At 36.9% G+C, this 144179-nt stretch overlaps 5 protein-coding genes across 20 annotated transcripts in view; 2 read left to right on the forward strand and 3 right to left on the reverse strand.

Moving 5' to 3' along the window:
• Positions 1–9344: 9344 nt before the first annotated feature.
• Positions 9345–49598, reverse strand: CLHC1 (clathrin heavy chain linker domain containing 1). 8 transcript variants are annotated; one of them, XM_042981406.1, is made up of 13 exons: positions 49463–49598; positions 47139–47205; positions 44749–45007; positions 40433–40620; positions 36708–36841; positions 35078–35279; positions 34855–34967; positions 33671–33755; positions 32054–32160; positions 24981–25155; positions 18001–18203; positions 11652–11831; positions 9345–9657 (listed from the first exon to the last, which is right to left on the reverse strand). In XM_042981406.1, the coding sequence occupies exons 3-13, from the start codon at positions 44923–44925 to the stop codon at positions 9461–9463; spliced, it is 1761 nt and encodes a 586-aa protein (XP_042837340.1). In that variant the 5' UTR covers positions 44926–45007; positions 47139–47205; positions 49463–49598; the 3' UTR covers positions 9345–9460. The 8 variants fall into 8 exon arrangements, with proteins under 8 accessions (XP_042837340.1, XP_007075461.1, XP_042837342.1 ...); XM_007075399.3 differs by lacking the exon at positions 47139–47205; XM_042981408.1 differs by lacking the exons at positions 47139–47205; positions 49463–49598 and adding an exon at positions 49352–49456.
• A 296-nt stretch (positions 49599–49894) lies between these two features.
• Positions 49895–52560, forward strand: RPS27A (ribosomal protein S27a). Its single transcript, XM_007075398.3, has 6 exons — positions 49895–49935; positions 50054–50118; positions 50774–50828; positions 51214–51299; positions 51667–51798; positions 52377–52560. The coding sequence occupies exons 2-6, from the start codon at positions 50071–50073 to the stop codon at positions 52524–52526; spliced, it is 471 nt and encodes a 156-aa protein (XP_007075460.1). The 5' UTR covers positions 49895–49935; positions 50054–50070; the 3' UTR covers positions 52527–52560.
• Positions 52561–53559: 999 nt separating this feature from the next.
• Positions 53560–81432, reverse strand: MTIF2 (mitochondrial translational initiation factor 2). 3 transcript variants are annotated; one of them, XM_042981414.1, is made up of 15 exons: positions 81315–81432; positions 80867–81020; positions 79306–79531; positions 78833–78944; positions 73026–73197; positions 72405–72565; positions 71326–71502; positions 69123–69262; positions 66211–66335; positions 64278–64482; positions 58932–59184; positions 57992–58132; positions 55666–55830; positions 54401–54541; positions 53560–53759 (listed from the first exon to the last, which is right to left on the reverse strand). In XM_042981414.1, the coding sequence occupies exons 3-15, from the start codon at positions 79522–79524 to the stop codon at positions 53587–53589; spliced, it is 2184 nt and encodes a 727-aa protein (XP_042837348.1). In that variant the 5' UTR covers positions 79525–79531; positions 80867–81020; positions 81315–81432; the 3' UTR covers positions 53560–53586. The 3 variants fall into 3 exon arrangements, with proteins under 3 accessions (XP_042837348.1, XP_042837347.1, XP_042837346.1); XM_042981413.1 differs by having other exon boundaries at positions 80786–81020; XM_042981412.1 differs by having other exon boundaries at positions 80777–81020; positions 81315–81431.
• Positions 81433–95253: 13821 nt separating this feature from the next.
• On the forward strand, positions 95254–97014 carry LOC102964389 (prolyl-tRNA synthetase associated domain-containing protein 1). Its single transcript, XM_007075397.2, has 2 exons — positions 95254–95395; positions 96460–97014. The coding sequence occupies exons 1-2, from the start codon at positions 95312–95314 to the stop codon at positions 96889–96891; spliced, it is 516 nt and encodes a 171-aa protein (XP_007075459.2). The 5' UTR covers positions 95254–95311; the 3' UTR covers positions 96892–97014.
• Positions 97015–99124: 2110 nt separating this feature from the next.
• CCDC88A (coiled-coil domain containing 88A) overlaps positions 99125–144179 on the reverse strand; it is a 140125-nt gene continuing 95070 nt past the window's right edge. The window contains exons 16-34 of one of the 7 annotated variants that reach the window (XM_042981418.1): positions 143934–144061; positions 138776–138917; positions 134945–135109; positions 129951–130031; positions 129593–129754; positions 128024–128301; positions 127696–127839; positions 124061–124247; positions 119863–120008; positions 116638–116730; positions 116301–116515; positions 112739–112822; positions 111546–111749; positions 110853–110924; positions 109578–109658; positions 106911–107176; positions 106261–106723; positions 102679–102778; positions 99125–102126 (exon numbers count right to left, since the gene is read on the reverse strand). In XM_042981418.1, coding sequence (XP_042837352.1) covers positions 102714–102778; positions 106261–106723; positions 106911–107176; positions 109578–109658; positions 110853–110924; positions 111546–111749; positions 112739–112822; positions 116301–116515; positions 116638–116730; positions 119863–120008; positions 124061–124247; positions 127696–127839; positions 128024–128301; positions 129593–129754; positions 129951–130031; positions 134945–135109; positions 138776–138917; positions 143934–144061 — 2976 coding nt within the window. In that variant the 3' untranslated portion in view covers positions 99125–102126; positions 102679–102713. The other 6 variants (XM_042981415.1, XM_042981417.1, XM_042981420.1 and 3 more) reach the window with 6 other exon arrangements.

Here is a 144179-nt window from a genome sequence, read left to right on the forward strand (position 1 = left end):
CTGGCTCGTTGCACCCTGCCTTTCCTCTGCTGTCCTGCCTGCTGCTCCCTTGCAGTGTATTAAATAAACTTCTATCTCCTTTGTTCTGCCTCGAATGAATCCTTTCACCTCCCCCACCAACGGCTTCCACCCGATGGTCACCCCCCCATCTGGGAGCCCCCATTCGATCAGGAGAGACACGTTTTTGTCTTTTAACTTTTTTAATGCTTTATTTTATTTTTGAGAGAGAGAGAGCAGCGGAGGGGCAGACAGAATCCGAAGCAGGCTCCAGGCTCTGACTTGTGAGTACAGAGACCGATGCGGGGCCTGAACCCATGAACCGCGAGATCATGACCTGAGCCAAAGTTGGACACTTAACCAGGCACCCTAGAAGAGACACACATTTAATCACCGCACATTACAGGAGGAACAAAAAGAAAGCACACATCTGGGTGAAGAAAGTGAGGAGTACAGTAGGAAAGAGGCTAGAGAGGCAGCTGGAATCCTGATCATGCAGGCCACGTTAAGGATTTTGGACTTTATCTCAGGAGGCACTGAGACGACCAAACACTTAGTGCATCATAATATGATAGGATGTGAAGTACTCAACATACTTGTAAGTATTCTTGTCAAAAATAGCTGAACCTAAATCTAGTCAAGTCTTTATTTTTATTTATTTTATTTTATTTTTAACGTTTATTTATTTTTGAGACAGAGCATGAACAGGGGAGGGTCAGAGAGAGGGAGACACAGAATCTGAAACAGGCTCCAGGCTCTGAGTTGTCAGCACAGAGCCCGACGTGGGGCTCAAACTCACAGACCGCAAGATCATGACCTGAGCCAAAGTCGGCTGCTTAACTGACTGAGCCACCCAGGTGCCCCTATTATTTTTTTTAATATATGAAATTTATTGTCAAATTGGTTTCCATCAACACCCAGTGCTCATCCCAAAAGATGCCCTCTTCAATACCCATCACCCACCCTATCCTCCCTCCCACCTCCCCCAAAAGAGTTTGTTCTCAGTTTTTAAGAGTCTCTTATGCTTTGGCTCTCTCCCACTCTAACCTCTTTTTTTTTTTCCTTCCCTCCCCCATGGGTTTCTGTTAAGTTTCTCAGGATCCACATAAGAGTGAAACCATATGGTATCTGTCTTTCTCTGTATGGCTTATTTCACTTAGCATCACATTCTCCAGTTCCATCCACGTTGCTACAAAAGGCCATATTTCATTCTTTCTCATCGCCACGTAGTACTCCATTGTGTATATAAACCACAGTTTCTTTATCCATTCATCAGTTGATGGACATTTAGGCTCTTTCCATAATTTGGCTACTATTGAGAGTGTTGCTATAAACATTGGGGTACAAGTGCCCCTGTGCATCAGTACTCCTGTATCCCTTGGGTAAATTCCTAGCAGTGCTACTGCTGGGTCACGGGGTAGGTCTATTTTTAATTTTCTGAGGAACCTCCACACTGTTTTCCGGAGCAGCTGCACCAGTTTGCATTCCCACCAACAGTGCAAGAGGGTTCCCATTTCTCCACATCCTCTCCAGCATCTATAGTCTCCTGATTTGTTCATTTTGGCCACTCTGACTGGCGTGAGGTGATATCTGAGTGTGGTTTTGATTTGTATTTCCCTGATGAGGAGCGACATTGAGCATCTTTTCATGTTCCTGTTGGCCATCCGGATGTCTTCTTTAGAGAAGTGTCTATTCATGTTTTCTGCCCATTTCTTCGCTGGATTATTTGTGGAGTTTGGTGAGCTCTTTATAGATTTTGGATACTAGCCCTTTGTCCGATATGTCATTGGCAAATATCTTTTCCCATTCCGTTGGTTGCCTTTTAGTTTTGTTGATTGTTTCCTTTGCTGGGCAGAAGCTTTTTATCTTCATGAGGTCCCAATAGTTCATTTTTGCTTTTAATTCCCTTGCCTTTGGGGATGTGTCAAGTAAGAAATTGCTACGACTGAGGTCAGAGAGGTCTTTTCCTGCTTTCTCCTCTAGGGTTTTGATGGTTTCCTGTCTCACATTCAGGTCCTTTATCCATTTTCAGTTTATTTTTGTGAATGGTATGAGAAAGTGGTCTAGTTTCAACCTTCTGCATGTTGCTGTCCAGTTCTCCCAGCACCATTTGTTAAAGAGACTGTCTTTTTTCCATTGGATATTCTTTCCTGCTTTGTCAAAGATTAGTTGGCCATACTTTTGTGGGTCTAGTTCTGGGGTTTCTATTGTATTCCATTGGTCTATGTGTCTGTTTTTGTGCCAATACCATGCTGTCTTGATGATTACAGCTTTGTAGAGGCTCAAGTCTGAGATTGTGATGCCTCCCTCTTTGGTCTTCTTCTTCAAAATTACTTTGGCTATTCGGGGACTTTTGTGGTTCCATATGAATTTTAGGATTGTTTGTTCTAGCTTCTAGAAGAATGCTGGTGCAATTTTGATTGGGATTGCACTGAATGTGTAGATAGCTTTGGGTAGTATTGACATTTTGACAATATTTATTCTTCCAACCCATGAGCACGGAATGTTTTTCCATTTCTTTATATCTTCTTCAATTTCCTTCATAAGCTTCCTATAGTTTTAAGCATACAGATCTTTTACATCTTTGGTTAGGTTTATTCCTAGGTATTTTATGCTTCTGGGTGCAATTGTGAATGGGATCAGTTTCTTTATTTGTCTTTCTGTTGCTTCATTATTAGTGTATAAGAATGCAAGTGATTTCTGTACATTGATTTTGTATCCTGCAACTTTGCTGAATTCATGTATCAGTTCTAGCAGACTTTTGGTGGAGTCTATCGGATTTTCCATGTATAATATCATGTCATCTGCAAGAAGTGAAAGCTTAACTTCATCTTTGCCAATTTTGATGCCTTTGATTTCCTTTTGTTGTTTTGATTGCTGATGCTAGAACTTCCAACACTATGTTAAACAACAGTGGTGAGAGTGGACATCCCTGTCGTGTTCCTGATCTCAGGGGGAAAGCTCTGTTTTTCCCCATTGAGGATGATGTTAGCTGTGGGCTTTTCATAAGTGGCTTTTATGATGTTTAAGCATGCTCCTTCTATCCCAACTTTCTCGAGGGCTTTTATTAAGAAAGGTTGCTGAATTTTGTCAAATGCTTTTTCTGCATCGATTGACAGGATCATATGGTTATCTCCTTTTATTAATGTAATGTATCATGTTGATTGATTTGGGAATGTTGAACCAGCCCTGCATCCCAGGAATGAATCCCACTTGATCATGGTGAATAATTCTTTTTATATGCTGTTGAATTCGATTTGCTAGTATCTTATTGAGAATTTTTGCATCCATATTCATCAGGGGTATTGGCCTGTAGTTCTCTTTTTTTTTACTGGGTCTCTGTCTGGTTTAGGAAACAAAGTAATACTGGCTTCATAGAATGAGTCTGGAAGTTTTCCTTCCCTTTCTATTTTTTGGAATAGCTTGAGAAGGATAGGTATTATCTCTGCTTTAAACGTCTGGTAGAACTCCCCTGGGAAGCCATCTGGTCCTGGACTCTTAATTGTTGAGAGATTTTTGATAACCGATTCAATTTCTTCGCTGGTTATGGGTCTGTTCAAGCTTTCTATTTCCTCCTGATTGAGTTTTGGAAGTGTGTGGGTGTTTAGGAATTTGTCCATTTCTTCCAGGTTGTCCAGTTTGTTGGCATATAATTTTTCATAGTATTCCCTGATAATTGCTTGTATTTCTGAGGGATTGGTTGTAATAATTCCATTTTCATTCATGATTTTATCTATTTGGGTCATCTCCCTTTTCTTTTTGAGAAGCCTGGCTAGAGGTTTATCAATTTTATTTTTTCAAAAAACCAACTCTTGGTTTCATTGATCTGCTCTACAGTTTTTTTAGATTCTATATTGTTTATTTCTGCTCTGATCTTTATTATTTCTCTTCTTCTGCTGGGTTTAGGGTGTCTTTGCTCTTCTGCTTCTATTTCCTTTAGGTGTGCTGTTAGATTTTGTATTTGGGATTTTTCTTGTTTCTGGAGATAGGCCTGGATTGCAATGTATTTTCCTCTCAGGACTGCCTTCGCTGCATCCCAAAGCGTTTGGATTGTTGTATTTTCATTTTCATTTGTTTCCATATATTTTTAAATTTCTTTTCTAATTGCCTGGTTGACCCACTCATTCTTTAGTAGGGTGTTCTTTAACCTCCATGCTTTTGGAGGTTTTGCAGACTTTTTCCTGTGGTTGATTTCAAGCTTCATAGCATTGTGGTCTGAAATTATGCATGGTATGATCTCAATTCTTGTATACTTATGAAGGGCTGTTTTGTGACCCAGTATGTGATCTATCTTGGAGAATGTTTCATGTGCACTTCAGAAGAAAGTATATTCTGTTGCTTTGGGATGCAGAGTTCTAAATATATCTGTCAAGTCCATCTGATCCAATGTATCATTCAGGGCCCTTGTTTTTTTATTGACCATGCGTCTAGATGATCTATCCATTGTTGTAAGTGAAGTATTAAAGTCCCCTGCAATTACTTCTTATCAGTAAGAAGTAATCTTATCAGTAAGGTTGCTTATGTTTGTGAGAAATTGTTTTATATATCTGGGGGCTCCCGTATTCGGCGCATATACATTTATAATTGTTAGCTCTTCCTGATGGATACACCCTGTAATTATTACATAATGCCCTTCTTCATCTCTTGTTACAGCCTTTAATTTAAAGTCTAGTTTGTCTGATATAAGTATGGCTACTCCAGCTTTCTTTTGACTCCCAGTAGCATGATAAATAGTTCTCTGTCCCCTCACTTTCAATCTGAAGGCGTCCGCAGGTCTAAAATGAGTCTCTTGTAGACAGCAAATAGATGGGTCTTGGGGTTTTTTTGTCCATTCTGATACCCTATGTCTTTTGGATGGCTCATTTAGTCCATTTACATTCAGTGTTATTATAGAAAAATATGGGTTTAGAGTCATTGTGATGTCTGTAGGTTCCATGCTTGTAGCGATGTCTCTGGTAGTTTGTCTCACAGGATCCCCCTTAGGATCTCTTGTAGGGCTGCTTTAGTGGTGATGAATTCCTTCAGTTTTTGTTTGTTTGGGAAGACCTTTATCTCTCCTTTATATCCTTTATCTCTCTAAATGACAGATTTGCTGGATAAAGGATTCTTGGCTGCATATTTTTTCTGTTCATCACATCGAAGATTTCCTGCCATTCCTTTCTGGCCTGCCAAGTTTCAGTAGAGAGATCAGTCACGAGTCTCATCAGTCTCCCTTTATACGTTAGAGCATGTTTATCCCTAGCTGCTTTCAGAATTTTCTCTTTATCCTTGCATTTTGCCAGTTTCACTATGATATGTCGTGCAGAAGATCGATTCAAGTTACGTCTTAAGGGAGTTATCTGTGCCTCTTGGATTTCAATGCCTTTTTCCTTCCCCAGATCAGGGAAGTTCTCAGCTATTATTTCTTCAAGTACACCTTCAGCACCTTTCCCTCTCTCTTCCTCCTCTGGAATACCAATTATGCGTAGATTATTTCTCTTTAGTGCATCACTTAGCTCTCTAATTTTCCCCTCATACTCCTGGATTTTTTAATCTTTTTCTCAGCTTCTTCTTTTTCCATAATTTTATCTTCTAGTTCACCTATTCCCTCCTCTTCCTCTTCAATCCGAGCTGTAGTCGCCTCCATTTTATTTTGTAGCTCATTAATAGCATTTTTTAGCTCCTCCTGGCTGTACCTTAGTACTTGATCTCTGTAGCAATAGATTCTCTGCTGTCCTCTATACTGTTTTCAAGCCCAGCGATTAATTTTATGACTATTATTCTAAATTCACTTTCTGTTATATTGTTTAAATCCTTTTTGATCAGTTTGTTAGCTGTTGTTATTTCCTGGAGTTTCTTTTGAGGGAAATTCTTCCGTTTCGTCATTTTGGACAGTCCCTGGAGTGGTGTGGAACTGCAGGGCACTTCCCCTGTGCTGTCTTGAATAACTTGCGTTGGTGGGTGGGGCCACAGTCAGACCTGATGTCTGCCCCCAGCCCACCGCTGGGGCCACGGACTGGTGTGTACCTTCTCTTCCCCTCTCCTAGGGGCGGGATTCACTGTGGGGTGGGGTGGGGTGGCCCGTGTGGCTACTTGTACACTGCCAGGCTTGTGGTGCTGGGGATCTGGCATATTAGCTGGGGTGGATCGGCAAGGTGTACAGGGGCGGGAGGGGCAGGCTCACCTCGTTTTTCCTTCGGTGATCTGCTTTGGGAGGGGCCCTGTGGCACCAGGAGGGAGTCAGACCTGCCGCCGGAGGGATGGATCTGCAGAAGCACACCACTGCATGGTGCAAGCAAGTTCCCTGACAGGAACTGGTTCCCTTTGGAATTTTGGCTGGGGGATGGGCGAGGGAGATGGCCCTGGCGAGCGCCTTTGTTCCCTGCCAAGCTGAGCTCTGTCCTCTGGGGCTCAACAACTCTCCCTCCCGTTGTCCTCCAGCCCTCCCGCTCTCTGAGCAGAGCTGTTAACACATAACCTTCCAGATGTTAAGTCCCGCTTGCTGTCCGAACACACTCCGTCCGGCCCCTCCACTTTTGCAAGCCAGACTCGGGGGCTCTGCTTGGCCAAGGGGCTGCCCCTCCGCCCTGGCTCCCTCCCGCCAGTCCATGTAGCGCGCACTGCCTCTCCACCCTTCCTACCCTCTTCCGTGGGCCTCTCGTCTGCGCTTGGCTCCGGAGAATCCGTTCTGCTAGTCTTCTGGCGGTTTTCTGGGTTAGTTAGGCAGGTGTGGGTGGAATCTAAGTGATCAGCAGGACGCAGTGAGCCAGCATCCTCCTATGCCACCATCTTCCTCAAGTCTTTAGAACTAACTTCCATTTATAGGAAATATGGGAAATAGAATAACAAATAAAGGAATACCTTAAGGTCAAATACCAGTCAGACAAATCTAGCAGGTGGAACATTTTTGGTAACAACCACCCAGTCCAACCAGTCAATAGAGAGAGAAAAAAAGGTGAGGGTGAGGCATACTCTAGATGCGGAGATACAATAACCAAACAGAACACACAAACCTTGTTTAGATCCTAATTAGAGCAAATCAACTATAAAAAGGTATTTTTAAGCAATTGGTGAAATTTGAATATGGAGTGTATATTAGATGATACTAAGGAATTATTATTTTTAAAAGTAAAATAAAGTAAAAGACACAGCTGTGTCTCCACTGAAGCTGTAATTTTGATAGCAGAGACCATACACAAAGTAGGTATTCAGTATATGTTATTGATTCTGATGTTGAATCTATCTTGCTTGGTATTTCAAATTTACGCAAAAGGTCAAAAAATACTAGGGAATCATTTGTACCTTTGCAGAATTACAGAATTTTTGAGTTATAAATGATAAGAGGAATTATCTAGTCAAAATAAACTTATGAAGAAAAGGACACAAAGCCAGGTTGTGGTAGAGCTGGTCTCGCATGCAGGGTCCTATGCCAAGAGGCTCATGTTATGCATCTCTTCAGTGCAGCCTACAGGAGGCTCCGACTGCTTCCAAACCTTTTGTAGCTCACAGCTCCACTCCTCCTCCTCCCCCCACTTGACTTCATATTCTTTCTTGCTCTTCCTCCCAACTCCATCTCTAGACATTTTGATTTATATTCACTTGACAAGTTTCACATTCCTTGGGAAAACTGCCGCAGATAATGCTAAACAGAGGAGGAACAATAATGAGTGGAGGAAAAACATTTTAAAATAAAAGCAAAATTAACAGTAACAACAACAGCTGCTGTTCCAAGCTTTTTCCACATTTAAGTTCCTACTTCATCCTCCTGGCTTTCAGGGATAATTTTTCCCCTAAGTTCTGTCAATGGACACATAATAGCTTTCTATCAATTATACAAGTCTCAAAGAAAAAAGGTTTCATTGGTATATTAAAAATCAATGCTGCTAAAAATAAACAAAAATTCAAAATTTTTTAAAAAATAAAAAATCAATGCTGCTGAAATGCCTTTTCTCTTTCCCTTTCTTTTTTCCATCCTTCATCTTTTCTTTTCAAAAAAATCACAGCTAATGTGATGGCCAGAAATCAAAATATTATTAGTTACTATAAGCCTTTTAGTAATACGTTGCTTTTTAAATTATGTACATATATTACTTTAAAAAATATTGTTTTAGAAAACTCAATTATAATTATGCATTACTGTGTTTAGCAATATATGGAAAAACTGAGAATGCAGCCAGTACCCTCTGGATTTATAAGATAAGCCAAGAAACCCTAGCATAGACAGATCACTTACTTTAGGAATAAGGTATGTCAGTATTATCAAATACACCAAAGAAGGATAATTATACAAATAAAGACAGATAGATATGTGGGATTTAGTAAGTTTAAGCCAAGCAGAGGAACATATATTTCTGGGACCTATTACATAGAAATAACAGTTACCTTCTGCAAAATTCCTCTATTATGTTATATACTTCTATTATACACACATATCACTAACCTTCATAACAAACCTTTGGAGGAGTATTACTGCCTGTATTTTACAAAGAGGAAGAGGTAAGACCAGAATTTAAATACGAGGCTACCTGATTCCAAGTTCATATTCTTTCAACTATAGAGTAAAAAAAACAGACATTCAATTTAAATTTAGGAGGGGAAAGAAGCTTGACTTTTTACTCCTACTCCATCTCATAGCAGCTCACTGTTACCAAGTTCCATGATCAAGGCTGATATTTAGCTGGTATGCTCTGCCATGGCATAAGGCTGAAAGCTGTTAAGATTAGCTGGGGATCTGTTCTGTTTGACTCATGGTGCCCGTGCCATGTGGATCACTAAATATGTTGAATATCCTACCCGTCCGTGACACAACCTGAGTATTCCAACAAATACTTACTCAGACATTTGAAATCATCCCAAACCACCTACGACATATGTTCCATACCTACAGGTATCTCAGGTCTACATCCATGCAAAATTTGGCTGGTCTTCTCTCTAGGTAAGAACATGCTAGGATTCCCAATTTTTGGAGTAGAAGCCTAACATTTGCCATTTACATTGACCAAAGCATGGGGCACATCTTTAAGTCAGTAGTACAAAATTACTATACTTAGGATTTCACCAGTGAGTCCAACCTCAAAATGACATCCTGTCTTTCTTGTTAAAAATCAGGCTCATAGGATTCAATATTTGGGAAATTAGTCTGACAGGATACTACCCACACCTTCCCCAGTTCTTACTATGAAATTTGATCACCAGAAAAGAATAGATGTTAGCTTATGCCCTTAGATAGAAGTACATACCTAAACTGAGTTATATTCTTGGATTTTATCAAGATTCAATATAAGAAATGACCATATGGAGAAAAAGAAAGCAACAGTCTAAATGTTTCAAGGACAAATCTAAATGTCAACATAATAAGAGCAACATGATTTCTGAGAGCTTCACACTTTGGATTTATTTATAAGTTAGTTATGCCAAAATCAGTTTGTCCAACCAACACACATAAAATGTTATACAGGCTCCCTCAACTGGTTAAGATGTAGCACTACCAAAAAACATGTTCCATTAAGTTGACTGTATCATCTTCTTGAGAAATTTCTGTAACTCCAGCCTGAGATCGAAGAATGGACATGATGTCACGAGATAATTTGTCAAAGCCATTCTGTAAACATATATTTGCTACTTCTTGCCAGTTTTCTAATGAGCAAAATGGATCATTTATCATAAGATGTTCCACTATACCTAAGGAAAAAAATTATAATATTATAGTATGTCACCTATTCTTATTTGAAAATCCATATTTAGCAATTCTTCAAAAATAGAAAGGGTTATCATTTCAACTCACTATTAAACCTGATTCCTATAAGTTTAATGTGGAGCGCTTCATCCAACTCATGGTAAGTAATCAAGTGTTAGTTTCTTCTGCTTTTTCATGAACCTTTTCATGCCTCGCTGCAACCCTCTACCATGTCTCACATTCCCACACCTTTACTCATCTCCTTCTTGGTAAGGCTAGCAGATATTGAAAGTTACAAGGAAGGGAGCTTAGAAAATGAAGAATGAGGGCTCAGCCTTATTCAGAGTCTACAAGGTACCATTAGACACTATCATGTAACTGAGGGCTTACAGGTCTAGTTTTCATGATCCTTCAAATTCTTTTATAAATTCCCTAGTAGTGCTGACCCAAGTGCTTAAAAACCTCTTCGGCAAACCCTCCATCTTATCTCTGATAGAGAGAGACCTCTTAATGATGGGGCTTCTGTAACAAATATTTTTTCTAAGGATATAAAAGAATGAGTTTATTAAATAAAACTAAGGAGATTATTTGCTTTTGAAAATCAATTACAGTGACCCCCTTGGAATATATTTATTTAGGGAACTCATTTCTTATCTATTACCTGCATTACTTATGATACTTAATGAAAGATCTTTTTAAAACATTGTCATCACTATTATTTTATTTCTACCATAACTCTGTCAAATAAAATAATTTAGTTGATATCTATAATTTCAAAATTATCTTCCCAAATATGTTTTAATGTAATCTGCTATTCATTCTTAAACCCCATGTAGTAATTTAAAATCAAATTGTCTGCTCAAGTTCCTATATTAGAGAAAGGAAAGAAAAAATGAGATTTCATTAGTAATTCTTGACCCTACTACAGAGTTATGTTCAGAGTAAATATCATATGTAACTGATACGTACATATATATTTAGTTTAAGATTAAAATATAGAAAGATTATTTCCAAGGGCACCTGGGTGGCTCAGTAGGTTAAGTGTCTAGTGCTTAATTTTAGCTTAGGTCATGATCTCATGGTTTTTGAGTTCAAGCCCCATGTTGGGCTCTGCACTAAGAGCACAGAGCCTGCTTGGGATTCTCTTTCTCCTCCCCTGCTTATAGTCTCTCTCAAAATGAATATTTTTTAAAAAAAGATTATGTCTAAATAACACTTAAAATATATAAAAAGTTATTAAATATAAATATTTATTAATATATGTAAAGTTTTTAGAGTAGTGTTAGCTAATATAATTATTAAAATGTTCCCCTAAATCTTCACAAAGATTCTCTCTTCTTTGTAATTCCCTCAAGAAATAAATACTATTGGGGCGCCTGGGTGGCTCAGTTGGTTGGGCGTCCTACTTTGGCTCAGGTCATGATCTTGCAGTTCATGAGTTCCAGCCCCACATCGGGCTCTATGCTGACAGCACAGAGCCTGGAGCCTGTTTCAGATTCTGTGTCTCCCTCTCTCTCTACCCCTTCCCCACTCACACTCTGTCTCTCTCTCTCAAAAATAAATAAACATTGGGGCGCCTGGGTGGCTCAGTTGGTTAAGCGTCCGACTTCGGCTCAGGTCATGATCTCACGATCTGTGAGTTCGAGCCCCGCGTTGGGCTCTGTGCTGACAGCTCAGAGCCTGGAGCCTGCTTCACATTCTGTGTCTCCCTCTCTCTCTGCCCCTCCTCTGTTCATACTCTGTCTCTCTCTGTCTCAAAAATAAATAAGCGTTAAAAAAAATTTTTAAAAATAAATAAACATTAAAAAATTAAAAAAAAATACTATTGTTAACAGACTATTATTGACATGGTAGTCTTTACATTTATAAACTCTTAAAGTCAATTCCTGCCAAGAAGGAATTCTTAGGAAGAATGAGTTAACTCAAACATAATAATCTTGAACCTTTCCCTAAATAACCCAATACTTTTTCTTCTACAACAACATTTTACTATACTCACCTTTCCCACCTTTACTTATCTCTTGAAGTAGCTTAATGCCAACTTTTTTCATATCTACAGAGAACAGATGAAGTATAGCAAGACCAAAAGATAAAGATGGTGGTTTCCCGTTCCATTCTCCAGTGAGACACTGAATTAATTCAGTGTGAGGACATAACTTGATTAGGTCCATCAGGTCATCTGAAAGCAAAATTCAAAAACTATGTCTCAACATCCTAATATGATACATCAACTACAAACTGGGACCAGCTAATATCTATACCTGCCAATCAACATTTCTTTTTCCAATCCTTCCAAAGCCCTCAGTGAACTCAACACTACTATCTCCAATCAAGAAGAAAAAAAATCATGCTCAGCATAGCAAAAAACGAAAGAAAACTACTAGTAGCAAGGACTACCAGGAAAACAAATTATCAAAGAACTGTGGTAGAATAGAAATAATTAGATTGGCAATCAGGAAACCTGATCTAACCACAATTCCATCAGTCCCTTATTCTTTTGGATCCCAGTTTATGCATCTTAAAAGTGCTAGCATTAGGGCTCCTGGGTGGCTCAGTTGGTTAAGTATCGGACTTTAGCTCAGGTCATGATCTCACGGTTTTTGAGCTCGAGTCCCACATCGGGCTCTCTGCTGTTAGCTCAGAACCCACTTCAGATCCTGTCCCCCTCTTTCTCTGCCCCTTCCCTGCTCTCTCTCTCTCAAAAATAAATGAACATTAAAAAAATAAAGTTTTAGCATATCCAATTTCTAAGGTTCCATCTAACAATATTATGTTTGTCTATATCTTGCTGTTCATATTTGGGCCAACTTCTAGTGAGTATAATTTCTTTCTTCCTGTGTCTTGCACAGAAAAAGGGGCTCAGTAATTTTTTTCCTAAAAATATTATTTTAGAAACTCAAAAATGAAGACTTTAAGAAGCCATTAGCCCGTTCAAGTAGCTAGTAGCTGAGCCATATGAAGTTGCCTACATTTGACCATGCTTTACTACAAAAAAGGATATTTCATATGGTTTAATATACTAGATAACTACTGAGTTGATACTACAATTATGATTTACATTAAAAAATTTTTTTTTAATGTTTATTTATTCTTGAGGGAGAGATAAGAGTGTGAGTGGGGGAGGAGCAGACAGCGAGGGGGAGACACAGAATCTGAAGCAGGCTCCAGGCTCCGAGGTGTCAGCACAGAGACCCATGTGGGTCTCGAACTCACAAACCATGAGATCATGACCTGAGGTGAAGTCGGACGCTTAACCGACTGAGCCACTCAGGCACCCCCATGATTTACATTCTTAAATTTATAAACTTTGTGTTAACTAAAGTTTTTCAAGTAAAAAATTTACTTTCTCAGGGTGCCTGGATGACTCAGTGGGTTAAGCATCTGACTTTGTCTGAGGTCATGATCTCATGGCTCATGGGTGCAAGCCCCGCATGGGGCTCTGTGCTGACAGCTCAGAGCCTGGAGCTTGCTTTGGATTCTGTGTCTCCTTCTCACTCTGCCCCTCCTCCCCAGCCCACACTCTGTCTGTCCCTCTCTCTCTCAAAAATTAACATTAAGCATTAAAAAAAAAATTTGTTTTTAATATTATTCTTTGGTCACAACAGAGGTAGTATTCAGAATAATTCCTGAAAGCCTTTTAAGAACTACCATAAACATAATTTGCAATTTTTTGACTGATAATATAAGATAATCTAGTGTTTATTAAACACATATTTACTGTACTAGGGACTTACATATATCAAATCACTGCATTTAATATTCAGTATAAGTGAGATATTATTATTCTCACATTAAAAGTGAGGAAACAGGCTTAGAGAAGTTAATTTTCCCAGAATTATACACATGATATAAAGGAGAACGAAGTTCATCTAATCCACCCAAGTCCATGACCTTCCAATCTTTAGCGATGCTCCTCCAAAACAATAAGTATATGTGTGATGCACTGTATGTATGTACATATACATGCACATACACACATAAATAAAAGAGAGATAAATGATAAAAGAATAAGCAAGGAATAGCAGAATATAATTCTGTATCAATAAAGTCAAACAATTTTTCTTTAATTTCCCTAGAGAAGAGGTAGAAGAAGTTTATGATTTGGGCCACTCAAACTGGCCTTCACTAAGGTGAAGCTATTTATATAGCATCCCCCAGCCACCAGCATTTCGTAACTCACACATTTTGCTGTTTCATTCAATCAGGCATTCAAATTCCCCTCTCCTTGAATTGATTAATTAACCACTATTTACTTAAGTATGTACAAGATATGGCCTCTGACTAGTTCAAAGGAACAAATTCAAATCCTATGACCTTTCTCCTCTGCTTACCATGGTTTGTAATCCATTTCGTCATTTCTTAGTTTGACAGGTTATTAATCAATTTTTATCTCATGGATGTTCTTGGGGTTTTTCTCCAAATTTTTATTTACATTTTACTTAGATAACATACAGTGAAATATTGGTTTCAGGAATAGAATTCAGTGATTCATCATTTGCATACAACACCCAGTGCTCATTCTAACAAGTGCTCTCCCTAGTACCCATCACCCATCTAGCTCATTCCCCCCCCCATCACCCTTCAGTTTGTTCTCTATCATTAAGTCTCTCATGGTTTCTCTCCCTCCCATATGTTCATCTGTTTTGTTTCTTAAATTCCACATATGAGTGAAATCATATGGTATTTGTCTTTCTCTGACTGACTTACTTCTTTAGCATAATACATTTTAGCTCTATCCATGTCATTGCAAATGACAAGATTTCATTCTTTTGGATGACTAATATTCCATTGTGTATATATATCACATCTTTATCCATTCATCATCAGTCTGGACATTTGGGCTCTCTCCATAGCTTGGCTATTGTTGACAATGCTACAATAAACACTAGGGTGCATATATCCCTTCAAATTTGTATTTTTTTTTTTTATCCTTTGGGTAAATACCTAGCAGTGCAATCGCTAGATCATAGGGTAGTTCTATTTTTAACTTTTTTTTTAAGTTTATTAATTTATTTTGAGAGAGAGAGAGAGTATGTGTGTGTGAGCAGGGGATGGGCAGGGAGAGAGGGAAAGAGAGAATACCATGCAGGTTTTGTGCTGTCAATGCAGAGCCCAATGTAGGGCTTGAACTCACGAACTGTGAGATCATGACCTGAGCTGAAACCAAGAGTTGATGCTTAACCGACTGAGCCAGACGTCCCTATTTTTAACTTTTTGAGAAATCTCCATACTGTTCTCCAAAGTGGCTGCAGCCATTTGCATTCCCACCAACATTGCAAGAGGGTTCCCCTTTCATGGATATTCTGTTTTAATATGATTATAAAGGCCGATATGCCAAGTGTGATAGATGTTTAACTCATGAACATCTAGAGCAATGGTTCTCAAAATATGGTCTAGGGTTTATAAAGTCAAAACTATGTTCATAAAAATACTAAGCTGTTATTTGCCTTTTTCATTCCCATTCTCTCACAAATATACAGTGGTGTTTTCCAAAGACTATATGACATGTAGTCTTACAACAGACTGAATATAGGAGGAGATATAGGAAGCCAGCTATCTTATAGTAATCCAGATATTGTAGAGATTTGCAAAAATGTAGAAAATGCAACTCTTTTCATGAAATTCCTTGGTTTTGGAAAGTTTTTTTGTTTTTTAAAGTATATTTATTTATTTTGGAGAGACAGCACGTGCATGTGTGGGAGGGACAGAGAGGGGGAGAGAGAGAGGATCCCAAGCAGGCTCCCCACTGTCAGCACAGAGCTGGATGCAGGGCTCAAGCTCATGAAACCTTGATGTGGTGACTTGAACTGCAATCAAGAGTCAGACGCTTAACCGACTGCACCACCCAGGCGCCCCAAGGAAAAGTTATGTCTTATAAAAAATATTTTATTATGATAACATGTGATGGGTTTATTGTTGTTTTCTTTAAATGAATAAATATTTTAAAATTTTCTGTTTTAATTTCTAATAGGATAAATATCAACAGATATAACCCATATAAATATAAACTCTTTGGGATGTTCAGTGCTTTTTTAAAAGTGTAAAAGAGGGGTGCATGGGTGGCTCCGTTGCTTAAACATCCAACTTCAGTTCAGGTCATGATCTCACAGTTCGTGAGTTCAAACCCCTCACCAGGCTCTCTGCTCTCAGTGCCAGAGCCCACTTCGAATCCTCTTGTCTCCCTTTTGCTGTCCTTCCCCCGCTCACTCACTCACTCTCTCTCTCTTTCAAAAATAAATAAACATAATAAATAAGTAAGTAAATAAAAGAAACCTGAGACCAAAAAGTTTGAGAGCTTCACATCTAGAATAACCCAATTTCCACTTAAGTATATTCACTTGTGTAATGATAATGGGGAAGGTGAACAAACAAATCATTTCAGGTTTTATTCTAAATATTATTGGGGGGTGGAATAATTTTTATTTCTAAAACAGATGCTCCTTTAGTCAGATTTATGCTTTTGGAACAAAACTTTCTTATAATTTTTGTTTTTGTTTTGTTGTGGTTTTGGTTTTTGTTTTTTAATTTGTAAATGTATAACTGATAGTCTAAATCTGAGAACATTCTTTTCTGAAAGTATAAAATTAAGTCTTTCCCTCAAGGCCCCATGATACCATGGGTTTTTCAGGGTTTCTACTTTTTCTCAAGTTATTATTTTCATCTTATGATGTGCTAAATAAATTCTGAGGATAAATATCAAGGTTCTAATTATACAGAGTGTCATTACTTCTTAAACTATTATAATAACATATAATTATTTTAGATTATAATGCAGGAGCAGAACAATACAATAATGAGTCAATCACATTTCTATGCATTTATGCAAGGCAAATTTTGCAAGCAAAACAGAAACTTCATTCACATTTCAGTCAATATAAATTCTAGAGTAATCATTTCTTACCTGTGGAAAAATAATACTTAAAACAGAAACTGAACCTGTATACTTAGATAATAAAAATAAAATATCTAATTCATTCAATAAATATTGAGTAGTACCTACTATGCCAGATTCTATCCTGTTGCTGTGTGTACGTAGGCAATTACTTACCTCTTTGAGCCTTAGTTAGCCTCTCTGTGGAAAGTTTTTTTTTTAATCTATAAAATAGGGATAATAACAAAACCTACTTTATAGTTAATGTAATATTAAGTAAGATAATGCAAGTAAAAAGCCAAACTATAGTATCAAGTGTGCTGTTAATATAACAAATGAAGAAATTCATAACTTTAAAAAATAGATGCTAAGTAAAATTAAATTTATTGTTTGAAAATAATCAGATTCAACTGCCATAAATGATCCTCTTTCCCGTAAAAATATGACCTAGAAGTGCTGTAGTTTGTCTTATTTGCAACTTCTTAGAATTGGGGTACAGAGCCTGCAAATAAGAATTCAGACATAGACCTGGGATATGGGAGAGGTCAGGCTGCCTGTACACGTAGGTTAGTGCTGAACTAGATTCATAAGAGATCAGCTCATTCAACTAGAGTTACCCTAAGGTTGACAATGCTCTCAGATCACTGCCTACTTGTAACCTAAGTGTTTCAAAATTTTGAAATGAACATTATTTTACTAGTTCTTCATTTTTAATGCTCTTATCATAGTTTACATACACTCATATGTAACAAATAAGTGCAGCTATTTAAAAAAAATTCTCTAAGTAGCATGGTCTGAAGTATCTGCAAAATAAACTGTGTACTTCAGAGGGAGAGAAGCAGAGACACCCAGACATCTACCTTCTTGAAGGCTGCCAGGTCGTCCCCTCAGGACAGCCTGAGGCTCAGTCCCTCATGCCTCTGCCAGACATGGGAGAAAAACAAGATCTCAGCAACAACTGACCTTAAGGCAAAGACCACTCTGACTGGGCTGGCCACAGCTACCCAGGACCCTCCGTTAGCACCAAGGACTTGGTGAACTTCACTCCCTCAGCTCAGTGTTCCCTCTGTGGATCTCAGCATCTCCACTTGTATGACAGGCCTAGCAATGACTACCTGATGGGACTACTGTGAGGACTGGCTAGAAGGGTGTGAGAACACATCTAGACTCTGGCACATAGTAGGTTCTCAATAAAAGCTAGGTTTTTGTTAAAAACAGACAAAAATTGTATGTTTCAGGATTCCAGTTTACTAAACGTTTATGTAGTGAAGAAATACTAATGTATTTGAATGTCTAGCATGAAAGTCAATCAGTTCTAGCTTAACTGTTTTCACCAAAAATTATAAGACTCTACTTATTAGTATATGTAAAATAGACGTTAAAATTTAAATCCAAAATATTGCCTACTATCATGTGTGATCTTACCACTAAAGTCTAGAATTCGAATACATACCAATAAGTAGGCTTTTTCACTTACCGGAAGTAAAGTCCTTGAACTGCTGTATGTATTCCATGGCCCCATGAATCTGACCCTGTTTACATAGGCAAAGAAGAGCTTTCTTGTGCAGGCCACATTCAGTGTAGATAATCTGAGCTAAAGCCAGGCACTTGGCCTTGTTATAAGTATCCTGCTCCCCATAATCATAAATGACATCCCCAGCCTCCTCAGAAAATGTGAGCCTAGAGCAAGCAGATCAATAGGTATACTTTAGAGAGCTCATGGTGAGTGGATGAGAATAAAATATTTTAAAATTCAGCACAGTAGAATTGGATTTTCCATGGTCTGTAAGAATTACAAGTTAATAGACAATTGATGTAGGAGAAATTAAACATATCCAAGATTTAACAAAAACAAAAATAATCACATACTCTTTTGTGGTGGGGGAGGGGGAGGAGACATTTTGGTGCAACTGACCTCAAGTTTTTTCAAAAATCTACAAACATGGTTAAAACTCTCCTAAAAAAGACTGGTGGAATTTAAAGTAACAAGGTAAATAAAAATTATTTTATAATTGAGGATCTCAATGTTCTCAGCAGTTATACAGATTTTAAACCCTGCAGAATGTAAGAATTCATTAAATGTTGGTTAAAGATAGTGACAACAAATTTTAGCTCAAAATTAGTGACAGATCTTGCAAGTGTTTGCAAGAAACGTGTGACATCAGTGTTATTTTCTAAACTGTTATAGAATTATAAAAAACAACAGGGGTAAAAAAGGGTTTAAGATGTCCCAATTTCCCTTGTCATCACATTTTAATGCACATCTTCAAACACAATTGGAGTGAACCATCTGCACATTAACTCCACCTAGAAACGATCAGCATAGGCCAAAACACATTTGGGTATAATTTAAGATATCACTTCCAATCACTGGTTGTACGGACATTGTGCTTTAGTTTTATTTTAAATTAATAGCTACAGAGTAACAGTAATCACATAATATTGATATCTGTACACATGTAACAAAATACCAGTAACATTCAAATAAAATCCTGAAATCCCTATAAAATGTGTTTACTGAAAATTCAGTAAATAAAGCCTGCCATGTTTATTGGGGTGGCCAAAGAGAAGTGTGTCTGAAATCAAAAGGCAGCTTCTGAGTATAAATCAATTATTTAATAAGCAATTTACCTAACTTTTACATTTTAGTACCAAAACATAGGTTTTGGTAGCTATAGCCACGATGTTTCTGAAGGCTGAACAAGGAATTATTTCAGTCATTTTAGTGACTGTATAACCAGAGCAAGATGATAATACCAGTATTATAGTATTTCTTTCTCTTATTAATACCATTATTTTATTTTTGTAAGAGGTCATCACTAACATGATGTGGTTCCACCTGAGAAAAAGGCAGAGCTGAGGACTAAGGTTGCTTTGTCCTGGTTTGTCATTTTCCAAAAGGATGATGTATGATTTAAAAAAATATATATTGAAAGGGAGGAAGAGGGGGCGCTTGGGTGGCTCAGTCGGTTGGGTGTCAGACTTCAGCTCAGGTCGTGATCTCGCAGTCCGTGAGTTCGAGCCCCGCGTTGGGCTCTGTGCTGACAGCTCGGAGCCTGGAGCCTGTTTCGGATTTTGTGTCTCCCTCTCTCTGACCCTCCCCCGTTCATGCTCTGTCTCTCTCTGTCTCAAAAATAAATAAAAGTTAAAAAAAAAATTTTTTTTTAAATTAAAAAAAATTAAAAAAAAAAGAAAGGGAGGAAGAGGGTCAAGCCCCAAAAGAATGGAACTGGCCCTGAAGGAAAAAGGGGGAAAAAAAAAACAGGGATTCTAGCCCTGGGGAAAGGGAGGTAGTCAAGCACCCTGTACCCAACTGGAAAATGAGCCTGGGAACCTCTGTCCCTGTTTTGCCCCTAATCACCTCATTACATCCCTCTTTCTGTTTTCTCAAAGTCTCCTTCTTGGCTCTCCCATCCCTACTTCCAATTCTAAGAAGACTTCTGAAAGTGGATCTCTAGACTGGCTCTGGAGAATATATATGACTAATAAATAACTAAAAAAAAATGTGCTTAACTCCATTAGTAAACTAAGGTATATTTGATTATAAACCAGATTATAGATTTTTTTTTAATGTTTATTTATTTTAAAGAGAGAGAGAGAGAGAGAGAGAGAAGACACAAGTCGGGGAAGGGCAGAGAGAGAGTGGGAGACACAAAATCCAAAGCAGACTCCAGGCTCTGAGCTGTCAGCACAGAGCCCAAAGTGGGGCTTGAACCCACAAACCTTGAGATCATGACCTGAGCCAAAGTCAGACATTCAACTGACTGAGCCACCCAGGCACCCCAGATTGTAGATTTTTTTAAGCCAAAATAAAGGTAATATACAATCACTAAATCTATGCATCATATTTATTTACTGTTATTTTGTAGGATTTGGGTTTGTCAAGTTAATATTTCAGAGGATATTTTCCTCTTCCGGGAGCAATATCTGCAATTTAGAGAGCCAATGCCAACAAAACATTTCTTAAGTTTAGGCTTTCTGAGTCAAGTGATTAGACTTTCCCCAGGTAAGAATGACTAAGAGAGCCAAGATTAGTCTATAATCCAGGCTGTTTTATGGCTGGCTCTGTGCAGGGCTTCAAGGAAAGAACTGTAGAACTTTTTAAGGTAGCCATATGGTAGAGGCCAGGTCACTGGAGTCAGAGACCAGAGGAAAGAGGCTAAGAATAAAGAATGTGAATTACCTTCAGTATTCTGTTATATCATCTCAGGATCCTTAAGAGTGGTGGTATTTTCCAAATTTATGCAGTCAAGGAATTGCAGAAGAATTTAAATTCTTATAATTAAGAGGTAGAATTGGCCAAGAACAATCAGTATATGTGGGGAAATTAATCTTGTCTTATGTGTCTCTGCATCAGACAACAGGTGTTAATGAACATGCACTTTCTAATGGTGTTCTCATGTCTGAACCATTTCCAGTGCTCCCTGACAAGTACTTTCTGTAGAGAGCGTAGAAGGTGGGACCAGGTAGAAAAAGAAAGAGGCAAAGGGTAAAAAGAGGGGTATATGTACGAAGAAGTTTCCTAAAACAGAATTAACTATTACGTGAACAGTAAGTGAAGGCCATAACAAGAGGGGGTGGGAAAAAGATACTTTACACTGGTAAACAATAGTGCCATCAATCTAGGACAGTTTCGGACTCCCCAGTGTCATGCAGGGGAAATGGTGAATTTGGAATGGGTGGCAGTAGGCACTAGTATGCAAACTTGCCATTTTTAAGTCTGGGACATTTAGAAGTCATGAATTTGTTATTTAGGGAGTGCTTACATTAGTCCTTCCATCTCCCTTATGATATACTTCTTAAATATGAGAACTGTAACTACTCTCTAATATGTAGCCTACATCTGTATGTATCCAGAACCAAGCAAGCATAGTCCTTAGACTGAAAAATAAGCAGGCTGTGGTTACCAGACAGATGACAGGACTTTCCTCACTCTGCCTTCCAATACTCACAGCCCAACCCATGTCCACCAGACCCAGCAAAAGTAGCTTGATCTTCATAAATAGGCAGACACTGTTTTAGTCCCCTTTACTGGACCAGTGACTCTTCCCCAGCTGACTACTAACAGCTCACAGCTGTTGCCTTCCCCAGAGAACAGCCTTCCCCAGCTGTTGCCCTAAGCTGACTAGCTACCTTGCCCAGAAAATTATGCTTATCTTTCAACCCCCCAGTAGTGTAGAGCTGACAACTGATTAGTAAGGAATAAAAAGGTCAGTACCATAATTCAAAAAGAAGCAAGTCTGGCAGGATTTATGTTCCATAGTCCTCCCCCTGTAATACTAGCTAATACTAGATTTTAACCTGAGTTCACATCGTAGCTTGGTTCTTTCCGCTTCCCTATCCCATCTCACTCCTTCACTTATAATATTTCTCGAGGAGTAGTCTATCAGTAAATGATATGCACTCAAATCCAATTATCACGCTCTCTTTAAGGGAATAGGGAACCTGAGGGCCAAACATATTCCTCTCTGCCTTGTTGTGTAACAACAATCTTACCTTTTCATGATAACCAAAGTTGACTATGACTCACAGAACCTAAATTTGCAGGCATGAGAATTTTATGTGTCATCCTGACTGGCTCATAGAGTGCCCAGATATTTAGTCATATATTATTCTGTGTGAGTCCGTGAGGATGTATTTGAAAGAGAGTAACATTTGAATCACTAGACTGAATAAAGCAGATTGCTGTGAATGTGGATAGCTCTCATCCCATCAGTTGATGGCCTGGAGGGTACAAAAAAGGCTGACCCTCTTTCATATAAAGCGGAACTCCTCCTGCCTGACCGCTTAGCTGGGACAGTCTTTTCCTACCTTTGGACTCAAAAAGAAACATTGGCTCTTCTTGGGTCTTGAGCAGCCTGAAACTTACACCATTGGCAGCTTTCTTGGGTCTCTAGCTTGCTGACTGTGGATCTTAAGACTTATCAGCCTCCATATTCACAGGAGCCAATTTCTTCATGGGTGTGTGTATGTATATATATCCTATTGATTCTGTTTCTCTAGAGAACCTTGATTCCACCAAGTGGGTTACTGGGGAATCAGCTGAGCAGAGCCACTCTTTTATCTCCCAGACCCAAGTATTCTACGTACTGGAGATATACTATACAATCATCACTAGTTTAAAGTGTACATTCCATCCTGAAGGATGTTACTATGTCTTCAAAAGATGGAGCGACAAGCTGGCATCACCTGGACACAACCTGAACCATTCATGAACCAAGTTTGGGTTTTTTTCTTCCTTGCCTGCTAGTCTTAGGTCACCCCCACCCTTGCATGAGGCTTTAGGTGTGAGCTGTGGAAGTTGTGTTGGTCAGTTGGTGGTAGTTGACATGAGTTCTGGGCCACCTATTCCTGAAGCTAACTTGTGTACTCTGGATCTGCTTGAGCACTATCTTCACTGTACCTGATTTTAGATGGACTCTCTGAGCCCACCTGACCTCATGACTTGGTGTTTCTGTCAGAATCCAGTTCATGATAAGCTGTTCTAATTCTAAAGTCATTGGTGTTCCCTGGATAAACACTCCAACTTTAGGGGGGACTCAGTAGGCACTTTTGGAATCTTAAGTGCCTACTTTGGAATCTTAAGTATATGGTTACTTGTTACAGGTGGTAGATGATCTACTGGGATATTGCTGGGTAGTCCCGGGCCAGTTAAAAACTATTAGTGGGTAAATCAATAATCATGGTTTGATAAAGGCATGGAAACGACAGTCATCCTACCAGACAAGCCATTAAGACCAATAGAGTGCGAAGAATATAAAATGGATGATAGAGAAAGATGAGTAATAATTAATGTGGATGAATCTCAAAATAATTAGAGCAAAAGAGGCAGAGCAAGAAAAAAAAGAATACATAATGTATAATTCCATTTATATAAAATTCTAGAAAATGAAACCTCATCTAAGGTGACAGAAAGCAGATCAGTGGTTACCTGGAAATGGTGGTGGGGGTTGGAATGAGGTTGATTATCTTGACTGTGGTGATGATTTCATGGATGTATACATATGTCAAAACTTGTCAAACTGTACACTATAAATATGTGCAATTTATAATGTCAGTTATATCCCCATAATGCTTTCTAAAAACTCATCATATTGTACACTTTAAATATGTAGAGATTATTGTACATAAATTCTATCTCCATAAAGGTGTAAAAACCAAATTATAGCCCTATGATCAATTGTCATGACAAGGGCTATATATAGTTCATTCTACTAACCCTTCTAAGTTTCCCCCAGAATTTTAACCACAGAATCCTAGAGAAGTTGTGCCTAGATGGAATGAAATTAAAGTGAGAAGAAAATACATTTGTGTTGTGCAAATGGTTGACTACAGTAGATGCTGATTTAATGTTCTGCCCGGATCCTCATTACTGAGACAGCATACCCTTCCCCTCTGGGTGCTGGCTGTTAGTGGCTCACATGTCCCTCCCTTCTGTAGCAAATTGCCCTTTGCTGATGGGAGCCACCAGGCCTAGGAAGTTATGCCCCATCCAGGCAGCCTATAGCCCTAATAGAGACTAACAGAGAGGTACAAAAGACTGATCCCTTGCCTCAAAGGGGGCAGCTCTTTGGTGTGGTTTATGCTCCAGAGCCATCCCTCTACAAATAAGACCAAGATTAGAACTTGCCTAAGATCACAACCTTTCTTGGCTTCCCGAACATACACACACTCTTTCCTATTTTGCTTCACTCACTCCCTTATAAGGTTTTCTTGAGAAGCCCACCTTCTATCAATCATGTCTGAGGCTTTGGTTATAGGAATCCAAACTAAGGGAGCTCTAGTACAAATCTGCCTACCTATACTGAAATCCAACTCCAAGAAGCATTTCCTGCCTGTCCTTGCTGGTGTATATGTTCTTTTTTATTTTTTTTTAATGTTTATTTATTTATTTTGAAAGAGAGAGAGACAAAGAGAGGGATGGGGAGGGGCAGAGAGAAAGGGAGAGAGAATCTCAAGTAGGCTCCACACTCACCATGGAGCCCAACACCAGGATCAGTCCCATGAACCAGGATGTCATGACCTGAGCCAAGATCAAAAGAGTTGGATGCTTAATGGACTGAGCCACCCAGGCGCCCCTGGTTTATATATTCTAAATGCATCATGGGTCCACATCCATCCTGCTTATAAGTTTTCTCCTAGGTATATCCTTCACATGTAACCATAACCTCTCTGGATCCAAGTTCCTGCCTATCCCTCTCAGTAGCATGATACTGATAAATCCTTTTCTGTCCTGACTGATGAATTCATGGGTCATGAATCATCCCATGAACCACTATTACTCAACTCCTAATCTGGGTTTATGTGACTAGGCCCCGTTACTCCATGAATGCTTAGTAAATCGTCTCTGAAGGATTAATTGTTCAGGATAATGTGCTGATAAAAAACTACTGAAATCTTGAGAACAACCTCATTAACCATATATCAAAATTAAGTCAAAAGCTTAATTTTGCTTACCTTTCCTGAGTGACCCAATTGATAACTAAATCTAAACGTTTTTCAGATAATCCACATTGGATTCCTTCCAGGGTCAGTTCTGCATCAATAGGTCGTCTGCATGCATGACTTGTGCTAAAGATGGCTTCAAAAAATAAGAGTAATGGAAAAGGCTTTCCTCTAATTTTTCCAACAGCTACAGAGAGAAGAAAAGTTTTGAGTTGAATACTTTAAGTAACAGTTTGCTTTTTCTTACTTCATATTATTACTTTCATCTCTTTGCATTTTCAAAAAATTTCAGTCTACAATTATGTACTGATAATGTTTAACTAATGCTTATGGATTAAACTTTCATTGTGGGTAATAACTAAATATTATATGCTATATGAAAACAGAGGCAGAGATTAGAATGATGTGTCTCCAACCAAGGAATGCCAAAAGTTGCCAATAGCCACCTAGAAGGTAGGAGAGAAATATGCAATGTAATCTCCCTAAGAGCCTCCACATGGAACTTTTAAAAGTTCAAAGAATATACCACCAGCAGACCACTGTAAGAGATGTTAAAAGTAGTCTTTCAAGCAGAAGGAAAATAATACCAGATAGAAATATGAATCTACACGAAGGAATAAAGACCAGAAATGGTATATCCTATGAATATAAGTATTTAGAAGCATACTGTTTTATATAATACATAAAGTGGTATAACATCACATAAGGGTAGAGTATGAGAAGTAAAAGTTATGATCTATAAACCTTAAAGCAACAACCAAAATAAAACAACAAGGAGTTACAGCTTATAATGAGCAAAGGATAAAAATGGAATCATGAAAAAATTCAACTAATCCAAAAGAAGGCAGAAAAAGAGGGAAAAACAGTAACAAAGAAGAGATAAGAAAAATAGAAAACAAATAAAACTCAACCATGTCAACAATCACATTAAATATAAGTGATCTAAACACTCCAATTGAAAGGCAAAGATTGTCACAGTGTATAAAAAAAGTAGAATCCAAGTATATGTTGCCTAGAAGACACTGACTTTATTTATCGGTCTGTTTATTTTTATTTCAAGTTATTATTTTAAATTCTAGTTAGTTAACACATATGGTAAAAATGGTTTCAGGTGTAGAATTTAGTGATTCATCACTTACAAATAACACCCAGTGCTTATCACAAGAAGTGCCCTCCTTAATACCCATCACCCATTTAGCCCATCCCCTGCCCACCTCCCTCCAACAACCCTCAGTTTGTGCTCTATAGTAAAGAGTCTCATGGTTTGCTTCCCTCTCTTTTTTATCCCTTCCCCCATGTTCATCTGTTTTATTTCTTAAATTCCACATGAGTGAAATCATATGGTATTTTTCTTATTTCACTTAGCATGATACACTTTAGCTCCATCCACATCACTGCAAATGGCAAGATTCCATTCTTTTTGATAGCTGAGTAATATTCAACTGTGTATGTATATACCACATCAGTTGATGGACATTGGGCTCTTTCCATAGTTTGGCTATTGTTGATAATGCGGTTATAAACATTGGGGTGCATGTAGAAGACAATGACTTTAAATACAAAGATACAAATAGATCAAAAGTAAGAATATGGGAAAAAATATACCATGCTAATACTAATCAAAAGAAACATGGAGTCACATTTCTATTTTCAAAACCTACTACAAAGCTACAGTAATCAAAATAGTATGATACTGACATAGGATGGATATCTAGAGAAATATAACAGAATTAAGAGTCCAGAAATAAACTCTAAACATTTATGGTCAATTGATTTTTGACAAAGGGGCCAAACAATTCAGTGGATACAGAACAGTCTTTTCAACAAATGGTGCTGGGATAACTAGATATCTATACGCAAAAGGATGAATCCGGACCATTATCTCACACCATACACAAAAATTAACTCAAAGTAGATCACAGACCTAAATGCATAAAACTCTTAGAAGAAAACACATGATCTTAAGCTAGGCAAAGATTTCTTAGATACAACAACAAAAGCACAGCCACAGAAGAGAAGAGGGTAAATTAGTCCCCATCAAAATTAAAAACTTTTGTGCTTCAAAAGCCACCATTAAGAAAGTGAAAAGAAAATCCACAGATTGGAAGAACATATTTGCACATCATCTGTCTGATATGAGATTTTTATCCAGAATATAAAAAGAACTCTCACAACTCAATAATAAAAACACAAATAACATAATTTTAAAATGGGCAAACAGTAGACATTTCTCCAAAGATAAATAAATGGCCAATAGGCACATGAAAAGATGCCAACACTGTTAGTCATTACAGATATGCAAATCAAAACCACAATCAGAGGGGCGCCTGCCTGGCTCAGTCAGTTTAGCGTCTGACTTCAGCTCAGGTCATGGTCTCACACCCCATGAGTTCAAGCCCCGCGTCGGGCTCTGTGCTGACAGCTCAGAGCCTGGAGCCCGCTTCAGATTCTGTGTCTCCCCCTCTCTCTGCCCCTCCCCTGCTCATGCTCTGTCTCAAAAATAAATTAAAAAAAAAAACATTAAAAAAAATTAAAAAAAAAACACAATGAGAACACTTATCTTGATGAGCATTGAGTAATACACAGAATTGTTGAATCATTATATTGTACACTCAAAATTAATATATAACAATTTTGTTAACTATCTGGAATTAATTTTTTTTAATTAAACAAATAAATCCACAATAAGATACTTCACATGGTTTAGCAAGGCTATAATCAAAAAGACAGACATTAATAAGTGCTGGTAAGGATGTGAAGAAATTGAAATCCTCATATATTGTTGATAGGAATGAAAAATAGTGCAAATACTTTAGCAGTTCCTAAAAGCATTAACACAAAGTTACCATAGAGCCATCCATTCCCCTCCTAGGAATTTACCCAAGAGAAATAAAAACAAATGTCTACATAAAAATTTGTACACAAATATTCATAGCTGCATTATTCATAATAGCCAAAAAGTAAAAACAACCCAAATTACTATCAACTGCCAAATGGATGAACAAAATGCAGTATATAACCTGCAAATGGAATATTCATGTTCAGCAAGAACGAACCTCAAAAACATTATGCTAAGGGAAAGAAGTCAATCACAAAAAAACATGTTTTGCAAGATCCTATTAATATGAAAGGTCCAGAATAAGGAAATCCATACAGACAGCAAGTGGATTAGTGGTTACCTAGGGTTTGGAGAGGGAGCAGGAGGTAGAAAATGAGGAGTTAACGGTTCAAAATTTATTTTTGGAAGGATGAAAATGTTCTCAAATTAAGTTATGGCAATGTTACACAACTCTGTAGTTATAGTAAAATTATCCAAAAACATGGGAGTTTTCTCCAGGAACACAGTAAGTTATATTAATAGGCTAAAGGACAAAAACCACACAATCATTTCAATAAATGTAAAAAAAGTATTTAGCAAATCTAACATTCATCCCTGATAAAATTCTCACCAACCATAGAGAGGAATTTCATCAACCTTGAAAAATCTACAGCTAATATGATGAAAAGCTAAATACTTTATCTCTAAGATCAAAAACAAGGCAATAATATCTGCTCTCACCACTTCTATTCAACACTAATGGAAGAGCCAGTGCAATAAGGCAAGTAAAAGAAACAATAGGCATCCATACTGGAAAGGAAGAAGTAGAACTCTTTCTTAACTGATGACATGATTATCTATGTAGAAATTCTAGGAATATACGATAAAAGTATTAGAACTAATAAATAAGTTTAAAGATGTCACAGAATACATGATCAATACACAAAAGTCAATTGTATTTCTATATACTAGCAACAAACAACTTTGGAATGTGAAATAAAAATTATAATAATATAAAAAATATAAAATATTTAAAAATAAATCTGACAAAAGATGTACAAGACCTAAACACAGATTAAAAAATCACGTAATTCTTTTTGTTCCTGTGTCCCTTACAAAACTACAAAGGCTCTATGGTAGAAACCTCTTCTGTCATTACATTTAGGCTTTGGCTACTTTTATAAACACCAATTTAAACCTCAGACTTATAAAATTAAGTTTAATACCCAAAATGCAGAATGTCATCATTCACTTCTGCATGGTAACATGACCTCATAATCAGTTATCATATTGTAAATAATTGTTGGAATGGTTTCTTGACTTTGAGTTCACTGAATAAAAACTATAAAATTACACTGTTACATCTACTAGGATAAAATATTGAAAACTGTGCATGCAAAAATATAAGATGGGCCATTTACACACAATTCACAATCAAGCAATCTCTGTAAATAGATATGATCATATGCATTATGTATATGGCAACAAATTTTTTGTGTTCTGATAAACATAAAAGTACATTTTTTTCAAACTGTTGAATTTAAAGGGTTTTTTGGGAAATTTTTATGAAAAACAATCTGTATATATTTGACATCAAAAATTTCCATTTAAAATGAAAATAATTAGAAAAATTATCTGCATCTATAAGCTCCATTGAGTATATCTCTCCTGTATTTATACCTCCGTATTTCCTTCTGAGCGTCTCATCTTTTAAAAACACAGTTTAGTTTTAAAATAAAAGGATTTAAAAAAAAATTTTTTTTAAACATTTATTCATTTTTAAGACAGAGTGTGAGCAGGGGAGGGGCAGAGAGAGAGGGAGACACCGAATCTGAAGCAGGCTCCAGGCTCTGAGCTGTCAGCACAGAGCCTGACACAGGGCTCAAACTCAAGAACCGTGAGATCATGATCTGAGCCGAAGTCAGAAGCTTAACCAACTGAGCCACCAAGGCACCCCTAAAAGGACTTTTTTAATTCTGAGCAATACTCAGTTAAGTGCCACCTAATATTGGTGAATTTCTCTTTTTTTTCTTAATATTGGTGAATTTCTCAGCATAAGATCCACATGCCTAGAAAAGTAATAAAAGTTGGCTGTTTTCCAATTTTGCTGGTAATTACACCTATTTTGGGTATTAATTGCAAGCTTTGATTTCTACTAAAACTTATAACCCATACTTTGAACAGATCCAGTCAAGGGGAGAAGAGAAAAAAACCTTAGGAATGTACTAATATCACTTTTGACTTCACCAATTTCAGAACACATCCGAAGAAAGAGTACCTGGGTATTTGTAAGACGCCTGACTTTTTTTTTTTTTTTTTTTTTTTTTTTTTAATTTTAGAGAGAGAAAGTGCAAGTGGGGGAGAGGGGCAGAGAGAGAAAGAGAGAGAGAGAAAGAATCTCAAACAGCCTCCATATTCAACACAGAGCCTGATGCAGGGTCATCCCATGACCCTGGGATCAAGACCCGAACTGAAATCAAGAGTCGGACACTCAACCGATTGAGCCACCCAGGCGCCCCATGGATATCTGAAAATTTTTAAGTAAAATACTAAAATTTTCAATGTTAAAAAAAGACCTGAAAACTGAAAATTACAAAATACTGATGAAAGAAAGTTTTGAAGACTAAATAAACGGAGACATATACCAAGTTTATGGGTTCATTGAACCAAATAACCAATATTGTTCAGTGTCTATTCTCCTGAAATTGATCTATAGATTAAATGCAATCCCCAGCAAATTTTTTGTGAAGTTTACAATCTGATTCTAAATATTTAAATAGAAATATGAAAGAACCAGAATAGCCAAATTAAATTTGATAAAGAAAAACAGAAGTTAAAGTCTAACACTCTCTGTGACTTCAACACTTACTATAAAGCAATAGTAATCAAGACAGTGTAGTATTAGCATCAAGATAAACAAATAGATCAACAAAACAGATTAGACCTAAAAGTATACAGACAATTGATTTTCAACAAAGGTATGAAAGCAATTACATGGAAAAAGTCAACTATCCGGGAACAACTGGATAGTTATAGGCCAAAAAAATACTTTGACCCATATGTTACATCACATATTAAAATTAACTCAAACTTAATCATAATGTAAACCTAAAACCATAAAATCCTTACCAAAAAAAATAATAATAGGAGTTAAAAGCTGAAGATTAGACACAGATTTCTTATGTATACCACTAAAGGCATGATCCATAAAAGAAAAAAAATTCACAAATTGGATTTCAACAAAATGTAATACTTCTCTTAGGAGGCACCTGGATGGCTCACTCAGTTAAGCATACATACAACTCTTGATTTCTGCTCAGGTCATGATCTCACTATTCGTATGATTGAGCCCCATGTCCAGCTCTGCACTGACAGTGTAGAGCCTGCTTGGGATTTTCTCTCTCCCTCTCTCTGCCCCTCCCCTACTCCTGTTCTCTCCCTCTCTCTCTCTTTCATGTGTGCACGTGTGCTCTCTCTCAAAAATAAATAAATCAACTTAAAAAAACAACTTGTCTTAAAAAGATACTTCCAAGAGACTGAACAAACCACAGACTGGGAGAAAATATTTTTAAATCATATATCTGATAAAGGATTTGTATTCACCCAATGGAATACTACTCAACAATAAAAAGGAATGAACTATTGATAGACACAACACATGGATGAATTTCAAAATAATAATGCTGAATGTAAGAAGTCAGTCAAAAAGATCACATACTATTGTAATTCCATTTATATAAAATTCTAGGAAATGCAAATTAATCTACAGTGACTGAAAGCAGACTAACAGCTGCCACTAAGAGGAAGTGGACAGATAGAAGGAGATGGGAGGGGTGAGGATGAATCAGAGAGAGGGATAGCTGAGGGCAATGAGGGAACTTTTGGGTGATACAAATGTCAAAACTTATCAAATTGTGTACTATAAATATGTACAATGTGTTGTGTATATGTCAATTTATAACAACAAAGCTGTCTTAAAAGGAATTAGAGCAAATATGACAAAATATTAACATTTACTAAATCTTGATAGTGAGTACATGGCTGTTGTATATTTCTTCATACTATTCTGTATACTTGAAATATTTCCTCATTTAATGTAGAAAAACTAATCATATTCTTCAATGTGACAGCTAAAAAAACTGAGTAAATGGAAGAGATAGGGCTGGAAGCCTAGCTTTTTAGTCCCCACTTCAATACTCTTTCCATTCTATCAGGGTAAAAAAGTACAATTTGCAAACATACATAAGGTTCAAAGAAAAGTGCTTACCCTTAAATTTATTCACTGTCCCAATGTTTTGAAGAATTCTTCTAGGACTGTGTGCTGCAAAACAAGCTGCCTTTTCATATTCACCAAGCAACATTAATTCATTGAACCTACAATCATTGAATTTTGTTATATATTATAATAAATAGTACACACAAAAAAGAAATGATTAGAAATATCTATAACAGACTAAACACAGTAATATAGAAAAACTATAACTACGTTCATTCATTCTGAAAGATGCCCTTTCACTTCTTTCTGTAATATTCTGTCATGTTTTACAGCCTTTGAACCTTACCCTGTACTTTATTCCTATAGTACTTATTGCAAGACACAGAAAATGGAAAAAACTTGAACTGAATTAAAATGGGCTCAGATTTTTTTCTCTCGTGTTGTCTCTAGACGAAGAGATATTGGGAAAAGAAGGGCAATCTGCTTAGAGACTCAACGTAGGGGAAATAGTAATTGAAACACAATAGCTGCAGAACTGGAGATCAAGAGGTGAAGCTTATGTTGCTCTGCCACGAATCAGACTCCCAATTAAATATGAGACTAACACAAGAAGAAAAAATAATAGTTCAGATAACTTAAGCCTCTACTCCTCTTCCTAGGGTAAAATGTCTTCAAACCAATCCTTACCCCACAATTAACAAAACTATGGCAAACAGGATTTACAGTGTTGCAAATGAATTTGAAACCCTAGAGGAGAAAGAACAAAGTAATACTAATGAGCAAAATACATAAAACTTTTAGCCTCAACAAAGTTTCTTCCCTCATGTCTAAAGCTGGTAGACTTGAAAAAGCATACAGTGTAAGGAAATAAAACAGGCTTTGGTGCTGTCCCAAAATGATCTTTGCCCCTTCTTTGTACCACATCAATAGAACAATTACAAATTATTTAGCATATGAAACTAGGAATATTACATATGTTCCTTACATACTGGCCTCACAGGCTATGAATTAACCTCTTAAAGAATAAAGTCTTAGATCTCCTTAAGCCTCTATTATGCACTATATAATAACTTAAGTATGAGGGAGAAATATACCTTTTTAAAACATCACAGGATGGAAATGATGAAGGAAAAAAATGACTAAATTGGTTAGGATAATCTGACTCAAGAAGACATTCTCAAAAAATTTTTGTAACATCAGACTTATTGTTAGGAAATGCAAAAAAAAAAAAAAAAAATACAGTATACATAAAATTTAAACCAACACTCAAGTCACCTATATCCTCTGAAAAATTTCCTAGACTACCAACCTAATATTTTTTACATAAAGAATTTTTTAAATTCTAGTTTATTTTCTAATTTGTTTAGTAGAGTAAAACTGTAAAAATACAAAATCTAGAGACTATAACTCATCAAGATGCTAAATAAGTGCTATACATTTAATAAATATTAAGTATTTACTTAATAAATAAATAAATATTAAATAAACGTGATAACATTTTCACAAGGAAAACCAAAGCTTTTAAAATAATTTGTCTTTCATAGGGTGCCTGGGTGGCTCATTTAGAAGAGCATACAACTCTTGATCTTGGGTCGTGAGTTCAAGCCCCATGTTGGATGTAGAGATTACTTAAATATTTTTAAAATTATTTATTTATTTAATATTTGCCTTTCAATGTAGGAAAGCAAAATTTCAGCTTCTTTTGCCTTGCCTGGATCATCTTCAAGCAGTTCCTCAATAATGCCTGGGTCACCTGTAAATATTGAAAGTACCACAGAATATTTAAGATCAATCAATAGAAAATGTCAGCAACTTAATGCTATGGTTTCTAACAGCACCAACCTCTTTTTCTTTTTCTAATTAACTCAACTTTTGGGGTATTTTTCTTAAAGTTTATTCATTTTTGAGAGAGAGAAAGAGAGGGAGGGGCAGAGACAAGGGGAGAGAGAGAATGCCAAGCAGGCTCTGCACCATCAGCGTGGAGCCCAAGGTGGGCTCAAACTCACAAACCATGAGATCGTGATCTGAGCTGAAATCAAGTCAGACTATTTAAGTTTTTTAATGTTCATTTATTTATTTATTTTTTTAAACGTTTATTCATTTTTTAGAGACAGAGAGAGATAGTGTGGGGGAGGGGGGGAGCAGATAGAGAGGGAGACACGGAATCTGAAGCAGGCTCTAGGCTCTGAGCTGTCAGCACAGAGCCCAATTCAGGGCTGGAACTCAAGAACTGTGAGATCATGACCTGAGCCAAAGTTGGACGCTCAACCAACTGAGCCACTCAGGTGCCCTAAGTCAGACTATTAACTGACTGAGCCACCCAGGTGCCCCAACAGCACCAAACTTTTTTTTTTTTTTTAATTTTTTAATGTTTATTTATTTTTGGAGAGAGAGACACAGAGTGTGAGCAAGGAAGGGGCAGAGAGAGAGGGAGACACAGAATCTGAAGCAGGTTCCAGGCTCCCAGCTGTCAGCACAAAGCCTGATGCCAGGCTCAAACCCACAAACCGTGAGATCATGACCTGAGCTGAAGTCAGACACTTAACCGACTGAGCCACCCAGGTGTCCCCAGAACCAACCTCTTCTTAAAATGAGTGGCCTCCCTGTCCCTCTCTCCTTTATTATCAGGTACATTTTTAGCTTTCTCCCTTTGGCTTACCACATCCTCTATTTACCAATTATGTGTTAGCTGTTGAAGGAAGAAGCCCATAGGGTAATAGAGAGCTAACAGAAGTAAGTACATTTTTTATTTCTTTAAACTTAGCCTAGAAAAGTCATCACTCTTTAGCTTTCTGGGGGAAAAGATGATGTTTTCCATTATTTTTGGTAATTAAAAAATACAGATAAATTACCATGTAAATCTTTAGTTTTCTGAATTTGCTCCACGAAATCTTGAAATGAGCTGCTCATATCAGATTTTACCCATGAAGTAAGTGCATTTGAAATAATCTGCAGTCTTTGATGACTACAAAGAAAAAAAAATCAACAATACACTGAACCTAAAATCAAATACAATATTAGAATAAACATAAATAAAAGCTTCAAACTTAAAAAATATACAAGCAATCTTCATACCGAAACTGTAATTCTTTGTTTAAATTTTCAGCTAAATCTCTCCGTTTTAATGTCACCATCATTTCCTCATCTAAATCTGCCTTCCTCTGAACTGGTACATATTTTTTCAACATAACCTGTTTAATTTCGGCATATTTATCTTCAAGATGTTTCAAGTATTTAGTGAGAGCATCTAAACTGACGGATTCTTGGAGAGTCATGCCTAGGGAAAAGGGAACAAATCAAACAGGCCAAACCATGCAGGGTAACCAGTGCTCAAACAGCAAGTTTTAGCAAAATAAATCAGTTTACTATGTTATGAAATAATTAAAAAATGATAGCATGAACTTATAATTTACAGAACATAAACAGAATTAGCATACAATTTTAAATGTGTAGCAGTTTTAAACATATCATCAATGAAGACTGATTGTCCAAACCTGAGTATCTTAAAAAGTTTTAATGACCTCATTGACACACCTTGCAAACCTCTTAAATATCAATGCGACCCAATACCACTAAGAGTTTCTGCCTAACGAGTCAGGATTTTTGTCCGAAGATTTCTCTCTAGCTAAATCTTTCATTCATCTACTATAGTAAGCCCCAGGGTAATGTTTATTCTTTCCAATGCAAAGCTTATAATATCTGCTAAACCTTCACTCCTCTCTTCCTCATTGCCCCCTGTATTCATTATTCTTAACAACCCACTCACACATACTTAAAGTGATTCTCTTATTCAGGCCAATTGTTACCTTTATTATTATTATTTTTTTAATGTTTATTTTTGAGGGGGTGAGGAGAGGGAGAGGGAGAGAGAATCCCAAGCAGGTTCTGAGCTGTCAGTGCAGAGCCTAACTTGGGGGTCGAACTCATGAACTGTGAGATTCCAACCCTAGCTTAAATCAAGAGTCGGATGCTTAACTGACTGAGCTACCCAGGTGCCCCCAATTGTTGCCTTTAAAAGGCTTACCTCAAAATTCTCTCCCAGAAACTCCCCTGGATTAATGCTACTCGATTTTTAATCATTCCCTTACCCTGAATCCTCTCAGCATTTAATCAATTTGACTTATTCTCTCCTTATTCATATGTACCTTATTTGTAGTTTGATAATCATAATTTTATATTTGAAGTGAATCTAGTCCCTACTTCCACCAAACACAGGATGATCAACCAAACTCAGGTGAAATGCTGTGTTATGGAGCAGCTCATTGTCTTCAAGACATAGCTTCTTCTACTGAAACCAAAGTGACTTCCTAAAATTTCCACCTATGGACTCTGCCTCTGGATAAACACTGGTTGAAACCCTTAAAAGTTTTTAATACAGTTATCTATTCTCAAAGTCGTCCTTTTCTTCAGGATGAATATTTGCAATTCTTCTATCCATTCATCATAAAAACTTCTCAACTCCTGATGAATTCCAGGATATACTCCAAAGTTTCTTAAAATGTGACTTAGCTGAAGATGAAGAACCAGTGAATACTGACATCCGTGTCAATCAACCTAGAGTCCTGTCTAAAGCTGTTTGTAAAGTCTGGCTCAAGTCCTGGTACACTTCAAGATATACACACTGCAGCACATATATACTAATTTGTGTAATAGATAATAACTGAAAACAGTTGGAATTTTAAATATTTTAAACAAAATACAGTACCTGGAATAGGTTTTGAAGGATCTTTGGAGAAAGTATGATATTTTACTTCTTTTGCGTCATACTCTGCCCTAAGTTGCTTCATTTGGTCTATTTGCAATTGAATTTGTGAGGAATTATTTTCAATAACCCTCATTCTGAAAAACAGAAAGGCTTTCTTATATTTCTCTCAATGAATTTAGTTACTTAATCATAAGATTTAAAGTAAAACAGGTTAAATCATTATTTTGGCTAATTATAATTTTGAACCATTATGGACTTAGGTAGAGGTTTATAAAACAATGCCCATAAATGGGGCGCCTGGGTGACTCAGTTGGTTAAGTTTCTGACTGCGGCTCAGGTCATGATCTCACGGCTCATGAGTCTGAGCCCCACGTCAGGCTCTGGGCTGACAGCTCAGAGCCTGGAGCCTGCTTTGGTTTCTGTGTCTCCCTATCTCTCTGCCCCTTCCCTGCTCATGCTCTCTCTCTCTCTCAAAAAATAAACAAACATTTAAAAAAATTTAAAAAAAAAACAATGCCCGTAAAAAGTTAATTAACCTCACTAGTGAGAAACAGTTTTCTTTCAGAGCATCAATAAAATCTTACACTATGATTCACAACCTCACTGGAAATTTGTATGTGTAAAACATAATAATCTGGCCACAAAGTACTATGTCTACTTCCAATAGTTGAAAATTACCTTTCCAATTAGAATTATTTTTGTAATTGTATTAGTTTCCTGTTGCTGCTATAACAAATTGCCAAAAAACTTATTGGTAGCTTAAAACAACAGAAATTTATTCTCTCACAGTTCCAGAGATCAGAAATCCAAAATCAGCAACACTGGGCCAAAATCAAAGGGCTACACTTCCTCTAGAAGCTCTAGGGAAGAATCTGTTCCTTGCCTCTTCCAACTTCTGGGGGCTGCTGGCCTTCCATGGCTACATCACTTCAATCTCTGCCTTAGTGGTCACACTGCCTTCTCCCCTTCTGCCTGTCAACACTCCTTCTGCCTCTCTTTTATAAGAACACTTGTGATTGTATTTAGGGTCCACCTGGATAATCCAGGCTAATCTCCCTATCTCAAGATCCTTAATGTAATAACATCTGTAAAGGCCCTTTTTCCAAATAAAGTAAATTTCCAGGTTCTCAGGATTAGGACCTGGTATCTTTAAGGCAATTATTCAGTCTCCTATAGTAATTTTGATCCTAGAGCAGGAGGAACGATAGTTACTTCTTTGAGATAAAACTGACTTATTCCAGTAATGGGGATCTTAAAGACCAAGAGGTAGATATAAATTTCTTTTAAGCATTATTTGAAGTTCACTGCCTATCTTGTCACTAATATGTTGGCCCAGGGAAGAAATAACAGATTAAAATAAGTTAGATACATAAATGTCAGAGTTTTTGGCAAATTAAAAACACATTTGTCAGTACAAAACTGCTGCCTACATCTGATTACTATACAGAATTCCTGGTGACTACAGATGGCTGAGTAAGAGCCTGCAGCATTTATGAAAGAAGGACTGTAGAAATAAAACATCCTTTGGCTTTCATCCAATAAAGTTAAGCTTGTGGAAGAAGAGCATACTAAAAGTAAACAGACTTCCAAAAGAATTGAAAGCAGGGACTCAGATACTTGTACATAAATGTTCAGAGGCATTGTTCACAATAGACAGAGGTAGAAACAACCCAAGTATCCATCAACAAATAAACAAAATATGGTATATTCATACAATGGAATATTATTCAGCCATAAAAAGGAATGAAATTCTAATATATGTTATAACACTAATGCAAAGGTATCTAATTGTTGCTCCTTTCTATAACTACTTTTAGGATCTTTTTATCTTTGACAGTTTCACTGTGATAAATCTAGTTGAGAATCTCTTATTATTTATAATGCTTGGGATTTGGGAGGCTTCTTGAATCTGTGAATTGCTATCTCCCACCAGGGCTTGAAAATTTTCAGCCATTATCTCTTCAAACATTGTCCCATTATTCCTTTTTTTTTTTTTTTACTTTAATCCATTATAATTAACATAGTGTTATTTGGTCACAGATGTACAATATAGTGATTCAACAATTCCATACATCACTCAGTGCTCATCACAAGCATTCTCTTCTGAATTCTTTTTTTTTTTAATTTTTTTAATGTTTATCTTTATTTTTGAGGCATTAAGAGACAGAGCATGAGTGGGGGAGAGGCAGAGAGAGAGACAGAATCGGAAAGAGGCTCCAGGCTCTGAGGTCTCAGCATAGAGCCTGACGTAGGGCTTGAACTCACAGACTGCGAGATTGTGACCTGAGCCCAAGACGGATGTTCAACTGACTGAGCCACCCAGGTGCCCCTCTTCTGAATTCTGATTAGCCAGGACCTTCTCACTCCATCCTCCATGGATGGATCCTCCTTTTTTTTATAATAGCTATATTGAATATCATTCATATACCTTAAATCCACCCTTGTATACAACTCAGTGAATTTTAGTATATTCAGAGTTCTAAGACTATGACTTCTGGATCCAGAATATTTCATCACCCTAAAAATAAGACCCACATTCATTAGCATTCTGCTGAACAGAAGGCAACTTTCTATGCAGTCCCCAAGGGTTGAGCAGTTTACTTCTGGTTCACTCTACAAGGGTATAGCCCTTTAATGTCCCAGCTTTATATGATGAGGATTTCCCAGTAGACTGGACCCTTGGGTAGATCCTAGGCTTTGTCTTTTGTCCCCCCGAAGCTTATAGTCACTAGTTTTAACAAGGGCTCTCAGGGCCAAAGAAGCATTACTGCTCCTCTTACCTTTTATTACAATTTCGCGCTGATAATCTCTTACTCATTTGCCAGCTTCCTGTTTACTTTTAAAAAGATTTTTTAAAAATATTTTAGGTAGCATTTTTCCCAAATAAAAAGATCTATCTCAACATCTAGCCAACTTTATCACCAGAAATGGAGGTCAAATTTTGCATAGTTTTCCAAGATGATTTGATATAATCTATAAAAATCATGTACCCATTATTTACCAAACGGAACACTTGAAAATATAACACTACTCAACAGGAGAGCATCTTATCCCTTCCCAAATTACGTACTGTTGTGCTTCAGAGGATTAAGTGCTCTAATTCTGACAGTAATCGTGAAATTGTACTATCAAAACTTCGACATAAGAAATTACCTGGAGCAATTATCCACATCCTTCATTTTATAATACTACAATGTGCCTCCAATTACCCTAAGAGATATTAAAAAATTCTCCAATAAAATTATTATTTTTCACTTTAAAGAAGTAAAAAATTTAGTTATTTCAAGTTGGTAGGAAAGGTCACATAAAAATATAGCTTTAAAATAAAATTGAGGGGTGCCTGGGTGGCTCAGTAGGTTAAACATCCGACTTCAGCTCAGCTCAGGTCATGATTCTATGGTTCGTCGGTTCAAGCCCTGAGTCCGGATCTATGGTGACAGCTCAGACCGTGGAGCTTGCTTCATATTCTTTGTCTCTCTCTCTCTCTCTCTGCCCCTCTCCCACTTGCACTCTCGCTCTCTCTCAAACAGATAAACATTAAAATAAATAAATAAATAAATAAATAAATAAATAAATAAATAAAGCCATATCCAAATCTGTTTAAAACAAATAAAATTAAATTAAATAGAAATTCACAAAGACTGAGAACCACTGGTTTTAGTTACAGTGACTAGTTAATATAACCAAGTAACATCATCTTTTGGGCTACTTACTAATATACTTACTTTGCTTCAAGTTGGATTGTTCTTTTCCTGTGATATACCAATGCTATGGGCTCTGCTGCCAAAGCTTTAAGTTTTCCATGAAGACAAAATGCAGTCTTTTGGCTTTCCTTTATTGTCTCAATAAAGGCATCATATTCTTTTTTGATTGAAGTAAGAATGGATTTGTATGCAGTGACATACTCTATTACCTGAAATATGATTTTTCTGCCTATGGTACTCAATTTTTTTCTAGAAGATGATGGAACAAAAAGCCTTGCAAACAGCATTGTAGATTATTTCTTAAATAAAACATGATGAGCAATTAGAAGTCTTAAACTTTAATTCCCAGTCAAATGTGACTGAGTATTAAAGACAATTAACATTTACTGAATATGTATTTTGTGAATCATAATACTGTGAGCTTAAATATTTTTGCTTTACTTAATATGAACACAAACATTATATGATGTCAGTTAAAGCCAATATGAGATCTAATTATTTCAATTATAGATATTTTAAATATAATTACCTATCATCCCTTACTATTTCTAAATTTAGTTTCTGAGTTCATTCAGACCTTAAAATCTTGGATTCCCTTTACCTCTCTGTTTTTTCTAACCTATGAGCTCCTACTAATACTCTCAATTACCAAATGGTACCAAAACCCACTACATATTCATGGTTTCCTATGGTGTATACAGGTACAGACTATCTCAAGAAGGATAACAAAAGAAAATAGAAACAGTGGGTGCCTGCAAAGAAGCAAAGAAGCAGGGTCTGAGATGAAAAGGACCTGACTTCTTTCCATTGTCTATTCTTTACTGGTTTTCTAGTTCTTTTCCTTTCTTTCCATGTTTCTTTGTTTCTTTCTTTTTCTTTCTGTTAATCTTGTGTATGCATTACCCATGCAAAAGTAAATAATTAAGAAACATTTTAAGAAAGTTAAAAAACAAAAAAAGTTATAAATTTATGGTTTACAAATTCTATGTACAGGGAATAGATGTGATCAATTCATAATTTTCTCTGAAAGCTATAATAATGCTATCTATCCCTGCTACATCTCTAGTCTCTGTTATCCTCCATTGGTATTCTGTTAAACAATATCTAGAAAATATTATCTGGTCTACAAGATATCTGGTCTATCAAGAAATAGTGTAAGGAGCTACTGATCAATGGTAAATACCAGGAGAGGATATGTGAGTGGGAAATACTGGTTGTCTTTTTTTTTTTTTTTTTTTTTTAATGTTTCTTTATTTGTGAGGAAGAACAGACAGAGTGTGAGTGGGGAGGAGCAGAGAGAGAGAGGGAGACACAGAATCTGAAGCAGGCTCCAGGCTCTGAGCTGTTAGCACAGAGCCCAATTCAGGGCTCAAACTCAGGAATGACGAGATCATGACCTGAGCCAAAGTCAGATGCCTAACCAACTAAGCCATGCAGGCACCCCCTGATTGTCTTTTTGACATATTTACCATATTTTTGACATACTTTACCATATTCCCCAGCTATTCAAATCAGGAGGGCAGCCACCCAGGAACCTTTAATAGGACAGAGGCCATTAGTCTGTAGTCTTCCAAATTAAATACCCTCCTGTTCCTGGCCATCCTCCACTTCCCATGCCTCTAGGACACACCACAACAATCCAATATAGTTACAGATACATTAATGGTAAGAAAACAGACGTTGTGACACTACAATCAGCTCCCACATCTGTTGCTAAAAGACACAGATTTCAGAGGAACACTCACGGGAACCTTTAAGAATGCATAGAAAACGCATAAAAGTAAAGGAAGCACACTGGCATGCTACAGGTAGAATCCAGTTTTGCTTGACTCACAGAGTATTTTTAAATGTAGGAAATTTCACCAAAAACTGTATTTCTAGCTTCTCTTGAAAATTCTGAAACATCTACCAACAAGAACCACCATTCCTTAACGGCAATAATGAGCTGGAGCTTTCAATTGGATTTGTTCATTTTACCAGAGTCCTCGTGATTTCTTCTCTTATAGCCAACCCACGTAACTCTTTTATATGGCCTATTGGCCTCTCTATCATTTAAGTTTGACACTCATATTTGCATTAAACTCAAGAAGCCAGAGCTATACTTACCAAGTACAGAGATCTGAGGGAGAAGAGGAATGGCAGCCATTCTACCTCAGCCCCTACTGATGAACACAGACTATATGTACGTGCTTCCAGAGACACAAAAGCTAGCCACTTTCCAGAGCAAGTTGCCTCCATAATTCACCATTTCTGTAGAAGCTCACTCCTCCTAGCTTTGGTCTTCCTTGCTTACTAAGTCTTTGCCTCTCTCTAAACCCACACTCAATTCTTATTATTAGAATAGAATCTCAGGTGCTCCTTGTTTTGATTCAGGCACAGTTCTCCAGGTCAAATTCTCTGTGATTTTAAGCAGAATTTCGTATCAGTTCTCTGATTCCAAGTATTCAGAGATGCAAGTTAATACTTTTATCTTTTCCCAATTATATCCTTCCAAGAGGGAAGGAAGATTAGAGAAGGCAGTCATTAATAGTTAATTAACAATCAAATATGCTGGAATAACATGAAAATGGAAAAACAGATTATCTAGAGAAAGCAGAAGAAAAGTTTCTTTAAGCACCAAATAATTTCTATTTCAGATACCCTCTCAGTCCTGAAGAATAGGATTCTTTACAAGGCACAAATGTATCATTTATAACTGTACAATGGACAGATAGTCCACATGGAAATCTTGCTAGAAAACACAGATTTCAGAGGAACACTGAAAAGACTAGGGAAAACAGGACTACAGATGTAGTCTTATTACCTTTTATATAATCTCATGTCTTTTCTCTAAGAATTAAATTTATCAACACCACCTCCAGAATGACTTCACTAGAACCATGCTAATTTAAAGCAGACAATTCTTCATGTATGAAAACTTCTGACAAATTAGCAGAGCCCTCTGCAGGTCCTCTGTCCCCCCCTCTCTCTGCCCCACTCACACTATCTCTCTCAAAAATAAATTAACATTAAAACATTTTAATTAAAAAAGAAGAAACCTTCTGACAAGTGCCAGCATTTGGGCATGCAAAGATAAACATGTCACAGTTATAACTCTCCTCTGATTTCAGGTAAGTAGAGTCTTAGTATGATTCTTGATATTTACGAAACCCATTCAAAACACTACTTTTAAACATTTATCCAATACATTCCTTAATGACTCAAAAACCAAAAGCAGTATCATTGATCATAACATACAAAATGAAGTTAATTTGCCAATGTACCAATTCTGAAAGATAATTTTTCTAGATGACTTAAAAGAAAAGACTTGTTTCTGGAATGCCTGGTGGCTCAGGTGGTTAAGCTTCCGACTTCAGCTCAGGTCACGATCTCACAGTTTGTGAGTTCAAACCCAACAACAGGCTCACTGCTGTCAGTGCAGAGCCCGCTTGGGATCCTCTGTTCCCCTTCTCTCTGCCCCTCCCCAGCTTGCACACACAAGCCGTTGCTCGCGTGAGCTCTCTCTCTCTCTCTCTCTCAACAGTAAATAAATGTTAAAAAAAAATTTTTTTTAAAGAAAGAAAAGATTGCTTCTGGGGTGCCCAGCCGTGTCAGTCAGTTAAGTATCGGACTCTTGCTTTCAGCTCAGGTCACAATCTCACAATTCCTGGGTTCAGGACCCAAGTTGGTCTCTGCACTGACAGTACACAGCCTGCTTGGGATTCGCTCTCTCAAAATAAATAAATAAACTTAAAAAGAAGACTGTTTACTTCATACTCTTATGTATATGCGTGAATTCTATTTTTAAAAAACATTTATTTTTGAGAGGGCAAATCAAATGTTATATAAAGCCATAATATTTTCTAAACTCATCTCTGTATTTCCAGTGTTGAGTCCAGTCAAACCTCTTGTTTACTGGACCTATCTAGACTTCTAACTCACAAGGGGTTCCAATTTAATATGCTAGATCAAATCTAAGCCAAGACTCTAGCGATATCAGAAACCCAAAACACCACCAGGTTCCTGCCTTGCACCCCAATTCCTAACAAGTAAGATATTTTCAGATAGAAGGCCAAAATGATGTTAGAAGGTACCACTAAATTATTGTTCAAACACTGATAGCCTGCACTTAAGCTAAAACAATCAAACCACTCGATAACTATCTATGATAGAAATCTAGCACTGTACATTCTCCATTAATCCCTTTCCAATACACTGGATGAACTTCTCAAAATTGACAAATGAAGTTTAATCAAACAATCAGTGATGTTACTAAGGCAGGAATATTGCCTCAGTTGTCAAGACAGACCATTTCTACCACAAGAAAACTCCATAATCTTAAAATAGCATTATGATACCTTATCAAAAACATTTCGGTATATGATGTAATATTCATCAGCAGGTCCTTCCTCATTACAGCCCACTCTTTCAGTTTCTGTAATTATGTATCTTTGCATACTTTCCAAAAATTCCTTGTCACTTCTACTAATGATAGGAGGGAGAACTGCATGTTTATTTATTTCTTGGACCGACATATGTCACAATCTGCACACTGGTTCACCAGAGAACAGTTAAGCCTCGACTGGCTTTTGCAACAAAGCCAAAACTTTGATAAGCCTGAAAGAAAAAAAGACCAACGATTAATCTGAAGCTTAAAATAAAATTAATATTTATTTATTAAAATAAATTAAGTCATTTCTAATAAATTTATAAAAAATTAAATCTGGCCTAAAAATGTATTTTTCATGGGAAAAAACTTCCCATGAAACTCTGAGATAAATATTTCAACCTATGAATTAAAAAGTCTAATCTATTTTACTGTCAAGTGCTATACCTCTAGGGTAGAAATACCAAACACCAGTCAATAAAGAGCTCTTTTCTTAGTAACCAAGCCTCCGTATCATGTAATTGGATGATTCTGTATGTTTAATTTAATATCTCTAACAGAACTTTTACCATTTTGTTTGTTTCACATGGGAAAACTAATTTGGAAGCCTCCTCGTGACACAAACAAGGTCAAATACTTCTCTACCTGTGTGCTTAGTTGGCCCAGGCATAGTCATGATAGCTACAAATAACTCATGACTTTATTTTATAATAAACTTTATTATAATTCTATCTTTAATATAAATGTACTAAAACTACGAAGTCAGAACTTCTGCTAAAATCCATCCATCAATGATACTGAAGATAACAGACAGTCTTTTTCTGAGTACAGTTTCAAGCAGCTACATTCCATTGCTCTTTTAGTAAAGAATCAAGGGGCGCCTGGGTGGCTCAGTTGGTTAGGCATCCGACTTTGGCTCAGGTCATGAGCTTACAATTCGTGGGTTTGAGCCCTGCATCAGGTTCTGTGCTGACAGCCTAGAGCCTGAAGCCTGCTTCTGATTCTGTGTCTTCCCCCTCCTTGCCCCTTCTCTGCTTGCACTCTGTTTCTCTCTCTCTCTCTCTCTCAAAAATAAACATTAAAAAAGAAAATAAAGAATCATTATCCAGTTAGAGTTAGATACAGAAGTTGGTTCCTGAAAACTATTCACATTAACATCAAACAGAATCCATAGCTTGCTCAAAAATGCCTAATTCTTCCCAAGTCCCATGAACTTGCTCTCTTACCTGAGGGTCTCATGTAATTCTCTACCCATTTCTGTATTCCCTCTCTCCATCCTTACCACGCCCTGTCCCCACCAAGATACACTCATACTACCACTCTCATTCACTTGCCTTTACTCATTTTTCAGATTTCAGTTTACACAGCTCTAGGAAAGCTGCCCTGAATTCCCTTAAACTTGGTCAAGTTATACATTCTCCCATAATACTGTGAACTTGCTCTATCATGGTATTATCACTTAGCCACTCTGTAATAGACACTTTCTGTTTACATTCTCTATCTCTACCAGTAGGCAGGAACCAAAATGTTCATATTTCCCAATATCCTTCCCTACCTATAAGCATTCCAGTGCATAGTAGTTTCTAGTAGAATATGTACTAAAAACATGCTTAATAATCAATAATTACTGAGCAATAATCTGGTCTGCTCAGAAGACATGACTTGTGGTGCCCTCAAACCAGAACACGGCTAAAGTGACTGTTCCTCAGCATGTATAAAATGCCCCAGAGCCACATAAAACAACTCAGATTACCTTTCACTCATTCATTCATGTTAGACACATAAGGATACAGAGAAAACAAGTGACAAATGTTCCCAGTCAAACCTATTGGGTCTAGTTAAATGAGCCATTGCTACAGAGCAGAGAGGGCATTGTGACAGAGATGGACACGTTGCACTCCAAAAGCCCTGAGAGATACCTCACTAATCTGTGGGAGAGGGCAGGGAAACATCAGGTAAAATACCTAATGGAATCGTCCCAAGTGCAATGTTTATGTTGGGCTGCATGTATTTATTCAATAAATGTTTGGGCAGGGTGGGGGGGTCATCTACTGTGTCTGCCACTATTCTAGACATTAGAGATACAGCATCAAACAAAATAAAGTCTCTAACCTCCTGGAGGTTACATTCAAACCGAGAGACAGACAACATACAAAATACAGATGACACATGGGAGTAAACAGTTGTATAAATAAATAAATAAATAAAACAAGGAATGGGGACTAGAAAGGAAGGTGGGAGGATGCTACTTTATACAAGGCATTAAGTCGGGAAAGAGGAAAGCCCTCACTGGTAAGGTAACATTTTAGAAATCTGAAAAAAGTAGTGTGAAGATTCCTGAGAAGAGTGGTTGATGCATACAGAGCAGCAAGTCCAAATCTTCAAAGCAGGACAGCATGTGTGACAAACAGCAAGAAGGCCAGCAGGGCTAGGAGAGAATGGGAAAGGGAGAGAAAAGATAAGGTCAGAGAGGTAGCTGCCAGATCACGTAAAATAGAAGCCCTCGAAGGCAGGACCACTCCCAGCCCATGCGGCACCTTTGTGCAGGTTAGAAAAAGGTGCCACTTTCACTAGGCAGACTTGGCAAGAGGAACAATGAGCTGGATTATGGCCTTGTGGTTCCAGGGCTGGAGCAACAACCTCACTTATAGGAATTTATTCTTAACTCTGAATGAGATGGGAAGCCACTGGAGGGCTGTGAGCAGAAGAGTGACATCTGACATACATACATTTCCTGCTGCTCTGTGAAGACAAGGGTCAAAGCTGGAAGCACTGTTAGGAGGCTATGCAATGATCTGGGCAAAAGATAAGGGTGGCGTGAATCGGGGTGGTAACAGTAGAGGTGGTGAGAAGTGTTCTGTACATTGAAAATAAAGCCAAGAAGATTCACTGTGCATATGAGGGTAGGGGGATATGAGAGAACAATCGAGGATGACCATAAAGTTTTTGGCCTTAGTGATGATAAGATAGGAATTTATCAGTCATGTGCATACAAATGGTATTTAAAAGTTATGAGACAGAATGAAAATGACCCGGGAAATGTCAACAAAGCAGAAGTCCAAGGACTGGGCCTTGGAAGCACTCCAAAGTTTAGAGGTCTGGTAGATCAAGAGGAAGCAACAAAAAAGCCTGGAAAAGACCGTCAAGGGAAAGAGAAGAGAGAGACGTATCCTGGAAGTCAGGGGGAAAAGCATTTCAAAGAGGGAGGGAGTAATCAACTGTGTCAAATGTTGATTTGATCAAATAAGATTAAATGACCAGTGAATTTAGCAATATGGGATTGATTAGTGACCACAAGAGCTATTCCATTGCTTGGTAGAGACACAAGCTTGATAGTAGATTCATTTAATGGAAGGGGAAAACTGGAGACAATGAGTATAGAAAACTCTTTGAAGGTCTTTTGTTGTAAAGATGGGGACTAAAGCTGGCAGAATATGAGACGAAGAATGTTCTAAGAAAAAGAAATGGATTTTTTAGAAGTGCCAAAGCATGAGAAAGCATAAGTTAGGTACCTCAATTAGCTCAGTCATTAAAGTGTAAAGTATGTAATGGGTGTGATAGATTAGGCTATAAGGAAGGCAGAGTCTGAATATCATATTGAAGAATTTGGATTTTATCCTTGAAGGTGAAGTAGAATATAACATAATTACCTTTACTTTTTAGAATGTTTTGGAGGCAAAGGTGAGGGTCGGTTAGAAAAGAGAAAGACTGAAGGCAGGTTAGAAGTTAGATTGACTCGGGGCACCTGGGTGGCTCAGTCAGTTGGGTGTCCGACTTCGGCTCAGGTCATTATCTCATGGTCCGTGGGTTTGAGCCCCAACTTGGGCTCTGTGCTGACAGCTCAGCTCAGAGCCTGGAACCTGCTTCAGACTTTGTGTCTCCCTCTCTCTCTGCCCCTCCCCCACTCATGCACGCTCTCTCTCGCTCTCTCTCAAAAATAAATAACCATTAAAAAATTAAAAAAAGAAAAAAGAAGTTAGATTAACTTTTCCAGGAGAATATTAAGGACGGCCTGAATTTGAGGTTGAGGATAGAGATGCAGAGAGGCATGGAAAGATAAAAAGAGAAGGCATTAGGGAAGGTACATTACAAAGGATTCCGTGGTTCGCACAGTGAAGAAAGGCCAGAGGAAGGTGTAACTTGCTTCTAATTGGTCCGCGGAACTAGGAGAGAACCCTACACATACTCCAAAATCTTCCTCTTGGTACCTTCACAAACGAAATGTCCCCACCTGGAAATTCTACAACTAAATAATCATTCTGCAGGTTCTTTCCCACATGACTTCATTTGTGAAAACTCCTGAGATTTTCAACATGTTAAACTGTTTCTCACTTAGGAGTCCTACACCTACACAATGCCCAGAACCTTACTCAAACTAGGACAGATTTGGGGATTGAAGACGAGGAAGGGCTACAGGACAGAAAAAGATAAACCCAAGGGTTTTAAGATACTACCTATCTTTCGGTCTGCCTGGAGCTGGCCACAGGAATTCCCTTCTCCTGGAGGCCAAATCATCTGATGGCTGGTCGCTTATCCTCCGCCCCTCACCACCTCAGTATGTAAGTGAACGGTACCTTCGTTCCCCGATCCTTCTCCCGACTCTTAACCTTTCCTCCTAGTCATTTCCGACCCGTTTCCACCTTCCCCGAAACCATTACTCCCCCTGGGCCTTGCTCCCTTCTCACCTTAATCCCTTTCTCCAAACACTGACTCCAGCGCTTGGAGACAGTAACTAGGGATCCGGGGGTGTGGAACTGCATCTTGGGACAAGTAGTCCAAACTAAAAGAAATCAGTATAAAACTACAATTCCCAGAAGACACTTCCTTTTCCTCCCCTTTCCTCAATGAGGCCCCCTCAACCCCACCCCCTTTTAAAGACCCTACTAGTCTCGTGGCTTGTATGGCAAAAGCCTTTTAAAGCCATTGTTATTTGTTTAAATCTACTATTTCGACAGCATTCTGAGGGTTAAAGTGAGAAATAAGTTCAGGGTAGAGAGGAGAAATGAGGTTCGCGCCCTAGTCTGGCATGTTGTTAGACAGCCGCCGTGACAGCAGTACGGCATTTGGTGTGGCCACCTACGAGGTGGGGCCTCTGGCGGGGGCGCCGGGAAACCCCGTGGGCCGGCGCGTAGCTTTCCTTTCCGATCCGCCATCTGCGGTGAGTGTGTGCTCCTGGGCCTCTCTCCGCCCAGCGGCCTACTGGGTGCTCTCTTCTGTTTCCCCAGGTCTGACTTCTCTCTTTTTTCTTTTTTTTTTTTTTTTTGGCTCAACCTTAGGTGGAACCGCCGCCAAGATGCAGATTTTCGTGAAGACCCTTACGGGGAAGACTATCACTCTTGAGGTATGGCCAGGTGGCGTGAGGAAGTCAAGGCCTGAATGTGGGCCTGAAGTGGAGTTAGGGATCCGTGCTGCTTTCTGTAGTAGAATGTTTAGAAGTCTGGGTTCAGAAGACTGGCTGTTAGTTGAGGCTTTGCTGAGTAGGGGCCTAGGGCCGACTTTAGATACCTGAAGAGTGGGCACTCCCCTCTCTAGTGGTTCTGGCCAGGTAGTCAAAGCCGGGCTCCTGCAGAGGGGGAAGGAGGCGCTCCCACGGGTGGGGGCGAACACGTGTGGCCCAGCCGCCGCCGCCCGCCTGCCCTGGGCCCAGGAAGTGTGCACGCCAGCAGCGGACCTGGCAGGGGTTGCTTGCACCCTGGATAAGTGGTCAGCTCTGTTGGGTAGGCTTCCGCCCTCCACCAGCTTGGTTTGGGGGTAACTTTAAAGTTGAACTGGGTAAGAGGGGTCTGGGTGGTTCAGTCGCTTAAGCTTCCGGCATGGGGCTCTTTGCTGACTGCTCAGCCTGCAGCCTGCTTCGGACTCAGTGTCTCCCTCTAGCTCTCTGCCCCTCCCCCGCTCGATCGCGCTCTCTTTTCTGTCTAAAAAAAACATTAAAAAAATTAAATTGGGTATTCTAGTTTCTTAACATTATCAATATATTTCCATTTTAAAATTCCTAGGTCGAACCTTCAGATACAATAGAAAATGTGAAGGCCAAGATTCAGGATAAGGAAGGCAAGTAATACTGTACAGCTCAGAGAAATTAACCTGTACTGGCGCCGGTCTACTTACTAGACATACCTGCTGTGGGTGGGATGGAAAGAGGTCGAAATGACAAAGTCAAATGCTTTTGAAATAATAAATATGAGCATGGAGCCAAAAAGGGGTGCACTTCACATGTGTGAATTTGGGCGACCTATTTAATTCTCTACATGCATTTCTTTAGCTGTAAAATGAAGATACTATTAACACGTATGGTCATTAGGATTAAATGAGTTAACTTATACGAGCATTTAAAACCATGCCTAGCTTATAGTGACTGCTATTAGTACCCTTTATTTAATTAAGGATTATTTATAAATCTTAAGCAGATATGCTTCTGATGTGACTGTTTTATTAGGAATTCCTCCTGATCAGCAGAGATTGATCTTTGCTGGCAAGCAACTGGAAGATGGACGTACTTTGTCTGACTACAACATTCAAAAGGTCTGTTTGGAGGACAGAGCAGTCCTTTAAATGTAAATCTTATTTTGTAAGTTTTGACCACACAAAAGTGGGGGCGCATAGCATTAGATTAGCAGTAGGTTCTTAGTGACCCCTGCATTAACATTTCACAAGCACTGTTATAGTTTCTCACATTCTGGATTTTGTGGATTGCATTCCTGGTGTGATACAATGTGTTCTTTGATCTCCCTATAAACAAGTAGTTAATATTCCCTCCACAACTTCCTGTTCTCTGGTATTGTGTACTTCTTAGCCATCCAGTTAGAAGATGCATGATGCTAGTTGCCCTTTCTTAATGAATGTAAACATTAATCATTTTAAAGCCTGTTTCATACTCTTTCATTAATAGGAGTCCACTCTTCATCTTGTGTTGAGACTTCGTGGTGGTGCTAAGAAAAGGAAGAAGAAGTCTTACACCACTCCCAAGAAGAATAAGCATAAGAGAAAGAAGGTTAAATTGGCCGTCCTGAAATACTATAAGGTGAGCCAACTTAGAATAAGTTTCTATCTGTAGATTAATAAATTTTGTTTGCACCTCTGGTTTTAAACTCTTTCAAGTTTTATTTAAATTCTAATTAATTAACTTGTAATATTGGTTTCAGGAATAGGATTTAGTGATTCATCACTTACATATAACACCCAGTGTTGATCATAAACAAGTACCCTCCTTAATGCCCATCACCCATTTAGCCCATATCCCACCCGTGTCCCTCCATCAATCCTTTTGGTTCGCTATAGTTACGGTTTGCTTCCCTTCCCCCCCCTCCCCCACCCCAACATGTTCATCTGTTTTGTGGTATCAAACTCTTTAAAAGCTTTGTTCCTGTTTGGTGTTTGAACAAGCTTCATATGATGGGCTTCACTTTAAGCTGCTTATTCCAAATTAAAGTTCTGATTTTGAAGTCAGATCTGGGTTTAGGTCTTAGATCTGTCCACCACTTGCAAGACTGAACTGTACTGAGTGTGTGAACTTTAATGAGGTTGAATATTTTGAGTCCCTTAACTTAGACATCAGAATACATTGTAAAATTACCTTAACAGCAGGTTTGTACTTTTTAGGTGGATGAGAATGGCAAAATCAGTCGCCTTCGTCGGGAGTGCCCTTCAGATGAATGTGGTGCTGGAGTTTTTATGGCTAGCCACTTTGACAGACATTATTGTGGCAAATGTTGTCTGACCTACTGCTTCAACAAACCCGAAGACAAGTAACTGTATATGGGTTAATAAAAGACATGAACTAACATTCAATTGTTGAAATTTTTTAGTCACTTAAAGAGTGGTTTTTAAGTATCAAATTGAAGATCACACCATTTTCTTTGATAAACTACATATACTTTGGCAGAATTAGGTTGTATTTAATATCAACTGTCTAGATACAAGCCAGTTTGTATTTCTGTTAGTTTTTAACATTGGCACTGTTAACATTTGGACCAGATAAATTTTTGTTGTGGGGGTTGTGCATCATAGGCCTCTCTTACCCACCTGATGCTGGTAGCACACCATTTCCACCAAGTGTATCCAAACACTGCCAAATGATCCTAGGATGGTAGGGTGGAGGCTGTCTGTTCCCCCCACCCCCGCCGACTTGAGAAACACTGGTATGAATGGGTGTTACACCTTGCCTTAAAAAGAGACTACAACATATTTGTTTCATATATAAGAAATATAAAGGCTAAGTTATCCTGAGTCCCTGGGTGGTTTGGCTGGTATATTTGCAGTGTACAGTACATGGGAACATTCTTATTGAATGTTGAGTGTGAAATCTTAGAACTTTAAACTATTTGTTCACTAGTACTGTTAATGTTGAGAGTTTTAAGCAATATTTGTCACTATATTTTGCCCATGAGCTAAATTGAGGGAGTTTTGCTTGTTTTGATACCACTCAACGAAAACATGCAACGGACTTACTACATTCAATGGCACTGATAATGAACAATTCCCTTTTACCATGTCATATCATTCTTAACAGGATTTCTAGTTGGAGGCATCTTAAATAATGTTTCCTATCTCTGTAGCATTTTGACAAGTTATCCATGTTAACACCTGGGAGAGCTACTTGGGTATTTTTTGGCCAGAAGTGAATTCTTCCCTTCACTAAAAACTAGTCATTCTATAATAAAGCAAGATACTTGTTTTTAAATTTATTTTTTAAAATAATCTCTGCACCCAACATAGGGTTCAAACTTCAGACCCTGAGATCAAGAGTCACAAACTCTACCCACTGAGCCAGCCAGGCACACCATTAATTGTTTACATTTTTAATGTAATTTTAAAATCCTGGATTCCAAGAAGTCTTAGCTGGAACTTCTTTTTCTTCATAACAAACAATTTCATCTCCCACTTTAAATTCTACCTTTTCTTCATCCAAACTGAGACCACAGTCCATTCCAGTTTTGACGACTGAAATGTCATCTTTATGGTGTTTCAATGAGGTTAATGAGCCTTAAAATATAAAAACAAAAAAACAAGGTAGGTATATTCAACAAATTATACCTGCTAAGTGCTATACAGTCTGGTGTTAAAAGGAAAATTATCCTGAAAGTCCTAAATTTTACAGTCCTATCATGTTAAATGATGGAACTAAATACTAGGGAAACCAAAGAAAAATGGTTTGCTGTAAGCAAGATGTGGTTTATAGGGAAAGAACTAAATCTCCCATTTCAAAGGTTAGACTAACTTTGCAGAGGATGGCATTGTACTCAAGATTTAAAAAATGAGATAATCCAGGATAAAAGACATTGCAGGGAAAAGGTCAAGGGAAGCCAAGTACAATGCTGTAGATCAGGGGTAGGAGACAGCTGGAAAGGTAATTTGCGGCCAATTTTTAGAAGCTTAGGAAACTAGATTACTGATTTATCAGGCTTGTTACAGGTTATATAGATTACCAGGCAGGACTAAAAATCCTGGAGGAGATATCAGGACTAGTAAGGGAGGGAGCCTGTCACCTGGAGACGAGGTTTGAGTTAACAAAAGGTAACAGCCTGAACCAGGATATGGGAGTGAGACTTTAGGTGGTTACATGGAATCAGTAGGTTTGGGTGACTGGATTTAATATTATAGAAACAGATTGTGATCTTGCTTACCCTTCCAAATAACATGTCCATTACGGATTAATTTAAATTTTTTCTGTTTTTCTAACTGACCCTTTTGGACTCTGCAGCCAGCCACAGGAACTTTTTTCTTCCCTTCTGTTACAGAGAAGGTAGCTAGTATACAAGCCTCACCTTTAGAAAGAAGAGAGCATTAGATGCACACAAAACAAAAGATTCTGAGAAATACATAATTTCACATATTCTTCAGAGCAAGAATTAAAGGTGGGAGAAAAATACAAACTCGTACTGAAATCCTGTTTTTCTCTGACTCTACCAACTTTATTTTCCTGACCGCTCATAGAAACATAAACATGAAAATCCTTGGGTTTTCTTGGAAAAGAACCTGCTTGCCCAAAAAAATGAACAAGGGAAAAAGAAATTCACTTTTTTAGCTGAAAATGCACTAGAAGGTAACAGTTTACTGTCTGCTCTATGAAAACCTAGTTTTCACCTGTCCCTCAATATATTATTCTTGAAGAGAACATCTGTCATCACCTAATTTTAATCTCCCCATTGATAATTTATATTCACTTAAATACTGATTCTGTGACTCAGCTTAAAGCTTAATTCTTTTCACTGAAAATTAAATTCCAATAATGACATGGTATCACACACTATAATACACCGATTTACTGGGGTTAGTGTTATTTGGCTGATGGAAACCTTTGTATGACTCAAAAGTTTTCCAAATTGTGCCTTAGCACAAGAACATACAAATCTCTGTATGGTCATGTTTAGCAGATCAGAAAAGCCTAAAATAAATCTCTGGACCATAAGAACAGATAAAACGATTCAGTCCATCTCAAATAAATTTAGGTTTCCATCTGGCCAAGGGATATGCTAGGAAGAATATTTCTAAATACGTGATATTTAAATGTAAAATTAACTATTCTCATGGTGGACTTCTCGGCCAACTCCAGGACAAAATCAGTGGCTCCTTCCAGAACACTGTATATAATCTTCATGCATCCCATCCCAGTCTAATTTATGTTATAATTAGTTGATGTCTAAACCTTAGGGCAAGTTCTTACTGCCTAACTTGCCTTTGTATCCTCAGGGCCAAAGCATAGGCTGCAGAGGGCAGGTTTATAATACATAGGAAGTTACATTGAATATATCATTTTTTCTAGGACACAGGCCATTTATTGGAACAGTGAAGGTATTTCAACAGTGAACTATAATTCCCCTAAACTTTGCTTTCAAGTGTTCTTCACAGCACCTAAGATATGAATGTTTAATATTCAGTGAACACTCACCAATTGGATGCTCTTCCACAATGCAAGGCAATCTGCTGCTCAGTTCTTCTTGCAAATCTTCAATTAGGCGGTAAATGATTTTGTGAAGTTTAATTTTTACTCCTTTTTTTGTAGCAGACTTCTGGATAACATTGCCTGCATTCACATTGAAGCCATATATAACACCTGGGAAGCAGAAATAGAAAAAATAAAGTAGCACAAATATTGTATTAAGGACTTTTCTTTCAAGCAGAAACTCAAATCTAAATAGTTTTATTTCGGGCAGCCTGAGTGGCTCAGTAAGTTAAGCTAAGCGTCGGACTCTTGGTTGCAGCTTAGGTCATGATCTCTTGGTTTATGGGATTGAGCCCCATGTCTGGCTCTGTGCTAACACCATAGAGCCTGCTTGGGATTCTCTCTCTCCTTCTCTCTCTCTGCCCCTCCCTTGCTCACTTGCATGCTGTCTCTCAAAATACACTTAAAAACAAAAAGGTTTTAGGGGTGCCTGGGTGGCTCAGTCAGTTAAGTGTCCAACTTCGGCTCAGGTCATGATCTCACAGTTCATGGGTTCAAGCCCCATGTTGGGCTCTCTGCTGACAGCTTGGAGCTTGAAGCCTCCTTCAGATTCTGTGTCCCTCTCTCTCTGCCCCTCCCCGGCTCATGCTTTCTCTCTCAAGAATAAATAAACATTAAAAAAAAAGTTTTATTTCCTTCTATGTAAATTAAAAGGGGTGATGAAAAATTCTGTAATTTTTTCTCATAAAAACTAGTAAATTTTCAAATTAACCAAAGGATTTTATAAATACTATTGTAGCTTGTTTAACAAGGAAAACTTCTTTATAATTTTTAAACCCATTAATTTAAGAGACAAAAGTACCCATACTGTGCAAGGCAGTACGCTAAACAAAACTTTGATTTTTATACCAGAGAAATAAGAAAACGAAAATTGAATAGGGCTGAAATATTTTTACATTATTTTAATAACAATTGTATTACTAAATTATAAACTTATTGTCTACAACTTTTTGTGGTTTATTCTTAGATATTCAGCTGGCCAAAAGATGCTCCAAAATAGTTACTAAATTGGTAAAGTTTAAGAGTTATTTAAGAAATGAAAGAAATTCTATGGAGTTGACTATTTTGCCAAAGAACAAATAATACATTTAACAGCAAATACCTTAGAGGGAATAAAAAGCAAAACACTCCTGTCCTTAAACAAGTGATAAAAATGAAAGCAAACAAGTTAATCAAGAGAAAAACACAACCACCTTGAAAGTTTTATCATTAAGAAATCATTTAACATGATACCTGCATTACATAGTATAGTGCTAGGCTGGTCAATGCCTAGAAAATACTTTGAATTAGCCAGTACTGGGGCACCTGGGTGGCTCAGTCAGTTAAGCGTCCGACTTCAACTCAGGTCACAAGTTGGAGCCGCACATTAGGCTCTGTGCTGATAGCTCAGAGCCTGGAGCCTGCTTCAGATTCTGTGTCTCCCTCTCTCTGCCCCTCCCCTGCTCACGCTTTGTCTCTCTCTCTCTCTCTCAAAAATAGATAAAAACATTTAAAAAAATTTTTTAAATTAAAAATAAATAAAAATTAAAAATGAATTAACCATAACCAGCATTACTATTTAGTAGAAGTGACATCTAATTCTAAATAAGTACAGTCATTAAGTACCTCCTTCCTAAGTGATTCATTAATTAATAAAATGTTGGTGCCTTGCTAGGTGTTAGACTTAAAAGTGAGTCATGAGTCACCTTTTTGTATATCGTAAGTTCAACTAACAGTCCAGTCCCCCTACCTTCTAGGCATTTAATTAAAGCTAAAAACTGTTTGCTTAAATAGTGCATATACTAAAGCTAAAGACAGCTTTTAATCTAAGAAAGATTTATATAATTATCAATAGACAAAAAACAGACAAAAGTAAAAGATGAAGTAAAATACTGAACAGGCTGATTACAGTGTCAGGAGCATTCAAAAGTCTAAATAAAAGATACAGAGAACCAACCTTGGATTGGGTGGGGAAATGGGAAAGGCAGTAACTATCTTTATTTATAAATAAATAAATAAATAAGTAAGTAAGTAAGTAAGTAAGTAAAATCAAAAACCTTCTGGGACTTGAAAGAGTTCCCCAAGGTTGTAGTGTGAAAACAATGAGTGAAGTTATGGCTGCAATACTGCGCATCCCACTGAGCTCAAAGGCTGGGACTCCACTAGAGCAGGAAGGGCGATGCTGATAAGGGTAAAGGGCAAGTTGATTAGCCAAGCTACAAAAGACTGAAGGTAATGGTTCACAGTGTGTTCTAGGGAACACAGTTAAACAAACAGGAAATAGAAATCTTACCATGAAATGTTTCAGCAAGGTTAACATCATTTTCACTGACATCACCCACACCAAAATGTACTAATTCAAGTTCACACTCATGTGAAGCATCATAGGTATCCATAATGTTCACAATGGCCTCAACAGAACCATCAACATCACCTAAAAAAGTATGAAATTACTGGTGTTAAGAGTTAGACATTAACAGACACAAAATGACAAAAATCTATTTAAAGTCATAATAGGAATGGCATTTACCACTTTTATTTAGGTTTAGCATTATAAACATCTATTTAACTTAAGTATTTAGAACCAAAAGTACATTTACAACAAAACATCAAGAAAAATGTTTATTAAAATCTCTCCCAGTGAGTCATCCAGAGTTCATGAGTTCAAGCCCCATATCAGGCTTTCTGCTGTCAGCACGGAGCCCACTTGGGATCTTCTATCCCCCTCTCTGCCCCTCCCCTGCTCGTGTTTTCTCTCTAAAAAAGAAATAAACATTAAAAAAAAAAAAAAAAAAAAAAAAAAACCTCTCCCCCAGTGAGACATGGGCAAAAAGGAGGGCAAAAGGTACAACCTTCCAGTCATAAATGTCATGGGGATGTAATGTACAGTACAGTGACTATAGTTAATAATACTATATTATACATTTGAAAGTTGCTAAAAGAGTAGATCTTAAAAGTTCTTATCACAAGAAAAAAAAGTTTTGTGACTGTGTATGGTGATTAGACTTACTGTGGTGGTCATTTTGCAATATATACAAATATCAAATCATTGCTATATACCTGAAACTAACATAATGTTATATGTCAATTACACATCAATAAAATAAATCTCCCCCAAAATACCAAAATAATTTTAGCTTAAATTTAATGGCCCAAATTAATTGTGAGAATGAAGAAATATACATATTTATAATACAAAAATGAGTAATGAAGTAAAATCTTTCCAAAGTCACCTTTAATAATTATAGGAAGTACATTTGAATCCTTTTCTTCTTTCTCTTTTGTCTTTAAGGGTTTTTGTTCTTTTTTTTCTTGGTACTTTAGAAATGATCTCTCCTTCCAATGCAAAGTGCCATATTTCTCACGGGCTTTCCGATGTGCTTCTTGGTGTTCCTTTCGCTTTTCTTCTATTATTTTCAGATTCTCTTTGTTTTTCTCCTGTTCTTGCTCATACTTCCGCCAGTCAACAACTTCACGTGCCCTAGGCTTTACAGGGGAAAAAACAGGCATTATTTAACTAAATAGAAACCAGCATCTTATGGATTAAAAAAGCTTGATGTTTTTCCCCAGCTTAGCTTGGTCTAACTCATATATGAAACCACTAATTTTATAAATTTTGATAAACTTACAAAACTTTAATCTAGGGTCTTTGTATACACAGATGATTTAATTTTTAAATATTACCTCAAATTTTTAAAAATTCCATAGCCAAATTATAAAATGGCACCACTGGCCCTCTCATAAGCCTTTATAGTCTATACTTATTTGTTAACACAAATATACTTATTTGGTAGAAAATTAGAGAATATTTAAAATCACTGTATCCCACGATATATCACAGTGAAACTGGCAAGATACAAAAAAAAGAGAGAATTCTGAAAGCAGCTAGGGACAAACAGGTCTTACTTAACCTACAAGGGAAGACACATAAGGGTCATAGCAGACCTGCCCACTGAAACATGGCAGGCCAGAAGGGAGTGGCAAGAAATATTCAATGTGCTGAATAGGAAAAATATGCAGCCAAGAATCCTTTATCCAGCAAGGCTGTCATTCAAAGTAGAAGGAGAGATACAGGCTTTCCCAGACAAACAAAAACTGAAGGAATTCATGACCACTAAACCAGCCCTGCAAGAAATCCTAGGGTTACCCTGTGAGTGGAAAGCAGCAAAGACTACAAAAGACCAAAGACAACACCACAAGCATGAAACCTACAGATAACACAATGACACTAAATCCATATCTTCCAACAATAACTCTGAATGTAAATGGACTAAATGCCCCAATCAAAAGACACAAGGTATCATTGTGTCTAAAGACACAATGGATAAAAAAAGAAGATCCATCTATATGCTGCCTACAAGAGACTCATTTTAGACCTGAGGACACATTCAGATTCAAAGTGAGGGGATGGAGAACCATCTATCACAATATCGGATGTCAAAAGAAAGCCTGAGTAGCCATACTAACATCACACAAACTAGATTTTATTTATTTAAAAAAAATTTTTTTAATGTTTTTATTTTACTTTTGAGAGAGAGAGACAGAGTGTGAGTGGGACAGGGGCAGAGAGAGAGGGAGACACAGAATCTGAAGCAGGCTCCAGGCTCTGAGCTGTTGGCACAGAGCCTGATGTGGGGCTCGAACTCACAGACCGTGAGATCATGATCTATGACCTGAATTGAAGTCAGACGCTTAACTGACTGAGCCACCCAGGTGCCCCCCACACAAACTAGATTTTAAAACAGACTGTAAGAAGAGATGAAGAAGGGCATTATATCATAATTAAGGGGTGTATCCATCAAGAAGAGCTAATGATTATAAATGTTTATGCCCCTAACTTGAGATGCCCAAATATATAAATCAGTTCATCACAAACATAAGCAAGCTTATTGGTAATAATACTGTACTTGTAGGTGACTATAATACTCCACTTACAACAATGGACAGATAATCTAGGCAGAAAATCAATAAGCAAACAATGGCTTTGAATGATACACTGGACCAGATGGACTTTGACAGATATATTCAGAACTTTTCATCCAAAAGCAGTACATTCTTCTCAAGTACACATGGAACATTCTCCCAAAGAGATTACATACTGGGTCACAAAACAGCCTTCAACAAATATAAAAGGATGAAGATCATACCATATATATTTTCAGACCACAACGCTAAGAAACTTGAAATCAACCACAAGAAAAAATTTGGAAAGCCTCCAAACATATGGTGGTTAAAGAACATACTACTAAAGAATTAATAGGTCAATCAGGAAATTTAAAGAAGAAATTAAAATATATATGGAAACAAATGAAAATGAAAACACAACAGTCCAAACCATTTGGGATGCAACAAAGGCAGTCCTCAGAGGAAAATACATCACAATCCAGGCCCATCTCAACAAGCAAGAAAAATCCCAAATACAGAATCTAACCTCACACCTAAAGGAACTAGAAACAGAGTACAAAGAAACCCCAAGCAGAAAAGAAATGATAAGGATTAGAGCAGAAATAAACAATATAAAATTTAAAAAAAAAAAAAACAGTAGAACAGATCAATGAATCTAAGAACTGTTTTGAAAGAACAAACAAAATTGATAAACTCCTAGCCAGACTTCTCAAAAGAAAAGAGAGAGGACCCAAATAAATAAAATCACAAATGAAAGAGGAGAGATCACAACCAACACCACAGAAATACAAACAATTATTAGTGAATACTATGAAAAATTATATGCCAACAAACTGGACAATCTGGAAGAAATGGACAAATTCCTAGACACCCACACACTCCCAAAACTCAAATGGGAAGAAACAGAAAATTCGAACAGACCCATAACCAGTGAAGAAATTGAATCGGTTATCAAAAACCTCCCAACAAGTAAGAGTCCTGGTCTAGATGGCTTCCAAGGGGAATTCTACCAGACATTTAAAACGGAGTTAATACCTATTCTGCTCATGCTGTTCCAAAAAATAGAAATGGAAGGAAAGCTTCTGGACTCATTCTATGAAGCCAGCATTACCTTGATTCCCAAACCAGACAAAGACCCCACTAAAAAGGAGAATTACAGGCCAATTTCCCTGAAGAACACAGATGCAAAAATTCTCAACAAGATACTAGCAAATCGAATTCAACAGTATATTAAAAGAATTATTCACCATGATCAAGTGAGATTCATTCCTGGGCTGCATGCCTGGTTCAATACTCACAAATCAATGTGATTCATCACATTAACAGAAGAAAGGATAAGAACCACATGACCCTGTCAACAGATGCAGAAAAAGCATTTGACAAAATACAGCATACTTTCTTAATAAAAACTCTCAAGTAAGTTGGGATAGAAGGAACGTACTTTAACATCATAAAAGCCATATATGAAAGGCCCACAGCTAATGTCATCCTCAATGGGGAAAAACTGATAGCTTTTCCCCTGAGATCAGGAACACGACAGGGATGTCCACCCTCACCACTGCTATTTAACATAATCTTGGAAGTCCTAGGGTCAGCAATCAGACAACAAAATGAAATAAAAGGCATCCAAACTGACAAAGAAGAAGTCAAACTTTCACTTTCCACAGATGACATGATACTCTACATGGAAAACCCGAAAGACTCCACCAAAAAACTGCTAGAACTGAAACATGAGTTCGGCAAAGTCACAGGATATAAAATGAATGTACAGAAACCAGTTGCATTTGTATACACCAATAACAAAGCAACAGAAAGAGGTATCAAGGAATCGATCCCATTTACAATTGCACTAAGAACCATAAAATATTTAGGAATAAACCTAACCAAAGAGGTAAAAGATCTGTACACTGAAAGCTACAGAAAGCTTATGAAAGAAATTGAAGAAGACAAAAAGAAATGGAAAAATATTCCATGCTCATGGATTGGAAGAACAAATATTGTTAAAATGTCGATACTACCCACAGCAATCTACACATTCAATGCAATCCCAATCAAAATGGCACCAGCATTCTTCTCAGAGCTAGAACAAACAATCCTAAAATTTGTATGGAACCACAAAAGATCCCAAATAGCCAAAGTAATGTCGAAAAAGAAAACCAAAGCTGGAGCCATCACAATCCCAGACTTTAGCCTGTACTACAAAGCTGTTATCATCAAGACAGTACGGTATTGTCACAAAAACAGACACATAGACCAATGCAATAGAATAAAGAACCCAGAATTGGCCAACTAATCTTCGAGAAAGCAGGAAAGAGTATCCAATGGAAAAAAGACAGTCTCTTTAGCAACTGGTGCTGGGAGAACTGGACAGCAACATGCAAAAGAATGAAACTGAACCACTTTCTTACATCATACATAAAAATAAATTCAAAATGGATGACAGGCCTAAATGTGAGACAGGAAACCATCAAAATCCCACAGGAGAAAAAAGGCAGCAACCTCTTTGACCTCGGCCACAGCAACTTCTTACTTAACATGTCTCCAAAGGCAAGGGAAATAAAAGCAAAAATGAACTATTGGGACCTCATCCAGATGAAAAACCTTCTGCACTGCAAAGGAAACAATCAACTAAACTAAAAAGGAACTGACAGAATGGGAGAAGATATTTCTAAATGACATATCAGATAAAGGGTTAGTATCCAAAATCTATAAAGAAATTACCAAACTCAACACCCGAAAAACAAATAATCCAGTGAAGAAATGGGCAGAAGACATGAATAGATACTTTTCCAAAGAAGACATCCAGATGACAAACAGACACATGAAAAGATGCTCAACATCACTCATCATCAGGAAAATACAAATCATAACCACACTGAGATACCACCTCACACCAATCAGAGTGGCTAAAATTAACTCAGGAAACAACAAATGTTAGTGAGGATGTGGAGAAAGGGGAACCCTCTTGTACTGTTGGTGGGAATGCAAACTGGTGCCCCACTGTGGAAAATAGTGTGGAGATTCTTCAAAAAATTAAAAATGGAATTACCCTACAACTCAGCAATAGTACTACTAGGAATTTATCCAAAGGATACAGGAGTGCTGATTCACAGGGGCACATGTACCCCAATGTTTATAGCAGCACTATCAACAATAGCCAAATTATGGAAAGTGCCTAAATGTCCATCAACTGATGAATGGATAAAGAAGATATAGTATATAACAATGGAATACTACTTGGTGAGGAAAAATAATGAAATCTTGCCATTTACAACAATGTGGATGGAACTAGAGGGTATCATGCTACGTATGTCTTCACTCATACACAGAATTTGAGAAACTTAACAGAATACCACAGGGTAAGGGACGGAAAAAAGTTACAAACAAGAGGGAAGCAAACCATAAGAGACTCTTAAATACAGAGGACAAACTGAGGGTTGATGGGGGTGGGGGGTTGGGGGTGCAGGGAAAATGGGTGATGGGCATTGAGGAGGGCACTTGTTGGGATAAGCACTGGGTATTGTATGTAAGGGATAAATCATGGGAATCTACATCTGAAGGCAAGACTACACTGTATACCCTGTATGTCAGTTAACTTGACCCTAAATTATTAAAATAATAAATAAATAAATAAAATCACTGTATCATGTATATACGAATTAAGCTTGATATACCTCAGATTCTACTTCAAGAATTTCATCTCCTGCAGAAGGGAGGTCTCTCCAGCCTACAATTCCCACTGGCATGCTGGGACAGGCCTCATGGATTGTTTTTCCATTCTCATCAAACATTAAGCGTACTTTTGCCCAACTCTTTCCAGCAACCAGAATGGAGCCTCTCCTCAAAGTTCCTCTTTGAATTATAGCTGTAGTAACAGGCCTAAAATGAAAATAAACATATATATTCGTAATGCCATAATCAGGAAGTAAGCACTTTCTTAAGTAGAGCAAAGATATCTTTACGAGACTAAAATATATATATACTATGTACACACAGGGTTAACCCCACTACTTCTCAAGAAGTTTTTCATACTATAAAAACATTTCTACATAATTGCCAAAAGGTAGAAGCAAACCAAATGTCCATCAACTGAATAATAAAGAAAATTCAGCGTATACATACAATGGAATATTATGCAACCTTAAAAAAGAAAGCCCTGTCACATGCTCCAACATGAACGAACCTACCATGAGGACATTATGTTAAATGAAATAAGCCAGTCAAAAAGGACAAATACTGTATTATTCTAGTCATATGAAGTACCTAAAGTAGTCAAAATCATAGAAACAGAAAATCTAAAGATAGTTGCCAAGGATTGGGCGTTGGAAGGAGGGGAAATTAGGGTTTCGTGGGTATAGAGTTTCAGTGGGGTTTTTTTGGTTGTTGTTGTTGTTGTTTGGGGTTTTTGGGTTTTTTGGGGGGTTTTTTTGGTTTTTTGAGAGAGGGTGCAAGTGAGTGAGGGGCAGAGAGAGGGAGAGAGAGAGAGAATCCCACGAGGGGAGAGAGACAGAGAGAGAGAGAGACAGAGAGAGAGAAGAGACTGAAGCAGGGCTCACCCAAAGCGGAGTACAAGCTCACCCGAAGCAGGGCAAGAGCTCACCTGAATATGCACAAGCTCACCTCGTGTGGGACTTGAACCTAAATTGTGAGATTATGACGTGAGCCAAAGTCAGATGTTTAACTGACCGAGCCACCCAGATGCCCCAGAGTTTGTTTTACCAGATTAAAAAGTTCTAGAGACCTGTTGTACAACAATGTGAAAATACTTAATATTACTGAACTTAAACATGGTTAAGACGGTAAATTTAATGTTATGCTTATTTTATCATGCTTTTAAAAAAAAGGAAAACAAAACACATTTCTTATCAGCTTATGGCAGTGGAGGATGCAGTTAGCTGAGTGTTCTGACAGAATGCTAATCCTCTTTCCGTAACTAATTTGTTAAGAAGTGAAACCTCTTGCTGATAGGGAGAAAAATTAAAGAGAAGAAAAACCCAAAGACCTTCCTGGATAGAATATTAATGGGTAAGGACATAAAGAATTTAGAAACCCTGAGGGCAACATTTGCTATTTCATTCCAATTTGTCAGTCTATGAGGCTTTATTTATCAATTCAGTTAAGTCAGTGGAGAAAAATATTCAAACAAACTGAACTACTTATACCATTAAATGTGACTAGGAGATATATAGATAGCTATGGCTACTGGTAACTGCATTTAAAACAAAATTTTTAATGTTTATTGTTGAGAGAGAAAGTGCACGGGGGGGGGGAGTGTGCAGAGAGAGAGAGGGAGACACAGAATATGAAGAAGGCTCCAGGCTCTGAGCTGTCAGCACAGAGCCCTATGTGGGGCTCCAACTCACGAACTGTGAGATCATGACCTGAGGCGAAGTAGAACGCTTAACTGACTGAGCCACCCAGGAACCCCTGATAACTAAATTTTTATGTTCCATGTGCTAATGCAATAAAATGCTTTTCAAAACAAATGCTTTGAAAATATTGTCCATGTCTAACAATAATATGCAATAAAATAATGCATTGTTACATAATCAAGCCACAAAAACAATGAAACAAATTATTAAAAAGCAAGCATTTTAACAGTCCTACCCTCTTCCTTTGTCCGTGAAAGATTCTATTACTGTTCCTTCTACTGGACCATTGAGGTCTGCTTTCAGTTCTAACATTTCTGCCAGAGCAATTGTTGCCTCTGCCAAAGCCATCAGATTATCGCCCTTTAATAACAAAAAAGGGTGTTAAGATACATAAATAAAATATTATCTGTAAATGTAAATACCAGTGTCAGAAAGCAAAATAATCCTAGACAGTTATATCATACTTTTCTCTTTAAGCATTAAAAGCATGAATCACCCAATCAGAAAGAAGGAAGGAGGCCAGGAAAGGAGGAAGCGGGGAGGGAGGGAGGGAGGGAGGAAAAAACAAAGGAAGGAAAAGCAAGAAAACCTGATCCAGGGACATATCTTTCAAGGAAGAAGGGCGATTTTCTTTTCTTTTCTTTTAATGTTTATTTATTTTTTAGAGAGGGAGAGAGGAGAGAGAGAGACAAAGCACGAGTGGGGGAGAAGCAGCAAAACAGGGAGACAGAATCCGAAGCAGGTTCCAGGCTCTAAGCTGTCAGCACAGAGCCTGACGCGGGGCTCGAACTCATGAGCCATGAGATCATGACCTGAGCCAAAGTGTGATGCTCAACCAACTGAGCCATCCAGCCACCCCAAGAATGGTGATTTTCTTAAAAGGAAGCCCACTAGTGGTGCTTATTAATACCCCTTCATAAATACATGCTTCATGCATTCTCCTCCATCTGTCTCTACCATTGCGTTCTCTTCCTCTCGCTTTCTTTACAATGCTACTTGACATTTGAAGTTCTAGCCAACTGAATAAGCTTTCACATCTATTATTTCATTCGATCCACTCAAGAATGCTGTAAAATAAGTAAATCAAACATTGATTAGATGATTCTTTCACCTTTAATGATCTATGGTTACTAGGCATTCTAGGGCTCCAAGATCACACAGCTGATTAACTGATGATGGAACTCAAACTGATGGGCAAGGGATTTTTCCACTCTCTGTCAGTTAAGAGGCTGCTCAGTTGTCAGAGTATAAAACAACGGAGACAAGCTGTTTGTAAACAATACAAAACAATACTTTCCTTACCCATCCAAATATTCCCAGTCTTGATTTAAAGTTACAAATGCTACTCTGAAAAGTAGAGCTGGGGTGTTTCTTTGCATGAAATAGTCCTCTATCTCTACTTGGAAAAAAAGGCCTCATCTTTCTTTCTGCCACACCCTCCCAATTCCCTCCATTCCCCAGAAATCATCTCTGCCATGCGTAAGCAGCTTTACATTTACCTACTCATCTCAAGGTATCTGGGCAGAAAAGGTGGCTGTGTCTTCAAATGTTTTAATCTTGCCATCTGGCTTTCAGAGTGCAACAGCAATTGAGGTATAGTGGAAACATAATAAAGCAAGGTGGCATTTCAGAGTTTCAGAGAAAAAGAGGCCTGGCTTCAATATCAATGAAGGCATGATTGCTAAGCATCCTAGAAGTAACAAATTTAGTAAAATTAAAGATAAAATGAGACTTATTTAGAGGAAGGTGGCCAAATACAGTACCATCCCCTCAGTAAGTGATCTGGAAAAAAAAGTATTGTAGATTATATATGAACCATGGAACATGATAAGAATGGACAAAAAAGGAAATTGTTACTTAGCAACCTGTACAGGAAAAGAGAACTGCAAAATGCTGTCACAAAGCAGGTACTCAGCTTCCTTGGTGTTTTTCAATCAGAAAAGAATAATTGGTCATTTAAAGGAAAATGGAGAGGCACCTGGGTGGCTCAGTTGGCTTTAAGCATCCAACTCTTCATTTCTGCTAAGGTCATGATCTCACAGTTCCTGGGATCTAGTCTTACTTCAGGCTCTGCACTGACAGCACGGAGCCTGCTTAGGATTCTCTCTCCCTCTCTCTGTCCCTCTCCCACTCACACTCTTTCTCTCAAAATAAATAAATAAATAAACGTTAAAAAAAAAGAAAAGAAAATGGAATTCATCATAAATAACAAAACTTATGGCAATTTAATTCATGGAAACATTGAATCAATCAATAACAAACTGAACCCAAATGTTTTATCTTTGTATTAGTGAAATTTTTATGTTTAAATATCTCTTAAATGCCCTAAAACCTATTCTGTAATTTTTCAGTATAAAAACAAGTACTTTTTATTACAAATTGGATTTCATTTCTGCTTTAAAAAGTCTTCAGCAGCTTACTATTACGCTATGCCTACAACATCCACCATGTGTTCTTATACTTAGAATAAGCATTAGGAGGCACCTGGGGTGGCTCAGTCAGTTGGGCATCTCACTTTGGCTCCGGTCAGGATCTCACTGCTCGTGAGTTTGAACCAGCATTGGACTCTGCGCTGACAGCTCAGAGCCTGGAGCCTGTTTCAGATTCTGTCTTCGTCACTCTGCCCCTCCCCTGCTCGCTCTCTCTCTCTCAAAAATATAAAAACAAAACATAAAAAAATTAAAAAAAAAAAAAAGAAAAGCATTAGGTCTGGACTTGATCCCTGACTGTTCTGTTGTATAACCCTAGACTGGTAACTGACCTCAGAAAGCCTAATTTCTTTTTTTCTTTCTTTTAATGTTTATTTATTTTTTGAGGTAGGGGACAGAAAGAGAGGGAGAGAGAGGTTCCGAAGCAGGCTCTGGACTATCAGCGTACAGCCCGACAGAAGGCTTGAACTCACGAACTGTGAGATCACGACCTAAGCCAATGTCGGACAATTAATTGACTGAGCCACCCGGGCACCCCAGAAAGTCGAATTCCTAATCTGCCAAACCAAGATAATGATGCTAGCCTTGCCTAGTACACAAAGGGTTTTTAAACAACAGAAATTATATATGTCCCGATGTTCTTTAGGTATAGTCCCCTATGTGCATTATGAACAGCAGTCCCAACCTAACACATCATCTCTGAGGTGCCTGCACTTACCGTGAGTGCAGAGATGTGCACTGCTTGAACGTCACCTCCATAATCCTCACACACTACATCATGAGCTAGCAGTTCTTTTTTCACTTTTTCAGGATCAGCCTCAGTTTTGTCACATTTGTTTATAGCAAGGACGATAGGAACTGAAGAGTTAAAAAGAATGCAAATGAGGATACCTTCAATTCCAGGTATTCACAGTGAAAGACACCAACCTTTTCTAGCTTTCTCTTTACTGAGTAGATGTACTAAACTACAAGAAAGACCTAAAAGACCTGCTTTAGACCCCCTCATCTTTCTGCACATAAAGGAGGATTCTGGATGTGAGATGTCAAAATTGTAATTATAAGCAGATTCTGAATTAAGAACAGATACCTAAGATGAAAACAAACAAACAAACAAAAACAGAATTTGGGTAGAGAAAGGCCTATCTGTAAGACTGAAAGCAAGATCAGCAACTACACTGAAGATAATCTGCAGAAAGAAAATTAAAAAGTCCAGAAAAGATTCTAATTCAATTCTAACACTACTAGATCATTTGCCTCTTCTTTTGAGGAGCTATTAACTCATTGAAACCCAACATCTTACCCTGGGCTGAAACGAAGTAGCACTGTTGTAAACTTACTTTCAGGATTTACGGCAATTCTTTATTAATATATACTTTAGTGACTGACATATAGTAGATTCTCAATAAATGTTTACTGAACAAATGAACCAAATAATCTTATAATCTACTTGTCTTGATCACTAGACAAATCACATAAAATGTTAGGAGATAATTCTCTGGTTGGGTTTCACCAACTGTGCTACAATTTTCTCAGGTATCAAAGGAAGAAAAATTGAAAACAGAAACAAAAAAGTTATCCACAACCTACTATTATGAAAAAGTACATTCCATATGGATGAGATGGAACTTAAGGGACAAGAGAACAGGAATAGAAAGCATGATGTAAGAAATTTATCCTATCTCAACAACTGCTTTGCTATGGATCCCTGGCAAATTTATCACCCTCTTCTTTTTGTTATATTCCCTATGTTCATTAAGAACATAGTCCATTCCACAAAGGCAGTTTTGAAGAATTAAAAAGAAAAGAGAGTAACACTGGAAGCTAAAAGAGCAGATTTCAAATGTGGACATGTTGCAAATTAACTGTAACTGGAGGCAGTTCCTGCCATTCTCGGTTCTTAGTTTTCATGCTGTTAAGAACTGGCGTAGGGGCGCCTGGGTGGCGCAGTCGGTTAAGCGTCCGACTCCAGCCAGGTCACGATCTCGCGGTCCGTGAGTTCGAGCCCCGCGTCAGGCTCTGGGCTGATGGCTCGGAGCCTGGAGCCTGTTTCCGATTCTGTGTCTCCCTCTCTCTCTGCCCCTCCCCTGTTCATGCTCTGTCTCTCTCTGTCCCAAAAATAAATTAAAAAAAAAAAAAAAAAAAAAAAAACGTTGAAAAAAAAAAAAAAAGAACTGGCGTAGATAGTGATTCTCAAACTTTTTTTTCTCTTGCCAACAAACGTAAGGGAATATGATGTACTCCATCAAGGTACATTTTCTCAAGGTAACAGTATTTTCTCAGTGAGTGTAGGGTAATATCAGAATAAGAATGAATGAACAAAGTATGTGTGTGTGGGGGGGGGGGGGTAGTAGCTATTACCACAGTTTCTAAATAGAGAAGTGATTTTTAAAAAGTTTCAATTTTATACCTCTAAGAATTTATGTAAAGCATACGAAGAAAAAGTTTCTCTTTAGAGAAGAATTCAAGATAATAAATGAACAAGGAATAACAGAATTAGAATATAACCATTTTGCAACTCCTAATGTTAATAGGTGATGGGTATGTAGTTTATTATTCTATTCTTACCTTTATAATTATTTAACATTTCCATAACAAAAATTTTTAAAAAGTCATTTGCGGTTATTACATTTTCACACCATGCCAACTAAGTAAACAGTATTAGAAGGACTGTATTTATGGTCACAGGTCCCCAGCTGACTCCTGCTACACACTTTTTAGTAGTTACATCTGTGGGAAAAAATTCAATCATCTTTGAGCTGTATCTGTAAACAGGCATAATAATCCTGGAATTGCCAGGTAGATTAAATGAGCTACATGTAAAGGGCACCAGAATAGTGACTTTTTGTAGATCTTTAAAAAAAAAAAAAAAAAAAAAAAAAAAGCAACTGCTTTCCTGATACACATAATCAGCCACACAGTACCTTGAGCATCTTTGGCATGCTTAATAGATTCTACAGTTTGTTTCATCACTCCATCATCTGCAGCTACGACCAGTATGACAATGTCAGTGACCTGAGCACCTCTGGCCCTCATTGCTGAGAAAGCAGCATGTCCTGGAGTATCAAGAAAGGTGATCTTTTCCCCAGAAGGCAGAGACACTGTGGAAACAGAAATCCAAAAATACTAAGGACTCAAATGTGTGCTTTCTTAATACAAAGGAATATATGTGAAATTATCAAATAGAATCAATAATTCCTTAAAATAATTTATTCCTCCCATTAATTTTAATTGGGAACAATACAAATCATTATTTCACACTGAAAAATGATAACAAAGCAGTGAAACCTTTAGTGTTTTCTTTTCATGTTATAATTTCAAAGTAAAACTTTTTATATTTTTAGAACATATTTTCATAAATGTACCAACTGGTATCTATTCTGGAGAGAGAACAGACTGATAGTTATATAGGAAGTTTCCCCTTCATTAGCTACACAATTGCCTTAAGCAAAAGGCAATTTAGTACATAGTTAGTAGCTCAGGATTTGAGCCCAAACCCAGCCCAAACCCAGCCTTGGATGTAAATCCTAGCTTTGCCATTTATTAGCTGTATATCTTGAACAAATAACCTATCCAAGCCTCAGCCTCCTTATCTGCAAACAGGGGTATTAATACGTACTTCGTGATGTTGTGAAGATAAAAATAAAGCATATAAATAAGGGGCTCACCACACCACACACCACAGTGCTGGGCACATGCTAGTTGCTCAGTAATGGTAGCTGCTATTTAATTACTATTATGAACATTACTGTAACCAGGCATTGAACAATTTTAAGTTCATTAAGCCAAACTAAGAATAGCCAGAATAAAAATATAATTTTCTTCTTATAGAATGTACAAAATAACCTTTATTAACCAGCTGCTCGATATTTCATCAGACCAACAGCCTTAAGCTTTAGACTGTCCTTTTACTTTTAATTTGTGTATCTCATGTTAGGACACTTGGTTTAAGAAAACAGTATGTGGGATTCCCAAGCACACTGTAAGGTAATTTGGGTCATACCAAGAAAGGCACCAATGTGCTGAGTGATGCCTCCAGCTTCCATTGCTGCCACTTGAGTTTTTCGCAGTTTGTCGAGTAACGTCGTTTTCCCATGATCAACATGGCCCATTACAGTAACAACTGGGGACCTTGGGGTTAATAAAGCTGGATCTGTCTGAGGCCTACAATTAACAGCAAAGGAGTTTCATTTCTTAAATATCTTTATAGCCAATGAAGTGGTTTGCAGTCATCTCTGTGAACTACCACTAACAATACAATCCAACATTCAGCTTTGATTAGATATAACTATCTTCCCCTTCCACACACATAATAACCTATGACAAAACATGTAATGACTGCCCATGCACAGTTGGCATCTTCAAAACAACAAGCAGAACTGAATAAAAATTTTAAATTCAGGGTCAATATATACACTCAACAAACTAAGAAAAACAACCCTTAGAGTTTGATAACCTGAATATATTTAAACACTCTGATGTTTTAAACACTTTGAAGAAAAGTTTAATCTATATTCCCATGTCACTTTAATTGCAAAAAAAATTTTAAAGCAAATCTTTCCATTATGAAGTGTAAGTAAAACTAAGTGGTCTTCTTTCCGCAATATACATGGTTAAGTTTTACCTTCTTACAGCATCTTTATTTTCTCTGACTTTGTCCTGTTTTAATTTGCTCCATTTTAACTTCATCCCCGCCTTCTTTACCACCTCTTTGATCCAGACTTCATCTAAATGTGAGTGTGCTTCTAGTGAATCTATGTCAATAGCGGTGTTCATTAAAGCTTCATACACACAATCTGGGTGGGAGAGAAAAAACCTTTTAGGATCATGAAATAAATGTTCACAAAAGTGGCCTCTATTAATAAATCTCAATATAAACAGTATACCCAATGAGAGGAATTAACTATTTAAGCTGTTCCTCTGTTAACAAACCACAAATAAGCTGAAAAGAAAATAATCTTTAAAATATGATTCATTTATATTAACATTTCTACATATTCATAAATATGTGAATATGCACCTTATGAATGATCTGAGCCACCAATAAAACATTATTAGGCATATTGTATACATTTAATATTGAGCAGTTCTTTGAAAACTTGTAGTTACATATGTCATGTCTATACAAATGTGTATGTATATATAGTTGATATTCATTATTTGCAGCAGTTCTGTTCTATAAACTTGCCATGAACACTAAATGAGCAACTACTAAACCATCATTCCAAGGAAAAATATAAGGTTAGTAGGTTCCTTCAGCTCCTGGTCACATCTTCATTAGCAATCAATACATACCTAGTTTTATGTGTTTCTGTTTTAAGACACCTTATTTAATGTATTCTGTTGATTCATTAATACTGAACGCCCAGCCAAAAGCACTAAAAACAGCGCATGAACAAAGCTTATCTAACACATGCATTTTCTCTGTAAAGCACACTACAGCCTTCTTGCAGTTAGTAACACTTCACCATTAAGCTTAGGAGCCATTTTAATCAGCAAAATCAACAAAAAGCATAAAAATGTAAAAATGTGGCACTGAATAAGCCACAAAATGACACTTGTTTGCAGCATGAGAGCTAAAGCAAGAAGGCAGAATGTTGCCTTGTTTAACCTCAGCTAGGAATGTGTAATTGGGTAACTCAAATTTTTCACTGCTCCACACATGTCCAGGAATGACTGCAAAAGCAGTGTGAATACTGATTTTGGGGCTACAAATACATTTTAGAGAATCTTCCAATACAAAACCCTCAAATAACGAGGATCAACTGTATGTACACACACACACACACACACAATCTCCATATATACACACACATATAATTAATTAATTTACTTATGTTATCTATTTATGGTCTCCAAAAAGTCTTGAAATGTAAGAAAAATATTTACTTGGTATTCTATTTTACATAATGTACTTTGTTTTCATTTCAGTCATACTTCCTTGTGGATGATAAATGAATGTATCGGTCAATGAAATAAGTTTTATGTTTCCAGATGTTCAATCACCCTTTAAATATATATTTTGAGGGCCGCCTGGGTGGCTCAGTCATTTAAGCATCTGACTTCAGCTCAAGTCATGATCTCATGGCTCATGAGTTCCAGACCCGCATTGGGCTCTGTGCTGACAGCTCAGAGCCTGGAGCCTGCTTCAGATTCTGTGTCTCCCTCTCTCTGCCCCTCCCCCGCTCATGTCTGTCTGTCTATCTGTCTGTCTCTCTCTCAAAAATAAACACTGAAAAAAATTTTAAATATGTATTCTGAGAGACACATATGAAAGAAAGGCATCCTCAAATAAACAGAACATTATACTAAAAGAATATCTTATGCAGTAGTGTGCAGGTAAATGTTTACTCAGAAGACTCTCCAAAAAACAAAAAAAAACAAAAAAAAACAAAAAAAAAACCACCCTAATTATTATAGCATTTCCCAATTTCCACAGTGCAAATACTCCCAGATGGTTGATTTCAGCTATCAACATGAAATCACTGAACACAGAGATGTAAAGAGATGCACAGTAGCATACCATTACATAGAATTTCCACCATATAGGTACATAGGCATAAATCACCTCAAAAACACATAGCAAAATGCAGTAAAATAAAAAGAGGTTTGTTTTTTTTTTTTAGTTTACTTATGTATTTTGAGGGTGGGGAAGGGCAGAGAAGGAGGGAGAGAAGGAGAGAGAGAGAGAAAGGGAGAGGGAGAGGGAGAGAGAGAGGGAGAGGGAGAGGGAGAGGGAGAGGGAGAGGGAGAGGGAGAGGGAGAGGGAGAGGGAGAGGGAGAGGGAGGGAGAGAGGGGAGAGGGAGAGAGGGAGAGGGGGAGAGGGAGAGGGAGAGAGGGAGAGGGAGAGAGGGAGAATCCCAAGCAGGCTCCAAGCTGTCAGCACAGAGCCCTACATGGGGCTCTATCTCACAAACCATGAGATCATGACCTGAGTCAAAATCAAGAGTCATATGCTTAACCAACTAAGCCACCCAGGTACCCCAAGAATGAAGGGGTTTAAGGAGTATTTATTACCTTTATGATTTATGTTACCTTTGTTTATGTTTATGATTTTTAATGGAAGCTCACATACTTCCTTATAAATTAGCAACTGGCTCAAAAGTTGGTGCAAGCCAGCTCCACATATCACTGATCCTATTCTGTAATAATGCCAAGAAATCCTTTCCTATATATAATCCCACAACATCCTTTCCCAAGAAAATACATTTTAAAAGAATGATACAGGGGCACCTGGCTGACTCAGTTAGAAAAGCATGCTACTCTTGATCTCAAGGTCATGAGTTCAAGCCCCACACAGGGTCTAGAGATTACTTAAATAAATAAAACTTAAAAAAAAAAAATGATACAATGCAAATTTTCTATATGGATATGCTCTCATAGAACAATAAAATTCTAAACATATACATTATAATGAATACAATTCTAACAATGCTAAAATCCCTAATAATCCAGTAAATACTTTTCCAATATGATATCCTAAACTTTTTTTTTAAATGTTATTTATTTATTTTGAGAGGGCGCAAGCAAGTGAGTGGGCATGCACACGAGCAGGGGAGAGTAAGAGAGAGGGAAAGGGAGAATTCCAAGCAGGCTCTGCACTGTCAGCACAGAGCCCTATGTGGGGCTCGATCTCAGGACCCGTGAGATCATGACCTGAGCCAAAATCAAGAGTCAGATGCTTAACTGACTGAGCCATCCAGGCACCCCTGATATCCTAAACTTTTGAAAGGTAGCTTATACAAAGATAATCTCTTTCCCTTTATATTAAATGCATTTAGTATTAACATATTATTTTATCTTTATCTAAGACTTAAATATTTACAAATAGAAAAGTACCCAAAGCATTTCAACCACAGATATTACATCCTAAGTTATTTTAATTGACATAAAGGAAAAAATATATACTCACATTGCTAATTTAGTAGTTAAAAATATTCACCATCTTTAATTCAAATGAGAAGTAAATATAATATTAAATAAGCTTCAAATAGAGCTTTTATTTAAATCATGGCATATCAGTTTTGGGTCTAGAACACTGATCCGTGATTAAATTCATATTTCAATTATACTATTTACTTGGTAACACAGAGGAATTATTATAGTTATGGGAGTGTGTGAGGGGGGGAATGTTAAAAAAAAAGAATCCTCATCTTTTAGTGATAAATACAGAAATATTTATGGAATAAGTGATATATTAATAATTGTCACTGGCTTCTGCATACATTATACTTATATTCCATTCTTACAGCTTTCATATATGTATGAAAACTGCCAACAATAAAAGTTTTAAAAATCAAGTATATTATCAATATTATCTATAAAATCCTACCAATATAGTTTTCCTTGGAAAAAATATCAATGATACAGTCATATCTATTTGTTCTCTTAAAGTTTTCTAATAAAATGATTATATAATCCAACTGCAAAGTTATAAAAATGCAAGACTGGGCCAATTTTCTATTCTTTGTGAGGATGCACATATACAAAGAGTGGTGGCACTTTCAGGCTGGAAACATATTACAATTCTAGCTCTGCCCTAGAGCTCTGCTGTAATTTACAAAATAACAATTCTTGAGAGATAATTTGGTCTGTGAATAAAAGCATGACCTCTGTAGCCATACTCCCTGAGTTCAAATCCTACTCTACCATATACTAACTGTGGCAATTATTCATCCTCTCCATGCCTCAGTTTCTCAACCTACAAATAGGGATAATAATTACACCTAACTCTTGTGCATTATGAGAATTACATGAGTTAATATACATAAAGTATTGGTACATGGTAACAGCTCAGTAATATGAGTTATTATTATTAATTGTTTTTCTTTTTGCCAAGAGTCTGCTTCACTTGTCACTTTATTTCGCTACAATAATAGGCTATTTCTTATTTACTGAATTTTATTGTCAGCTTATAATGAAAACTCAAATTTTGTTCCAATAATCTTAAATCGGTAATAAATGCACCAAGAGTGCAATGAAGGAATTTAAAAAATGACAACGATGCTATACATTTATAAACAAAAACAGTATTATTAAAAGCTATTACTATAGGGTGCCTGGGTGGGTCAGTGAGTTAAGCACCCGACTCTTGGTCTTGGCTCAGGTCATGATCTCACGGTTCATGACTTTGTGTACTGTGTCCAGGCTCTGTACTGTCAGTGAAATTCTCTCTCTCCCTCACTCTCTGTCTCTCCTGCGCTCGCACTCTCTCTCTCAAAATAAATAAAGTAAACTTTAAAAAAAATTTACTACTACAAATATTTTTCTGCTGGCACTACAGATATTGTCACAATGAGTGAAAAAAGAAAATCAGGGGCGCCTGGGTGGCTCAGTTGGTTAAGTGTCTGACTTCCGCTCAGGTCACGATCTCAGGTCATGGTGTCACAGTTCATGGTTTGAGCCCTGCATCGGGTTCTATGCTGACAGCTCAGGGCCTGGAGCCTGCTTCAGATTCTGTGTCCCTCTCTCTCTGCCCCTCCCTGGCTCGTGCATGCACACACGCTTTCTCTCACTCTCTGTCTCTCAAAAATAAACAATAAAAAACAAAACAAAAAGAAAATCAGAAAATTATAGAACAACAAAAGGATAGTAAGTATAAATAGAGTACTTCAGACCAAAAATATTCTTTGGACTCAGTCTGTGTTGAGCGTGGAGCCTGCTTAAGATTCTCCCTCTCTTCCTCCCTCTGCCTTTGCCCTTCTCCAGAGTGCTCTTTGTCTCTCAGAAAAAAAAAAACAAAACAAAACTCGGGGCACCCGGGTGGCTCAGTTGGCTAAGGGTCCAACCTTGGCTCAGGTAATGATCTCTTAGCTGAGTTCAAGCTCTACAATCAGGCTCTGTGCTGTCAGTGCAGAGCCTCCTTCAGATCCTGTCTCCCTCTCTCTCCACCCCTCCCCAGCTCATGCTTTTTCTCTGTCTCAAAAATAAAAACATTAAAAAAATTTATTTTTTAATTAACCCATTAAAATAGTTTGGGGTACCTTGTTGGCACAGTTGGTTAAGTGACCAACTCTTGATCTTGGCTCAGGTCATGATCGGACAGTCTGTGACATCGAGCCCTGCATAGTGCTGACAGCATGGAGTCTGCTTGGGATTCTCTCTCCCCCCTCTTTCTTTCCGTCCTCCTTCGCTCAGGCTCTCTCTTCTCAAAATAAATAAAGAAACTTAAAAGCCTACAGAATTTCTGAGAAAGAAGGGTTACTCCAGATAAAATTTTTTCCACCATTTTTGGCAAAGACAGAAGAAACGAATTAGAGTCTGTGACCTCAAGTGAAAACTATGACCTAAAGTGAAAACTATTAGAATGATTTGATACCTTTTTAAGCCATCAGTCTAATTTTCATCTTTGAATGCCTTAGTCTCAATGAAAATAAGATACCAGGTATGCCATGTTCCCATATTTTTCCTTATAAAAGTATCTGACCCACCTATGTCTTTTTCCATTGCTCTGGCCAGTTCCCCAACAGTCATTCCAATCCATACCTCCACTTCTTTTTTGAATTTTGGTGAAGACAATGGAGATTTCTGTGCTCTTTCTTCCTATTAAAAATTCAGAATGCAATAGAAGAAAAACTTTAAGTGACAATGTAGATTTATTCTGGAATATCTACCACAATCACAGCTCCTATTTCTACCAAGTAACACTCCCATAAGTAGTTAAACCTTAGACTAAAATTTAAAATCCTACATCCTTAATTCACAATCATACACTGATTTCCAGGTAATCAAATTCATCCACATTACTGAACAACAAAATAAAACTTCCTTTCTTCACAAAGATGTACTGCCTCAAGTGTAGCATTAAGGAATAAAGACAAAACACTCAAAATGAATTTCTACTCAGAGCTATAGGAACTTTCACCTCAGACCAAGTAATACAGTAACTAAAATCTGTAACTACCTTCTTTGTTACTAGAAGCCTATATTGAGATAGAGCCGCGCCAACAAATGGGTCTATTTGCCAGGGTCGGATGCAGAGCTGAGCTGTCCCCACTGGGTAAGCAGATGAAAACACAGGACTCCACTGTGCTAACATTCTTCTTTGACCCAGGCTGTGCAGCTGCCTAAAGACAGTGTGATATCGTATCAAGTTCTCCAATTTCAGTATCTTCTGGTTCATGTTTCCCCTGGAAAAAGTTTTAATATTGAGTTAATATTAAATTCAAGTTAGCAAGTATTAATTGGATATCTACTACATGAAAAGCACTGTGCTAGAGTTACATGAGTAAAGCTGGGTTTCTGCCCTGAAAGAATTCAGTCTAATCAGATGGAATTCTAATCAGGTGGAATAACTAACTACTCTTTAGATGTTAACCATCATTATTGTTAATGTCTCTACTATGATAGAACTGAAATAAAACTTACAAAGGGATTTTTTCATTCTTGAAACATCAACTAACAAAATCACGAGAGCGATTTTTCTAAAATGCAAATTTGAACTCAGCTCTTTTTGCTGAACATCCTCCAGTGGCAGGCCATTATCCCATTTCACGTGCCACTTCAACACGTGTTATTAAGGATTATTTATCTGCCCTCTGCTAACCTCTCATTTCATTGCTTACACCCTTATAGCACCTCACTCCTATCTCCAAGCTTTCGTTATTTTGACGTCCCCCCGCCCCGTAATCTTCAATGGCTTGCCATCTCATTTTTGAACCTTTGCATATGCTCTACTTGAAATTGTCTTCTTTCAACCCTCACCATTTTTCCCTCTTCCTACCAACCCCTCCCAAAAAGAAGATGCTTTAGAGTGGGAAGAGAACACTTCATACATATCTATTGAATAATGCCTTTTGAATATCATTCTTGGAATGACAGAAGACTTACTTGAGAGAAAACTGCAACAGAACTCAGTGTAGTTCAGAACTAACAAAAGTATAATTACTTTTCTCCTCGAATGTTCTATTCCTTCTGCTCTCAGGACTGCATTTCTACAGCTTTGCTTTACAGTTTTTGAGGAAAGGAGTAACTAAAATAATGTGAGGTGTACATATTCTCCTCAGCAAACATTTCTTGAGTACCATCTTTCAGACATTGTGTATGAGGATGTTGATTCAAAGTTTAATAAGCCAGAGTCCTGTCGTTCAGAGTTTATTGTGCCAATATAATGATTCTCAGGCACATTAAACACCTCAAGAATGGCACATGTTAAAATTTTTACTTAGGTACGAGTCCGTGGACTAAGAAGTAAACGGATTCCTTTAGGAAGCATTTTTAAAATGAGTCTAAACCCAGACCTGACAAGGGCATGGATTGATGGAATGCGAAGAAAGGCCCTACATGGGGATTAACCAAAGTACAGAAAGCTAACTGAGGCAGGAATTAGAAAACACACTGGTGGCAATAATCCAGGTGTGGAAACTGGAAGTTACCTCACTTACTACTTATTCCACGCTCCTCATTTTATAGAAAAGGAAAACGGGGAGTCCAGAGAGGTCAGAAAGATTTCTCCAATGTCATACCACCAATTAATGACAGTCAGGCCTAGAACCCAGGCTGTCTGACTCCCAATTCGGTGTTCTTTCGCAGCTAGGATCTCGTTATGGAATCTGAAAAAAGATGTTGGTGCGTTGGTGGAAACGTCTGAATGTAAGACCTGTCAGCCTTGGAACTTATCTGAAAGGCAAAAAAAAGTCATTGTATAAGAATGACGGCTCTGGGGTGGCTTCGCCTCGAACCGGGCCCAGAAAACCTTGGGCCCAGGACAGGAGGGACGCGCGGGAAGAGGGGGGCAGCCGGCCCCTTCTGGGCAAATAACGCTTTCGCTAAACCTCAGCTGGGGTCACGCAGGGATTAAATGAAACGCGGAAAGGCTTCCGATTGCTCCGTGTTTACGATCGGTGCCACTGCCACTTCAGGGCAAACAATACACGCCCCCTCGGGACGACCCGGCCAAGGAACCCCACTCACTTTGCTGCTACGTTAGGTCCGGGGTGTCCGGATTCTGAGATAAGGCGGAGATCACCTTGCGGACCGGGACTGCAGTCCCACGGTCCGTTCCCGAAACGGTCCCCGTGACACTTCCGGTACCGCCGGAAGCGGTCCTCTCCGGAATTCGGAAGTCAGAATCAGACACAGTGGCTGCGCCGGCGAGGACTGGGGTTGCCAGAGGTGCCCCGTTGGAGGCCGCGGAGTGGGGGGTGGGGGGGTGGGTAAGCGCTACTTCAACCAGTGGCCGCCTCCGTGGATCAGCCGCGCGCGTCGTCGGCAATCACTTGTACACTTCCCTTCCATTTCTGAGAAGTTACTATTACCCTGGGGTTTGAGGGGCCTTGGTGCTGAAGTGTGGAGAAATAATACGCTTTTGAAAGACACATAGCTAACAAGAAGGAAAAAATGCGAGGAAAGTGGTGATAGAACCAGTTTGTATATTCAGTTAGGGGCGTTCTCTTTCAAATGTCGCCTGATTTATGGATACCCAGAGCTGGTTCCTGTGTCAGCTCCTTCCCTGTGCGTAGGCTTGGGGACGTTATGTAAACTCTGTGCTTCGGTTCTGCACTCTGGCAATGACAGCAGCTACTTCATAGAATAGCAGTAAGGTTTATAAGAACACCTGGTTCAGGGGCGCCTGGGTGGCTCCCTCGTTAAGCGTCCAACTTCGGCTCAGGTCATGATCTCCGGGTTCGTGGGTTCGAGCCCCGCGTCTGGCTCTGTGCTGACAGCTGGGAGCCTGGAGCCTGCCTCGGATGCTGTGTCTCCCTCTCTCTCTGCCCCTCCCCCGCTCGCACTCTGTCTCTGTCAAAAATAAATTTTAAAAAAAGTTAAAAAAATAATACCTGGTTCATAATAAGGGTTTGCTGTTGTGAATATTACAGCCTCCTCCCAGAGCATTTCCACACCTTGAATGGACATTATGTCTTTTGGCCTGTCCCCTTGACCACAACCTCCACCACTTCTCAAGTGTATAAGTATTGTTTTATCTCTGTCCTCAAGGTCTAACACTACCCTAGGCTAATGATATGGTACAGAAGAGTTTCTTACTCAAAAGCATACTTACTGTTACCTCCCTCCCAAAATTTGGCCTCTTAACTCATGCCCCCTCTCCCCTTTTTCATTTTTGTCTTTCCAGTGCCTGCCACAGGTGTGCAATTAGTGTGGCTGAATGACTGAATGGAAACCTCTGTCCTGGAATTTTTTTTTAAATGAACCTGACACCCAAACACTTGAAAACTATAAAAGTTCATTCCATTTTCTATCATTTCACTTACATTTACAAACATCCACTGCAGTGCAATTTCTGCAAGAAATTGTTCTTTGCTCTCTTATTTGCTTTACCGAGCACTTGAAAAACAAGCAGAAGTTCATTGGTAGAATACCAAAGTAGAGGTCATATCTTTTTTCCCCAATTTTAAGTGAAAATAATCGATACTTTTCTAATTAAGATAATACTAAGGTAGAAAGTTCACACAGTACCCCCCCCCCCAAATATAGAAAGAAAGTGGCTAAAAAGCAAACAAAAGAATGAGGGCAGTTAAAAGAGCAGAGGAGCCAACCTGAAAGACCTCCCAATGGCCAAAGTTGGAAACGTTTGAGCAACAAAATAAAATAGTATTAGATTTATAACCCAAAGTATCATATAAGTATACATGCATTCATGCTGATATGAATGAATGAATGAATGAATGAATAGGGGAGAAGGGACAAATCCTTTCTACAGAAGAATTCTATATAATACATGTATATAACTGTCACTAGGAGGTTAAGCTTAATTCCTCTCCTCTTGAGTGAGGGCTGAACTTAGTGATTTGCTTCCAAAGACTAGAATATGGAAAGGGAAAAACAGTAACACCACCTTAACCAACTGATCAAGGTGAACATCAGCAATGATGTCATGTTGATATCACATGTCCCCTGAAATGATATGATGAGGACATTCATCTCTGTAGTATCCTTCCAAAAACTCACAACTCTGTAATCATGGGGACTACATCAGACAAACCCAAATTGAAGAGCATTTTACAAAATATCTGAGCAGAATTCTTCAAACTGACAAGGTCATGAAAAGCAAGAAAAGGCTATCAGAGATCAGAAGAGACTAAGAAGACATGACCAAATGCAATGTGGAATCCTGGATACAATCCTGGAACAGAAAAGCACATTAGTGGAAAAAATAGTGGAATCTGAATAAAGTCTGTAGTTAATTGTAGTACCCCAGTGTTAACTTCTTGATTTTCACAAATGTATCATGGTTAATATAACACGTAAACATTAGAGAAAATTGGGTGAAGGCCATGTGGGAATTTTCTACTGTCTGCAACTTTTCTGTAATCTTAATTTATTCCAAATTTTAAAGCATTTTGTTAACATCTCCTTTTTGTTTTTTAGAGAGAGAGAGCACGTGTGTGCAAGCAGAGGAGAGGGGCAGAGGGGGAGAGAGAGAGAATCTCAATGTGGCTCAACCCCAAATCCTGGGATCATGACCTGAACCTAAATCCAGAGCTGGACACTCAACTGAGCCACCCAGGTGCCCCCTAGTTTATTTTAAAAAAAGAAAGTGAATCAAATCCTAAATCTTACCTATCCAGAAGTAACCACTTTTATTATTTTGGTGAACATCATTCCCTGTATCTCTGTGTATAAATACATGTACACATGCAATTTTATATAAATAAGATTCATAGTATAAAAGCTGTTTTTTATCTTTACAGAAGTCTATAATGGAAACCTTCCATACTGGTGAACATAGATTTATATCATTCTTTTTAAAGTTTTTTGGGGTTTTTTGGGAGAGGGGGCAGAGAGAGAAGGAGAGAATCCCAAGCAGGCTCCATGCTGTCAGCACAGAGCCTGCTGTGGGGCTCAATCCCATGAACCGTGAGATCAATACCTGAGCCAAAATCAAGAGTCAGAGGCTTAACAAACTGAGCCACCCAGGTGCCCCATATCATTCTTTTTAAATGACTGTGAAATATTCCATTGTCTATAAGTGCCATACTTACACAGCTACATATATGGGTTGTTTCTAGTATTTAACTTATAAAAAAAATTGCAATGAATATTCTTTTTTTTTAAGATTTTATTTTCAAGTAACCTCTACACCCAACATGGGACTCAAACTTACAGCCCCTGGATGAAGATTGCAGGCTCTACCGACTGAGCCAGTCAGGTGTCCCACAGTGAATATTCTTGTGCATACACCTCTGCTTGCCAGTTCAGTTCTTTCTCCAGAATAATGCCTAAAACTGGAAGTTCTAGTTCCATTCAGTGGAGAATGATATTTACAATCTAAGTCCTGGATGTTAGGTGTGCTCTTTGTCTCTGCTCTCAAGCTTTCTCTGTGGACAAAGCTAGGGAATATACACACACATATGCACACATTTCCATCCATATACATTGAAAACCATGACTTCTTACTAATCTCACCAATTCCAATCTAAGACTAAAGTTTCAGCCTAGTCTTTTCCTTTTCCACCTTTGTAAACTTCATTTTTTGGCAGTGAGAAACTGACTTTCATCAACCATAACATATGTAATTATTTGAGCAATTTCCTTGCATGAAACCAATCTTCACTTTGGCTCCCATCCCCATCCGTGAGCTTATGTTTTCCTTGCCTCTCTTCAGCTTGGAGTCCCAGGCCAATCCGCCCTTGAAGTGGATATCCTCTTCATCCTGGTTGGATGTAAAATGTTAACATTAGGGGAAACTGAATGAAGGACATTTGGGAACTCTCTCCCCTGTCTTTGCAACTTTTCTGTAATCTAATCTTATACCCATGCAGAGCCACCAGACCGCCCCTCCACCAGATTATTGCCCTACATCTGTGGATGCCTACCTTGCTCTCATCCCTAATGGCTTTAGGACTAAATTGTTGGAAAAGGGGAGGGATGCAGAAGGGGTCCTATTCCACTTCCTCTCATGTCCTTTGGGTGTTTTGTTTGTTTGTTTGTTTGTTTGTTTGTTTTAGAGTTGTTTGTTTTATTGAGAGAAAGCCCTTGTGAGCATGCACGTGTTGGGGAGGGGCAGAGAGAGAGAATCCCGAGCAGGCTCCGGACTGTCAGACTAGGGGCTCATGGTGGGGCTCGTGCCCACGAACCGTGAAACCATGACCTGAGCTGAAGTCACTTAACCGACTGAGCTGCCCAGGCGTCCCAGGATGAGGCATTGTTTTTAATGTTTTATCTCCATCATCTGATTCAGTCCTGCAAGACTGAATGTCTTATTTTTGCACAACATTTTAACAGACCAGAGGGGGTGCATTATCCCTGGGAAACTTAAATAACCTGTCCAGGTCACATCCTTAGTGATTGGTGAGAGGGACCTAAATTCAAGTCTGTTTCATTCCAATGCTGTTTCTTAACCACTTCCACCTTTGAAGAACTTGAATTGAAGATCTTTAGGGTCTTATTCAGCCTTGAAATTTTACCTTTTGAACATATGAATATAAGCATTTTTTAGTTTAATTTGATATCAACCTGTACTCCGTGATATGTAGTAAATCTTTGTTTCCATTAGTATTACCACTGCTATTAAAACTCTTTATGGAAAACAGTAAGAGAAACAATTTTGTATGTTTTGAGTGGAAAACATGATATTAGTCTCCAGTAACCTCTAATAAGAGCTATGCCGGTACTGATTAAAGATACCTGCATTGGATTTTCATCAAAAATGAGATAGTTCTCTCTTTATCACTAGCATCCAAATTACATAAAGCTTTTCTGTGGGTTTCCTCTTGAGTCTCATCAACTTCACTGATTTATTTATATACACAATTACATCTCCTTAAAATATTTTTTGCTATAGGGTCTTTGATTTTATTCTCTTTGGCTTTAATGAGGTATAATTGACAAAACTGTAAGATATTTAAAATGTACAACGTGATAATTTGATATACATACACATTGTGAAAGTATTCCCCTCCATTGAGTTAATTAACACATTCATCACCTCATATATTTACCTTTATTGATTTATTTATTTTTTGGTGGGAACAAATTTCAATCATAAATGCAGCATTATAGGTGTCCAACTTCAGCTCAGGTCATGATCTTGCAGTTTGTGTGTTTGAGCCCCGTGTCAGGCTCTATGTTGACAGCTCAGAGCCTGGAGCCTGCTTCAGATTCTGTATCTCCCTCTATCGCTGCCCCTCCCCTGCTCACACTCTGTCTCTTTCTCTCTCAAAAAAGAAAAGAAATGAACATTAAAAAATACATACATACATACATACATACATACAGCATTATAAACTAGAGCCACATTTTTATACATTAGATCCTCAGACCTTATTGAGAGAATGAATGCTTGAACAAGATTGCTAATTTATTTTTAAAAATTATTTTAATGTTTATTTATTTTTGAGAGAGAAAGAAAGAGAGAGAGAAAGAGAGAGCAGGGGAGGGGCAGAGAGAGAGGGAGACGAAATCTGAAGCAGGCTCCAGGCTCTGAGCTGTCAGCACAGAGCCAGACACAGAGCTCAAACTCATGAACTGTGAGAAAATGACCTGAACCAAAGTCGGACACTTAACTGACTGAGCCACCCAGGTGCCCCAAGATTGCTAATTTAGATACAAAATTGGTTAATATCCTAAAGCACAATAAAGCTATAACTTTTGGGGTTATCTTTTCTGTGGGACAAAAATCATTTGCATCTCTTTGGGACAAAATTCATTTACCTTACTATCTGTTTTCTACACGTTAAGATCTACCCTTACAGAGTTATACAATACCTGTATACTAAAAAATAATAAATACCAAGTCAAAAAGGTGAACATTCCTAGAGAATCAGATAATCCCTAGAAGTGAGTGCCTGCTAAACAAAACCCAGCAGGACACCGAAAGGGCAAACAGTAATCCCTTCACTTATTTCCAAGTTTTGGGTAATTTTTCTTAATAGAACTCAGCATCCTACAAGCTTTTAAATTCTTTTAGGAACCAGTGCCAAAAATGTAATGCCACTAAGAATTACAACTCTAATACATGACCACTGAGCACACATTGATTAAGTGTATTGTAATTAGGATTGTCAATTGCTATTTTAAGCCACCCAGGACAAGTGAAAGGCTAACTATAGTTTCCTGATATTTATTGCTTCAGGCTATAAATGTATTTTCTTATCTTCCACCAAAATTAGAGAGTTAATTCAATAATTTATAAATATATATTACGAACCCATCATGTACCCATCACAGTTTTAGGATAAAAGAGAGAAATAAAATAGATGTAGACTCTTGTCCTCTTGGAGATTACATTCCTGTGGTGGGAAAGTCTATATGTATTAAGTGTTCAAATGTTAAACAAAAATTAGAAGATAATGTAAATGATATTCTCCATAAACTTAGGTGGGGAAAAGCTTTCTAATCATAATTCCAAAACCAAAAACTATAAGGGGAAAACTGTTAGATTATACCAGCAGTTCTCAAACTTGAGGAGGCATCAGGATCACCTGAACTAGTGGGTGAAGCACAGATTGCTGGCCCACCCCCCAGAGTTCTGAGTCTATAGATATAAGGTGAGCTGTCACTGGTAATGTCACAGATGACAGTGGTACTGATCTGGAGATTACACTTTGAGAACCTAGATTAGACTACAGTTGACCCTTAAACAACACAGGTTTGAAGTGCACTGGTCCACTTACATGTGGATTTTTTAAAATAAATACAGTGAAGTACTGTAAATATATTTTCTCTTCCTTATGACTCTCCTAATAATATTTTCTTCTATTGTAAGAATACAGTATGTGATACATATAACCTACAAAATGTGTGCTAATCCACTGTTTATGTTATCAGTAAGGCTTCCGGTCAACAATAGACTATTGGTAGCTGTTTTGGGGGAGTCAAAAGTTGTCCATGAATATTTGACTGTGTGGGGGTGGGTGGTGGTGTTCAAGGGTCAACTGTAGATAAATATTTTAAATATTATACTATCAAAATACTAAAGGGGTGCCTACGTGGCTCAGTCAGTTGAGCATCCGACTTCGGCTCAGGTCATGATCTCATGGTTCGTGGGGTTGAGCCCCGTGTCGGGCTCTGCGCTGACAGCTCAGAGCCTGGTGCCTGCTTTGGATTCTGTGTCTCCCTCTCTCTCTGCCCATGCTCTGTCTCTCTGTCTCAAAAATAAATATAAACATTTAAAAAAAAGATTTAAAGATACGAAAAACAAAATTAAAAGAAAAGCTACAACTGGAAACACATTAGTAATATATAAACAATTAGGAATGTAAATTAGGAACATTTCTTCCCTACTCTTGAAGTTCTTTCCTGTGAAGGGAGCTCTTTCCATGCAATCTTGGCTCTTTTTCTACCCCTTTACACATTCAGATTCTGAAGGGGCGATGGATCTGATCACTGAACGTGGGGCAAACTCAAGTTCCTTTCTCTTGGGAGTCTGCCTGTCATCAGGAGCGCAGCAGACAAAAATTGCTGCACTCTTCTGAACTTACTTCTCCTTACAGTCTAGTGGAGAAGTTTATATTTTATCTTGATGGCATTAAGTTGATATTTGATATGTATAGCTATATCATCCTCCATCAGTAAGCATAATATTGATACTTGTATTTTTCCTAAAATTAAAAACAGTGCAAAAGCATATTTGCTTATTTAATATCCTTGACTCTGGTAATCAAATAACTGTTAATTAACATGTGGAGAATAGAACATTCTTATACTGTAAATTGATAAAACCATTCTAGAGGGCAATAGACAATAGCTATCAATTTAAATGTATAAATTGTGTAACTTTGCAGTCTCTGGGGATTTATTCTATGGAAAAAATAATTACGCAAACATAGATATAGGAATATAGATATTTATGATAGACTTATTTATAATATGGAAAATTTTGAAATTATTTACATGTAAGTCATTGGACATTGGACATTTCCAAATTTGGGGTTGGGTGAATAAGTAGAATACTAAAGAAACATTGCCAGTAACAATGTTGATCTCTACTGACTTGAAAAGATACCTATTGGGTGAAAATAAAAAGCAGATCATAAAATATCATATGTTGTATAATTCTGTCTTGATCAGGTAAAATTAGAAATAAACAGCATTATATAGAATTTACATACACATTATATGTGTGATGTGAATATATGTATAATACCTGTGACAGATATTTTTTAAAAATTTTTTGATGTTTACTTATTATTGAGAAACAGAGAGAGACAGAGTATGAGCATGGGAGGGGCAGAGAGAGGGGGAGATACAGAATCTGAAGCAGGTTCCAGGCTCTGATCTATCAGCACAGAGCCCGATGCGGGGCTTGAACTCACAAACTGTGAGATCATGACCTGAGCCGAAGTTGGATGCTTTACCGACTGAGCCACCCAGGTGCTCCTGTGACAAATATTTTTAATCTTTTTTGTGTGTGTGATCTAATTTTTTTTTTTTTGGTAAAAACACATATATTTTTAACTTTTGTATTTATTTTTAAGTATGATTATATAACATTTATTTAAAAAATAAATTCATGGGGTACCTGGATGCTTCAGTCAGTTAAGCATCTGACTCTTGATTTCTTGATTTCAGCTCAGATCATGATCTCATGGTTCCTAAGACTGAGCCTGAATCAGGCACCATGCTGACAGCACAGAGCCTGCTTGGGATTCTCCCTCTCTCTCTCTCTCTCTCTGTCCCTCCCCCTATTCACATGGCCTCTCACCCTCTCTCTCAAAATAAATAAATAAACTTTTAAATTAATAAATACATACAAATTGTTAAAAACATTAAACAATATTTTTATACTCTGAAAAAACTAGTTATTTTATATTTTGGAGATATAGTGAATATGAGGTTCTTTCTGATCGAACTGGCCCTTTTTGTTCTTACATTACATCCAGTACATTTCAAAAATGTGCTTATTAATATTTACTCAAATCAACATTCGCCATAAATAGGTAAATCAAATCAGCAGGAGTAGAGGAATAATATGTGATTTCTGGTCTCAATGTTATATTTTTATTGAAATTTTTGCAAACATATTCCACTTGCAAGTTAATTTAATGTATTAAAATCATGGGAAATTTCTCTTGTTAGCCAGTAAGGCAAGGACAAAAATTCCAAAGTAGTTCCTTGAACCGTATCCAATCAAATTAATTATTCTGAAATGCTAGACTTAAAATATCCCAAGTCCCTATGCAAGGTAGGAAAAAATAATCTATGTTATAGTACTTTTGTAGAGAAATCAATTTTCTTGGCTTGCTGTGAGAACTGCCTACAGACCACGTAATAACACTGAATATAAAGCTCTTTTCATCTCCACTCATTAATCTAGTGATCTAAAGTTCACTTCGTCCAGAAAGTTAGAACTGGTTTGCAGAGCAGCTAGCACGGAGCTCACTTCGCTGGCCAGGCCTCCCTCGGCAGGGGATCCTGAATGACAGTAATTGCTGCCTAGGGTCAGGAGGCCAGGATTACTCACGAGGTGTTTGCAGCAGGGCCTGGGGCTCAGGTCAGCGTCTGGAAGCAGTTCTGCGTCCAGAGCAAAGCTTCCTTATGACCACCTAACTTAAAATGAGTGTTGAAAGTGAACAAAAAGGAAACATGTTATTTCTCTGCTTAATCGGCTGTCATCTACTACATGTGTTTTGTTTTGTTTATGTTGTATGAAACCAATATTTTTCCAGGCAGGAAAACTGAATGTTTTCACCCGTTTCATATTTTAACTTAGGGGTAATTAAATTCAGTCTGCCCACTTACTAATTTTTTTACACTGTAACTTTCTTCTGTTTTGAAGTCTTTGTTGAAAATAGCTTCATGTGATCTTATTTGTGGAGACGTGTTTGCATTTCTTTATTTTTAATACCTTATTGATTCCCCCCTCCGTTATAAAAATAACATATGTTCAACATAGAAATTTTCAGAAGATAGAACTACAAAGAAACATTTTTACAATACTTGCAGTTCCATTAGCCAGAAATAACCACTTTGAGAAATGTATTTTTAGCAGGTGAGAATTTTAGTTCCCACCCCCATTGTGTGTGAAATGGAGCCATGACTCTCCTCCCCTTGCCTGTTGCACGCCAATCCCACTGACCCTCTTCCAATGCCTTTTCCTTGGTTTGCTTCCTCTCACCCTTGCACACAGGGTCATGCTGTTTCCTCTGCCTGATTCACTCTTCTCTCTCTGCCCTCTTAATTCCTACTCACCTTTCAGATTTCAGTTTAAGCTTCACTTCCTCAGAGAGGCCTTCCTTGATCTGCTCCTCCGTCCCCAGACAAGGTCGGCTTCCCTGATTATGGACTCTTAGCATCGCTTATATGTCTTTAGCACTTGCCTCCCATGCAATTTAACACTTGTTTCTGTGACTATTTGACTAATATCTGTCTCCTGCAATATACTGTTTGCTCCACCAGGGCAGAAGCTCTGCCTGGTTTTGCTCATCATTACACCTTTAGCCTGTAGCTGATCTTCAATCATATTTTGAGTTGAATATAATATGGCCCATGTCCCCACATATTGGAGCTGCAAGGAACATTAACCTGAGGCTATCAACTGAGATTTCCTCTCTTCTCCACGGAATCATCCAGGAACCTGAGTCTCTGGAGGAGCCAGGGAACTGGACTGTGGGGTTATTGTCTTTTTTGTCATGGCTCCTCATTGAGCGACGATGCTCAGATGTACTTGTGCCTCATCTGCTTAGGCAGTGCTGGCCCAGGTGGACTGCCTTCCACTGACAGTGGGTGTCTATCTTGCTACCCACTGGAGGGACAAAATGCCAAGAAAGGGACTGTTCTCTACCCTTCCATCCTTCCCACTCTGGTCTTCACCTTCTCTTCTGACTTGGAGGAAACTTCAGTTTCCTCCTAGATCCTCGCTTATCTAGGAACTAACCTCCATCTTCTCCTGACCTAGGAATAATCCTCTTCCATAGACCTTTAGAAGCCAATTTTTGTGAAATAGGTTTAGGGAACGATTCTAATACTAATTAGTTTTTAAGCTACTCTGTTATATAGGTATGTGTATTTAGAAGCAAAAGTTGTCTATCCTCTATAATTCATGTTCTCCATTTAGTAAATTGTGTTTCCCTATATTTTCAAATATTGAGAGCATGATTGAGAATATGGAATTCCCTAGGAAGATGTCACCTAATTTATTTTGCATGGCCCTTTATGGTGGGACATACCTGGTTCCTTAATACAACAGGTAATGATTCTTTGTGCCTACTTCTCGCCTTGTCTTCTACTGACAGGCTTCTAGTTCTGCTCTACTGTCACAATGAATCATACTGCCCCAGGACATACTGTGCTTTTCCTCCGCCATCTCTCAGCTCCTGGGTTTCCTCTTTTTTTCTGCAGACTCCTACTTATTCTTCAAACTGATGCCATCTTTCCCTAATGCTTTCCTTGGTGCACCTGCCCAGTCTTAGCACCCTTCCTCTGGGCTCCTAAAGCACCCACATTATGCTACTATTGTTGCACTAGTCACACTTTCTTGGATTTATTCTCTGTGAATGTTTCAGTCCTCTTTGCCAGATTTTAAGGTCTTTGAGAGCAGAGAGCGTGGCACATAGAGATGTTCCAAAAGATATGTTCAAGAGACGTAGATTGCAGCAAATATTTTTTCCCCGATTGTTTCACTTTTTTGGAATATGTACTGCTTCTTAGGATGGCTTTCAACTTATCTGACCTGGAATTGCCCTTTGTTTCACTCAGGAATGGGGATCTCTAACATACTTCATCTAATAAATGCAATGATACCCAGTTCCCATGGTGCTGATAAATGTTTTGGCCTTTTTATTTCCTTTGTCAGATAGGCTACAGTTGTAGTTATTTCTTTACTTTGAGCAGACCTATATGTGGACCTATATGTGGTCCGTTTTCGTGGACCCTAGTGTAACTCCATTTTCCACCTCCCTATTTCAGATTCTGTCCCTTTCTGTCCAGTATCCCCACTCCTCCTAATGACAAAAAGTCTTTTCCTCAATACTTTCTTGTAGAAATGCCACAAGACTTCTTGCTTATTCTTTTCCTGTTTGTAAAATAATTCAATAAAATGTATTTATCAGATATGAACCCTCTCCTAGAATTGTGAGACTTCTATAACATTTTTAAATTCAAGTTCTGTGACTAGATATCTAGTTCCTCAAGCTCATGCTGATCATTTTTAATATAACCTGTTTCATGTTGTGTCTGGTGTAAATTTGAGATTGTATTTGCCTTGAAGACAAAGGACGATAGTGAGGATAGCATTTCTTTTGTAATTAATACAATGCTGACATAATGCATGATAAATATTGCATTAACCCTGGGCTAGGATAGTTTTTAAGCAGTTACTGCATTAACCCTGGGTTAGGATAGTTTTTAAGCAGTGATATAAAGTTCTTTTACCATAGACAGATTTGGCTCCATTTTATAATAAAAATCTTTGGTTTTAAGACTCGCTTAAAGCAGCATACTTGGTCATTCCACCACAAGTAGACTAAATTAAGAGAACATTAGTGTCAATCAAGTGGGAAAATGATAGTAGTTTAGGCTGGGGTGATGGAAGTGGTAAGAAGTGGAAGGACTTTAGAAAATGAACAGTGATGGAGTAGCTATAGGGGTGTGTGTGTGTGATGTGTGTTGGGGGGAGAATTCATGTCTCAAATAACTGATGGATGGCAGTTCATTTCCAAAGAGACTTCTACGACAGAAAATTCAATTGCCTAGACAATGTGTGAGATGCAAATGCCAGTTTTTGCTCTTTGTGTTCTCTTTTGCAGCTGTCATGGAGATCTTACCCTTGGTTAATGTGTTCCTACTTTTGGACATACTTACATGTCTTAGTTACAATCAGATTCCAACTCTTCTTTCCCGTGTTTACTCTTAGCTCACCATGATTGGATTTGGGGTTTCTTGAACATCTTCAAATATTTAAGGACAATTATTTGGGATATGCCATATCTTCAAATGGGTGATCTTTCCTATTCTGCTTTCTAATTTGATTCTTAGAAAGAAACCTAGTGGGAAAAAAAGTGGTGAGTGAGGGTTTCAGAGGATAATGGAAAACATCCCACCAAGAGGTAGGCAAACTGCCTCTGAAAAAGGTGAGCTGCAGTTGCCATCGTGAATTATTTGTGATCGAATCATATGGAAAGTAACTTTCAGGAAAGGTCAAATGTAAAATTGTAGTTTATAAATGAAAAGTTGAAAAGTTGTTGAAGAATAGGGATTTTGGAGCCCTCCTCTCTCCCTTTTGGTTTAAAACCTCCTAAGTTCCTCAGGTAAAATCTGAAACTGCTCCTCTCCCCACACATAGTAAACGCGAGGATAAAGACTGGAAGAAAGAGGCAGTCCATTCTATACTAATTAGTGACAAGTTTAATAAGCAACGAAACTTAATAGGAGGCTTCACTTGAGCAGCCACAGGACAGCGGTGATCTCGCACGCACCTGACAGAATCTTGAGTTTATACAGAGGCCTTAAGGGAATTTCAGGCAAAAAACTGTCCCGATGGTTTCAATAGCACATTACTCTCCCAAGTCAATGTCCTTTAAGTGGCTCCCGGTACAGGAGCAGTGGGCAGAAGGTACATTTCGAAGGCAGGGGAAGAGGTAAGGAGCTTCTCTGCCTGGGGCCAGCCCACGGTCACATACTCGCCTGATCTCCAAAGCTCCCTACACTTAACTTTGTTAGGTGGTCCTGATTCTGTTTAAATGAAAGATATGCTGCACCTAGGGAACCTCAAGAGGAGTTAGGGAAGGCTATGAAAAGGCAGGTGCCTTCCTCCTGTGGAACGCGGGACAAGGAACGCCGCAGGTCTCGCACAGCAGTCCCAGAAGACGACTTCCAGAGGGAGTGGTGTCCATAGGAAGGCGGTGCGAGCCCTGCAGGACCCTGCCTCCGGAAGGCGCCGCACTGGGCTTCCGGGGTCGCGCGGGTCCCTCTAGGCACTTCCGCTCCAGCCTCCAGTCGGCCTGCTTCGCGGGAAGCTACGCCTGTTTGTTGCGCTCTTCCGCCCAGTGTCTGCGGGCCACGACAGCAGCATGGCTGGTGCCGAGTTGCGGGCGGCGCTGGATGAGCGGCTCGGCGCCCTGGCCATCCGCACAGAGGTCGTGGAGCACCCGGAGGTGAGGGGCTCCTGCCGGAGGGGTGGGCTCCGCTGCGGGGTCTTGGGCAGGGCCGTGAAGACCAGATGCCCCAGCGGGAATGTGCCGCAGAAGCGACCGTTCTAGGACCTTTCCCGGGTTCCAGAGCACAGAAGGGACCCGACAGGCACATCAAAGGCCTCTCGGGACTAATGTTATCGTGGGAAAACTTGAGCTTTTTTCTCTTGGAGCGACCTGGTCACATTCTGAAAACTAGTGCATCTTAAATTGGTCTGGAATATTGGATCAGTGTGTCCACTTCATGTGTATATAGTTAGCAGGCAACAAACTGTGTAGTGCCTACCATGTTTCAGGCATCATGCATATAGCAGGACACCAAGCTTATAGTGTTTGGTATTAACATAGTATATTGATGTGAAGATCTGCAAACATTTCACAATACCAGTGTAACTTGAGTGGTGCAGGGACATAGTTTTTATTCCAGGGCTGAATGACAGCTAATGATAACTAAATATGGTGACCTTTAAAGGGTAGACAAATACAGTGTCTTCAACCTTACACATTTAACATCAAGACTTTTATCATTTTTTCTGACCTTCTCTCCTATATAGTACACGTAACTCTCCCCCTTCTTTACCTGTGCATATTGCCAGCTCTTCTGATGTTGTTAGTCCAGAGTCTCATTGTCTTCCCTGCTCTCCCACTCTCATTGTGGTTATAGATTTGTAAAGTGGAGGTTGCCACATGGTCTGGATGTAATGGGATGCTAAGGAATAGGAATCTGGGCTGCTATAAACTTTCAGTACCAGAAACTTAAAGAAAAAAATAATCACTTGAGGAATGTGAGGGCTTGGCCAGCACATTGAATAGAGAACTGGCCTAAGAGGTCCTCACAGTAGGGATTGAGGTAGCAAGGTGTGTTATTTGGTAACGGGCTGGAAATGGGTCTCTACCAGTGACAATCTATGGCATTGAGTATTCCCCTAACCTTGCTGTTTTCACCCAGCAAGCAGAGTACATATAGCTGTGTATATGTGCAGTGTGTACATGCATTATTTTAAAACTTTTCGTGTGATATTTTACAGGTATTTACAGTTGAAGAAATGATGCCTCATATCCAGCATTTGAAAGGAGCACATAGTAAGAACTTATTCCTTAAAGACAAGAAGAAAAAAGGCTATTGGCTGGTGACAGTTCTTCATGACAGACAAGTTAATTTAAATGATCTTGCTAAGCAGTTAGGTGTTGGGAGTGGAAATCTTCGGTTTGCTGATGAAACAGCCATGCTAGAAAAACTAAAAGTTGGCCAAGGCTGTGCCACACCTTTGGCACTCTTCTGTGATGATGGAGATGTGAAATTTGTTCTGGATTCTGCTTTTCTGGAAGGTGGACATGAAAAGGTGTACTTTCATCCAATGACCAATGCTGCAACCATGGGATTGAGCCCTGAAGACTTTCTCACATTTGTGAAGAAAACAGGACATGATCCCATAATACTAAATTTTGATAAAAAATAATTGGACTAATATTTAGAATACACTTCTTTCTGAAAGTTGTTTTTCTTATTTTTTATTTATAGAAAGCATTAAAAGTGATAAGAATATTTAGCACCTTGGTTTGGTGACTAATTTTAGGAGGGACATTTCTTTTTTTTTTTTTTTTTAATTTTTCAACGTTTTTTATTTATTTTTGGGACAGAGAGAGACAGAGCATGAATGGGGGAGGGGCAGAGAGAGAGGGAGACACAGAATCGGAAACAGGCTCCAGGCTCTGAGCCATCAGCCCAGAGCCCGACGCGGGGCTCGAACTCACGGACCGCGAGATCGTGACCTGGCTGAAGTCGGACGCTCAACCGACTGCGCCACCCAGGCGCCCCTAGGAGGGACATTTCATCTAAAAGGAGCTGCTTTTTAAAATTATCTTTTAAGTAATACACACCCAATGTGGGGCTCAAACTCACAATCTTGAAATCCAGAGTCACATGCTCTACTGACTGAGCCAGCCAGATGCCCTCTAAAAGGAGCTGCTTTTGAAAAGAGGTATTGAGGGGCTCCTGAGTGGTTCAGTCAGTGAAGCATAAGATTCTTGATTTCATTTCAGGTCACGATCTCACAGTTCATGGGCTTGAGCCCCATATCATGTTCGGTGCTGACAGCATAAGCCTGCTTGGGATTCTCTCTCCCCTCTCTGCCCCTACTCCTCCCCCCTCCCCGCGCCCCATAAATAAATAACTTAAAAAAAATGTATTGAGGTCGTTTTAGCTCAGATTTCACCTCCTATCTCTCCTATGACAACTACTCATTAAAGGAACGGCTTCCACAATTAAGAGTAGATTAACAACAAAATTAAGGTTAGTTTAACTAAGATCAACTATTTTACATCTTTAGGGTGTTTACTGTACTTGAAAAAAGCAACTTGCAAAAACAGCATGTATGAAATTATACATATATTGTACATAGAGAAAAAATACAGGAATAGATTAAATTATTGATAGTGGTTATCTTTGGGGAATGAGGATTAAGGAAAGATCTGTTTAGTCTTTGAGAGGTTAGAAATGTAAACATACTTGGAACAAGTTTTTTCTGTCCTAAATTTTACTCCTTTCCCCCTTCAATTGTGGAGAAACATACTTTTTCACTTGAAACAAAACATTAGTTGAAGGTCTGAGGTAGACTAAACTACACAAGTAGTCTAGAGATCTCGTCAAGAAAATTTTCACATTTTCCTCCAGTACAATCAAATGGGATAGTCATGAGGTAATCATATTTTCCTGTTTGGTCAGTCAAAAGTAATTTCCATCTGGTAGTGATAGTGTACTCTGTACCAATTTGTGTTACTTAAAGGCAAAATGAGAGTAAAAACTTGTCAGTTCTTGATATATATGATTAGAACTACAAGTTTACTTGTGGCAGAGTTTCTATAAAGAATGAATTTAAGAAATGGGGAGTAAGAAATATTTTCCATTAATGATAACTTATTTTAAGGTGCCATCTTACTTTTTACCTGCTGTTTACTACATCTCTAAGAGGAAATTTTAGGTTGATTTGCACATAAAATGAAGGCTTAATGAATAATCGAGGCAAAGACACTAAGGCAGTTAGTACCCTCCTCATCTTATAGTGACAACAGGCTCAGAAAGACTAACCTGCCCAAGAAAACACAGCTGGTTGCCTTCTCTAACATTTTGCCTCCCAAAGTCTTACATACGTGAAAATGAAAGAGACTGCTTCCTGCAATATATTACTGTACTGACACCTATGTGAAGACTGACAGAACTGATAGATGTGATTCTCTTCCTAAACCTCCAATACTCATCCCTGAAAGATTTAGACAGAATCATCTAAACAAGGTTATGGGTTATGTCTGAAAAAGAGTTTTCCAGGGTAAAGGAAAAGGAAAGATAATACTTAGCTAAATTGTATCTTACGATTTTTAAATGATTATTAACCACTTGTTATAAAAATCACCTTTGTTTTATTTCTTTTTGTATCAATCAGTTTAAGTGAATGTTAAACCAACTTAATTTTTTTTAGGAGTAATAAAGTTAACTAAAAAGTAATGAAATGTTTTTAAAAAGACAAATATGATGGTTTGTTACGAACTGGATTTCTGTGGCTGATAATAGGTATTGTCAAGTAAAAATCACTGCCATTCAACTCCAAATCCCTTAGTAGCATTACTTTTAAAGGAAATGTTACAGCTTTTGTATTATTTGATTTGGTATTTAATAACAGTTGTAAGTACAATGGCAAACATTGAAAGAGAACCCTTAGAAATGAAAAAGACAATTTAAAATCAGGTTTTGTTAAAGGGTGCTGTTTTAAGTGCAACTTTATCCATAAGCATTCCTTTTAAGGCATTTTCATTGTTGTCCCAATATCTCAACATGTACATCAAGGTTTATATCACAAAATGGGCTCCTTTTGTATTACTCATTCAAGGCTTAAAGAAAAAATACATCTCAGGACTAAGTGAAGCAGAAAAGAAAAACACAAAAATTCACTTTTCTCATAAAAAGTCACTTAAAACACAAAGTCATTTAGCATACATTATTACTCCTCATTGTAATTCCAGATTTGGTACAGTATCTTTTTCACTTCCTGACATAAACTGTTAAGACAGTGCAGGCTCTAATACTTCATTTGTGAGGTGGCTGCAATTCTGTAATATGCACAGTGATTTTTTAATAGGCTCTTACCATGCCTTGCATGAAAGGTGCTACATACAAACCTGTTACGTGAACTCTTTGGTAACCACCAGTTCAAAACGTGGACCAAACATTTCCACATGGCCAGATCTGAAGCACTTTATTGGAGCTCTTTGCCGAAGCTATTACCCTGTATATTATTTTTTCAGTTTCCTAAGGGGTTAGGTGTTGATTTAGAAGACAGCCAGATAAAAACATGTCAGGCCCCATTAAGTTTCTAGGTGGCCAAACATTTTGTTTGGTAGAAGCAGTTTAAGGGAAAAGAGTGACCTCCTTCTAAGTTTGCTTCTGAATCTTTTGGAGAAAGTAAAGTATTCATGAGGTTATTATCTAGTCCTTTCTTGAAATGGTATGAAAAAGGTTATGAATATAATTGAGAATATTCCTACTTTTGCAGTCTTAAGTATTTCCTTGGTTGTCTCTAACTGCACTTTCTCAGGGTGAGCATACTGAGTCTCTCAGTACTATATAGGCTGTCCCTAAGCATTTTCTGCATGAAGCAATAATGTGCTGCTTAAGTCAACAGGTTCTCTATTTTAGGACATTAGTGTTCTGGAGAGGTCAAGCTGTGGTATGATTCATCTCACTGGGCAAACTCCTACTCATTAAATTCCAACTTTTAGTAACTGTCCTGGGATGTGTCCTAGTTGTGCAAATTAGATGCTAGTTAATATAAATCTAAGTTACCCACTTACTGTATTTAGCTAAAACATAACTTCTATATTTACTTTCAATTTATCCACCTAAAAATGAATTTACATTTTTTACATGCAAGTATCTCTAGACTGCCATGATGCCCATTATCAATTTGATACTTGAATCTAGGGAGTCACAATGGAGAAAGATGTTTCAAAGTCTAGAGAATAAGTTTTAAATATGTCTGTTGTGCAATATTTGTATTTTAGTAAGAATCCTTTGTATTTACATTTACATAGCACCTTTCATCCAAGAGTTTACAGCATTATTTGGCGGCAAAACCTAAGTTAATGGTGGCATTAAGATAAGTCCAAGTTCTCTAAATTCTTTTTAATTTCTGGTCAACTATACATGCTGTCTTTCTTTTCATTAGTAAGTCTTTCTGAAAGTAGACTATGAACACAATACTGCTACTGGCCTACCAAAAACAGAGAGGGAAAGGGATAGAGAGTGGAAAAGAGAGAGAGAGGGAAGGAGAGAATGGGGTGGGGGGGAGAGAACATACACATTTCTCACAGTTACTAGGTTAGTGATGAAACACACAGTTCCTAAACCACACACTATGAATATGGAGTTGTTCCAAAAAGATTTTTTAGAGCTGGTAATGAGAGCCTAAGAAGTACACTGTTAAAATAAAAAAGTCACTATCTTTCTCATTTCAGACCTTTAAGATTATTCTGGTATTTATGTTAAATAATGAATTTGCATTAATAAGTATCAATGCCTTTTTTGATTTCATAAGAAAATAAAACTGTGATATAAAATTGGAGCTACAAAAAAACTGATGTTTCCCTGGGTTAACTAAATCTACTTTTTTTGTGCTTCTTTCAAATGTTTAAGGTAACAAATGCATACAAATATTTCAAAAGTACCAATAACAGTTACCAACTTTAATGCAATATTATAAAGGACAAAAACAGAAAAGTTCTTATTAATATGTGATAACCTTAAAAATAAATGAGTTCCTGGCAAAATGCAGATCATAGTAAATTATTTACATTTTTTTTTGCCATAAGAAAACTTCTTAAGCAATAGTCAGCTCTCATGTTAAAAAAACAGACACACATATATAACCCAATACTAAAGAAGGGAAATGAATTAAAACACAACAGTTTTATCTTGGGAATGAATTTGCTGGAAAACCACCTTACTAAAAAAGTTTCAGAAAAACACTCTCTTTAATTACCTTGGATTGTGAATGCTTAGTGTTGCTTAATGAGGAATATGGAAATATTAATATTACTGTAAATTTTTTATAACTCCTATTTTTCAGATTTATCTTATAAACTGAATTTCTTTTGCAGTGCATCAAAATAATTAGTTAAAAAAAAAAAGAATACCAACACATGCAGTCTGCTAACCAAATAAGGCTCTGACATGCCAAAACAATGTTCTCTGTATCTTGATATATAGTACATTCCACAACATACAGCATTTTAGATTTACACAACTAAATATAAATGGCTAGATTCTGGCTAATACTTAGCAGAAGCATTAAGCAAACATGGATAAATTCATAAACAAATGACGAAAGAAGTAGATTGTTCTTGGAGTACTTCTTGAAACCTTAAAACACTTGGTCCTTAGAGAGAGAACATCCTTTATTCAGTAGATCTTAACAATACAATGTATAGTAAGTCCTAAAACCTTCTAAAAATTTTGGCAGTTGACTCCAGTAGTGCTCCTTGATTCAAGGAAGGAATGAAGGTTTTGTATTTCTTGCCTGCTCTAGTCACGAAGGATTGTTTAAAGTCTCCTTAAAGATTTTTAAAATGATTCCTATAGTTGGGTGTCTTGTTACTTCAGAAATAAAGGCTTCACACTGAGAAACTGAAGGACACTTTTCTCTCTGTATTTAGTTGGAAGGTAGAAAGAAGAAAGAAAATGTAAGAAAAGCTTGAAGATAAGAGAGATATAAAATACAGAGCAGCCACTATACGAACAACATGCACCAGATAGGTCTTCTATAGGAATGAGAGAGTGACAGAAAGAGACGATTTTTCTTTGAGTGGCTCTTTACAGAAAAGGTACGTAATTTACTGTTTATTCTCAATTATCAAGAACATTGTGGGGGGTAGGGGGGGAGTGGATTCCTATAAAAGAAAAAAAGAACAACTTCAAATTAAAAAAGGAATTCCGAAAACATTTACTAGTAAAATTAAATTTAAATTAAGAAAAAAAATAAAAATAATTTTTAAAGGTTTGTTTCCTGCACTGATAGGCAAAAGCTTACATCAATCAATAAATCTTCCTCAACTAGTAAGTAGGACAGAAAGTCGTGAATTAAGCAAGCAATATTTACATCTGTTAATGCAATGTGCACTTGTTCTTGTACGTAACACGGTTAGTTTGTATAAATGAGACAGACTAATCTCATTTACATTGTAAGGAAGAAACTCACCACTTGGCCCACATGTCATGTAGTGGGTAATAGAATTAGGAGCTTTGTTGCTCCCTAGACCTGCTTTTTGAATTTCTGCTTTCTTGTACTTTGTCCACATCTGCAGGAGAAAAGCATTTCATGTTATTTAATCAAAGGTTAAACATAATATAATTCATGAAGATAAGAAACTAATGAGCTCTTGTTGAGTAGGGCAAGAAGAAAGAATCTAACTGGGAAATTTATTAATATTATAGACATCTTATTACATAAAGACTGATTGTTATAGTTTAAAAGCCAGAAATAATATACTTGTGTCCTCTTACTATGTTTATTCACTAAATAGTCACAAATAGTTTTAAAGTAAAAAATAATCTTGCATGCAGCCACAGAGACATCCACAATGAAGTATTTATTTACTGAGAAAACCAGGTCTTAAGGCAAATTTTATAGGCAAATAATATACCTACTTTCACTGTTACAGCTAAAGTTGTTTTGGTCAAAGGGAACCCATACCTAACAATGTCAGTTTACAATGTCAGACAAATAATAAGGGTATAATTTCTAGAAACCCAGGCCAGGAATGTGAATGCTATGCAGTTTCATCTAAAATCAGGGTAGTGAATCTCCAAACAGTTTTCCAAATAACCCTTTATGAATCATAAGATATTTATGGAGATGTCTTAGAGGAAGAAAGTACTGCTGCTCAACTGGGTCAGAGTTGCTTCATTTTTATCTTAAAAAAAAAAATTAAAAAGTTACAATATTGGTGCTTCTTTGTAAGACTCATAGCAAGTAGTATGTTGATTTCTTACAGTATGGGAAATGCTGGCTGAATAAGATTTCTAAGGTTCTTCCCATGCTAAAATTTTGATTCCAAGTGCTATGCTAGTGTTTTGAAAAAATTTTAAGCCTCCACAACTGGTGGTAGTCTCTAGAGGAAGTGTAGCCTGTATTCTCAAAATCCTCAAGACCTATGGACATGGTATGGATCTGTCTTACAGTACAATGTATATGTTCCTTTTGAAAACATGTTATAATATAAATTATAAACTATAGCCATTTATTTGTATTGGAAATACTTTTTCTGGTAAGTCTAATTTTGTAAAATAATCACAATTTTATGATACAACAATTTCTGTATTTTGCATAAATAAATTTAATATTTCAAATTTAAAGTGCATGGCCAGATATAGAATATCTAAAGAGTTGAAATGGTGATGAAATAATTCTTTGCTCAAAGTGGAAAAGTAGTAACACTAATTATTCCATTTTAATCTATTTGGCTCCAATCTAATCTCACTTATATTTACCATTAAGTTTTATTATGTTATTAATAGGTTATAAAAAAGAGATGCCAAAAACATTTTTAATGTTAGGACTGACTGTGAAACAACCAGCAATAGAACAGACGGATGTATTCATGGAAAAAGTGTATTAGGTGATAGTAAAAAATATGAAAATTTTCTGATTGGAGAGGGCCTACTCCCCACAATGACCTTTTATAAGTACAAGAGAATGGTTTAATTTACAAAGGATACAAATTTCATTATGCAAAGATTCTTTACAGATTCTATTTCCACGGCCCAATTAATAACCATAATAATTTAATATAACAACATGTATGAAATAGTAATCCCCCTCACCCCCATTTAGAAAGTTACATTTCAAAGCATTTCTTCCAGATGCCAGGCTGAGTTATTAGCAGTAATATTTAGGCTGAATCAAAATGTCAAAAACATTCCAGAGAAAGAGCTAAGGTATACTTCTCTCCAGAAGTAAGTGAATCAAGTACGTGTTTTGTTTTGTTTTGTAAAATTCTGGGAGTTAGAGATTCAAGTTTAGCTTATTTTACTTTAAAAGTGTTTTGACCACAGCAAGATAATTTTAAAGTTTATTGACAATTAAGTCAGAATTATGAAATATTTTATCTTATATGGTTATTTTTTTAGCTAAAAGTTTATATTTATTTTTAGTTCTAAAATTTGTTCCACTAAAAACACACTTGTTTATTTAAATAGTTACAAATTCTAACATTAATTTTATTTTAGCACAATGTACTCTTTTAAGAAATTATTTTAAGGACAGACACGTAATTTAATAGATTATAGAAGCAACAATCTTTACTACTTTGTAAACTTGCTATCCTTTTTGAACAGAAGTAAAAATGCAAATTTTCACCACACTATTATTTATTTCTCTTTTACCCTATAAAAAAAGAATTGGCAAAACTAATATATTAATTGATTCCAATTTAAAAAGTCATCTTGAAGGAAAGATGGTCCTTGAGCTCTTACACTTAACAAATGAAGGAAAGTGAAGAGAAGAAACAGAATTAATACAAATGCTCCTAGTCACTGTGTAAGTAGCAGGTAAATTTGATGGGGTTTTTAAAGAATTACACTCAATTTATGAGTAACAACAATGTTCTAAATCTGTACAAGTTTATAAATATAGGCAGTAGTTAACATTTGCTACAAAAGTGTTAAGGGAGTGACTATTTCTTTGAAAATAAAACAGGAGGACAGAAGACATAGTTAAATGGCAAAAGAAAATGACATCTTTTTACGTATTTTCCTTAATGCTGTACATGTGCAATGTGAAGTGCACATTTCGGGGGGAGAAGGAGTGAAAAGAACAGCGAGGGAAGAGGAGCAAAGAGGAGGGAAGGAGAAAATGAACATTCCTTTTTGGGAGTAACAAAGTAAATATGACTTGGAAATGCCTTCTTGGTAATTATAGCATGCAACTATTTTAATATGCTTCCAAGGTATCAAAGTAACAATCTCTTATCGGGTGACAAGAAATGAGAAAGAGGAGCATGTATTGTTAAGGATTTTAAAGTCATGCAAAAAATGTACAATGTAATTAATATTTCATGCAGGCTTTGGTGTGGTTACACATTCATATTTATATACATGCCGCCATGTACAAATGAACACTATGCCACAATTTAAAAATAAAAATAGAAGCCTAGCCAAATGATACTTTTCAACAGCAGCTCTTCAAATCAGATTAGAGAAGCACAGTGCATATCAAGTAACATCAGTATTATATTGTGCAATTTTGATCATACACAACCATATTCATACCAAACAGTCTGATTATCCTCAGAAACCAACAATGCAGATTCTGTGTCATCAGGATAGAGGCATGCAGTAGTGATAAGATTATTGCTATCTGCAGAAGACTGTGGGTTACTGTTACTAGGGTTCTGATTATCAGAAAACTGTTCATTATCTTTCTTTGCAGCTTTATTCAAAATGGCAGAAGCCTGGTCAGTTACTCTGGCGATTGGCCTGGGAGGTAACCCACTTATGTTACTAACTAGTTCTGTATTCAGGGATAAAAATGGCTGAGATGGATTAGCCATAGTAAATGACTCTACGCTATCTTTAGCTGATATTCCAAATGCATCATTAGACATATTAATAATGGCAAAGGTTTCGTTTAGAAAATGTGACTTTTCTGTTCTTGAGTTTCTAGCCTGGGCATATAGTGACTTGGGCTTATCTGGAGCTGAATTGTTTTGTGCATGAGAACCCACAGCAGGGGTTGGGCTGTGAGGTGCATGAGAGGACCACTGGAGTAAATGGTACTCACGAGATGCTGCAGTGATGTTGCTATCAGCAGTAGCTGGTGGAGAATCAACTGATATAGGTAGTCTACTGTCCTTGGTCAGAAAATCATGGATGCTTGTCCTTCGAGTAGTTCCTTCAGCAGTAGAGATCACACTGCTTGCACGAGGTAAAGTGGCATAAGGATTACTATCTTTTGATTGTCGTGACAGAGAAGTTTCTTTCACTAACTTTATCTTTCCTTGAGTGCCTAAGGTAGGTTTTCCTGGAGAGCTAATGAAGTAGGCATCTTCAGTCTTTCGAGGACTGGGTCTCATAAATTGTTCAGGCTTACTTGTCCGTCTATCATAGAAGTCTCCTGGGGTTTTTCCACTTACTGACCTGGCCAGACCACAGCTAACTGGTTTGTTTTTTCCCAAAAAGTCAGAAGAGACAGACAAACTTTTCATTACTTCATCTAAAAGATTCTCTTGACTTGAGGACTTTATCTGTTAAAAAAGATACCACAGCAGATTAGTGAATGCAGCCAAGCTTTTACTTTCCTGATATATTACACTGTGTGATATAAAATTGCTAGTATCTCTTTATAAACATGTCTTGATAGAAGCTCTATAGTTCAAAGAATTTTAACTTGTAGTGTCCATCTAAATGAATGTTACCATAGACAAAACTAACCTGTATTGAGGTAAGCTTGTTGCTTTCTTCCAAAAACTGTTGTAGAGTAACAACTTCACTTCCAGGAGAACCAGTTTTGATCTTGTGATGTGCTCGACTCTCTAACGTTTCAGGCATTTTGTGCTGGAGCATTGGACTTGATCTGGTCTGTCTTTTCAAGTATTGGATTGGACTGCTACCACTGCTGGACCAAGCTTCATGATCATGAAGCAGGCTAAATTCTCCACTGCTGTGGCTTTGTGGCCTGCTTTGGATATTAACTGCACCTGCTTTTGGAGTAAATGCTGTGTTAAGAGTTTGGTAACAGAAATGAGATTAAAACTATGTAAGTAATAACATTTGTGGACTGGATTCTTATGAATAGCTAAACTGACTTTCAAATTTCATTTAGATATGCTTACTAAACTGTGTTCATCTTTCAACAGTCTAACACTGTCTACCACAGTCTCTTTATTTTGTTAAATTGACAGACAGCAGTTCCACAAGGACAAATACTTGCTTTTACCACTACACCCAGAGCCAAACATATGATGCAGGCACTCATTACATTTGATGAGTAAGTGAATAAAAAAATAATACATTTTTTCATTTTTATTAAAAAAAATTTTTTTTAATGCTTATTTATTTTTGAGAAAGAGCGCGAGCAGAGGAGGGGCAGAGAGAGTCACAGAGTCCAAAGCAGGCTCCAGGCTCCGGCCTGTCAGCACAAGCCCAACATGGGGCTCGAACCCACAAACCATGAAATCATGACCTGAGCTGAAGATGGATGCCCAACTGACCAAGCCACCCAGGTGCCCCAATAATACATTTTAAAAACTCAGTTCAAGTCACTGTAAAACACCTCACAAGTTAGAACAAAACAGGATGATATGATTTTTAAATTACATCAAAATGTTAAAACCAGAATAAAAATTCAGAGGTTAAAAATTCGAATTCCTTGCCTATGAAATCTTCATTCTTTACTTGAAGCTTCCTCATTCATCCTAAATGAATAACCTTAAATAAATTTTTTTTAATTGAAACAGCAGGCATATATAAAGGAAAATCAATGGAGATATGATATAGTTACTTAGCAAATTCCAGTAAAAATATAAAGTCAAATATGTTTTATTTTATTCTTTAATGTCTGAATCATCTGATTGTTCCTGCTTTACACTGTTGGTATGGTGGCTATGTAGTCTTAAAAAACTCAACTGAGGGGTACCTGGGTGACTCAGTTTAGCATCCAACTTTGGCTTGGGTCATGATCTTATGGTCTGTGGGTTCGAGTCCCGCCTCTGGCTCTGTGCTAACTGCTCAGAGCCTGGAGCCTGCAGCAGATTCTGTCTCTCCCTCTATCTCTCCCCCTCCCCAACTCATGCCCGTGCTCACTCTCTCTCTCAAAAATAAAAAAAATTAAAAAAAAAAAAAGGCTCAACTGAGGTTAAGCAACTGTATAGAATGCAAATTACTAGTTCTGGAAAAAAACCTCCCTAATGTTTATGTTATTCCTTGGATTCTAAATGACAGCAAACTGTATAGATATAATATCAAGATGGACAACACAACTAATAATACAAAGTAAAGTGGGTCACGAAAGAATTTGGCTCAAGTTATGTAACATTTTACAAAAAAAAGATTTCCTTGAATTTTCAAATCAGAAAAGAAATACTTCAGTTTTCAGACTGTATTCTTCTACTAGATATAAGATATATGATTATAAAAATGAAAAGATAATCCCTTCTTGAGATCATATTTTTCAGACCACTACAACAGAGTCATAGCATTAACGATAAAATTACAACTGAGACAAAATGATTTTATAATACAAAAAGCAGGGGCGCCTAGGTGGCTCAGTTGGTTAAAAGCATCTGACTTTGGCTCAGGTCATGATCTCATGGATGGAGCCTACTTCTCCGTCTCTGCTTCTCCCCCTCTCCCACTCATGCTCTCTCTCTCTCAAAAATATAAATAAACATTAAAAAATTTATAATACAAAAAGCAACAGAACACATGCACTCATTATAATGGGACAATTCTGGACTGTAGAGAAAACTTTAACCAACTTTTATAATCAATTAAACAATTCCAGAATCTGAGTAGGCAGTATACCTTTAAGGAAAAAAGTATTAGTCAAAGCCTCTAGACATTTACATAAAACCTCACCTTGGAATGCATATTAAAAAATTAATTTAAAAAATCTTGCATTCTTTATAGAAGCTATGTGCATCCATCTGGGTCTTGTTCTACACACACACATTTGTTTTCTTAAATTAAAAAAAATTATTTCCCCCTATTTCATGAATAAATAAAGCTGAAAGTATTTCTAAAGCACCTTCTATAGAGTTCAATGTACATGCATCATGAGAAAATTAAGGACAACCATTTTCATGACGAAGACAAAACATAAGAAAAGTAAGGACCTACAGATATTTTTGAAGTTAAAGATGCCATAAAAACATTTTATCTGTGAAGATGAAAAATGGAAACCAAAATAACTGCTCCTGTTTTTACATTTATATACATGGTATACAATGTATCACAATGCTAAGTATAAAATGTTCTAAGGAACTATGTTCCAAACATAGATGATTTGGATTTCATACTTTACCCCAGAAACTTCATCGATCTTCTATTATAAAATCTGGAAATGGATGGACAATATTAGTAAATTTACCTACAGCGTACCTTTGACTTCATGGAGTGAAGCATTATTATTACTATTGCTAGTGGATGTTCTGCTACTATCAAGGCTGGCTGGTCTTGAAGCTAAATGAAAAAATCAGGAGACAGTGTGATAAACTTCCAGCTAATGACATTGAACTTTACATTCTGATCACAGAATGCTTTGAGGAAGCAATCATGCATACTTTCACAGGCTAAGCATGCCCACAGAATTGAATCTTACAGATTAGAGAAGAAAGGCATTTACAGATAGCTCAGTTAGACACTTTCGAATAAGACATTTCTGAAACACTGAGATTCAAAGAAAAGAAAAGAAAATATATATTTAGATTTGGAAATGTTTTCTAGATGGATACCAGAACTGTTTGAATAGGGTGACACGCAAAAAAAAAAAAAAAAAAAAAAAGTGCTAATGATTAGGTCACTTACAACAGATCAGAAAAGGAACCCTGCACACTGCAGAAATACCATGAACAGGAGGAACATGAGCATCTGCAGTTGATGTCCTGTATTCCTACCCGCACAAAGGAAAACAACTGCACAGTTAACACAACCCTACCCTGTTTCTTAAAATCTTGCTTATATATGAAATCCCCTGAACATGTTATCCATTTATTATTAATAATTTAGTTTGGCAAGATATGACTTTGCAGATCTCTCCAGAAACTTAACAATATGATATACTCAACACTGCAGAAAATGTGGTTTCAGAAGAGTTCATCCCTTTACCTAAGTATTTTTAAAACCAATAGTAAAATGTGTTTCTCATAACTTTAACCTTATAGCATAATGGCAACAAAATTACATTTAAGGGGCCCCTGGGTGGCTCAGTCGGTTAAGCATCCGACTTCGGCTCAGGTCATGATCTCGAGGTCCGTGAGTTCGAGCCCCACATCAGGCTCTGTGCTGACAGCTCAGAGCCTGTTGCAGATTCTGTGTCTCCCTCTCTCTCTGACCCTCCCCCGTTCATGCTGTCTCTCCCTGTCTCAAAAATAAATAAACGTTAAAAAAAAATAAAAAAAAAATTACATTTAAGCATTGTGCAGGTATATTTTATAAATGACCTTGACCAAAACAGAGACTACCTAGATGAAGCAACAACCTCCAAAGGGGCAAAAGGGAGTATTAGGTTTTGAAGAAATGGCAGAAGAAGCTATGAGATGCAGATTAGAGAACACATGCTTGCCGGCAACGCAACATTCACCAAATTGATGCGAAAGTCTTAGCATTCCCATTCTGTATGTAACATGTGCTCTCTAAATAAAGTTCGTATCTTACCATGAACTCTTGATCCCGTACTAGAATCATCACTAATACCTTGTGGACTTATGTCTTCAAAGGATGTAGTATCTACATAAAATAACAAAATGGATATAAAAATATTTTTAAACAAACAAAAAAAACCCTTATAAAATTTCCCTTATGCAGTTATGGATACTGTTTTTCAAGCACATATAATACATCTTGATTTAACATATTTCATAGACTCAACCAGAAACTGGAACTAGGAATAAGAACAGAATGGCTGTGATGAAAGTTGACTCGCTTAGGGAAAACACCAGTAGCAGTGAAACAATCTCCCCAAGGACCCTGCAAAGCAAATCAAGAGCCTGGGCTGTTCTACGTGGTTCTCTCTGTTTAAAGTTTTAGTGTTTTTAGTTGTTTTTTTTGTGTTTGTTTTTAAGCTCCTACCATCACTTTTTCCCTTTCTCACTTTTTACATGGTTTACTTTTCCTTTCCTTGTTAGTTCACAAGCTGTTTATTATGAAAGGCCTAGGAAAGATTTTAATTATTTGTAAGATGTTTTAAATTTTTGAAATGAAGTGAAATTGAAAATTCTCTCAAATTAAATCGATTGTTTTGATAATTATTTCAAGTTGTTGCTGTCAAAAAAGTACACATGGGAAAGTCAAATTAAAATTCCTGTTGCCAACAGTTACACCACAGTGCAAAGAGCAGACGGCCTATACCTTTATTATTAACCAACTGCTTGGATCTGAAGCCTGTAGAAGAGTTGACAGTTGAAAAGTTGATGGCTGTAGTAGAGAAGGCCATAGCTCCCAATTCTTTTCTCCTTTTACCCGTTGAAATATCATCAGGAACCTCCAAATTCTCAGTACTACCTGTCCACTGTCCTCCTGCTAGGACCATGGACTGCACCAGGTCATTCATGGCTGGGATGCAAATGAAAGCAAATGAATCAGCATGGTTAATGTATCTGCTTTTATTCCTATCTTGTATTACAAATGATCTGGTTTTTGTCTATGGATTAATGCAAGTGAACATCGAAAACTATAACCACAAGGTCATTCAAATTATGACATGCATTCAGCTGAATGAAATGAGTAGGCCAAAGGCTGATAAATTTCAGTCAATATTTTTATCCCACCTCCACCCCCTTTAAAGATAGGAAAAGGAATTTTACTCTGTACAACTGCCATGCTTTTGCGCAGTGATGTGCAAATATAATTAGAAGCCTTCATAATGTGGTTTTGTGATGACAGAAATGGAATGAATAAAGGTAAGATGGAGAGCAGTTCTTATACAGCATCATTATTGAAAATGACAAAGAGTCCTTGGTCAGAGCAGGTTACTGAAGAAATCATTCATTTTGTGAATCAAATAAGTATACCATTCAATAAAAACCTGAAAGAAATGATATCCAAAGTGACAGACATTTAATGTGATTATGTAATTACCCATTCTTCTTAAAAAAATAAAACTAGAGTATTAATATATAAAGAATGACAAACGTTTTCAAGGGTTACAGGCCATTTTATTTATTTATTTAATTTACTTCATTAAGAAAATAAAGTCCTAATGCTAAAGGTTTTGTTATATTTTAAGTAAATTTCTTTGGGAAAAAAAATTTCTATGGCATAGAAAATTAAAGTTTTTTTTTTCTGCCAACTTTTAGAAAGGACTGGAAATGTATATTACATGTATGACTAAACATATGCATGTATATGTACCAGTGAATATACATATAATGCAAATTGCCAGTTTTGAAAAAAAAATATTCTTCCAGCTCCTTGAATTAGAGGAAGACTGCACTTTTGCAAAATAAAGACAGTTGGCACCGTCCAGAGAAAGGTTAGTGAAAAATTAGTAATGGAAGCCAGTGTGGTCATTTGAAAGAAGCTGAACTGTCATAAAGTCTTACACATGGAACGACGGTAGCAGGCCTTCATTTTGTCTTTATCCTTCGGTCTGTTCCTCAAAAAGGGCAGTCTTTTCAGTGCAACCACTTTAATGTCAGAGCATGAGGAAAAACAGAAACAGAAAAATGAAAGAAAAAAGGGAGAAGAACAGATGGCAGTTAAATGTTGAAATTAAGGACAGAAATGAATGTCTGAGTTTCAGCTATGTATGCTATACTAAAGCTATTACTCTTGTGCTGCTGAGTGATAATGAAATATGAAATATGTACTCTGATACTTTAAAATACTTGGAAAGCACTGAAGACAATGATGAGGAACATATACTTTGAAAGCTTGGGTTGGCTAAAGTCCTACAAATATAGGAACTGTTTAGAATTACTGAAGGAATATTTTTCCTAGTTAAGTTGTAAAGGTGTACCTTTAAAATCAGGGCTATTGGTGGGCCACAGTATACATGATGAAAATACACAGGGCTTTTCAATCCTCGGTCTTTACTTTTTAAATTATAAGACTTTATTTTGGAAAAAAATTACTTAGGAAGATGCACATTCTACAAGAATATTCTAGTAATATCTGTCAACAAAAACTAGGGTGCCCCATCGATGTTTAAAACTTAATCTAAAGAAACTTTAAAAACTTTCATTATTTTCGTAAACCATAACAAAGAAAGTAGGGAATTATTTTTTGGGATAAACTGAATTCTGGTGCATTATTTAGCAGCACCATGAAAATATATATTCTGAGCAAAGTCTTTCAAAAGATGACATGAGCAATTATATTCATTTCATTTTGCAAAAGGTTGGTGAGGGAAAACAGAAAAACTAGCACTAAGTTCTATTAAGTCTAAAGGAAAAGGAGGCACCCTAATGCAAGAAAAAAAATGACAGAAAATATGTATTTATAACATTTTTAGGTATTTTGAAGGGCTTTTTTGGTGAGTTTATTTAAAAAATCAAAGGTAGCACTGTGCAGAAAAGTTCTGTAAGTGAAAATTAGGGTTGTAACTACAGTAGGTGTCATTAGCATAGACATCCAATGTTCACTAGAGTCACTAACATTCTTCAATTATATTTTAATAAGATTTGAAAACAAAAAATTGTTACACCTTTTCGGAACTACAATTTAGGAGTCAGGGCAATGATGTGAATAAAGACCTAGCCTTACAAGGCCTTAATAATGATGATCCTTCTCAGGGTTTGTCGTCATCTTGTAAATAATCAGAGTTCTTCCAACAAACTGACAAGTGTCATCCATTAAGGAGAATGCAATGGACATACAGTTTTTTTTAACTTAGTTAACAATCATGATTCATTTAAGCTTTTAATTTGACCTATTTCTTTTCTATCTTGGTAAACACAGCTGTTTTTAATGATTTAAAAAAGAAATGAACTGAAAACAATGTAAAAATGGACACTTAGCTAAAACAAAGCTGAATGGTTGCAACATGCACATGTTGTCTTATTTAGATACTGCTGTTTCAACTGTTTTCCAAAGACTGCTTTACTGACAGACACTCTTCCAAAAACAGACAGGATAAAAGGAGTTTTAAATTTGCCAATGGTGGAATGTGATCCTTCTTGTGTCAACTAGTTTGTAGATATACAATGTTCTTTTTCCAACATACTAAAATTAAGGGAACATTAACATTGCTGGGTTTTGTGTTTATTTAAAAAATTCTAAAACTGAACAAATGCAAGAAAGGACAGTATTACTGCCTTCTGATCCTTATTCTGGATGTTTCAATTCTGGATCCAATTCTGGATCCTTATTCTGGATGCAGGAATGTCAGATTTATATTTAAAACAGGCAAGAAGACCTCAAAGAAAGACTGTCATGCCTTTCTTGTGTACATTATCCTATCTGAATGGAAACATCTTTTCTTAGGGCACCTGGCCTGCCTCAGTCCGTAGAGCAGGCAACTCCTAATCTCAGGGTTATGAATTCAAGCCCCATGTTGGGCATAGAGCTTACTTAAAAAAAAAAAAAAAATCAATCCTTTATGAAATATCTTTCTTTAATTGGAAAAAAATATTAGACCTATTTCCATTTCTCATTTAATAAGATGTCAGATAGTTTATATCTAAAGGTAGCAGTTAAAACAGAATTATCTGGCATCTTTTTAAGGTAAACCTGATGATCTCTCCATAATAATGCTCAGAGATTTCATGTAGATTTGGCTGATAAGACTAGATTAAAAACAAAACAAAACAAAACAAAAACACCACCACCCAGGTTATGATAATCTTATGTGGGATTTAATAACAAGAATTTAACAACCTTCTTGAGACTAACACACACACACATATGTATGTATGCATGAATACTTATGGATTCTAGTTTTTAGGGTGGTATAAGTTGTATTCTGAAATATACCTTATAATACCTAATCTATACCCTAAAATACTGTCTTTTCAGAGATAATTCCTCTCAGGACAAAACACTATAGTTTTTTGAGTGTTTTGAGAGTTGCAATAAAGAGAGACTATCCCTGGGGGAAGAAGAAGCAGTTTTTGCCTATTTACTTCAGAAGAATGGCAGTGAGATTATATATATAAATATACCTACATTTAATATAGATATACATATACACACACACACATAAATATATATTTTTTAATTTAGTGACTCTGGTGATAGTATGAGTGGATTCAAAGTTGTCTTGTTTACATATTCTCTAAGAACATTGTTAGGAGTCAGCCTGTTGGACACCTTCAAAGGGCCTAGCACTGAAAAGACGTTCTTTTATTCTTTTCTCTTTCTCTCAAAATATACTTCTTTAGGCTCTTACTTTGTTCTTAGTTAAGCACACTAGTAATAAAATAAAAAGATCATAAATTGTATAGGGCATGTTATGATGTAATACTTCTGTATCTGTAATTTAAAAATTATGTTTATATACCAGTTTATAAATTTTATACACAAACTTATCTCTCCACATCTATTTTAACTGATCCTTAATTAACCAAGCAATTGCTCAATAATTTTTATAACCTTCAATTACCTCTAAATCACTGAATAACATTCTCTTCAAATTCATATCTAGTTTTCTTTGCTTCTCCCCAATGTAGCTTCACTCCAATTCGACACCAAAGTATGTGAATAGAACCCCATTATAAAATGTCTTATTATTCTATTTCATTACAAATAAGCTCATAAATGATGAGCTCAAGATGAGCTCAAAAATATTTCTCACTTGCTCTTCAAAATCACCCTGTATAGTATGACACAAAGGTGAAAGGCGTGCCCATATAAATAGAACTAACAAGTGGCAGAGATATTCTGGCTCTTATTTCAATGTTCTTTCAACACTTGTTTTACCTTCCTGGCTAAATGATGGTAATTCTGCGTTTGGTGTATCTCTAAACACATAATATATAAAATCATGTGGTTATGCAGTATTGCAGTATTTAGTGAATTTTATAATCATATAGAGTTAAAAAAGAAATGCATTCATCAGACTAATACCCCAAAGGGCTATGGAAGTTACAAGTTAAAGAAATCTTTTTGAAAGGATTCTAAAGCAATACTAGAGATCACAAATGTTTAAAGAGTTTAAGCACTCACTGCTGCTTTTCTTGGTCCCCAAAGTTTGGCCATCTTCTAAAGAATTTGAGCCTACTGAAGAACTATCTTGACTATCTTGATGGGGGAGTTGAAGAAATCCTTCACTGGAGTCTGAGCGGGTAGGTGTTAATGTAAGAGATTTCTGACGTTCCCGATTAATATCTTTCTTAGATTTTATCAATTTTCTCATTTTTAGAGTAATCCAGTTGCCTCTCCTAATAGAATAATTTAAAAAGCTCTTATGAGTCTAAAATTCAACATATAAATTCTTCACAAAATTAGAAGTCTTAACTTTTTTTTTCCAAAATAACAATGAGTAAAACTTGGTTAACAGTACCTTCTAGGGGGAGATGGGTCATAAAATTTGTATTGATCCATTATTTTCTCTTCTAATTTCTCCTTTTGTCGTCTTAATTCATTTAATTTATCGCTATAAAAATAAAAACTGCATTTTAGGACATGCACCATTATTTTGTACAGTTATGAATATTATTTTGTGACTAGAATCTAATTTCTCTCCAAAACATAAACAAATACAGATGCCATAGTTGACAACTAAGAATTTATTAGGTATTCACAATGGGATTTTTTCCAAGTTTCTCCTTTTCTTTATATTTTCAAACTTACTTAATAAAAGGATACAGAATTCAATTCTTTAATACAACTTACTTGTTTGAAGAAAAATTTCCTTATTACATTCTCATCCTGACAAAGGAATTCTCTCAACATCTTTTAACAGCTATCAAGCAACACCATATCAATAGTGACTATTCTCCTATTCTTGAATCTTTAGTATCTCACATCACTGTTGGTGATTTAGTATAATTTATGTAAGTAAAAACCTTTTCAATGGTTTGCTTACAACTGTAGATATGATAAGTGATATTGTAATCACATCTTCATGAAAACAGACTTTTTTCCTTATGGCAGAATTAATTAGGCTTAATTTATGTCTAAAGAACTATTTTCTGCCTCTAGCAATACATGAATTACACTAGTTTCACCACATCTTAGTGTCATTTACGTTCTTGGTAGTATATATTATATAGGGAAACATCAAAGACCAAAGTAAAATGATCTTTCTAAAAAAAGTGTGATGCCACAGTGATGCTGTTTACTCAAAAATATTTAGCGATAATTTACAATAAGGAAGACACAGAGACCATATAAGGATGAATAACAAGTAGCTCAACTCTGCTTATAATACAGTAGGAGAGAGAACATAAATACATAAATGACTATTACAATCCAAGTCAGTAGTGATACCAAAATAAAAGCACTGTCTAAGTATGAAGAACTTACAAAGGCAAAATATTTCTATCTTGGATGACCAAAGAAAGTCTTGTGGAGAAAATGCCCATATTAGATAGACTGAAAAGATAAGAATGCTAAATTAAGCAATTTAGTTGAGGGGAAGCAGTGAGGGATTTTCAGGTTTAGATTTTGCTCAACAGGAAATCAGAAGCACTGAAGGTTTCATTACAAAGTGACATTATGAAATCTTTGCCTCAGGTACCCTTAACTCCCTAATGAAAAAGAACTTATCAAAAAGGATGCGGGTAAAGAAAGCAACCTGGAGGCTAATGAAGTAGTCAGTATAGTTGAGCTGTCAGGCTGAATTAGGGTAGTAGGAACCAGAATGAATGGATCCGGATCTGAAAGAATTGTCTGAAGATGCTTTGTGAAAAGGCGTCACCAACAATTATAGCAGAGCACAACAGCAAATGGTCTATACCTCCCAACTGTTTTCTCTTTTTATCTGTTGAAATATTGTCAGGAACTTCCAAGTACTACCTGTTCAAATCTACTCAGGCCCAAATCCCTCATTTAGCAGATCCCTCTACTTAATGGAAACTGTCACTTCTTCTAGGACCATGTGACAGAGGCATTTAGCTAAAACTGACATAGAATATGAATATTTTTAATTTAAATTCAAAAAGTCAGGGGGTGCCTGGATGGCTCAGTCAGTTATGCATCTGACTCAATTCTAGCTCAGGTCATGCTCTCATGGTTCATGGGAGCAAGCCCTACTTTGGGCTCTGTGCTGACAGTGTAGAGCCTACTTGGGATTCTCCCTGCCCGCCCCCGCCCCCGCACTCTCCAAAAATAAATAAATAAACATTAAAAAAATAAATTCAAAAAGTCAGAATAGATATTAATGTTTTTTGTCAGTCAACAATTACTGAAACTTTGGAAATGGGTTATTCATCAAGGGCCAGAATATTAAGATGATAAAATTTTGGAAAATGCCTCAAAAAACTCAAATGTCAAGAGCTTTACATACAGTTACTACTTCTTAAGCTAAAAGACCTCTATGGCAGAGAGTAAAAGCATCCATACCCCTGAAATGATTGAAGGTGTAGTCCAAAGTGGCCAGCCACTTGGACTTGGACATTTCTTTGAAGTTTTGCATTTATCTTAAGAGCTCATGCAAACTCTGCCTTTTGTTCCATAAACATGTGTTAATATAAAGATCATGTTCCCTGCTCCAAATTTTATAAGAAAACTGATGCTTCAAAAAATGTCTGATATATCCTGGTTTCATATGTGCCCCAGCTCACCATCTAATAGATTAGGAGATGCCTCATTTCATCATCTGTGCTATTTCTATTATACTGTAGTGTTTTACATTCAGGAAGGGAACGGGGGAGAGAAGAATTTAGTAAAGCTGAATCTCGGTGTAATACAAAGATCATCCACTGAGCTGCTCAGGCCCAAATCCCTGATTTAGCAGATCCCTCTACTTAATGGAAACATAACTCACCAATATGAAGCCTTGCCAATCTCTCTCTTACAACTCATATTTGATCTCAACTACCACTGCTTATGAATTATGTTTCACTAGATTATTGCAACAGTCTTTCTAAAACTTACTCCTTGTCTCTCTATTCTCAGAACCTCCAATCTGTACTCTAAAATGTCATCAGTGCCTTTAAAAAAAAACACAAATCTAATCATTTTACTCCCCGGCTCAATTTTTTTCAGCAACTCCTTTGTATGGCACAGAAAAACCTTTGTGAAATGGTTACTAAGTTTTTAGCCACTTGTCTATTGCTCCTTATTCCTCAATTTTGCTCCAGGAGGAACTACAATTTTTAGGTTCTATACCATACCATAACACACCTTCAATATACCTCCACGTTACTTCATTTGTGCTCTCTGGCCTGGTATGTCTCCTCAGGCAAACTCCCATGACCCTTTAAATCTTAGCTCAAGTAATCATCTTTGGAAAGTCCACCTTGCCTCTTTCAGACTAAGTTACTTCTTCCCCCTATATTTGCTATATTTATATGGCCTCATATACATACTTCCATTACAGCAATTATTTGTATTTCTTGCTTTATGTTACTAGTTTCTTAAGAGTAGGACCTATGTGTTTTCATATTAGCATTTCTGGTTACTAGCAGAGTGCCTGGAACATAAGCATTCAAAAAAATTTAAGTAGAAATAATAATGTTGAAAATTAAAAACAGTAGCAGTGACTGTGACAGTACGGTGACTATCTCTGTCACCGTATGGCAATGATAAAATGATGAGTAATATTTTAAAATTTGGTACCTACATGTATTGTCTTTGTTCAACATGAAAGAGATCTTTGCTTTCCATATTTTGCTCCAATAGTGTTCTGTTCTGTAGCATTAATGTCTGAATTTGATCTAGTAGATGTCGATTTTCTTCTTCTAAATTTCCTTTAAGTTGGCTTAGCAACTGTTTAAACACAAACATTTAAAAAAAATCAACATTTACATTTAACAGAAATCACCCGAAACATCTGAAAAATATAAAGGGCTTCACAAAGACTGCAGTCTTCTGCTACTTGAATAATTAGATGGTTGCACTTTGATCAGAACATGATTGATTATTTTAGTTATAATGACAGCCAAAATACTGAGTTATGTGTTGTGCACACATTTTTTAAAATTCTTACAAATAGTGGGTTTAACATATAATAAACTACTAGTTTCACAAACACCTGCTTTCTTCAAACCGTTTAACTTCTAGTCCAAAAGCTACCTGGCCTTCTATTTAAGGAGCTATGAAACACTGGACAAGTTAATTAATTCTCTGGGCTTTAATGACCTCATCTATAAAATGATAATAACTCCCACACCAGACTGTTGCAAGGATTAAATAATATATGTAAAGTATCTTTTGTCATACCTATAACACAAAGTAGATACTTAATATACCTCATTCTTTCCTCAACCACTGTTTTTTAGGAATCTTAAAAGTGTATAGTCTTTATAGCTTGATCAAAGGGACTCAGGTAGTCGTGTCAATGGCTGGTGTTACTAGGCTGATACTATTGGTAGTGGGCTGCCAGCAGCACTGGGCTGCTTCTTTGTAGCTAGAAGAAATTAGAAATATGCCTTAGTTAGGCTAGAGGTTCCCGTAGAAGTCAGAAAGCCCAAAGTAGTGACTTTCAAACTTTAACATCACTTGCAGAGTTTATTTAAAAATGTGGATTTCTGGGTCCTAGCATTCAAATTCAGCTGGTCTGGAGTAGAGCCCAGAGATCTGTAGTTTAAAAAAAAAAAAAAAAAAAAAAAAAGCCAACAACAAGCCCTCCTGTGGGGGAGTGGGCGGGGGTGGGGAAGGAAAAGAAACATTTTGAAAACTCTCATAAGATACAGAAAAGCAGATAGTATAATACTATGAATATCCATAAACAGGCATTTAGATCTAACTGCTATTAATATTGTGCTGTATTTGTTTTATCAATATATTGTTAAATTGAAATACAACATGTGGTAGATTCGTTGCAAGATTGAATGCAGTTATTCTCCTCCCTGTACCTACACCTTCTTGTGCTGTGACTTCGTACTTTTACCATCAAGAGGTGGAACTTATTTTCTGTCTTTCTGAATTTGGAAAGTCTTTGTCCATGAAAAGTAAGTGGTAGTGATGGAAGCTCCAAGCCTAGGCCTCAAGAGCCTTCTGTGCTTCCACTTGGAATTCTGCTGGAGGATGAGAGACAATGTGGCACAGAGAAGAGTTATGCCAGCTAGGGCCACCTTAGGCCAGTCAGCCCACTCTCAAAGAATGTACCAGTTAAATGCAGATATAGGAGCAACCTCTACTAAGATCAAATGATCTTGGTCCACACATCAATACATGCTATCAGCACATCTGCTCAGCCAATCCACAGATCATGAGCAAAAATAAGTATTTATTGTCCATTACCAAAGGTTCTATGTTGTTATACAGCATTAATTACTGTGTCAATAGACAACTGATAAAGCATATATATAGAAAAGGGAAGAAATTTTAAGTAGATATAGCTCAGTGAATTAGAGCAAAGTGAACACATGTGTGGAAGGAACCAGCACACTGATCAAGAAACAGCTCGTTAACTGTATTTCAGAAACACCTTGTGCTCCCTTCCAATCACCATCCCTTCCCACAAAGATTAATTGCTATCCTGGCCTCTAACACTATGGATTGATTTTCTCCCTCTAAATAATGTTATTATATGACTTAACCCATAGTCAAGGGTTAACATTTGACTGGGTTGGGACAATCAGCCAGAGATAAGTAGTTCGCTAGTTCCCTGTCTGGTCTCTCCTGGATAGCTTTTTGGACCACCAGTGTCATGTGGAACTTGATCAAGATTCACTGTGGCTGAATATCTCATTCCTTGATTCTCCTAGTGAAATTTTTGACTAATTTGCCAATCTATTACTTGCCTCAACCAATATTCCAACCTCAGGCCATGTGAAAGTTGACCTTTGACAACTCTCTTGGGGATGGGGACTTTTTTGTGCTCTGCTCAAATCAAATCAATCTGCTCTGGTAGCAAAGTTGATGGTTTTCACAGTATGCCCCTCAACTAAACTACCAGGTGTTGGAACTGGGAAAGGGGGGAGGGGAATGGGAGAAATCACAAGATAAAATGCCTCAGACAACCAGAATTCCTATCCAAAGTTGAGTAGCTTTTCTTGAATAAATGCTTCTCAATTTGTTGAACATCTTTCCTTGAGGTCCAGAGTCCTATATTGGTTGTTTTTGACAATTCTGCCCAATTTTATTGTTTCTTAGGGAGTTGATTTGCCCTATTCCTCATTCTGTAAGTCCATCGCTCCATATATATTTTATTTAGACTTTTATAAATCACAGGCAGAATGAATATTCTGTACTTTCTGAGCCTTGTTGGATAATTAAATGTATATGATTTTTATTAAACTAATTTTTCTTTCTATTGGTTTATCATTTCAGACAAAAAACTTGTAAGTATTATTTTCTGAAAATCTATTCCTATTTTCCTTTAAAGACTAGCTTAAGTGCTTGTTTCTTAAAAGTGCCATGAAATTGAGGTGTTAAGCTATATTCAAACGTCAATGATTTGGGGACTAACTAATAAAATTTAAGGATTATTTAAGGCTTTCAGTATCCTTTTATATTTTAAAACTTTTATTGCTTTATCAAACCATCACAAAGAGAGGCATGGGGATGTCTGGGTGGCTCAGTTGGTTAAGTGTCCAACTCTTGATTTTGGTTCAGATCATGATCTCACAGTTCGTGAGTTTGAGTCCAAAACCGGGCTCTGCACTGACAGTGTATAGAGTCTGGTTGGGATTCTCTCTCTCCCTCCTTCTCTGTGTGCACACACACACTCTTTCTCAAAATAAATAAACTTCAAGAAAAATAAATAAAACCTAAACAACAAAGAGAGGCATGGAATTATATTAAGAACACAACTGTATACATAAGGCCAATGTCATTTCTGTTCAAAATGCTCAAATGGCTCTGGTGTTTTACTCTGAATAAAGTTATCTTGGTTCAAGGATGCCTATTAAAATCTCAATCTATACTTCTTCATCCACCCTGGAAGCCCTCAATATCCCCTTTTACCCTACTTCATTTTTACTTGCACATAACTTATCTACCTTGTGACATATCGTATGTTGCAGACTAATTTTCAAAATAGGTAGAGCAGTATTTCCAGTCCATATGCTCTTGCAGAACCTTGACATTCTCCACCAAGAGGCTGAGTCTATTTTCTCTTTCCCTTAAATCTGAATGGAATTTTGACTGCCTCAGTGAATAGAATGCAGGGGAAATGATGCTGCATGACTTCTGAGATTTGATCATCAAAGCAAAGATGGCTTCTGTCTTGTTCTCACCATGTTGTGAGAAAGCCCCAACGAGCCCTCAGAGACACTACGTAGAGAGAAAACTGATGCCTCCAGCTGATGGCCAGCATCAACTACCGAACATGTATTCACCTTTCAATCTTCAGGCTAGGGGCCCAGTGGCAAGTGAAGCAGAGATAAACTGGTCCCACTATCCCTGTCCAAATTCTGATCCACAGATCGGTGAACCTAATAAATGATTGTTTTACCACCAAGTTTTGGGGTAAAGTGCTATATAGCCATGTTACAAAACACTGAAACACTATGAATTTCACTTACTTGTGTTTGTCTATTTCCTTCCACCAGAATAAGCTCCACAAAGGGAGATTTTTACCTTTTTGGTTTCCTAGTACATGCTAGGTGGTAAGTAAACATTTTTTTCATTAAGCAAGGGCACAGTTTTACATTTTCAAAGTATCTGGACATGTCAGTTTAAACTAATAGTAAACAATGTTGATACTAATAATAACAGAAGTTTTTCTGAATTAGTTGTGAATTTCAATTATCCCTGATCACTTCTTTTAGAAATACCCCACAAAATATATACTGCTATCATCATTTTAATATGATTGTTTACTTTTTAGGCATGTCTTGACTCCCAAAATGAAAAAACTTGGTAAAGCTCACCTCACACTGGTTATTGAGCTTGGTGGATGTGATGTCCAACTGTTGGTATTGTTCCTTTAACTTTGAAAATTCAGCTTCTAATCTGGTTTGTTCCAGTTTGGAATTATTTAGAAGACTTTTCAAGTTTTTATGGTCAGTTTGTAAAACTTCAGTTTCTTTTACAAGCTGATTATATGTATGATTCAACCTATTTAGAAATCATGACAGAAATAGAATTAGAATCCTTAATAGCTTTCATTGTAATTTACACAGTGTGAAAATGCTGTGGATCACAGACATACTTAAAGAATATAAGACTCTTGCCAGTGACTAAACTCTTAAAAAATCAGCTTCTATTCTGTAAAACTAGATTAAAAAAATTCAGACTACTCTTCTTTTGAATCTTCCAGCATTTAAATGTTTAAGAAGACACTTATAATTTTATCATTAAAATGTGAAGTACTAATAAGAAAATATTTAGATTAAAGGACAGAAGAGAAAATAACCAATCCTGTTTAGATCTCATAGAGAAGTTTAAAATTCTAAAATTCAACGTGAAAATTCAAGAAAGATCAAGAGAATCAATCAATGCAGTACAAGAAATGATAGTCCATCAATCTGTTGCCAGATAATGGAGATATACAGGCTTAAACCAAAATTTTAGTTATTGAGATTTCCACAGCTGTGACAAATTATCCATGTTTATGTAGTCTCCAATTATTGAGAAATTGGAGATTTTTTCTGAAAAAAACTTTTAGATTTTTTATAAAAAATCAAACCATACACCTAACTTATCTGTTTCTTTCCATTATACCCTCAGAACAAAGTCCACTGACATCTAAGAGCAGAGGTCAGCAACTTTTTCTATAAAGGACCAGAGTAAATATCTTAGACTTTGTGGGTCACATGCAATATACAGCAAACTCTTTTCCTCTATGTGCCCCCCCGCAACCTTTTACAATGTAAAAACTATTTTCAGTTTGGGAGCTGAACCAAAACAGGATGGAATTGTTAAATTACTATATTGTACTACTGAAACCAATATAACACTGTATGTTAACTAACAAATCAAAATAAAAACTTAAAGTAAAAAAATAAAAAGAAGAGCTATATAATAAAATTTGTTTTTAAATGTGGAAAACAAAAACAAAAACAAAAAACAAAATCAGAATGCAGCCTGGATTTGGCCCACTGAGCTAGCTGCCTGTAGTTTAACAACCTTTATCTTACAGCATTAAGAACAGGATGGGACTTGTTCAAAACACCTAACAATCTGCTTCAACTCATTCCCCAAAGAACTGAGTCAGCTTACAAGAATTATAAATAACAAAATAGTATGTTTAAAAATCAAGACTTGGTAAAAAATAAATAAATAAAATGGCAAGACCAGAAACATACAGAAAATGTTCCATAAGTAAGTTGAATCCATGAATGAATGTATGCCATGAGTTATTAACAGCTGGTCAGATCTGAGACACACAATCAGCTACACGGTATATGTCAATATCTATGGAGATCAAAGATTTACTTACTGACGCTTCATGGGGGTGGGATATGAAGAGATACAATATACAATGTCCTCAACACCATCTCTCTGGCAAATGCTAAAATGAGCTCTTAAAGAGAGTTTTTTACAATATCCCTTAAAGCTGAGAACATTAACACCAAAATGCAATTCAGTGAACACAATACTAAAGAGGCCAAAACAAACCAGTCCATATAATAAACATTCCTGATCTGGCATTATCAAAGATTAAAACTTAGGTTATTTAGAGGAATGGATAAACAAACTATTGTTCTTCAGAATTTTTTTTTTTTTTTTTTTTGTGTGTGTGTGTGTGAAAGAGCTCTTTCAAGGTTTTGCTTAAAACCTTTGCTTCCTTTACAACATAGACATGCATGCATAAAAGCTGGGATAGAACAGCTTTGAGAGATAGAGAATACTCAGAATCACACTTCCCTTTCAAGCCTGCAGAGTCTTCTGGTTCAAGATCATCATGCTCAATTTCTTCTTATCATTTAGGCTAAGTTCCTTCTCAGAAGGCTCCTCAGAAATGAATACAATTAGATTCCTAGAAGGCCTATCCAAACTCACCAACTGACCCAGTTTGTTGCAAATTCCAACAGTGGAAAAAGGTTAGGTTCAAGATGGGACTTTGATATTAAATGCCTTCCTCAATGTTATGTGCGTAATAAAAAAGACCCTGTCTTGGGGTGCCTGGGTAGCTCAGTTGGTTGAGCGTCCAACTTCGGCTCAGGTCATGATCTCATAGTTTGTGGGTTCGGGCCCTGCGTCGGGCTCTGTGCTGACAGCTCAGAGCCTGGAGCTGCTTTGGATTCTGTGTCCCCCTTCTCTCTGCCCCTCCCCCAATGGCACTGTCTCTCTCTCTCTCAAAAATAATAAAATAATATTTAAAAAAAATTTTTAAAGACCCTGTCTAAAGGTATTCTATAACTTGTCACAATTTAGTCTTCTACTGAACATACTTTAATATCCTTCTCGATTCTATTTTTTTTTTTTTTTTTTTTTTTTTTATAAGCAGGGCTTTAATTTTCCAGATTCACCTCCATTTTTTTTTTTCCAATGTTTTTTATTTTTTTATTTTTGGGACAGAAAGAGACAGAGCATGAACGGGGGAGGGGCAGAGAGAGAGAAGGAGACACAGAATCGGAAACAGGCCCCAGGCTCCGAGCCATCAGCCCGGAGCCTGACGCGGGGCTCGAACTCACGGACCGCGAGATCGTGACCTGGCTGAAGTCGGACGCTTAACCGACTGCGCCACCCAGGCGCCCCTCCTTCTCGATTCTAGCTTGGTGTTGAGCTTATTGAAAGTCAAATCCCCTAGTACACTATTTCTAGTTATAACAATTACTAAATTAAAAACTATTGAGCATGAATATGAAAATGGCTCCACACACTTAGAGGGATTATTTTTTTTGTAAAGGAAAAGAAATAGAAATCGAAAAATGGATTATATTAAATTCATAACAGGACAATAGTCAATGAATGACCCCCACTTGAATTTTTTTGTGCTGCCTTTTAGCACTTCAGCTATGGTTAAGTCTAAGTGCAGTGCCAATGTTCAGGCTGCTTAAACTGTCAAAGGTTTCTAAAAACCCTTTGAAATGTACCCTTATGAAGCAGGCAAATTACCAGTTGGCAAGTTTTGATTTTCCCAAAGCTACAAATTAAACAATAATTGCCCCATGCAATATGAGAACCATTAATGCCTAAGACAGTTAAAAATAAGAGTTCAAATCAGTCAGCTAGAAAACAGGAGGCTGCTTACTTGTAGCAACTTTGAAAGACAAGAACTGAGATATCAGACTAGCAAAAAGACAAACATAAAGAATCAGATTTCATTACATTCTGTAGCAATAAAGCACGTAAATGCTATCAAGGTACAGATTTCTTTATATAATGTGGCTTAAAAAATTAATTAGTTGAATAAATCAAGAGAGAAACAGTAAGAGAAAACAAGGGACCAAGGTTTTCAAGCCATTTTATAACTAGCTGCATGATTTTGGTGGGTAATTTACATGTTGTTCTGGGGACTCTTTAAAAATTCTAAATTACAGATGGTAATGCAAAGGGGGCAGTATACACTCTGGATGTAATGAATAATATAAAACTAAAATATATAAATATTTATTACCTATCATTTTCACCACAAAGTTTCTTATATTCTGCAGCTATAGTCTCATGGTTTTTGTTTTCAAGCAGCATTTTTTCCTGTTCTACTTTCAGTGTTTTTTCCAAATCTTCCAATTGTCCTTTCCGTTTTAGTAACTGATTGTAACTGGGAAAAAAAGGTATTTGGTTTATAATATTTCTTTAGAAAAAAGAAAATACTTTAGAAACAAAGAAAACAAGAGTAATTTATTAATAAGTATCACATAAACATGATAAATTTCCTATATAAATTATCTTAGTTCTGTTTAACATAAAATTTATTATATTATCTAAAGAAGATAATAAATTACCGATCTTCAAGGTCTTTATGTTCTACTTCAAGATTTTTGTGGGCAGACTTTAGAGTTCCATGTTTAGCGATGAGAGACTCATACTCTGAAGCCTGCCGTTCATGAAGAAGTTCCAGCTTTTCATGATCTTTGATCAGAGAATCATAGAGAGATTTCAGGTCTTCTCGCTCTTTGATTACAGCTTCATTTTCATTTTCTAAGGAAGACTGCTGGATTAGGAGTTGTGCATTCTGGTTCATCAGTGAAGTACTTTGGGAATTAAGGGTAGAATTTTCAACCTGTAAGAACGCATATTGTTATCAGACATAAATAGCTACCTGCTCTTTGAGAAGACACAAATATGTGGTATGTGTTTATTACAGATAAAATAATTTTCCCATGTTAAAAATTATTCAAAAATATAACTAATGGCAACATAAAAAATATAAAAGATAACAGTGACTTTAAGGAGCTCTATATAAATCACAACAGATCATTTCATACTATACTGAGAAAGTTTGGTTTTTATAAGTATCCCAAAGAAAAGCCTACAATTTAATTTTTATTTTTGGCAGATGTTATTAAAAATTATTATGAGATATATACCATACATGTTTTGGATTCAATTATTTTAAATGAAGGTGATTAGAAACAATTTGTATTCCACTCATGAAAAACTACAGAATCCAAAATGCTAATTTATCACTTCCTAAAAGTTGAGGGTTGACAGAACTGAAAAATTACTTGTGACATTTCAACTGGAAATTTTCTCAAGAGTCTACATTAACTTAGCATGTGTTTTACCATGTGGAAAAGAGTTACAGATTTGGAGATGGAATTTTTTCCTCTGGCTCTTTAAGAGGTTTCAAAGAGTTACACTTTCCCAGACCTGATCGTTCTATTTGAAAAGACACTGCAGCATTAAGTGCAAGATTGATCCTCTGAACCAAGGAAAAGTCTGAAGACAAAATTCTCATGCTGTGTTGGTTTCTAATAACTGATATGAAAGCTGTAAAAATGAAATAAGCAATGGTATGTTGCAACCATATTCTAAAGCAAAGGTTTCTGCTTAATTACAGTCAACTTGCTGAAACAGGTAAAAGGCCATAAAGTAAACATAAATAAAATAAAGATGAAATTATATTTTAACTAAGTATTTTATTTTGCTTATTTATTTATTTTGTTTAATGCTGGGCCTTTCTGGCAGGTGCTGCTGAAGCGCCCCTGGCTCCTTGTGCAGGCTCCTGTTGTGCTCTACTATGGCCCTGGGCACTCCCATAAATAAGTATTTTAAATAAAAATTTTTAAATATAAACAAAGTTTTTTAGTAATTTAAATAAAGATAAAATTACCTTTATTTTATTTATGTTCATTGAATGAATTTGTTAGTTAATATTTAGAGGTTCTGACATTTAAAAAAATGCTGATATATGAAAGTCTGGTATAGCACTAAATAGATTTTATCATCCATTAATTTATCTCCCATTAAATTCACTCACTAAGAAACAATGTTACCATGTCCAGTTATCCTTATTTTAAGAGCATTAATTCAAAAATTTGGTTGCACATCCCCAAATATTACATTACAACCTGAAGCTTCGCATTCTGCGTTTGAAGAGTAGTATTCTGCTCCTGTAAGGACACTGTCTGCCTCTGAAGTGCAAGAATCTGAGCCTGCAAATTATTGTTCTGTGTCTCAAGTTGCTTCAGTTGAGTTTTCAGTGCTTGCTTCTCTGCTTGCAATGTAGCATTCTTAATACAGAAAACACATTTTAAAAAGCAACAAACATTTCTGTTTAACAGATATTATAATTTCATAACAACTATTACCATTATAATCCAAAAAAAATCCCAACAACCTTAAAAGAGTTAAACAGTTCCCTACTATTCCAAATTGTAAAGAGAGATTTAATCTAAGAGAAAGAAAATGATAATACTAAAACCTTACCATACTATTGTGTCTCTGTACTGTCTGCTTTATAGCGTCCGAAAAATAAAATATTCCATTCTCAATAATTAACATAAGAAACTAGAATGGAGAGAGGGAGGCAAACCATAAGAGACTCTTAAACACAGAGAACTAACCAGAGTTGCTGGAGGGGAGTAGATGGGGGGATGGGTTACATGGGTGATGGGCATTAAGGAGGGCACTTTTTGGGATGAGCACTGGGCATCACATGTAAGACATGAATCACTGGATTCTACTCCTGAAGCCAAGACTACACTGTATGTTAACTAACTTGAATTTAAATTAAAAAAAAAAAAAAGAAACTAGAATGGGGTGTTAAATCCTTTTTGTAGTGTTCAAAAGTGCATGGGATTGTGTCTAGCCAATGAAGTGCACATTTTCTAATTGCCCAAAGGCAAATACATATAGGCGAGTGCTGGTCCCAGGGGTAGCAGCAAAACTATTTTATAAACACAAATTTAAGAGAGAAGCAGAACAATTTCAACTATGTGTTTAAAAAATTTAGGCCGTAATTGACCTAACAGATGTTATATATTTTCTGTAGTGATTTTTTTTTTTTCTATAGTATAAAACACTCACTAAAACTCTATCTCATCTATAGGACTTCTGGAGCAAATCCAAACAAAACATACAATTTTCAATTTTTCGAGTACATTTGAACATATTTCAATTATATAAACAGTTGAATTACTATGCAAATAATAGATCATTATTAATTTAATGCAATATATATTAACTGTTTGCCATAGATACTGTATTTTTAGGATTATTTCTAAATAGCATTTCATAAAAAATTAGTATCAAAAAGTATAAACAAAGAACCCTCTAGAAAACTGAAATAAAACTTTATATATAAAAAGGCCAGAATTTGTTGCATATAACTGTGATATGCATAAAAAGTTACACTGAACCACAACAGATCACTTTTATTGTACCTACACAGGGGACAGAGGAAACATTCATTTTATACGCTTTCATGTTACATATACATGTCACTGTATGAAAGGCAAGTAATGATTTAACCCATACATTATACCACAAAATCAAAGCTGAGGAAGCCAAAGGCTTTAAGATGGGTTTTGATACTGTCCTTTTCTTATGCTAATTTGTTTAGATAAAAAGGATAAAAAAATTTACACTGGAAGAATAATATGGAACACTAATGTATTTATATGTCATCTTGATACACCAAAGAAGTGAACCATTTTTCACTTACGTACGTTAAGTACCTTGTAGTTCAGGTCTTAATAAACCAAAATGTGCAAGCTCTAATGTTAAGTCTGGGTATCCCTATAGGAATAAGAAAAATTCCTATAGTCTATAAAAGAATAAAAGAGAGTAGAAAGGATATCTCAGAGCAAGAAAAAATTTACAATGGAGAAGTTATGAGGTCAGTAAATACATTGGCAAAAACACCAAAATTACCAGTCTAATATAGGGCTAGCCTTCTTTATAAACCATTAATGGCTAAAATATGACAACCAAGTAATTTTTTTCCAATAGAAATTTATAAAGGAAGTCAGAGGGATAAGAAATTTACCTTACAGAACTTTACAAGTCAGCCAAATTTTCTGAAATACAATTATTAATCCAAGTGATGGAGGTGTGTGTCTATGTGTATATATATAAAATCACTGAATAATTAAAAATAGGCATTCATAACAGCTGATAATAAAGATGTAAAATAGCTCGCCAATTTAAAACATGAAAATTAAAATATTTTCTTTTTGCTTTAATAAAAATTAAAAGACTAGTAATATCAAATGTATATCTAAAAAAACAGGTACTCTATTAGAAGGACTGAAAACGAATGTGATTTTCAATTTTAAGTGATGATATCATTTAAAATTACACACATACACAGATATGTATATATACCCTTTGGCCTATCAATTCCACTGTCAGGAATTTACCACCCTATGAACATATTATACATAGATTTTCATTGCAGCAAAATCTGAAAATAACCTAAATGCCCATCAATGTGGGTTTTATTTAAATAAATTAGAGTAACATCCATACTATGGAATAATGTGTTCATTAAACAAAATGAGATAGATCTATATCTCTCTAAAATACAGAGATCCTCAAAATATCGTATAGCATGATCCCACAGATATAACTGTAAAAGAAATACACTCCCAGACATACAGATGGCTAACAAACACATGAAAAGATGCTCAACATCACTCATCATCAGGGAAATACAAATCAAAACTACATTGAGATAACACCTCACACCTGTCAGAATGGCTTAAATTAACAACACAAAAAAACAACAGATGTTGGAGAGGATTCGGAGATTCCACACTGTTGGTGGGAATGCCAACTGGTAATTCCACTCTGGAAAACAGTACGGAGGTTTCTCAAAAAGTTACAAATAGAACTACCCTATGATTCAGCAATAGCACTAATGGATATTTACCCAGAGGACACCAAAATATTGATTCAAAGGGATACATGCACCTTGATGTTTACAGCAGCACTATCAACAATAGCCAAATTATGGAAAAAGCCCAAATGTCCATTGACTGATGAATGGATAAAGAAGTTGTGGTATATAGGGGCACCTGGGTGGTTCAGTCGGTTAAGCTTCTGACTCCAGATTTCAGCTCAGGTCACGATCTCACAGTACATGAGTTTGAGCCCCACATCAGGCTCTGTGCTGACAGGGCAGAGCCTGCTTGGGATTCTCTCTCTCCTTCTCTCTTTGCCCCTCCCCTACTCTCTCTCTCAGAATAAATAAATAAAACTTAAAAAACCTATGACCCAGCAATAGCACTACTAGGAATTTACCCAAGGGATACAGGAGTGCTGATGCATTGTGGCACATGTATCCCAATGTTCATAGCAGTGCTTTCAACAATAGCCAAATTATGGAAAGAGCCTAAGTGCCCATCAACTGATGAATGGATAAAGAAGATGTGGTTTATATATACAATGGAATACTACTTGGCAATGAGAAAGAATAAAATCATGCCATTTGCAGCAACGTGGATGGAACTGGAGGTATTATGCTAAGTGAAATAAGTCAGTCAGAGAAAGACAGATATCATATGTTTTCACTCATATGTGGATTTTGAGAAACTTAACAGAAGGCCATGGGGGAAGGGAAGGGGAAAAAAATAGTTACAAACAGAGAGGGAGGCAAACCATAAGAGACTCTTAAACACAGAGAACAAACTGAGGGTTGATGAGGGGTGGGGGAGAGGGGAAAGTGGGTGATGGGCATTGAGGAGGGCACTTGTTGGGATGAGCACTGGGTGTTGTATGTAAGCCAATTTGACAATAAATAATATTACAAAATAATAATAAATATATCAAAAAAGAAAAAAGAAGTTTATATATATGATGGAATATTATTTGGCCATAAAAAAAGAACAAAATCTTGCCATTTGCCACCATGTGGATGGAGCTAGAGACTATTATGTTAAGCAACAGAAGTCATTCAGAGAAAGACAAATACCGGATGATTTCACTCACGTGTGGAATTTAAGAAAGGTAACAGATGAACACAGGGGGAAGAAACTAAAGGCGAAAACCAGAAAACAGACTCTTAACTATAGAGAACAAACTGAGGGTTGCTGAAGGGGAGGAAGGCATGGTGATGGGTTAAATGGGTGATGGGTATTAAGGAGGGCACTTGTGATGAGCATAGGGTATTATATATAAGTAATGAATCACTAAATCCTACACCTGAAACTAATATTACATTGTATATTAAGTAACTGGGATTTAAATCTTGGATGAAAAAAAGAAATCTACTTCTATACACAGATAAATCATTTTTCTGGGAAAACAAACTGTTTACAGTGATTACTTCTGGATGAGAAAGTAGGAATCAACACTGTAGGAAATTAATTTTTGGCATTATGGCTTTAAAGTTTGCAAAACATGTTACATTAAAACACAAAAGCAACAACTGCAATTATTTTACTTGTTAATATATATATTCCAAAAGCTCATTCATCTTTAAAGGATAGATGTTTGGTGAATTTATTTGATTACTGTTTCTTGTCAAGTATTTCTCCAACTCATTCAGGGAATATTTACTGTGTCTGCTATCCACCAGGCTTAAGTCTACATACTGAAGGCATAGTGGGAAAAAAGAAAGAAACGCATTATAAAGAAACTAAATAAGGCAGTGGCTTGATATTAAATGGCTTAGGTTGAGAATAGCTACTTGACTGGTGGAGGGGTCGGAAAAGACCTCTCACAGGAGATGTGTCAAATAAGGCCTGAATCCTGAGGGAAGCTAGCCATGTGTTCTATGTAGAGGATGCGAACATAAAGGTCTGGAAATAGGAATAGAGAAGGCCAATATGACTAGAATTAATTGACTGACTATATATCAGACATTGTTTTGTGTTTTCCAGGTATTCACTATAGTAATATTATCTCCAGATAAATCAACAGAGGGGGTGGAAGAGTGCTATGCTATAAGGCCAGCAATATAGGCAGGACAAAGTCAGGAATGATCTTACAAGACACTAAAAAATTTGGATTTTATTCTAATTGGAAGGGGAAGCCAATGAAGACTTTAAGTAGAAAAGTGGTATGACTAAGTTTTATGTTTTAAAATAAAAACTGCCTATTGTAATAGGAATGGGTTAGACTGAGCCAGGAGTAGAAGTGGGGGAAGACAGCCCCTGAGAGGATATTCTCTCATCCAGATGAGAGATGAAGGTACCTTAGACTAGAGTGGTAGCAGCAACAATGGGACAGAAGTAGATGGGCTTGGGATGTATTTTCACAAGAGTCGACAAAGCTTGCTGATGGACTTATATCAGGGTAGAAAAGTATATTAAATTATTAGTTCTTCAGTCCTTTATTACATTATAAAATAAATCACTCGAGAAAATATAAGATGAACAAAGCTCCAAAACCAGATTAAATAAATTTTCTGAATTATATATCCAATGCTACTTTACTTCTAAAAAATCTTATTCCCACAAAAATTTAAAAATACTTACATTTCTTTCTACTTCAATTAATCTGTCTTTAACCTTCAGAAGCTCTCTAGTCGTTTCTTGACTTTCTCGCTCCCATTTATTATCTTCACCAGAAGTTGGAGGAGAGCTCTGTACCATCCTTTCTTCATCTTGTCTCTGTTTGAGAGCTTCATAGTTCTTTTTCACCTAATATTTTATTTAAAATATTTTAATGGGGAGAAAAAAAATCACCAAAATTATTACTTCTCACAATTAGATTCTGCACTAGTCTAGTGAATAGGAGAGACACTTCATTTAAAACTATGATAAATAATATGTATGACTATCATTACTATCATGATCACAATTTATGCTTTGTCAATTGCAAATCCTTTCCTTGTAGAAAATATTAAATATACTCTGTTTATGTGCCATACTCCAATTACATATTCTGTAATTTCAGATCCTATTGTTTATGATGAAGAATATATTAACTGGAAATAGACATGTTGCTAAATATTAGTAATTGTTTTTTGACATATCTATCGCTGATTTAGAGATTTCAGAGATACCCCATGTAAAGAACAAATGAAGACCTGACATACATAATAATTCCTTCTAAAAAGATACCTAAAGTTGAAGAAGTATCTATAAATGTCTGCTCTTGTAAGAAGGATATGTTGCCCAGAATGCGCTATATTAATAAAGAAAATTAATGACTTCTTTATTCAGATCCTAAATCACATGTAATGACTACATTTTATAAAAAGTGAGCAATCCAAGGATATATCTTACCCAGGGTTTTCTGGTGTGATTACAACCAAATCCTACTTTAAGAGAGTCAACTCAAATACTAACAACTGGGTAATCTTACAGTACCAAAATTACTGATTAACTTAATATCTCTCTTTAATTTAGACTGATTATTATTATTATACTTATCTTGAATCATTTCTTTTTTCCTAGGAGACATTTATACTAAATTTCTAAATTAAAGCTCAAACTTTGTATTAAGGCAAAAATATAAATGTCTAAAATAATTCAACATCTAGGGGTGCCTGGGTGGCTCATTTATTTCAGCTCAGGCTATGATCCCATGGTCCATGAGATCAAGTCCAGCATCCAGCATTGTCAGCGTGGAGCCTGCTTGAGATTCTCTCTCCCTCTCTCTGCCCCTTCCCCACTTGTACATATGTACATGTACTCTCTCCCTCTTTCTCTCTCTAAATAAATAAACTTAGGGGCGCCTGGGTGGCGCAGTCGGTTAAGCGTCCGACTTCAGCCAGGTCACGATCTCGTGGTCCGTGAGTTCGAGCCCCGCGTCAGGCTCTGGGCTGATGGCTCGGAGCCTGGAGCCTGTTTCCGATTCTGTGTCTCCCTCTCTCTCTGCCCCTCCCCCGTTCATGCTCTGTCTCTCTCTGTCCCAAAAATAAATAAAAAACGTTGAAAAAAAAATTTAAATAAATAAACTTAAAATAAAAACAGAAATTTGAGGCGCCTGGGTGGCTCAGTCGGTTGAGCGGCCGACTTCGGCTCAGGTCATGATCTCGCAGTCCATGAGTTCGAGCCCCGCGTCGGGCTCTGTGCTGACAGCTCGGAGCCTGGAGCCTGTTTCGGATTCTGTGTCTCCCTCTCTCTGACCCTCCCCCATTCATGCTCTGTCTCTCTCTGTCTCAAAAATAAATAAACATTAAAAAAAAAATAAAAAAAAATAAATTAAAAAAAATAATAAAAACAAAAATTTAAAATAATTCAATATGTAAGGCAAACCTTAGGCAACTTATGACTCAACAAAAAACTTTGCCACTATTGAGTTAGAAAATAATGAAGTGAGACTGAAGAAAAAAGATGCCCTAGATAGAATATAATTTAAAGCATGGCTAAATGATTTAATAGGTATTCTGGGATCCTAATTTTCCAGTTTTGAGGGTTTTTTAAAAAATTACTTTTAATACCCTAATAACATGAGTGACATCATTTCCTGTCTCCTATTTTACATTAATTTTCCACAGCGTTTTTCTAGGCTTATAAAGACTACAGACATATGCCATTATTAAGAAGCAGAGCAGAGAGTAATACACAAAGCTTATTTTTAGCACACTGTTCTTATAAGTATGTTTCAAAATTGGACCCTTTACCTTATATATCATTAATCAGAATCTGTGATTTATGTTCACATAAAAAAATGACATATTTTCCATTGAGGTTTCTTAGAGACAGCATATAGGTGTGTCTTGCCTTTTTACCTTATTTATGAATCTCAGTCTCTCAATTGAGGTGTTTAGACCTTTTATATTTAATGTGATGATTAATCTGGTTTGGTTTAAAACTGCCATTTTGCTATTTGTTTTCTATTTGTCCAATCTTTACTTTGTTCCTCATTTTTTCTTTTTTTGTTTTGTTTTTTTTTTTGGATTTTTTATAATTCTATTTTATCTCCTTTGCTGGCATATTAGCTATACCTTTTTTGACATGCTATTTTAGTAGTTACTTCAGGCATTCAACTCATACTTAACTTTCATAGTCTTCAAGTGATATAGTATTAAAATCCAGAACAATCTAATTCCAGTTGAATGGTAGGAAGCTAGTCCAGTAATAGCTATGCCAAAATGGCTGGAAGTGGAAGACGATGACATTTTGAATCTCTGTTCTCTAGACTTGAAATACATGCAATACTAACCCACACCCATACCCAATTATTTTCTGGCTGAGTAGCTTTATGAAGTTGACTTTCTTTGTAACCGACATACTGGAGATTAATTAACTCTGGTGCCAAATTTTACTTTATTTTTTGGATAATTCTTTATGTTAACTAAGCAAAATTCTAGAGTTTCTTCTGTAATGATATATATTTCATGGTATAAATACCAACAATGATGTTATGGGCAAATGGGGAACAAAATCTTTTTCCTTTTCTGCGTGGGAAATTCATCTTTGGTAACTGTGCCTTTGGAAACCTGTATATCCATTGTGGAGATCTTATATCTATGCCTTAAGTGTTTCTGCAAGAGATGATGACTACTATGGAGCATACAGTCTCAAAGCAAGGGCAGCTCCTGCAAGTTCAATGTGAATCTCATCATTTTGCACTTGAACTGTCATATGGTGTGAATATGACTCTAGACAACTATATGAAGAGGGATCCTTGACAATGCCCTGCTCTATACTTGTACTTAGAACCAAGTAGTTCTAAATGTGGCCCATAGTAATCTTGTCAATCTGAATGTTTAGTTGATTGTAAAATCACTCTTGGTGGTACTACAGAGATGATTAAAGGGAAAAAAAAAAACAGAACATGATTCTACCAATCTACCATACACTAACCCTAGGAAATGGGCAAGCCCCTTTGATTTCAATTTATTTATGTAAAGGAAAACAGACAGTCGCTCTTGCCTTGCGTATTTCACAGAATTATTCCAAATATCATAAGAAAACGGGTCTAGGAGAAAACCTCAAATTTATGAGATCAAGTGCTTTCATATACCACACATACTATTTGCCTCTACTTGGTATCCTCATACCCACATCTATGCCTACCAAACTGTTACCTGGATTTTCAATAGGAGTAGGGTGTTAGAGTGAAGTGTCAGTATCACACTGAAAGCTTTTCCCAATAGAGTAAGACTGCCTCTTCACCACCCCATTCCCACAATACTGATATGCCTCTAACTGCATGGTGGAAATGGAGTTTAATAAATTACAGTGGATAAACAAAATATAGTTGTAATGAACTAAAAGACAAAGATTTGTTACTCTCAAATTTAAGAAAAAGAAACAGACACAATACTAATGATGTTGCTTTTTTGTTTCCTACTTTACATTTTTCTGTCAAAATATCCAACAATTAAAATTCCTTCCAAGGAAATCACTTACTGTTTTAAGTTCTTGGCGCAACTGCTGGTTGTAATTTGTGGATTCTTCTAATCGAGCTTCTAAAGCAGCAATTTTTTCTTCTTTAATTTCAAGAGACTTCTTTAGAGTCGATTCTAATTTTGATTCCAAAAGTTTGTACCTACTATCCAAGTACAAAAATAACATAGTTCATCACTGGAGGTCAAAAATTATTTTTAAAGATCATTATGACCATAGACACTGATGCCATAAAGAGGTCTTATGAAACAATATTTTTTTAAGAGGTGAATTATTCTATTGCCCCACTCTCCCCTTTAAACTCTTCCTGGTTACAAAAAAAAAAAAAAATCAACTAGGTAACCAGAGCTTCAGATTATAGCCTAGGTTGTCAAAAGCAAAAATTGATGCTCAAAAAAAGGCATCTGGAAGATGTAAATCCCAAAATATTCTTTTTACTTTTATAAGGATAGAATCCATAGGAAAAGAAGTAGATGGGTTTATTATATTATTAAGCATTTGTCTATGATATGAATGTGTTAAGATACTTGTACAAGGAGATAGGTATAGTTAAGCTTAAAACTCATGGAAGGGTACAGAGTACTTACAGAATATTTTAGAAAGGGAATGATATACCAAAGATACTGGATACTGGTAACAGAGTAGGAAGAGGCAAATGCGAATGTCAGTATTTTAGTTATGTTTTTGAATGGTGATTTCATAAAAAATTATATTATTTACGGTTAAAAACTTTTTTAAAATTAAAAAATGTCTATTTTTGAGAGAGAGACAGAACATGATCAGAGAAGGAGAAGAGAGAGAGGGAGACAAATAATCTGAAGCAGGTTCCAGGCTCTGAGCTGTCAGCACAGAGCCCGACGTGGGGCTCGAACCCACAAACTGCGAGATCATGACCTGAGCTGAAGTCATATGCTTAACTGACTGAGCCACCCAGGCACCCTGCGGTTAAAATTTTTTTTACAAAAAGGACAGTGCACGAACACAGTTTGAGAGTGAATCACAAACTAGAGATTATGACTAATTCATATACCTGAGAACCTTGATGACTAAACCAAATAAAAACCTAAAGTACATATATGAGAAATTTTATCACATTCTGCCTTTTACTTTAGTTAATTTGTGTGTATTTGTGTATATATACGTTTTACAATTTTTTTCTTGCTCAATCAGTTTTTAAGTTCACTGAGCACAGAGACCAAATCTCACTCGTTTTGGTATTGGCTTGAGTCAACAGATATTTTTAAAGCATTTTATGAATCTAACTTTGGATATATTTAATGTTGGATGCCTGAGTTGCCTCTAGACTGTCCAGATAGAGATGTCCACTAAGCAAAAAATAATGTGACTATCAGGTAAGATGATGGATGGCAATGCATAGCATACACAACAAAGAGGCCTGAGAACATAACACTAGGAAACTACAGTAAAACCTTGGGTTGTGAGTAACTTGTTCTGCAAGTGTTCTACAAGCGAGCAAACATTTCTAATAAATTTTAACTTGATAAATGAGCGATGTCTTGCAATACAATTAGTACATGATACCGAACATCACGTGATCACAACTGAACCAATGGTTCTTGAAATTCACTTTGATATGTCAGTGCTTTGGATTACAAGCTTGTTTCCAGAATGAATTATGCTTGCAAACCAAGCTTTTACTATATATTGAGACACAGGAAAAGAGCTGTTAAAAAAGAATAGACAGGAGTGATCACTTAGCACTCTATTTGTAACTTTATCACTAAATTTACTTTGTTGCATTCTACCTATTTGTACATACAAATCCATAACTTAGACTACCTATTCCTTTATGGCAAGAATAATATCTTAATTATATCTTAAAAGGGTCAGAGAGAATGACGCCAGTGAGAAAGATGAAAAGGTTAGACTGTTAGAGATACCATCTGAGATTAGAGGTAAACACAGAGGCAGATATACATAAACTCCAAGACAGAAGGGATAGAATATTAAAGGAATTTATGTTTGTGAACTTTTTTTTTCTTTGTGATGCTAAGGTTAACGTAATGGTTGAGAAAAGAAGCTGGTTTAGTGGCTTAAGACACTTCTTTTCCTGATCTACCAAATTTGATCATGGTCTCAATTTCATTTCCTAAAACACTGAGTTCAACATGTACCTTTATCTCTATTTCTAATGCTTTCGTTATATATATATAAATGTGCAGACTAATGAACACATCAATTACATCTTGCCTAGCCTATTTCAACAGCTTCCTAACTGATCTCTGTGACTCTAATTTGCCCTTTTTCTAATCCATATTCCTTTTTTTAAATATATTTATTTTGAGAGAGAGAGAGAGAGAGCACACACACACAAGTGGGGGAAGGGCAGAGAGAGAGGGAGAGAGAGAATACCAAAGAGACTATACTGTCAGTGCAGAGCCTGATGCAGGGCTCGAACTCAATGAACCATGAGAACATGACGTGAGCTGAAATCAAGAGAAGGATGCTTAACAAACTGAGCCACCCAGGTGCCCCTTTCTAATCCATCTTTCACATCACTCTAAGAATTACTCAAAAGGGGTTGCCTGGGTGGTTCAGTTGGTTGAGTGTCCAACTCTTGATTTTCAGCTTAGGTCATGATCCCAGGGTCATGGGATTGAGCCTCGCATTAGATTCTGTGCTGAGCTGGAGCCTGCTTGAGACTCTCTCTGTTCCCCTCTTCCTCTTTACTCCTCTCCCCCATTTGCAGGTTCTCTTTCTCAAATTAGAAAAAAAATTCTCAACATAACTTTGTGCTTTATTTGCATGGAATGCCATCTCCACCAATTCCACCTTGCATATTTCAGTCATTCTTTATGGCTCAGCTGAAGCATTATCAATTCTTTGATGCTTGATGGTCAGCAAATTTTAAGAGCTCAATTAACATTGAGTAGCTGTTTGAATTAAGGTTTGAAAAGAGCCACCAAACAATATGAAGGACCCACCTACAACTGGGTTCTAAAAGGGTTAGGGTGGTTACATGGTTTACTGTTTTTTTCCCCTCAACTATTTAAATGTCTTACATACACACACAGGTAATAAATGTTTGAATAAAAAAGCGATGTATATTCAGTATCTATATTAAGAAGCAGTCAACTAAATTGGGCCTTAACTATTTACTTAACTCAAATAAAAATAGTTTCTCATATGGGAATGCAAGCTGGTGCAGCCACTCTGGAAAACAGTATGGAGGTTCCTCAAAAACTAAAAATAGAACTACCCTATGACCCAGCAATTGCACTACTAGGTATTTATCCAAGGGATACAGGTGTGCTGTTTTGAAAGGACACATGCATCCCCATGTTTACAGCAGCACTATCAACAATAGCCCAAGTATGGAAAGAGCCCAAATGTCCATCGATGGATGAATGGATAAAGCAGATGTGGTATGTGTGTATATACACACACACACACACACACACACACACACACACATACACACACAATGGAGTATTACTCGGCAATCAAAAAGAATGAAATCTTGCCATTTGCAACTACATGGATGGAATTGGAGGGTATTATGCTAAATGAAATTAGTCAGAGAAAGACAAAAAATCATATGACTCCACTCATATGAGGACTTTAAGAGACAAAAGAGATGAACTTAAGGGAAGGGAAACAAAAATAATATAAAAACAGGGAGGAGGACAAAACAGAAGAGACTCATAAATATGGAGAACAAACTGGTGGGTTACTGGAGGGGTTGTGGGAGGGGGGATGGGGTAAATGGGTAAGGGGCACTAAGAAATCTACTCCTGAAATCATTGTGGCACTATATGCTAGCTAACTAATTTGGATGTCAATTTTAAAAAAATTAAATTAAATTAAATTAAAAGCAATAAAATAAAATGGCAAAAAAATAGTTTCTCATGAAACAGTTGTATGATTAATCCAATTACAGTTGCTTGAATTCAATGCTAGAACTAATGCCTCAAATTACTTCTATTTGTTATTACAGAATCTATTAGTATCAACCAACCTATTCTTAACTTTGAATATTTTCCAAATGACAAAAACAAATCTCTTATAACAGCATTAATTTTCCCTGTATACATTATTTAATATAGACTATAAATACTGTAACAGTAATAATGGGTAGACAATAAAATACAAATTCTATTACAAAAATTCCAATGAACTAAAATCTAGTCTACATAGAACTGTATTTTTAACAATATATCCTTCCAGTCTAGCTGGAATCACATGGCTGGCTAGATGCTAAACCATAGACTACTTGAAAAATCTGATTGTTTGATAGATTGTAATTACCATAGGAATATAAATTTTTTTTAACCTTATATTGATCATTCTCAAAATTAAAGGGCATATAAAGTAAGGTTTTATTGTTTCTCACCTTACTTTTCCACATTATTATTATTTTTTTAAGTAGGCTTCACACCCAGTGTGGAGCCCAACATGGGGCTTGAACTCACAACCATGAGATCAAGACCTGAGCCAAGATCAAAACTCATATGCTTAATAGTCACCCAGGTGGCCCATTCCACATTTTTTTAAATGTTTATTTCGAGAGAGAAAGAGAGAGAGAGGCAGAGAGAGAGGGAAAGAAAGAATACCAAGATGACTCCATGCTGTCAGCACAGAGCCCAACACAGGGCTCGAAACCAGGAACCACAAGATCATGACCTGAGCCTAAATCAAGAGCCAGATGCTTAGCTGACTGTACCACCCAGGAGCCCCTCCATATTATTTTTATACCTTAGCTACCTCAGCATATTTTCCTTTGTTTCATATTTCTTCTTTCTCTAAGTCCACTTTTGCACACAAAATAAATGAAAGAATTGAGGCATTTAAGCACATGATTCAAATAAAAACTAACTTTATATTTCAAGAGAGAGGGGTTTGTTGTTAATGTCTCATTCTACTTTCATAGGTAATTATAGTTTCTGCTCTTTTGCTACATGAGTGGCTTCCTGTTTTCCTATTATGTAACTATTTATAGTAACATTTTAGCATTTTTCTTGTATTAGGTTGTGTTTATCTGATTTTTTACTTTTTTTTCTTATAGAACTTTCTCTATGGGAAGAGAGGAAACAGAAACAGGGTGACATATGCAAATATTCTATAGCTGATACAGCAGAAAAGGTTTGAGCAAAAATATAACAATAATTTAAACTGTTTGCCAAATAGACTTAATACTCACCTGTCATCAGTACTCTGCTCATCATGCAAGAGTCGCTCTTTATTTAACCCTATCTTTTCAAGCTCATGAGTTAATTTTTCAAGATCATTATTCATTTGTTGAGTCTTCAATTTTTCACACACCAAATCCTTATTTTGAAAGGAATGCAAGACTCACATAAGTGTCATGACCATGAACATCTAGGAAATTCAGTCACGATTGTAACTACCACTATCCAGGAATACATATATATAATTCAAACCAGGA

Source organism: Panthera tigris, chromosome A3, assembly GCF_018350195.1.
Source record: "Panthera tigris isolate Pti1 chromosome A3, P.tigris_Pti1_mat1.1, whole genome shotgun sequence".
Taxonomy (NCBI): domain Eukaryota; kingdom Metazoa; phylum Chordata; class Mammalia; order Carnivora; family Felidae; genus Panthera; species Panthera tigris.

Coding starts and splice junctions, on each gene's coding strand:
- CLHC1 (XM_007075399.3), bottom strand. CDS start 44,925: ATGTCGGTCCAAGAAATAAATAAACATGCAGTTCTCCCTCCTATCATT. Junction 35,280..36,707: donor TCCTTCAAAACCTATTCCAG/GTACTGTATTTT, acceptor CCTTTTCCCTAG/GCATGACTCTCCAAGAATCC. Junction 32,161..33,670: donor TTGCTTTCCTACATTGAAAG/GCAAATATTAAA, acceptor CAATGATTGTAG/GTTCAATGAATTAATGTTGC.
- RPS27A (XM_007075398.3), top strand. CDS start 50,071: ATGCAGATTTTCGTGAAGACCCTTACGGGGAAGACTATCACTCTTGAG. Junction 50,119..50,773: donor GGAAGACTATCACTCTTGAG/GTATGGCCAGGT, acceptor TAAAATTCCTAG/GTCGAACCTTCAGATACAAT. Junction 51,300..51,666: donor CTGACTACAACATTCAAAAG/GTCTGTTTGGAG, acceptor TTTCATTAATAG/GAGTCCACTCTTCATCTTGT.
- MTIF2 (XM_042981414.1), bottom strand. CDS start 79,524: ATGAACCAGAAGATACTGAAATTGGAGAACTTGATACGATATCACACT. Junction 69,263..71,325: donor GCATGCCAAAGATGCTCAAG/GTACTGTGTGGC, acceptor TTAACTCTTCAG/TTCCTATCGTCCTTGCTATA. Junction 66,336..69,122: donor TGCACATCTCTGCACTCACG/GTAAGTGCAGGC, acceptor TTGTTATTAAAG/GGCGATAATCTGATGGCTTT.
- LOC102964389 (XM_007075397.2), top strand. CDS start 95,312: ATGGCTGGTGCCGAGTTGCGGGCGGCGCTGGATGAGCGGCTCGGCGCC. Junction 95,396..96,459: donor AGGTCGTGGAGCACCCGGAG/GTGAGGGGCTCC, acceptor GATATTTTACAG/GTATTTACAGTTGAAGAAAT.